This window comes from Thermobia domestica, chromosome 9, assembly GCF_964235325.1.
Source record: "Thermobia domestica chromosome 9, izTheDome1.hap1.1, whole genome shotgun sequence".
Lineage (NCBI taxonomy): Eukaryota > Metazoa > Arthropoda > Insecta > Zygentoma > Lepismatidae > Thermobia > Thermobia domestica.
The window spans coordinates 213,065,623-213,209,801 of record NC_137462.1 but is presented as its reverse complement, the minus strand read 5'-3'; the positions used below and the strand labels follow the sequence as shown (position 1 = coordinate 213,209,801).

Sequence of the window (144,179 nt, the reverse complement as noted above, 5' to 3'; positions counted from 1 at the left end):
TATCTGAAAAATGATAAAACATAGAAGAAATTTTTGAAGTACACGTTATATATTGCTAAGGGGGGAAACCAATTCCGCCAAAAGTACCCCTCCCCGCCCCCCGTAAATGGGGGTAACGGGGGGTAACTTTGAAATGTCAAATGGGAACATGGGTCGAGTAATACCTCGTTCGAAAGGTCTTGGAAAACTAAGTAACGCTGTACCAAAAGATGTTTCATATTGTGCACCAGTTTCAAAATGGCCGCCATGATATGGTTCGGAAACTCCAGTACCCGTAGTATGAAAACCAAGGAAGGTAAATGAATGGAACAAAATTGAAATACGTAAATATCATAGGGCATATCGAATGATGTAATCCCTGTGATCCCAGTGGCCTCCCTGAAGGGGTCTTGTGGGCTAACTTCAAAATTTCAATGTCCAACCGGACAACGGTTCGGGCGTACGCTTGACCTACCCAATGCTGTTTGGAAGGCAGACCTCATGCATAGAGAATTGGTGCACTAAGTTAACGCGGATGGCCACAGTTACATTTTGATTAACTATTAGCATTCATGTCATATTGTGAGCTTGAGGGACGAAACGGTGTGTACGTATATCCCCGAAATGCTTTCTGAATAACCAGCACGCATTGCATAAAAGTTTCTCTTTTTTTAGTCACTACAGCGTCATCCTTACAAACAAATGTTTCAATCACACCATACCTATTTGTAAGGTTAGCCTTAATTTACGAATTAAAGTAGAGTTCTCGTTTGAACTTTCACTTTACTTTCCACCCCACTCACGTACAGAGCGCAGGGAGAGATTATTTTGCAGGACTTGGATTTCTCTCTATACATTATGGCAATTTTACTCTAATATTTTTATCTCTGTTGTATTATTCTCGAGCCTTGGAACGCCTCCGTGGTTTTCCTATTAAATTTTCGTTATTTTCATATATCTCTAACCGTATTCATACTATGGGCACTAGACGTTTTCTTAGACACAGTCATCATGTCTTTGCGATCATTTTGAAAACGGTGTCTCATGTCGAAAATTTTCTTACAGAAACTACTTTGGTCTTGCCTACCTTGTATAGTTTGCTTCTCATGAGAATTACATCTATCTACGTACCTATCCATCTACTATCTCTGTCATATATATATATACAGGCGTGGATCCAAGGGGAGGGCTATAGAGGCCATGCCCCCCTTGACGCTCAGATATACACTGGATAAAATGGGCTTCAATCCTACTTTCTTTCCACTGGACAAAGCGGCAAACTATGGTTTAGATCCTCTCCTGGATCCGCGGATATATATATGCAGGGTGTTCCCAGGATATATCTATATCTATATCTATATATCTATATATCTATATCTATATATATATATATATCTATATCTATATATATATATATATACAGTAGAGCGTCGATTATCCGAAGTAATTGGGGGACATGGGTGTTCGGAAAACTGGTTTGTTCGGATAATCGAACTGTACATGTTTATTTGCCATGCGCGGAGCGGCACGCCTCAACTCTAAGCTGGCGCAGCTGTTGCTGTGAACAGCTTTGATACTGCCGCTACTTCTACAGCCAGTGCCAAACCGACAGAAGTGTGCTGATTGTTGAAACACAGCAACGGGCGGCTTGACCGGTCAGCAGCGCCTTTTGAAGGCCCCATTAGAAGCAATGTTCCGCCAGCGGTGGCTCAGTGCGGCGACTACTGTGGGAAACTTGGTTTGGGAGTGAGGGGGATGATGGACGGTAGGGTGGGAGAGTAACAGGTGCGAGCGAGTACACAGTTCGGTTAAGCGGTCGTTCGGTTGACCGACGTTCGGATAATCGACGCTCTACTGTATATATATATATATATATATATATATATATATATATATATATATATATATATATATATATATATATATATAGGGTGTTCATTTATGATGTAGCCAAAATTCAATGGTGAAATTCTCACACTTAAGTAATAGAAAAGCACCATATCAACATAGGCCAAAAACCGCGTTGTTTCAAAGTTACAAAATACTGAAATCGGGAAAATTGTAACTTTGAAGCTGCCTAGCTCGAAAACTATGAGAGATATCAAAGACAGTTAAGCAAATATTAAAGGAACTAGTACACTATCTAAATAACCATGTTTCAGAGTTGGGACGTATCGGGGCGACGGATTTTATAGAGGGAGCTGCGGTATAGGTTCCGCTGTTCCCTCTCTCTAAAATCATGTGCGCCAAAAAGTACTCTACACCACCTAATGGAGTTATAGCTGTCAGGGAGGAATTAACTTTGTTGTTGACTGTACTCTAGGATGGAGTACCCCAAAAAAACTCAAATTTTAAAATTTTATTTCTAATAGTGCGCAAAAGTTGGCTTTTTATGTAAAAAAAAAAAAAACTTTAAGATAATCGAAGCATACTTTGAAGTGCCACAAGTACAATAAATAAAGTTTCGGAAATTTGACATTTCTTATTCCATTTCACCCTCTTTCACTCTTCTCTATAAAAATATTGCTTGTGTTGTTATTTCTTTTCACTGAAGAACCTTTTTTTTTTTTTTTTTTTTTGGAGGGAGAAAGGTTACAATTCTATCTTCGAGCACAATAATTTTTCGTTTAAAAAATATAATTTTTGATCATTTTTGGGTTATGATTTAATTTTTTAACTTCACCATAAATTTAAATCCCTTCACCTCCCCCTCTCACGGAGTTTGTTTAATCAATAAAAAGATATAACAGGTACAATAAAGATTTTTACAGTGCAAATACAAGAATGAAAGAGAATGAAATAGTATAAGAAATTTTCGATTTATAAAACATTATCGTAATTGCGTCATCTCAAAGCATGTTCCGATTACTATAAAATTTTATTTTAGTCTTTTTCACATAAAAGGTAACTTTTCCGCACTTTTAGAAATAAAATTAAAAAAATTCAATTTTTTTCATTCCACCCTACTGTACACGTGTTTTGGTTCTTATATATAAATGATAATTGCTACTGCTTCAAAACTTTACTTTGAATCATCATTATCATCAAGACATGTGTCTATTCGTAATTCTCTCTTTGCATTAAGTATATGTGTGATTGCTAAAGAACCTATGAACATAATCCATGAATGCTTCAAATATGACTAAAAAAAAAACAATGCCCTTCTCCTTTAATCAATAACAGCATTATTTTACATTGTGTAATATAGTGTTAAAGAGTTTGTCTGTCAAATTAAAAATTATCAACTTTAAAAGAAAGAAAAAAAAACAGTTCCTTAACCTTGCGAACAACGTAAGAAAATTTATGGTGAACTTAGTATCAGCTGCTAGTGTAGAGTGGTTAAAGCATGGATGCTGCCTTAGGTTATTAACACTAACTGATCACAGATAACATTTGACATGTCTAATTTGATACACAAAAGACTTTGAAAAGTATGCGTAAGGATTAAAACATTGTCTGGACAAGATCGAAAGAAAAACATCATTGCGTCTGCTGCTAACAAAAAAACAACTTTGGACAACAGTGCAGATAAGAATTTATTATTATTATTATTATTATTTAAGGGAATTTCGATAGTTTTGTGGGTTGCAGAAATTAATGTATTTATCTGTATGCCTTTTGTCAGCAGCAAGACAATGTAGGACTTTATCTACTGTTTAATGTTTAAAATGGAGTCTACATCTCCACAGTGCTTTTAATTGTTTCCCACCAAGAATCAAACATAGGACCTTGTGTACTAAAGGCAGGCGTTAGCCACTAGACCATCGATGAGGGCTAATTTACCTATTATTATTAGAGTGTTTCGTTATTTCCTCCTTTGAATTATACAACGAGTTCTTTTTTTAAAATTATAGTACAGAAGTTACTTGCTTGTACCAGTATCGGACTGGCCAAGTTGAGGACCCTTGGCGCGTGTCCTGAAAGCCCCCCTGCTATATTTATAAACTTAACACGTCAGTTGCAAAACACAAAAAGTGACAAACTCATATTTTCTGTATTGAATAAATATGTAGTACAAAACAAATCGCAAAAAAAGTTACAATAATACTGAGACAATCAAACGTAATTGTGAAGTTACTTCAGTTACTTTGACAGTTTTTTTTATGCAGTTCTTCACTTGACAAAGCAATCAAATCAATTACTTTTCTTTGTCTATATTCTGGAATAATCCTTTTCTGTAAACATAAAAAGTAAAGGAAACAAATGGTTTTTACTTATCGTAGATCACAGTCTAGTTTTAACAATTTTCAATTTAGGCCTACAGGTCCTGCGCGCCTCGTGATCACTACGGGGCCCCTCGGACCCTTGGTGATCTGCAAGTAGCCAACGTGGCCAGTCCGACACTGGTGTGTACCTCTTCGTAGTCAAGAAACTGGTGCGGCATCATAGGGTGATAATCGTAAAGTTCCCCTATCATGAGGTCGAATCCTACTGAAGAATATGGACGTTTTTAACTGTCCTACATATTTCTATGTTTGTGTCTCTGTCGGGGTAGCTCAAAATTCACAGTTTTGAAAATAACTAACGCGTGTGAATTGTGTGTGTGAGATCCCAGGTTTGATTTCCAGTAGAAGTATTTGAATCAGATAAAAACCAGAGTAGTGCTTCGTATACCATCTTAAACACCAGGCTCAGTCTCAAATAATCTCGGTGCTAAAAATAAAATAAAGTAAACTCCAACCAAACAAGCTTCATGTCTTTAGCGATAAAATATTTTCGGTCTTATCTATACAATATCTCCCAATACATGTATTCCTAATTTAAAGCAATTGGAATGGTGCCATGAGAAAAGTTACAGAATTTTTTGCTGTATCCGGTTCATACGACGACCTCACGTATCTATGATCTTATACCCATAATCCCTCCTCAGCCTAAATTATATTTCGTGATTCAGAGCTCAAAACACAACTTTGAGACATTCATGCATAATTTAAAACAAAATCTAAATATATTCAAGAGTAACAAATTTTTTGGTATTTTAAAAATACAACACATGTATACTGGCCGCATTTCTTGTTACCCCTTAATAATCACCCTTATTTTACATTTTATTCATTGCAAAATCACACTTGTGATCTTTAATACTAAATTATCCTGTTATGATTTATATAAGTTAAAAACAAGAAGAAATGAAATTTGAACTGTATACATCAAGTTAGGAATACCGAATATTCACTAAGCCAAGAAGGTTAGAGTGCATATTGTATCATTGCACGTCTGAGATGGAAACTCAATTAGTGTTACATCAGCTAGCTAATAGGAGAAGTTCTAATTAAAAGTTTGTGTGTTTACCAAAATCCAAGCAATAAAACCACTGCAAATGGCAACTTTATGAAATTGTTTCATGTAAGTATTGATATTTTTCTTAGGCTGTTCTCATCTTAACAAAAAGTTATAAATATGTATTCATTGAATATAATTTAAGAAATACGTACTTGTTAAAGAAGAAAATTAATTTAAATCCGTTGCATACTCTAATAACTTGCAATTATTATATGCAATATATGTACAACAGAAAACACTTATAATGTTTTTTTATGCGAAAAATTAAAATGAAAGCTTTAAGTCCCATGATTACGTCTTTTAGATAAAGGGGAGTGGATGATTAAGGCAAGTGAATAATGATGGAAAAAATGGTCGAATGAGAATGTGTGAGAAAACGAGAGTACCCTCGAAAAAATAACCAGAAACACGACGTAATTGCTTGGCTGGAGATCAAACCAGATTCTCCACGCTCTACACTAAACCACCTGAGCCATCCACCACAGGAAAAAAGTACTACATTATTTGTCTACACGAGGATGTACAAATGATACGTACATTTGTAAAGGTAAGCAAGCTACAACTTTATGAATTGCATTTTAAATACTTTCATTTCACTGGTGAAAACAAAATGTATATTCTTAAATAGGAAATTTTTAATTAAGCTATTATCAGCATTGTTCCATCATAGAGACCCAGTGGAACCAATACTGGAATGAAAAATGAGAAATTATCCCAAAAGTGACATAGAATATTTTACCATCCTCGCATGGATTTAATTCGTAAGTTTGTAATGTGCTTGTTGGTACAAATGTACACTTCTCCAAAATATAATTGCATGCCCGAATTTTTCTGTTCCTTAAAATTGTAGGTTTGGCAACATCGCAGTCGACGTAATGGTAGGGGAAGTGAAAAGAAAAAAATAACGAGACTTCCCAACACAGCATTCAGTTTGCTCTTTGAAATACTCAGTTGTCTTTTTGTAACTTAATGTAGTGATAAAAGGGGGAGGGGAGTTGTTAAGAAATTCGTTCTCTATTCATGAAATAGGAATGGAACTTCATAGTTGTTTCGATACTCATGGGAGCTAAGTTCTTGCTTTCTGTGCGGATTTAGTAATTTTGAGCCTGATTCGAGGCCCACTCGATGCTGATGCTGTTACTTTTTCATTTTGTAATTTTTATTTTTTATTTTATTTTATTTATTTATTTTTTTTTTTTGCCGTACACTTTTATAGTATTTGTATTACACTTTCTAATTTATCCAAAAATAAGAAGGTGTACAGGTGTAAAACCTTTTCTATATATTCCATTGTGATTCCTTCTTAGTGCAAATTACTTCTTGCATCGCATGTAAGATTTTCGTAAACCTCAAAATAAATCCGGAGTTCTAGTGTCCAGAAGATCACTATCAGCCCTAATACCTCCTTCATCACTACCAGAACACAGTTCATATTATTATTATTATTATTATTATTATTATTATTATTCGGTTCTTTAGCGTGGAAGACCCGGATCGAATCCAGGCGGGAGCTCATGTGGTTCGGGGCTTACGTTAAGTTGTAGGTACACTTCTCATATAGCCTCGCTGCTGAAAGGGACGCTAAATTCAAAATCAAATATATTATTATTATACGCGTCTTTGGTGTGGAAGACCTGGGTTCGATTCCCGGCGGGAGACCCAAGAGGGAGACCTGGGTTGAGAGCTCTAATATAAACCGGTTGAAATACAGTTGAAATACAGCTTGAGTGTTCAGAGGTTCTCTGTAATAATGCCTACTGCTACCAATATTTAATATTTTCTACGTTGCTGGACCGTAATTTACAATCAACAATAAGTATTTACAGAACATAACATAGGGGTGGCACATATGTGTCTTCTGGTCAAATGTTATTTGTTCCACTCAATTTATAAGAGCGCATTTGCTCTCTTAGATCTACCGATCAACTTTATATGTTGATATTTACTTTCACTTAGGGATGCATTCGAGTCGAGTCGAGTCGAGATTTAAGCCTGTCTCGACTCGTCTCGAGAAAATGTTGTCTCGACTCGTGTCTCGACTCGAAAATATGTTTCTGTCTCGACTCGTGTCTCGACTCGACAGTCTCTGTCTCGACTCGACTCGAATTCGAGTCGAGACGTCTCGAAATTCGAGTCGAGACAAAATGTACGAGTTAAAATATACGCACACATCAGCCAGACCATCATGACTATCTACCTAATTGTCAGTATGTCGACTTTTGGCATGGATAAAAACGGCGACACGTCTTGGCATACACGCAATGATCCTTGATAGGTCGCTGGAGAGAGCTGGCACCACATGTGCTCACTCAGGTCACCTAATTCCCGTAAATTCCGGGAAGGGGGGCGATGTGTTCTGACGTCATGTTCAATCACATCCCACAAGGGACATCACTCAAATGTACGGCTCCAATTTCAATGAAACTTTTTTTGCTGATAGAAGGCATGTATGCATCATTACTTGTGATGACAAATTTTTGCCATGGTGCATGTTTTCTATTTTTTTAAATAACTTTTAAGAGTTGTGATGTGGTTATTAGAGATTACTACAGAAGTCCCTTACTACCCTTTGTAAACGGAGCGTTAATGAAGAAAAGTGAAGAAAAACCATGTGGATACATATAAGTCCTGGGGGAAGTCGTATGGTAGATATGACCTTGATGGCAGCCATCTTGAAATCCGCCATTTTGAATTAAGGTCAAGTTTTCAAAATGGGAATAGGGTAATATGATACATAATTTCGGGCTAGAATTTAATTAGAAAAATAATGGTGAGGTTAGTTTTAAGATACACCCATTTGGGAGAAAGTTACAGGCATATTAATTGTTTTTACTTACTGTGTGCGTAAGTCCCTTCTTACTTTCGTCTCAAGACCTGTAAATCGATCGCAACGGCAGAGCCCGGTTTCGCACTAGTGTTTAGAAATCTTTAAACTCACTTGAGGCAATATTTGTGGATTATTGTATTGTATTTTGCCTTTAATTAAATTTGAACCCACTTCATGATCTTATGTAAAGTATCATTAAAAGAGAATTTCTGTTTTTATGGAGAACGTAAGCATAGCAATTATAAAAGGTGAGTAAGGTGCGTATGTATTTATAAGAAAGTTTATTTTACGGGTCTTTTGTGGTTCCGCCAACCTATTCTTTAGTTGTTTTTTTTTTTAAATACTCATATCTCATAAATAAAAGAGCTATTATAAAATCTCTTACCACTATTCTTTAATACTTATAAAATTTTATTTATTGTAAAAGCACTGGCGAAATATTTCTTATCGCCCACTAAAATTATGGTGGAGCTCCTTCGTGGCTAACGGTTAGTATACTTGCCTTTGGCGTGGGAAACCTGGGCTTGATTCCCGGTGGGAGTTCTTGTGGTTCGGATTCCACGTTAATCAGTAGGTCCACGTCTCACATAGCCTCGCTGCTGAACGGGACGTTACATTGACTACATTATAAAATTGTAATTTGTGACGACTAAAATATCAGAAATTAAAGATTATTCTTTGGGTTTTGGAACATTTTGAAAAACGTGAAAAACTGGTACTGCACCGATACAACACACCTTTTGGATTTGTCATTGTGTAAAGTGATACAAACTAAAGAAGAATTACAACTTTATGAAATTGTATTAGGACTTATTTAGAAATAAACACCAAATAAGTGTAATAGTTCATATCCGTATCAAATACCAAGTTTATGATGAATCAACTACACAACGTAGGATCCAAAAACGCTCATTGCAATTTGTTCCATCCTTCAGTCGAACCAGGAACTGAAACATAAAGAGTGACATTTTCTTTTTAAAGATACTTTGTCCAGCTAAGTATTGTGAAGGTTTATGTCAGTAGAAGGAATTGCATTCCATTATACAAGCGCAATTTCACAACTTTATGTACACATTACTAAATATCGAACACCCTTGTCCATATGATTAGCGTACGCGTCTTTGGTGCGGGAGACCTAGGTTCGATTTCCGATGGGAACTCCTATGGTTCTGAACCCACGTTAATTTGTAAGTTCACGTCTCATATAGCCTTGATGCTGAAAGGGACACTAAACTCTAATCTAATACTAAATACAAATATTTAAAGAAAAATGATGACGAACCAAGATGACGTGAATTTGGCTATCAAATCCATTTTGTGTTTTCAGTTATTTTCTAGTAGTATTTTTTCTAGGCATCCTTTCAAAAGACAGTGATGCAAATTTCGTAACTGCGAATTCCTGTTAGAAACCATGAAATTATCCGATTAGATGCAAAATTTCCCGTCCACTAAAATAGATACCGTAAATTTACAATATCTAACAATAAATAATTTTGAAAGATATCGCTTTCGAGGGAAAAAATGAAGTGAAATCTTTGAGTTTTACGTCCCACGGTTATGCCGGTTAGGCTAAAGAAGAGGGGTGATGATGAGAAATTAGTGAAATCGTGGAATGAAGAAAGTGGGAGGAACGGAAGAACCCCGAGGAAACCCATGCACACGGTGTTTGTCCACCACAAAGTTCACTTGGTGCGAGCTGGGATCGAACCAGGGTCCCCAAGCACCAGAGGTGAACGATCTACCACTGAGCCACCGCGGCCCCGCTTTAGAGGGGCCATGACGTATAGTTGAACTCATTCTCGTAGTATGAAAGGCATTATTTATAATTATGCATGATAGGATCACAAACAAAATTTAAAAATATTATGTGCACTTTCTTTTAACAAACATTATATTGTCTTTTATGGTGTGGAAGGGAATGTTATGTTCGAAAAAAAAAAAGTCCTTAACACGATTCTTGTTGCTACACACTGCATGTTCCTAGCCACAGAAAAGATGCAGCGATAGGTAGGCTATTTTTCAATTGCTTTACATTAGTTTGATGTTTCAAGTCTTTTGTGTGTTTCTGAAGTTCACTTTTACCACAAAAGAGCTCAATATTGAAATGTCTTACATAGCTTTGGTTCAATTCTCAACACGGACTGCAACTACCCGTTAAATTGTGCATCCGAAAGGCACTCTTTGTTAAACCTCGCTTATCACCGCTCATCTTAATAATATATATATAACTTCACCGCGAAGCAAATGTTGCATTTCTCTCTTTCATCCTAACACAAAACAAAACTAACCACAGCTGTGACACGAAGGAGCTATTTCGAAAAGAAACAAGCTGTGCTTCATAGAGATGTGTACCAAATGATAGAAGTATAAAGTATTGTTTTCTTTCCTGTTTATTGATATCAGTTGGTGTTCTTAATGAGTTTACTCATTAGTTTAGAAATAGTATATATGGAATTTGGACATATGTTGTACGTATTTTCCTGAGAAATTGATGAGACCAGAAAAATTATAAGGACAGATGGAATAGGTTTAAGCGCATCTACGTGACTTTATCAAATATTTATTCTCCATAATGGTACCACGCGGAAAACTTGGTATACTATAATCTTTGCCTCCCTCTGTTAGCTGTTTCGTATCATATATATTGGATGGTTTTGATATTTCTTCTGATCATTAAAATATAGCAATGGTACCTGTGTGCGTGCAGAAATGCAAAAGCACAAGATATCTTCCTATTTGTTTTGGAAACAACAACACCCATTTCACGTGTGCGAGAGAAATTGAGCACAGCGAGATCGGGTGTTTATGTTTACTCACGGTCAGCTCGCAGCAGGAGTCCATGGTAAAAGATTTGGCTAACTATCTCTTCATATTGACGTGAAAACACTCGCAAAACCCTACAAATACAAAAGAATGCGCTTCAAAGAAAGTTTAGACACAGATGTTTCAATTTTCTCTTAGCATCTTTCTTCAGCAAAAGAGTCGGTTCATTGTATTCGCAAAAAGGGAAGGGAGAAAGGGTGAATTTATATTTTATGGGGGGGTAACATTGTAAGTAGTATAAACAATACATACCGCTTCCGACTCGACCCTCATCCTACCTCAAGTTGTAAAGTAGAAACTACTAGAAAGGGACAGAAGTATTCAACATGACTGCGACTTGAGTTTCAGTTCACAATACTAAAACCAGTGAGCAAGTAAACAGTCTTTTGTAGGATCGTGTTTTACTTCTTGAATTTATTTTTGAACATTTCTGTGAATTCAACAAAAGAACGCAGTAGAAATACGGACTAGTTTTTACTTCAACCATTACTTTCGCTCCAACCCAGGGATGCCACATTTATGATTTCGTATAATACTAGATTTAGTGATTTTACTATTGAACTAGTGATCTAGTACGTACTTTGGGTAAATAGGCACATTCTAGTGATTTTTTTGCATTTTTTTCTGATGCAGACAAATGACAAGGAAATGGTTCTTAAAATAAAAGGAAGAAGTATATTGCAGTTCAAAACAAATGTAGAAACTTTAAATTATTTTTTTTTTCTCTGACTGAGTGAAACCCCTGCTGTGTAACGACCTTAGGTAAACAACGGCTATCTTTGGTCCGCTACCTCCTTTTGTTAGCCGACATGAGATGTGTTACTTTTTTTTTTTAAGAAAGTGAAGAAATAATTATCCAGTACATTTACTTTTTGTCAGGCACACAGGTTCAGTCTGTACTTGTTTCCTAACGAATTTTAGCAACATAACATAAATGAAACATGTGTACCAGAAAATAGAGGCAGTACAAACGGACATTTTCATCTGTGACACATTTGATGAGAAATATAGTTAGATGTCACGTGCAAGCACTCTAAACATGTCCTATCCTTTAATTCTATTCGTATGTTTATGTAGGTGAGACTGAGAAATCAAGAAACAATAATAACTGGTTTTCTTCCAGGGCAAAAATCTAAATGTGAAGGGGTGTTACACTGGGACTTTAATTGCGTCCTTTGTACAAGATTGACAAGTAATCGCAATTTTACAAGATTAACAAGTAATCGCAATTTTTTAATTTATTAGTTCTTGGGGAGAGGAAGATGGAAGCGAACCCTCGTAAGGACCTCTGCAAGAAAACATGAATACTATCCGCCACTGTTTGTTACATTACACAAAATAGTTATATATATACAGGGGCGGATCCAGGATATGATCAAGGGAGGGGCTAAACCATATTTTTCCGTTTTATCCAGTGTAAAGCAGGATTGAAGTCCATTTTATCCAGTGTATACCCGAGCGTCAAGGGGGGGCTATAGCCCCTATAGCCCCCCCTTAGATCCGCCACTGTATATATATATATATATATATATATATATATATATATATATAATATTGAGTTTTAGTCAGGGTTTTCATTCTGCAGGAGAGGGGAGGATAGTAATACCTGGCGAACATTTTCTATTCTCAGAGTGTTGCAAATGATAGCATTTCCTTCATTATAGCTTGGCCAAGCTAGTTGCATTATATATAAAGATTAAGTTAGCCTAAAAAGCTTAAATTTTTATGGCAGTTTTACTCTGTAGCCATGTTTCTCATTTTCGGTCTACGGGACTCTGTGTCCGGAAATTTTCGATGGCTTCCAAGTCGGAAAATAAGTGTATCAAAGGCATATATATTATATGTATGGTTATATGAGGCATGGATCTACAGTTTAAAGTGGAATACCGGTAACAACTTCATGAGCTTCCACCGTAAATCGAACCAGAGTCTCCCGCGATCAAGGTGTATGTGTTAACCATACAGCCACGAGGAAATTCACATAAGCACACACACATATATATTGTTGAGTTGATTTTGACTTTACCGTCTCTTTCAGCAGCGAGGATATATGAAGTGTAGACCTACTGATTAACGTGGAATCCGAACTACATGAGCTCGCGCCGGGAATTGAACCCGAGTCTTCCACGACAAAGACGCGTACACTAGCCACGGAGTTCACACACACACACACAGAATCAGAGTCCTCACACACCAAGGGTGAAAGCTGTGCCACTGAGTCACAGCAGCCACGAGGCTAGGTCGAGTCCACTTTACGTTCATAGTTTCTTAGTACATAAATGTTACGATTATGAAATAGATTTTCCTTAATGAGCTGCATATAAACAAAAGCTTTCGAAATGTGTTAAACAATTAGCTCGATTTGAGTGTGAACTTAAAGTTATATCAGAGTGTAAATACGGATACGCACCAAAGCTCGAAAACTTAATACACTATTTCTCCTATATAGTCAGCATGTACCAAGCAATCGTTCAGCTTTCATTTGAGAGGATGGAAATCGAAGGCTCCTGAACAACTATGTTACTAATGTGCGGAATGTATTTATCTTACAGTGAACTGCTTCGATGCGAAGTGGCCTAACTCCAAAATTGAATTTTTCCAGGAGTGAAAGTTAAAGTTCAATATCTCATGAACAATTCATATTTCTTTTATGTTGGGAACCAAAACCATAACTACTGTATGTAGTTCATTGTTTTATAGTTTAGTGTTTACAAAAATCCTTTAAAAAAATACCTATTCACAGAAGTGAAAGGTACTTATCTGTACTAGTTCTTGGCATCCAAGCAGTCCATTTACTGTAATACTAGCTTAATATACCCATTCTTAGCATGGGGGCTGTATTTGGAAGTCACCACCTGTGGAAGTATCACCATTCATTTCAGCGACCGCGAAAACTATGGATTTGTCACTAGTATCAATCAATATGGGCTATTTATACATGTCTCGGTATTCCTCACCCGCTGACACCCGGCCCGCGTACAGTGGTAGCTGAATTTGCAAGTCATCGCTGATGGAAATGTCACCATTGATCTCAGCGACCGTGAAAACTATGGATTTGACACTAATGTCGATCAATTTGGATTACTTTTACTACATGTCTCGGTAAACGCGCCCCTGAGACCCCCCTGGTTACAATTTTGACAAAAACGCTTTGCCTTAGACTGGGACCTGGACCAAGGTATCCGTGACCAAAATTTGGTAACTCTCGGACAACTTGTCTGGTCCTCAGGTCGGTCCCAGTAAACGTCCCCTCCGAGACCCCCCTGGTTCGAAATTTAAAAATAAACGCTTCGTCTTGATCTGGGGCCTGGACCAAGGTACCCGTGACCAAATTTTGGGAACTCTCGGTCCACTCGTCTGGTCCCCAGGTCGCACACAAACAGACATACAAACTCACAAACAAACTCTTTATTTTATTTATATTAGATAAGATATACTATGTAGAATAGTCTCGTATCACAATATGTGATGTACAACAAATGTTTCATTATATATTATCCGTAGCTCTTGATATGCTGCAACATATTAAAGCCTCAAAATAGTTGGGCAAGCGAATAATCCAGAAGTTACGTAACCCTATTGCGTTCATGGAAACAAAAACAATAATTATAACTATGCTAAATTACTATAGACTATCAACTGCTCATTCAGAGAATTTATGAAGTCCATTTTATCGCAATAGTTTTATACAAACTAGATTTAAACTACGGATAATAGTTTTATACAAACTAGATAATCAATTATTATTATTATCATTATATTTGCAGTACAACCAAATACAACAACATTAACTATTATTCTAATTAACTGAATTGAGCTGAAAATTAAATCTTGATCTTTAAAGATTAATTATTAATTTTATGCGTTCTGTACCTTTCTGAAGGAATAAAAGCTGGAATTGGTTTCAAGGCTGTTTCTGAGTGAATACTTTCTTCAAAATAATATTAAAAATTATAGAAAAATTTTCGAGACATTCGAGTCGAGTCGAGATTTTTAAGAGCCGTCTCGACTCGACTCGTGTCTCGACTCGAAAATTCGAGTCGAGAAATATGTTTGTCTCGACTCGTCTCGAATTTTACAAAGTGTGTCTCGACTCGAGCGCATCCCTACTTTCACTTCTCAAATGTAATTATATGCAGTTTCAAATCAAATCGTAATTATGGGCATCTACATAACCATAACAACAAAATGATGATGTCATCAAAATGTTGACAACAAATCAAATCGCCATTTTACATATCTACATATCAAATCGCTATTATAAACATGGCAAAGATGAATAACTTAAATCTCTTTTGACACTATGTCCGATTATTAATTGAAACTTCATGTCCCAACGGAGAGCTAGACTAAATCAACTTTCATAGTGTCCACAAGCTCAAAGAAAAAATATCAGTTCTTGAAGAATATTATTATTACAAACTTGTGTTCTAACTTTATTTGTTTGCTTGCAAGTCTTAGCACCAACATCACACAGCATGTGAAGTTCTTGAACCAGCTTTTCATTTATCAACCTCAGGTACAACGATATTATTTTTGCGATTTATGTGTTATCTAGGAGGACAACGAAAAAATACTTAAACCAAACATCACACAGCATGTGAAGTTCTTGAACCAGCTTTTCATTTATCAACCTCAGGTACAACGATATTATTTTTGCGATTTATGTGTTATCTAGGAGGACAACGAAAAAATACTTAAACCAAAAGTTGCATATTTTCGGTCGCAGTATCCCAATCTGCATTTATGGAGAGGATTTCTATTTGGAATTTTGGGAAGATGAAGCTAACTTCATTTTATGTTAGTTGAATAGATCTTTTATAATTATTGGACACGTACTTAAATTGTAAGTGTATTTCTCGAGGCATTTAGATTATCACCAGCCTTGGTTGACGTACGTGCGTACGATGATATTCAATTCTTTTGATATTACAGCTCCTTCTAGTAGAATAACGAAAATGTGCTTCAACTAAAAGTTCTTTATTTTCCATCGCAGAATCAGAATCTGCAATAAAAATAAAAGGTTTCCATTTAAAACTTTCAAGTTGGCTTCCGGGGGCCCCATGAAGGAACCCCTGGGGGCACTTGTTGTTTCCAGAATTTTATAGGCCCCTGAAAATGTGTACATTCTTACGTAACTAGATTTGTTATAGTTTTTTGTTATTTCGGAAATTTTTGAGTTAGGGGACGTACCTACGATGATATTCTTTTTTGCGATTACAGCGCCATCTATTTGAATAACGAAAAAGTGCTTCAAGTAAAACTTGCTTAATTTTGATCGTGGAATCAGAATCTGCAATAAAAATAGGGGATTTCCATTTGAAATTTTCAAGTTGGCCCCTGGGACCCTATGATGGGACCTCTAGGGGCACTTGTTGTTTACAGAATTTTATAGGCGTCTAACATGTGTACATTCTTATCTAAATAGATTAGTCACATATTTGTTATTTCGGAAATATTTGAGGACGCAAAGTTTGGTGACACCCTATACATACACACACACACATATATATATGTATATTAAAAACAAAGGTCTACAAACATTGTCTCATCCTGCAAAAAGTTCTGCGGATGACCATATCAATCTTTACCATTTGTAAAAATTATATAATATCTGAAAAAGGAAAAAAAACACCGATCGAATTCGTAACATTTAAGTTCAATGCGTGTAAATAAGTTTAATACAGTATTAGAAAAATTTTCTGTTCTCTTCAATTCCGCAAGATTCCTGTAATTCATACAAATGGAGAAGATACTGTATCTGTATTACATGTAGTGAAAAAATATCAAATTTCTTGCATTTTCGTCAAGTGATACAAACAAACTTAACACTCTTTACCCTTATTCGTGGTGAATTGAGAACATTTAAAAATTATGAAAGCATGTCCCAAGTGATGAGCTCTTACATATTAAAAAATCATTTATCTACTAGCATGGTAATAATTTACATTTTTCTATCTAATAATAGTTTGTTTTATCTTTCTATACCTACGTTTTGATAATTTAGGTTTTATAATTTAGACCACTGGGCTTTCGGCATCTAAACCCATTTAGCCCGTCACGTATGAGGGATGGCTTTCCTCTTCGAGTACAGTTTCCGGGGAAAGGGAACGGAGAAAGAATTGAGGAAGGAAGGAAGTGGCTTGGGACCTATAAATAAGGTACTACCCCAGCATTTGCCTGGTGTGAATGAGGAAAACGTCTTTCAGGGTGGCTTGCCTGAAAAAGCGTTTTACACTTTTTCGACCGATGTCCCCACCGGAAATCGAACACGGGACAGCTTGCACCGAAGGCGACTACATTTTGAGGTTACATCCTTTATATCAAATATTCATAAGATATAAAGAATAAATTATGTTGATTTATCTCTTTTTCTTTTATTGCTAATGATTTTTGGTATTCTATTCATCACATAATTGTCACCTTAGTGTACACGGGTTGTTTCTTCGGAAGTTCATATTCTATAGGAATATATAATTACTGGTTGTCTTTCGAAGAAAGCAACACTCTGAGCAATCTTGCAGGAAATGACGGTATAACACAAGTATTAAGTGTGCCTTTTGATGAGAGCGTTCTGGTTATGTTGTTTTGTATTTTCCACACAGTGGCGTATTTACGATTTTGTTTCGGGAGGGGCTTTGCTAACTTTCGGTGGGGGGGTTTTGCCTGAAAATGTGAAAATTCTGCAAGATATTTCATATACTTTACTATAGTAAGTAAGATTTCGGGGGGGGGGGGGCTTAAGCCCCGAAGCCTCCCCTAAATACGCCACTGTTTCCACATATAATACTTAATATAACTTTCTACATTGTAGGCCAATCAGAGAAAAGGAGAAAGACATTAATGAAAGTTATCTTGTATTATATTTATTGTCTTCAGAAATTAAGTTGAGAAAGATAGTGGGTTTGCGACTTGTGATTGAAAGTGGACGATAAAAATGAACTGTGTCATTATAGTAACAGGAAAATAATTGGCTGCAAAAAGACTCAACAAATACAGGAAAATTAGTACTTTATATATATGGCGATTTATAAAGTTTAGGAGGTGATTCCTGACACCAAGATAAGACGAAAAATATAGACTAACCAGGGTTCAGAAATGCTTCCTTTCGCAGTTACAGACTGCCGAAAAAAATGAACTTTAAAGATCCATAGCTTCAATACTATGGGACCTAACGTAGTCGGGCAAAACTTTATTTAAGAACTAGTGTGTGCCCTATCCAAATATCCATGTTTCAGTGTCCTGCGGTGCTTTGCCAACAAATTTTATAGAGATAGTTGGTGAGCACTTGAAATTACATGCCCGTAGCTAACTCCCTCTATAAAAATTGTTGCGAAAGTGTCTTAGAATTCTGAAACATGTACTTTTGGATAGCGCACATATTTGTTCCTAACTGAAGTTTTGACCCGACTACGGTTAATCCTATAGTTTTGGAGCTACGGACCTTTTAAACTTCATTTTTTTCATGATTTTGGCAGCCTATAACTCCGAAAAAAAGCATTTTTGCACCAGGTTGGTCTATACTTTTCGTCTTATCTTAGTGCCAGGAATCACCTTCCAAACGTTGTCGGTGTAGTTTGGAAACACCTTGTATAAGCAAGTGCAAGTTAACGCCTGGCCTAAGTAAGCTGGAGGAGGCTAGGGCAGCGGCATGCAGATTAGAAACGACGTAGCTGGTTCCATTCTCCTGCCTTATATATATTACAGAATAAATTAATTTTTTGGCCTAGAAATTTCCCATGTGGACGTTTCTCAATCGCAAATTATAATATGGTTTTCCCTTTTCCAGTATTCTCCCATATAAGCATGTATTGAACAATGAGCATAACTCTCGTCAAAAGATATTTTTAATATTAAATCAGAATTGGGACAGTGTCATGAATTCGATACTTTTGGAATTAGATTATTTTTTTGGAAGACCCGGTTCCGGAAGTATAGCCAAGGGCACAAAAGAGAGTTAATCAGAACATGCATACAAGAAATCTCATTTGCAAACATATTCCTACTTGTATACTCCTCTCTTACAAATTTAAGTGATATTCTATTAGAAATATATGCTCTATTGTGGAAACACGTGCAGCATATGAAATAAATATATTAATTGATTGAGAAGTAAATAATAGTATAGCATAAAACACCATTTTTCCTTGCACTTGATGTTCCAAACTACGTTCATTACATTTTCTGAACTTTTGAACAAGGTAAAGAGAATAACAACTTGTGTTAATCTCTCTCCTTGATATGGAAATTTGAATTTAACTAAATAACACAAATTAAGTAATATGATGTTCAAGTTCAGATCAAGAAAGTATTATTGAAAGCAACTGAAAAATTACAAATAAATTTACTTTCGCTATAGAGACATGATGATTAGAGCTATATGCCAATCATTGACAGCTAAATTAGGGTATCTAATGGAGTTTCTAATGTTGCTAAAACACCCAAACAGTTTCAGAGGAAATACAGTTTCTATTTCTTCTATGGTATAAATTTTATTTGTGATTATACTAACCATATGTCTGAGCTTTATACATCAATTTCTGTGTTCATAGTTAGTTATTAGTGAACTTCTCATCAAGTTATCTTGCCAAATAGTTCACAAACCTTATTGGTCATTGAAATCCGTTTTAAATAAATAAAAAAAGAGTAAAATATATAGATATATTTAATAGTTCTTTGACTTTTTATGAAATATAACACAAAATTGTAACTGAAAAAAACGTCCTTTTTGTCCTTAGCAGCAAGACAAGTTGCAAAATTACAGAAAAAAAAACCTACCTACATGCGTAAAAATAAAACAAGAAAATGGTCAAACTCCAGATATTATGGACTTTTAACTTCATAATAACCAATAAGATCAGAGCAATGTGTGTATAGATACATAACATTTCGTTTAACATGTGAACATCATGAGTTTCTACTGCTTAAGTTTCTTCATCTCCGTAGTCCTTACCTCAGATTTTCCATATTAAAAGACAGAGCTAAAAGCTTAATATGTATATTAAAAATCTGTGAGTCAACATTAAGATGATGTAGGGAGAGCCTGCAGATCGCAAACACTTACCATGTTTTATTAAAGTGACCAAGTTATTAACCAAACAGAAGTTTTATTATTTCAGTGCAACACGGTTGATGTGATTTTTCTTTCATTTTACTTTCGATTCATTTTACTTTCTTTGGTATGGTGTTAAACATTTATCTGTTTAAAACAATTGTTTTAATTATAATATTACATACTTCAAAACCTTTTCCTTCTATTAAAGCTGCAGATTAAGATGATTTTGTTGGAGTCTAATTCATAAACTGTCAGTGTACTTCACCAAGCTAAGTGCCAACGGAACGAAATGGAAACAAAATGAGATCTTTAATTTGTGCAATATTTTGCCACATACGGTTAAAAGAGAGGCGACATTTTAATCAATTAATTTTGTTCCAAGATACTCTTGCAACTTATGAATTTACAAATTTGTCACAATAATAATAATAATAAAAGAAACTGAGCTCTGTCCTTTGAATCACGGGGATGTTCCAGACATGTAAGCTCTGTGTAAACAGAATATGATTTAGTAAGACAAATTCACTGCCGGACAATAAAGGTAAAGAATATCATAATAGTCTTTATGATGTATGGCAGTAGATCCCAACCGGTGTGTCACAACATACCGGTGTGAAACAAAGAGGAAAGAAGACATTAAAATTGCTTCTGAGCAAGTGAAAATAAACCAATCAAACATGTAAAACTATACCTTTGCGATTTTCTCAAACTAAAGATATCGCATCATATATTTGTTTTATACATTCAAAGAAAGGTATAGTTTGACATGTTTGATTGGTTCATTTTCACTTGCTCAGAAACAATTTTAATGTCATCTTACTAGTGGTAATGTAAAATCATTTTCTTGAAAATCGAATTATAATCTGTACCAAATCATGACTTATTTATTTCGAAGCTTTATACAGAAACTGAATTTTCTAGATTTGACAAGGACTCAATTGTTGTATAGATTTTTTTGTTTCTAAAAATGTAACCAAATTGGATGTGACATGATTCTAGCACATACTACACAAGAGCCAAGCTTCTTATTTCAACACTATATTAAGTGAGATGGGCAACATTTGTGAGCTAGCTCACCTGGGTTAAGAATTTTAAGGTCAGTTTTCATAGCAAAAAGGAAGGCAATAAGAATAAAACTCTTATACTTAAAAACATTGAGCACGTAAATTGTTAAACGCAGACATATTTCAATTTTGAGATGAAACGTTTCCGTAGGTGCTAAAACTTCCAGATAATACAGGGGCAAATTTCATCTTAACTTCGAGTGGCAACTGTGTAAAACTGGCATGTTCGAAAACGTCCGAATTTTTCTGAATAACTACCTCAAGTACTTTTTTGTTCGCAAAGCCATCAGTGAATATACAAACCTCTTGGTCTTGTCAAAATTCTGAAACAGAAAGATAACACTCAATTCAAGAAACCTAAGGAACGGGAAATTTGGAAGAATTTGGACAGTAATTTCTTTGTGGGTGACAATATGATTCGGGGAATGTAGAATAATTTTCTGCTTTATTGCGTAGACACCCAAATCAGTATTAAATTCTTGTAAATTTCGCGTTCAAGAATTGGTAGTTTAAAGACAATTCATGATAGTGGTTATAGATTTTTTTCTCAAGATTTTAGAATGTACAATCCGCGACAAAAAACCTGCAATATGAGCATATAAGTTTATTGTGAAATGACGAAGTCTTTTGCCCCAAAATAAGTGTGCACGGGAGGAGGCCGAGGTTTATGCTGGCGTGATTCGTTCCACTTAGACGTTATGTTCATTCTCTGTGCTATTAGGCGTAGTTTCACAATAAACTTACATCCTCATGTTGCAGGTTTTTTGCCGCGGATTGTACCAGTGAAAATTAGAAGAAGCTAGATTAGGGCCAGATTAAGAGGAAACGAGTCTAAAAATCGGAAAAAGAGATACAGTCCAAAAAGACGGGAAAAATACTGGAAAATTATTTTTATCCAACCAAAAGCAACATTTAGTACAATTGTTAATTTATGAGAACACTTTCTTGCTCTAAAAGAAAAGACGAGCACCTAAAAAAAAAAAAAAAAAAAAAAAAAACTCCTATCTTACTCATCACATTTAAAACAGTAGGGCAAGTAAATAGCAGAGGAGATGCCATGATTAACATCGCTTTTGTCCTCAATCTCCTTTGAGTGAGTCCAAACAGGAAAATTCAATCAGTTTAAAAACTAGTTTCTATCGTTAAGTCGTTTTTGTATGTTTTATTTATTAAAAAATAAAGAGCATTGTTGTACTTTCCTTTTTTAATAAAATATTAATAAGTCTTTAGGTAGATTTGTGTATTGTTTTATATTAGTGAGCCAAATCGGACATCCACTAACTTCCAGATTTTCATTTTATTGGAAGAAGATATGAAGGACTCAATGCAACAAGGTCTCATATCATAATCAAGAGAGTAAACAGCCACGTCAAAGATGTATGAGAAAGATCAATGATTACTTATCATTGAGGAAATAGTAACATATGAAGAGCTTCCAATAAATTTGTTTCAAATCTACTTGCAGATATACAATGTTCTCATTATCATTTTTTTTACACAGTTTCTCTGGACGTCACACGTTTGAGTAGCCTCTATGACGTCTTAATCACTAGAAAACTTGCGGTCACGTGAATGTTTCTTCATTTTACAAATTAACGAGTAACTTGGGGTCAAGTAACTTGTAGGATGGCAGCTTGGGTTACGTCATATAATATACAAGGTTAGGACTTGCCCTGAGAAAGTAAAATATCGTGTCACCACTTTCAACGTTTCCTTGAGCCTAGACTGCTTTTCGTATTAACTCGATACAATACTAGCATTTCACTATACTAGAACCACGTGGAGGATAAACATTAAACACTACACCCTCAATGCCCCTGATACCATCACCTTCTCGGCGGAGGCCTGTGTACGAAACACTTTTGGTGCTGATGGAAACGTTTTCAGACCATAGGGTTGTGCAGTTCTGAGATTCAAAATTATGGACCGAAATTTCGTCCACTGTGATACTACAGCTAGCTGTATGATTCTATTGTGAAGAGTCAACTTGGGAGCTGAAAAATCTTGCGCGATATTATTTTCTTCTCCGATAACATAGAGTCACTCTGTGATTCCTCACCTTCCTTAGACCTAATATTCAGTTAGTTTAAGTGAGATCGATGTTGCTATGTAATACGCCAACAATAATTACACAACCACTCAAAAAATTAAAAGTTCTGTGCACTGGACCCCAGGATATGGATTCGATGTATTTTGTTACACCGAATCCAAATTTCGAAACCCTAGGACGATCGATCCTGTCATTTTGTTTTTTATGGGAGAAAAACGTTAGCGATTTTATATCGGGAGGATACACGTACCACAGCCATACAAAAAGACAAAAATTCTGTGCAGCGTACCCAGGGTATGGATTCGATGTGTTTTGGCACACAGAATTCAAATTTCGAAACCCCAGGAAACCTGACTCTGTCAGTTTTGTTTTATGGGCAGAAAACATATCTGTTGTCTTATGTACCAAAATTCGCTGAAGTTTTTCACCCATAAAAACAAATTGACACGGTCGGTCGTCTTGGGGTTTCGGAATTTGGATTCTGTGTACCAAAGTACATCGAATCCATACCCTGAGGTCTACTGCACAGAACTTTGCTTATTTTGTATGGCTGCCTTACGTGTATTCTCCTTTTGCAAAATCGCTAAAGTTTTTCACCCGTAAAAAATGGCATTGTCGATTGTCTTAGGATTTTGAAATTACGAGCGAATTCAAGAAGCTCGTTTGGAGATAGAAGATTGCCTTCTGATTATATATATACAGAGAGAGAGAGAGAAAGAGAACACTTTTTTATACTCGATGACGGTAATAATTAACTTTAATGTGATGCTAAATAGCATAACAAGCAATGTTCACAGTGGGACAAGGAAAGTAAATGTTTCTTTTATTTTTCTTTTACTAGTACCATTGTATAATTCTACACTCTTGAAAACCATGTAAAGAGAGTGTAGTCACTGGATTCACCATGGAACGGATGTTCATGGACTGTCAGGCGCGCATCCAGAAATGTTTGTTTTTAGGGGATCCAAAGTTTGGGGAGTCCAATACTACAAGCCACTACGTCGTATTAAACTGCTGTTATACTACAATTGAAAAGATGAAAAGCACCTATATTTTCAGAAAAATACAAAATTGCTTTTTGTAAGAAAAGACAGATTACAGACGAAATGTAAAATTAAGGTCTTTATACTATATCAATGAATTCTCTACTAAAAATGTAGTTTTATTTAAAAAGTGTACAAATGCATGTAGAGGTTCGAATTTTTTTTTTCGGGAGAAAGGAGTTCGGACCCAGTGGATCCCCCGCGTGGGTGTGCCCACGATGGATCTCAGAGTGGTTTATATAATTACATGACTGCCTTTTACAGAAAGCTCACGGTATTATTCCTAAATTCTGGAATTGTTCGTGAATTTACTTTAAAAAAACTTCAAATGGTCGAATTTACAGCAATACATGAATTTCGTGAACCGCAAGATGAATCTACATTACTTATTCAGGATGTCAGTTTTATGATTAGAAATATACGTTTCTTGTGTCAGTTGTTCTAAACACACAAACAAAATGAGTAACGAATTATCATTTAAACAAATATTTGAAAATAATTGAAAATGAATGTTAATGAGTAGACTGTTTACATATTTTAAGTTTTGTCAGTGGTGTATAATGTAGAATGCTTTCAAACTCTTTCTATACTTATCGAAGCTTGTGTTTTACAAAATTAAATTACTTAATTGATACTTAGATTAATAAAATATTATGGAGCGTAATCAGGATAAAATATCACTTGTTTTTTCAACCAACTATAATGAGGCTATTGACATAATAATATGATTTCTGCTCCTGGGATGTTATCTATGTATGTAATGTGTTCAAATATCGTATATTTCTGAATCTACGATGAGTTTCTTGCAGCAATTTCGTGCACAAAAATGGGGTTGTCTTGCTTTCGCGTTATATATGAAGAGGTTCAAGGAGGAATGAAAGGAAGAGTTACAAAATATTATTTTGCGGAGACCGGGGGAAGATGTTGGGAGATTAAGAAGATATTTTAAGTGCGTTAGTAGGTACCAACTCTGGCAATATGAAAATTCAGATTAAAAGAAGAAAAAATTGTATTTACTGTGCATTATTATGTACGTTTATATTATTTTTGCATGATTATATTATGTATTTGTTTATATTGCCTAAATTTTATGTAGGTGTTTATATTGATGGCATTTTCAGTGAAAATCGTATTTGTTATTAAAGTACATGTGAAGCAATATATTTTGAGAATGATTTATTTGCAATATTGATATATAACTTATTTATATATGACAATGTTTATGTATAGTTAGGCCTATGTAGTAAGCCTAACGTTATGTGCAAATTTGTTATTGAAATATCTACTGCAGCACCTACAAGAAATTTAAATACATGTAACTATATATGGACTTCTTATGCACTGAATAGAATCACGAACTTCTATATTCCTCATCACCGCTTTAATCTTAAACATTTTCTTGAGGAACACTCAGGAAGATCAGCATCTCATTTGATTTTTGATGTAGTTTTATAGTAAGTTTTGAAATTATACCCAATATAGGGCCTATGCTATTTTTTTTAATCTGTTGTTAAAAAAGGAGCGGTCGTCTTGTATTCGAAAAAATATGATAAATTTCTGTTAAGATTTCTCTCTTACGTAGGTAGAGAAATAACTTCTGTCTAGACATTCTTAATATAGACACAAGATATCATCCTTTCCCATATTCCTCCCTTACTGAAAAAGCTTTAACTCACAAAATTCCCTGAAGGCTTTGAGGTGAACGGTTGAATATTCTAACTTAACAATTCAATACATATAGCTTTATACTGCAGCTTCTGACATAAGACTGACTATCTTTTATTCCCCTTTCATGAACTAATAACAAAATCAAATAGAATCTCTATTTACTTTAGTTCTATAGTAATGTATCGTTACGAACTCGTAACAATGTCAGACAGCTGACATATGTCGTAACACTACCCTTGTCCTTCATGCTTCTGAGTTCCTTAACCTGAGTCACTATTGCTCAGCAATAAACGGTCTCCTTTATGAGCAGGATTCTCGATGCAATACCTAGCACGTGGGATCTGTTGGGAACAAACAATTTGTAGTTTTATTCATAACGTTAGAATTGTTTCCTTTAGTGGAGGATACTTGCCTTCGGTAGGAGCTCATGTGTTTCGCATCAGCGGTTAAGGCTAACTTATACAATCCGCACACACACATACCGTGGCAGAAAAATATATTCTGAGTGGATTCCTTACGCTAAGTGTAATTGCTTGAATTTCAAATTATATGATTTGCTTCCTGGATTGTATACGCAATTTGGTGAACACACTGAACAGACAGAATAAATCAAGTCTTAAGAGCTAGACCTATGTACACTCATGTCCAAAATGATTGTCGCATATCTATAACTGTGTTTTTGTAAGAATGTAATTTGATAATGATTTTGTAGAGTACTTTTAATATCGATACCATATGTATAATCGAGAAATGTATATTTGTGGTAAATTTCATAGGTAAAGAATTATAAATACGAAACTTAGAATGAGTAGTAAAACAAAATGTTGCAAAATGGACAAGAAAGTTTTATTTTCGTTTTATTGTTCTTATTTGCTGCTCTTTTGACTTAAAATTTCCTACATACATGTCTTTGCCGATTATACACATACTAACATTAAAAGAAATATCGGACGAATTCGCTATCAAATTATATTCCTAGAACAACATATTTATAGACATACAACAATAATTTTGGATATGAGTGTACATAGTTCCTTCCGGTGCTATACAGGAATTATGTGCTGTCATCTCTAGTTACCCGATGATTGTCAACAAAGTAAAAATTTGCAATTCTGATTTCATGCCAAACCACAAACATCCTAATTTCTGATTAACCTAACATACATGGTATAACTAACGTTGTGGTTGAAAAACCAGCTTAATATTAACGACTAACACCGCATTTCGTCAGTATAAAGCATTTTTTGTAAACGTTGCGATTCTGATTTGACAAGTCCAAATCACTATCTTAAATTGTGAATTACTGAAGGTAGTGGAAGCAGCAAATATTGTGCTTACGATACCAACGTAACACTAACACTGATATAAATTCTGTTCTGTTTCTGAGATTTGGCAGTCTTGAAAAACTTTGTCAGTTGTAAAATTAGGTTATATACAACTGAAATACAAATTGTGGAAATACATTTTCAAAGAGTGTGGTTCTTATTGTTCTTCATGTTGGAAAAAACGCTTCAATTAACTACTTTAGTTCTTGTATGGAAATGTCACAATCCAAAAGAGTTAAATGTTTATTTTGTGTATTATTGTTCACGGAAGATCCGTATTGAGCTTCGAATTTGGATATAATTATCGGTATTTCCAGCTTGAATGAATGACTTGACATTATCGTTGTGCAAGTAGTAATGATAAATGTAACGTAACCAAAGTAGAGCGTTATATCATACCAGATCTAGCATAGGAACGCAGTAAATATCATTAGATGTTTTAAGATAGCTTAAAATTAAGCAAGCTTTCAAGCCAAGTTCAGAAAGAAGAAATTTTGGATTAAATTAATAGGAAAAGTTAGTGAGGGGCCGCGGTGGCTCAGTGGTAGAGCGTTCACCTTTGGTTCATGGGGTAGCGGGTTCAAACCCTGCTTCTGCCAAGTGAACTTTGTGGTGGACAAACACCGTGTGCGTGGGTTTTCTAGGGGATCCCCCGTTTCCTCCTACTTTCTTCATTCCACCATTTCATTCATTACTCATCATCACTGTCTTCTTTAGCCTAGCCGGCATAAGCATGGGACGTAAAACGCAAAGATTAGTGAATGGTAGAACTTCTAGCTCAGTTTTGAATAATCTCTGCTTCGATGTCAAAAGAAGCGAATTTATAATAAATAGTATTGTTCTTGTGAATTTTATCGGAGTTCCTAATTCTACTTAATCACACTAATTCTTTCATAGATATCCAATTGGATGTATTATGCGTCTACTTTAGCCTATAGTGTACAATTGTCTGACATTGATATGAAAATACAATTTTATATTTAGTTTTATCGAAATTGAACTAATTATTCAACAGCAAAGGAGTAAGTAAAAACTCTGCAACGCTTTTACAAGTCACTTATTAAGAACTTCACGTAACTGTTTCGATCGTGATACTCTATCCTAGTAGTAAAATGGGTTGGCTTAACGTTGGGAAAATGGTGCGATATACCAACGGTGGCCCAACGTCAGGTTTGGAAGCTTTGGAAACCATTTCCCACCCAAACCATTTTGCGAATACTCATTATTTATTTGTTTGTTTGTTTCTGTTTAATTACTTGTAAATATTTACTTACTTATTTTAATGAATTTTCATACTTAGTATTTCTTTTCTTGTGCACGTGAATATTCACTTGCAGTCAATACAGAATTGTAGCAAGGTCGATCCGATAAACTTTTTAAACTGGATTGTCCCAGTTATTGTACATATAATTGTTGTGCTGCAGTGAAACATAGACATGCGTATCTATAATAGGATGTATTGAAGGCTCCATTCGGACATCGCCTGTTACGTAATAGAGAAATATTTTATTTTTGGCTTGATAAGAAAATAGTTTTTTCTTTAAATCAAGAACGCGTTTTTAAAAGACAGTTAGTTCGTCTAGGAATTAACCTGGGAAAGATGCCGATCGTTGGCTACAATATGTAGAAAAAGTTCGATGTAATAGCTCATATGGATCAGATTCGGTTTACAAGAAATTCCGTTACAACTTAAGAACAATAATTTGAAGTTTGATCTTGCCAATACACCAAACATAAAAAGTTTATATTAAATTTTAGGCTTCCAAACGATGCTACGCATAGGTACGAGGAATTCTATAGAATGACTTTGTCCGTCGGTCTGTCTGTCTGTAGACAGGTATAAGAGCAAAAATGGTAAAAAGTGGTGAGTCAAGTTCATTATAAGAATTCAGTGTCTCAAGGAAAGTTTCATCTTCTCCGTTAAGCCTTTATTTAAATTGAAAGTGGAAGAAATCAACCATTTCCAATTAGGACGTTGATTACCATAAAGTAGAAACTGTGATAGATAGCAAGAAGTTGTTTTTTTCATAGATTCAGCGGCCCAAGAATATATTCCATTTTCATCCTTATCTTTCTAGAAAAAACAGAAGCTGTAGAAACCTATATCACTTCTAATTTTAATTTTGACTCCTTTAGAGCAAAAACAAAAAGATTTTTTCATATGGAATAGCGTCTAAACAACAGGTTGCATCTCTGATCTTATCCCTTTAGGACATGGTCTGCAGCAGGTTAGTGACGCAGCCAATTTTCGTTGTACTATCGTCATAAGTGAAATTATGAATGTTCGAAAAATACTTGAGTTGCTTTGTGTAAATATACACACAGTGTGATCCCATCAGAGAAAAGAACTCGTGGTGCGTTCCTCTCCCTCAATTTAAACAGTAATGATGTAAATAGTACCATTCCTTAGAGTTCGTGTGTTCAGGATATCCCATCATTTGTGCTTCACTAGTTCCGGAGTTTTAAAAAAATGGTTCATCGATCTAGCACTATCGATGAGAACAGTGTTGTTCGTTAATGCATAGTTTCTGGTTGTTATACATGTATACATAAAATCCTATCGTTTGTGCTTTACTAATCTCTAGAATATAGCGTAAAAACTTAAAACAAAGTTGCAAACTGGATGCCAATTCTTGTTATTTTATTTTCAGGTAGAAAGTTTACATGGCTCACCCATTTGAAGGTCTGACGATAGGCTTAGTGACATTCGTTAGAGCAGTGATTGTCAAACTTTTCGATAACGCGGACCCTCTGTTCATTCGGAAAGTGATCTGCGGACCCCCTTGTAATGTTATCTGAAATTTCACATGGTATTAAAAATATATACTAATTAGAATTACTACTGACAAGAAAAAGATCAAGAAAAATAATGCAATAAGTAATTTGTTCCAAAGATACATGATTGTTTCCTTGTGAACGAAATTTCAATTGAAAATAGAGTAACTTTCAAGACCGAAAATCATTTTTTTAAAAAGGAAATCCACTTAACAAAAAATGTTCTCAAATTTGGGGTCACTAAAGTGAGGAATGAAATTCTTTGTTTTTTTTCACAATTGCATTGAAATCTGGAATAAGTTTTGTCACTATCAATCTTAGGTCCGATTCCACATTAAGACGATTTCGCTTTAAGGTTTTAATATTGCAACGAGCAGAAAAGGTCTGCTCACATAAGTAAGTGGTAGGGAAAGGCATCAATGTTGCAATGCCTTTTTAGACAACTCTTCATACTCACAGCTCACACGCAACCAAAAGCTACAAAGTTCATTTTCTTTGAAAACGTTTTTCCACAAAGTATCCCAATATAGTTGCAATAGCTGTTCTTGTTCAGTGTTAGAGAGATTCATACTTTGTATGTCATGGATTTCTACATTAGTGAAAGGATTTTCAACCAACCATTACCAGTTGTGGAACGGAAATATTCTCGAAAACTTGCATCTAATGCTCTCAAGTGTTTTGTGCATTTCAGCAAGTTTTTTTTTTTTTTTTTTTTTACCCGAAGAATCAATGAAATCCTTGAGCACTGGAAATGATGAATAGTTATTGTTTTGTACTCATACTGCCCACAGCTGCAGTTTCTTAATCTTAAAAATACCTCCTGCGTAACAGCTATGAGTTTCATTTTATTACAACACATTTCAAATTTTAGGCATCATGGACTCCCTGGCTAGGTCCGCGGACCCTTGGAGGTCCGCGGAACACACTTTGGGAACTACTGCGTTACATCACTGTTTATGCACAAAATCCTATCGTCTGTGATTAAATATTCCCAACTACTCTGTTGGAATATGGATTTTCATTTAGATGAGTCTTGATATTCTCAACGCCGCCAGAAATTTGGTCGTTTGGGATTCTTCTAAACCTCTGGCAGGGAATTTTATCTAAAAGTGTAGAACTGGCTCTTCAGGACTCAGGCCATTCTACTATAGCTAGAAATGTGAAATTTGGACAGAATATTCGTTTTATCACGAAAGCGAGGGATAAGGAAGAATTTTTCGAGATAAGTGTCTAAGGACATAACGGGATTTCCTAAAACCAAAAAATAGTGTATCTCATGAATTCTTGAAGTTAAGAAGACGAAACTCGACATATAAACTTACCATTAAAATCATTGAACACGTTTGCCAGTATTTTAAAAAATCTGCACCTAAAATCCTTTATAATATTAAAAATTTTCCATTATTTGTTCAAAAACGTCATTGAAAGTGTAACTCATAAGTAAATATATCTAAATAAGTATCTCAATGCTTTCAGAAATTTTTTTTTTTTTTAAAGAGGGAAGAATTTCTATTTTTTTTTTCTCTCGACATTAAAATCGATGTTGGCTGTCTCATTATGCTCGGAAAATGACTGAACCGTTCGAAATGAATTATTGAGCATAGCTCTATTCCAGAGTTTTCAATACATTAGAAACTTTATTATATCCATTTTTATTCACTACACTAAATAATTTTCTTACTCATCTTCATCAGACATTAATTAGTATATATGTTCATAATATTAAAATATTATTGATATACAATTTTAATCAAAAGAAAAACTATTGTCCAGGACCTATTATATATAAAACAATTCTTCTCAGAGTAGAAACACCTCGTCCAGTTTCTTGCCAGGTGGTAAAGTGCCAAGGACCGACGAGACGTTATTCTCTAAAATCCATCTCCAGAGTTTTATTCTCTAAAATCATGTCACTTTCATAAAAATGGGATCCTAAAAGAAATATTGTGGTTGAAGCTGAGAAATTCGGCATTTGAACTCAACTTAAAATAATAGAACATATATTTCAGTGTTTCCGGAAATTTCGCTTCTAAAGAGGGAAGGGTCAAGGGTGCATTCTCTATAATTTCATGGCATTGTGAGGCTCATCATCACAGAAAAACGGGTGAACTGTTTAAAATGAATTTCGAAACTAAGCAGTTGGCTCGAGTCGGCTTTTTCTCATGCTACTTTCACTAAAATGCATATTTAAGGCTGAAGAGAAGATAAACATGTACGCCAAAAATTGAGTTTCTTATGTTAGAGAGGTGAAACTCGGTATTTGAATTCTTACTATTGAAAATTTGTTCCCACATGCTCTAGCGTTTTCAAAAATTCCCGTTCTAAAGGTAAGTTAGAAGTCAATTTCTAGAATATTTTAATTTCCAATTTTATATTCATAAAACAACCAAAGTGAGAACACTTTTCAACTGTTTAAAATGAACTTTTGAGCATTAATAACATTTGGGAGATCTCATTTTTTCTGAATTTACTTTCATTTAAAGTAAAATACTCTAAGAGGAGAAAAGGGTTTAATATTTCTCCAAGGCTAGTGATTTCTTCATATCGAATTCATTTCTGAACGTTGTACTTAGATCGAGTTGAGTTATTCATTTCACTTTTATTCAAATATGTATTGTAAGGACAGAATAGGTAGTTTAAATTTATCTTTCAAATATCCTACGTCAACCTTATCGCGCGAAGAACATGCATTTCAGTTAGTCTTATTATAATAACCGTAATTTCCAAATCTTTTTCTTCCCAACTCTTTTCTTCTCTTCTAAATAAATAATCTGAAATGCTGAAACACCAGTTTAATTATTTTAAATGAAAATGTCTAAATATATAAATTACATTTCTCTCAACCTAATGGATGCCGAGAGACGAGTGTCTCAATATAATAACTTTTACCCCATTTTCCTCCTTCCTCATCGAATTAAAAAAAATACTTAGTGGTACCTTGTGACACATATTCTCTACATGATCTAAATTTCAAGTTTCTAACTTAAGCAGCTAAGATTAGGCATTGATCAGCAGCAGTGGCGGATCTAGCCCGGGGCTGGAGGAGTCTAAGCTCCCCAATTTTTTGAGTGATAAAAATAATTTAAGCTATCATTTATATATTTTTGAAAGTTTACAATAAGCTCATGATACATGTATTATAGTCTAGGAGCTGTCTCCTTCCCCCAGCTTTTACATTCTAGATCCGCCACTGATGAGCAGTCAGTCATGAATGCTTTTATATAGAGATGTTATAAATATTCATCACTTGCTGCAAGTACTAAACAAGTTTATTAAACACATTAATAGATTAACCCTATTTGGAGAGAGATAGAAAATTTATGTTCTCATTTGCCAATCTAGTTTCCAACTCGACTTTCAGTTTTTGAGCTATATGTCCGCAACTATAAATAAAGAATAGTGCTATTTTCTTCCTTATGGATAAAAATGAGATTTTACTTATTCCCTTGCGTTTAAACAGTTAGAGATGACCAGGACTGGAGATGGTATCCCCAGAGCACGAAAAATACGACGCCGAAGTTCCCAGTTAATTAGATTCTCCAGACCAGGTATATCGGGTTGTTGTTCCGTTTTAACTTTGGAACGTGAAGTGCATGTGTGTGAGAGAGGGGGAGAAGTGAAAGATGCAAAGACAGGATAGGGAAAAGTCAAGAAAGAGAGAGAAGGGGACGAATATAAATATGAAACATACTTATCATTGCAGTGTATGATGTAGAACGCACACACTGTTTACTCTAACACTGTAAGTATCGTCACAGATGCCTTGTAAGTTCTCCATCAGAAGATGAATCTCTGTTTGCAGCAATTATTTTATGCGAAAAAAAAACATACTTCCTGATGGAGATTCGAACCAAGGTTTTCCATTTGGAAGTCTAGCACGTTACCACTACGCCAAACTTTGTTTAACAAATGGTGTAGTGTTTCTTTCTGAGAACGATAACACGAAAAGTGTATACTGCAGTTCAATGATGTCTTTGGAATGTCCTGATAATTCCCTTGCCCTTTCCCAACTAACATTCGTAAATCGTTTCTATCATGATACAGATGTTTGCTTCCACATTCTTATGTATTGCTTGTCCAGTATGATAAGGCGATTCTTCACAATCACTTCCTAAAAAAAATTAACTTTGGCGTGAACAGGACACGCCAAAATACGTGTCTTCTACTTTGGTCTCCCGTAACATACATCCGGACCCCAGCCAAATCGGTTGTGTACAAGTAACGTCATTCACTTCCTAGTTATAGCATGTAGGGCCACTTTGGGGCCCCGTATTTAGGAAATTTCTGCGTATGGGCCCAAACGCCAAAATACCTGTCTCCTACTTTGGTCTCCCGTAACACATATCCCAACCCCAGCCAAATCGGTTGTTTACACTTAAGACCGTTTCTTCGTTAATGCGTGTAGCCTTTCTCATCCATATGACTTTTAACGCACATGTGAATTCATGGCAAATACTAAGTCCTAGGCAGTGCTTAAAGTGACATTAAATGAGGTGACGGTATGGAACAAATACGACCACTTAGAGCAGTAATTTTGACAGAACCCTAAACAGCAGTTCTATTCCTGATATTTTTGCACCATTTTTGACGTAAAAAAATCTACAGAAAGAGACACACACAGAGAGAGAGAGAGAGAGAGAGAGGTGAGTGAGGACTAATATGTAAATATTTTAATCCCAACTATCATCAGCCTAATATTCAATGAATATTGTTTTCCGTTGTTTTCCGTCGTATTCCGTTGTATGTATTGTATTGTATTCCACTAGTCGAACAGGTAATATGGCAAAATTATTCGAGTTTGAGATCCGGGATAAAAGCCCCTACCTCTTATATGTGATGAGAAAGCGTATGAAGTATCTGCATATGAGGTAAAGAGAAACAGCTCTTGACGCTTGCTTCTGTTAATAGATGACACGACGTTGAGAGTATAATGAACGTAGTCTGTAAGCCTGTATTAACCTACGGAGGAACTGGAGAATGTCTGGGGAAGCCAGGAAGTCAGTTGATGTGGCTTGAATGTAGATGAATCCTGATTGGCAGTTGGAGAAGCCAATACACTGAGGGAAAAAATTGTAGGTGACGTACTTAAAAAGATAGGTTACATGCGAAATTCCTGTAGTTTTTAGACAACGTGCAGCAGACGTATAACTGAAAACGCATGTTTTATTATACTTTCTGTATAAGTGTTCCATCTATACGTACTTTACGTATGAAACAATGTAGGCGGTCAGGATCTCACATATAAATGAATGTATATAACATAGCTGACGAACATAAGTATATGCATGTGATATACGGAAAACTGTTAGATGTCAGACATCCTGCAACGGCATGATGTAACATCTAAGGGCAGTGTCTATGTAGCATACGGATAACGTATGCTTCGTACTGATTTCTATAATAAGCAAGAGGATACCGTATATTTGTACAACATACCGCTGTCCGGAAAACGGATTTTTCTCTGTGTAGAATAAAAAGTTGCGTGGCCCTTATGAGAGTTTGGTCCGGATGTATTATCTTCTGTCACCCAGCCAAAACTTGACCAAATGTACCATTGCTTGACGGAGAAGTTAGATAAAGTCGGCTAAAATTTGCAGTAAAATAGTAATTTTACTGAAAGTGTCAGGCGCTTGACGGACTTGCGGCATCTTCTTCGTGACAGCTTGTAAAAATGCTGAAAATGGGAGGTCTCGGAAAATTTGAAGGAGTTCTTTGATTGAAGAACTGGAGTCGTCGGAAGAGTCTACAGTCAGCTGAGAGGGAGGTTCTCTTCTGGATCTAGTTGTACTGGCATAAGTAGGTGCAGAATCAGTGCGTGTCGATTGAGAAGTAGATTTCGCCACCAGCGGTGGGAAGTCTTGCTTAGTAAGTTTGACGTCAGCTGAAGCACGGCGTGCTTGGAAGCGTTTGATGATACGCCATCCTGTGAAATTGCCTTGATAGTCTTTACCAAGTTAGCACATTTAGATATGGTTTCGTTTTTACTTTGGCTGCATCGATAACTAAAGAGAGCTTCTGCATCACATGCATTTTGGTGTGGCATAACAGAATGATTGTGTATGTCCTAAACGTTGACGTCTAAAGCACTGGATAAATGACTTGGTTCGGTATGGTTCTATAGAAACTTTGTGGAATTCCAAATAAGTGAGTTAAAAAATAGCCTTTAACGTTGAATTTTGGCTAAGGTAATGATAAACAATGGGAGGATATTTTTACTTCTCCTTGTCATCTATTGGGCGTTTAAGACAACGTAGCCTCTGTTAGTGAGATCTGTTTCAATATTATCCAGCTGGGTGTTGATGAGAAGTTTGCGGAGTACTACCTTAAGGTAGCGGCCGGTAGGTGCAGTGTCCATGGAATACGAAAATTTTTATTCCTGACAAATCTTTTCCAAGGTTTGGTAATTTTCTTGATTATCGCACTGAAACTTTATACCGTTCTTGGTGACTGCACAGTAAGATATCTTTACAGCGGGCTGTAGCATCGTGGCTAATCTTCTATCCTTTATCGGTGGGGTAGTCATAAACATAAAAAGATTTTATCTTTCGTCGGAGTAAGACTGGAGCCGCGGCATTATGGGTTTTGGAGTCATCTGCAAGGGCCGTTGCTTCTTCAGTGTCAGTGGCACTCGAAATGGCCGCAAACTTATTTGAAGTTGCAACTGTCTTTGGAATGGGTGGGGGAGAATGCCGACGGCTTTTTCGCAGGTTGAAAACTGTCTTCTTGAAAAACTGCCTTAGGTCGGGAGGTTAAGTTCTTACTAACTTGAGGTGTGGAAGCAACATTAGGGTCACCATAATGGATTTTGTGATCGTATGCCGAATGAGGTCCTTGGCAGAATTTGCATTTATAATTTCCGTCCGCATGGAAGTCCTTGGGATTCGGAGTAACTAAGAGCATAGTTTTGACGTAGGTAATAACTCTCGTTTGTTTTATCTTGGCACACTTCCCGCCAGTGCACTTGGTTGGCTTTTAGAGATTTTCTGCTAGCACTCACGTGAACGTTTTAATCCAATAGACGTCTTATTGGCTTTGTCGTGTAGGTGACGTTAGTTGCCAGCCAGCCGATCAAATGAGGTCATTGCTATTTGGCGGGTAGTTGAAGTGCTTAGTTGCCACACGCGAACAAGTATGTTACAGTGATTTGTACGTGTGTGGCGTTTTGCTGTTATTAGCGTATTGTAACTCAAAACTTAACCATGGCGTGGCAAGAACGCTTTGCAGACAGATCCATCCTTTAAGTGGGAAACATGCCAAGATAAAACAAACGTGAGTTACTCCGAATCCCAAGGACTTAAGTACGGAAGAAAATTATAAATACAAATTCTGCCAAGGACCTCATTCGGCATACGATCACAAAATCCATTATGGTGACTCTAATGCTGCTGCCACACCTCAAGTTAGTAAGAACTTAATCTTCCGACCTAAGGCATTTATTCAAGAAGATAGTTTCTTGATTTTAGATTTTCAACATGCGAAAATGCATTGTCGGCCTAATGATTATTTCCAATCTAATTTCCATGTTTAGAAACAACTTCTGATCTTGTCTCGACTCCCGGTCAAGACTATTTTTCTTATAATTGTAAATACAGATGTCCAGATAATGTGAAAAGAATAATTTTGAATTTTAAAAAAGAGTGCTGTCAACGCCATGGGTGGATCCAGGTTAAACATTTTAGGCAGGTGGTACGGTAGTTTTTTTTTTTTTTTTTTTTTTTTGTTGTTTTTGAGAGGGGTAGAATTGCTCATACAAATGTTGAAAAAAACCAAGAGCACAAATTCTGCCATTGAATAAGGTGATAGGGAACTTATATTTACTTTCGAAGCAGCAGCAACGAAATCTTTGATGGCACAAACATATTTGTTGAGTCAATGCTAACGTCGTACTTATGTGTAAAATCTTTTTTTGTGTATGTGTGCACGCAAATTACAATTTAAATCAGTTATTCTTACCGGTATGCCATACCGGCCGATTTTCGAACTTTCGGATGCATAACCGGCTCATACCGGCTCACTTTAAGCACTGGTCCTAGGTGTAAAGCTACACATCTTTGAAAAATATTTGTTTCTAAAAATGTTCCGATGTTTTACAAATTCTTTTTTTTTTTTTTTTTTTTTTTTTTTTGGTCATAGAACTATCTATTTTAGGAGATGAAAACTATGTTATTTGTTAAAGTATTAAAAACGTCTGTAACTAACAAAATCTAAAATTTTGGTCCGTTACAGCTCCTTTGGCGTGGGAGATCCGGGTTCAATTCCCAGTGGGAGCTCATGTGGTTCGGATTGCACGTTAATCAGTAGGTCCACGTCCCATATAGCCTCGCTGCTGAACGGGGCGTTAAGCTCAAAATCAATTCAACTCATTTCAAATTGTTCTACTCAGAAAAATCCATACTCACAAGTAAACCTTACGTTTGGGTGAATCGAGTTGCTGACTGAGACACATATGAGAAAGTAGTACTAAATGTGGTCAGTATTTCAGTGAAGTTGTAGGTGCGAAGCTCCAGGGGTTTAGAAGATACAGCTACCAGAACATCACATGGAAGTACAGAATAGTTGTCATACAGTTGGAGGTAAAAGCTCTGTAAGACCTCTTGTAACGACAAAAGGTGAATAACAAATATATGGGTACACATTAGGACTAGAAGGAAGTCATATAGTGAGGGTATACCTGACGGCGGCCATCTTGAAATCCGCCATTTTGAATTAAGGTTAAGTTTTTAAAATAGGAATAGGGTCATGTGATACATGATTTAAGGCGCAAATTTAATCAGAAGAACAATGGTGACGTTAATTTTGATTTACGCGCAATTGGTAAAAAGTTACAGGGAAATTAAATATTGTTGCAGCATATGTATTAGTCCTTTACCCCACCTTGTAAATTTTGTGTTAATGATAATAATTAAATAAAAAGCAGGTGGATAAATATTAGGTCTATGGTAAAAGTTGCCTTGATGGCGGCCATGTTCAAATCCGCCATTTTGAATCAGGCAAAGGTTTTAAACAAAACGCAGAACAGTGACACCTTATTAATAGCAAATTTTGCCATAACTCCAACGGTATAACTATTTTTGCTTTATCATTAACCAGCACAAAATTAAATGGATCGCTCCTTACGACTACTGCTTTGACGGAATTATTAACGACAAATGTGTCACTCCTCGAGTGTAACTCCATTGCCTTTGTCAGGTGTGCTCACTGTGAGCAGAGCATTTGTGCAAGTCATGCACTCTTTTCTGAACTACATATTGATTGTACTAACTGAGGACTTTTCTGGAAGAAAGACCCAAGTTCAATTATGACTCAATTCCACTTTGGTCATTTTTCCTTCAATTAGCAACTTTGTTTATGTTTATGCGATAACAAATGCTGGTTAATGATAAAGCAAAAATAGTTATACCGCTAGATTTACGGTAAAATTTGCTATTAATAAGGTGTCAATGTTATGCGTTTTGTTTAAAACTTTTGTCTAATTCAAAATGGCGGATTTGAACATGGCCGGCAGCAAGGCAACTCTTACCATAGACCTAATATTTATTCAGCTACTTTTTATTTAATTATTATCATTAACACAAAATTTACAAGGTGGGGTAAAGGACTAATACATATGCTGCAACAATATTTAATTTCCCTGTAACTTTCTACCAATTGCGCGTAAATCAAAATTAACGTCACCATTGTTCTTCTGATTAAATTTGCGCTTTAAATCATGTATCACATGACCCTATTCCTATTTTAAAAACTTAACCTTAATTCAAAATGGCGGATTTCAAGATGGCCGCCGTCAGGTATACCCTCACTATATGACTTCCTCCTAGTCCTAATATGTACCCATATATTTGTTATTCACCTTTTGTCGTTACAAGAGGTCTTACAGAGCTTTTACCTCCAACTGTATGATAACTATTCTGTACTTCCATGTGATGTTCTGGTAGCTGTATCTTCTAAGCCCCTGGAGCTTCGCACCTATAACTTCACTGAAATGCTGACCACATTTAGTACTACTTTCTCATGTGTGTCTCAGTCAGCAACTCGATTCACCCAAACGTAAGGTTTACTTGTCAGTAGTGCTAGAATAATATCACTTCTAGCTGAAAAGTGGTATGTAATAATAATAATAATAATAATAATAATAATAATAATAATAATAATAATAATAATAATAATAATAATATGAAATATCCTAAACACAATTCAAGCACTTTGTTCTTTACTTCTATCATTTCAAGTTATCTTATGTGAACCCTATTAGAATTACGTAAAAGTTCCCATTCTATTTAATCTCTTCATAGAAGCTTTGATTATATTCGTGGTAAAAAATCAAGCTCCGTAAATTATGGAGAAAAAGTGAATAGATAGATATCGTAGGCTATGGTTTGCACAGAATAGACTATATCAGGCAATTAATCTCTTGAAGTTTGTACTCAGTAGGCGGAAGTAACTATTGGTAAATTAAGTCGTAGGTCACTCATACAGCAGTTTGTCTCCTCCTTCATATTAGAATTATCTGATCAAATGAGTTTTTGCCTATTACCTAACACATGTGGAGATAAAGCAAAGTTGTGAATGTTATTATTACAAGAACTATACATACAGCTGTGAAAATTGAAGTATAATTTAATAATTAATGATAAGTTTAAATTATCATGCGATGTTCAAAATATATATAAGCGATGTTCAAAATATTTATGTAGTTGAAAAACAATGCTGTGCAGGATCAGGGAAGCAGAGTTGTCTTCAACATTGAGAGGCAGGCAGATTTGAGGTTTATTCTGGGGGAACATCAATTTAATCTCACTTTCCTTTGTGACAATCAGACACAAATAATCACATTTCTCCCCAAAAGACATATTTCAAATCGGATTATTGGAGGGGACAATCCCCCCAGTTCCAAGATTGTAGGGGACATGTCCCCCTCATCCCACCGGGATTTGCGCCAGTGTCACTAACCATAGTGTGTACTCTCCTCATATTAGTACCAAAATGAAAGGCTTCATGGAGTATGTTTCAGTATCAGTTTCACCTATAATGGCGCTTTTTAACTACGAATTATATATATATATATATATATATATATATATATATATATATATATATATATATATATATATATATATATATATATATATGTGTGTGTGTGTGTGTGTGTGTGTGTGTGTGTATAGTGGCGGATCCAGGATATGATCAAGGGAGGGGCTCTAGCCCCTTAGATCCGCCCTTGTATATATATATATATATATATATATATATATATATATATATATTTGACACCCCATTGTATCAATTTACTCTAACGCATTTTATTTTGTGATTTTGTTCAGTCTAAGGAGACAGAATGGGGAATGAAAATAGCACTATGATTACACACAATATAATTCAAGAGTGCGTACTCAAGAACTTTAACAGGGGCTGCGATGGCTCAGTGGTAGAACTTTCACCTCTGGTGCTTGGGGTCCCGGGTTCGATCCCACCCCCCGCCAAATGAACTTTGTGGTGGACAAACACCATGTGAAGGGAACATGTAAATTCATGTCATTCCATCATTTCATTCATTACTCATCATCGCCGTCTCCTTTAGCCTAACCGGCATAACGTGGAACGTAAAACTCAAAGATTTTATTTCATTTTTCAATAATTTTAACAATTTTAATATTTGCTTTTCTTTTTGAAATTTTTTACATAAACGTTTTTGATACCATGTGTGGGATATTTAGTGACATGCAGTGGCGTATCTAGGGGGAGGGCTTCCGGGCTTAAGCCCCCCCCCGAAATCGTACTTACTATAGTAAAGTATATGAAATATCTTGTAGAATTTTCACATTTTCAGGCAAAGCTCCCCTGAAAGTTAGCAAAGCCCTCCCCGAAACAAAATCGTAAGTACGCCACTGGTGACATGTATAATGGATAATTAAGTACAGAACAATTACCACATACAGCAGGCAATTTAGTTAAGATTCTGTCTCAGCGCCTGTCGCCATCTTGCATCACTGTTCACTGCTGCGCCCTCGTGGGAGAAATCTGTAGTACACCTGCAACAAACAAAACTTTTTTGAGTTTTCTATGTTACTGCTGAGTTTTGTTACAATATCTCCATTACTAGAGCTACAGTGAATTTATGAAATCGCTTGGATCATTTATAATAACCCTGTACATGTACGCAAATACTATTATTGAGCGACTAACGATCTTAAAGTTTGTATGAAAGAAGGTAGACAACTGAAAACATTATTCAGTATTGCGAAAAGTTTACTTTAATATTTAATTAGCTCTTGTTATTCAAAATAATGAATTATACGTAATCCACATTCTGAAAAATGAATAATTTTACTATGTTTAGGTACAGATTTGACTTTTGTTTAGGCAAATAAAAATTGAATTCCAATATAAAACAATTTCACACTATATGTTTGTCAGTTTGTATGTTTCGTGCTATCCCATTTTATAGAAGCATACTTATGTTAATGAAATATGAACTCTTAGCAGGAAATGCACCTTTATTGCCTTAGAAAGTGTTTCATAAGGGGGAATTGCATTAATCGGTGCAGATTGACTTTAGGAGGGCTATGCCATAAAAACTACAGTATATAAAACACGAAAGAATTTATAGTAGATGGCTACTAAAAAGCAAGAAGGCTATATAACCGAATTGAGGCAGGAGCGCAGCATTCCCATATTCCTCGATAGCGAGAGAATATACGCGTGTGTTCGTAGAGAATATACCCGTCAGCGACGGTGGAAGTAATATAAACAAGGGTAGTGGTAAAACACTTCATGTGGCATAAAAACATATTTCCTACGTATGTTACAGCTTTGTGACACTTATTATGATCACTTTGTACGCTGTCTTCACACACTTCACTTTAATATGTCTTCCTTCTAGAATACTACATGATAAAGAGCATAATTCCAATTTGGTACTTCTATCTCATTTTACATGTGACAGGTAAGATCCCATATACTTTTATTACTTATACAATCCTATTGTGAAATTAGGTAACATATTTCATCCACAGATTTTGCAAATTTATGCATCGATAAAATGGGTTAACACCGTATGTTTTATTCAAGTTAATATGCACTTACGGAATAGATTTAAATGTTTTCACCATTGGAAAGTACGTTCTCTTCGCATAATTACAGTCCAGATGCAACTATTACATAAAAGAGTAGAAGTGAGTGACTTATCATCGCATAGAGATTAACATAAAATTTGGAGAGAATAGCCTACTCTTTTTGTCATGAAAGCAAGAGATAAGGAAGGATTTTTGAAAATAATCATCCTAAGGGGGTAAATAAAGTTCAAAATTTCTCCCAAGAATAGAGTATCTCACGAATCTTTGACGTTATAAAGATGAAACTCGGCACATGAACTCTTCACTAAAAGTAAAATAAACCTTGTTTCAACATTTTCGAAAATTCCACATCTAAGGGGGGAAAGTTGGGCCATGTCCATAATATTAAAATTTCTCTTTCTTTAGTAAGAAAGTGTCCAATGTGAGGATTTTGTTAAATTGAAGAGTTGAAATTCGTTATATAAATTCTTAAATAAAGATAAGAGAATACGTGTTTCAATGTTTTTCAAAATTTCACTCCTAAGGGGAAAAGGTGAACAATTTCAATAAATTGAAATTTCTCCTCATTTACTCACAAGATGAAGAATGTGGAAACCTGTATAACTCTATTATTTTATCCATTTTAAGTGTTCTTTTTTATTATTATTATTTCAATCAGAAGCGGATTTTGGGGCGGGCCAATGAGGCAACCATTCCAGGCCCCGCACTTAGGGAGGGTTCCATTCTGAGCATTTTCTTCCAAGAAGTAGATACAAAAGCACCACACACACACACACACACACACACACTGTGCGTATAATTTACCTAATGTGTATAGTAGATAAATTTTGAATTTGCACGCTCGGCGATTTTTACCAGTACTCTGGCCCGGGACATCGTTATTGGCACTAGGCCTCGCGCGCAGCTAACCCCACCTCTGATTTCAATAAATGTATATTATAAAATGTTGGTGGTTGGTATATTTATTGGTTGTCAAAGTAATATCGAATGCAATAACATAAGGATAGAATGAAAGAAGAATTTATTTAATACCATCAGGTAAAAATCAGGACAATCCTAACGTGTTATAACTCATAATAAAGTGATAATGTAAACCATTTAAATAAAAAAGCATGGTTTAACGTATTTACTGGAATGTAAGAAATGTTGTGTGAGGTTTGAAAAAAGCTACGCCTCACCTTGTCATCTCCCTAAGTGCACAGGTCGATAATTTAGTTGCCCTTGGTGTGAAATGAGCTTTGAGAAGTTAGGTGGACTTACTATACACAAAGCTAAGAGGCATCAACGTGGGTGGCAGAAGCTAAATTAGAAAAATGAGAAAAAAATGGAATAGGTCTGAAAAGAAACTGGTTGAATTTAAGCAGGTGACGGAAAATATTGAACAATACAACATAAACGAAATCATTCGTTCATATTTCCGTGATAAACCATTATAAGGTGTCCGAAACAGGAAATGTGGGTTTATGAAACAAGGAGAATTGCCAAGAAGTATTTTCATAAGGTCAAAATGTTTGCGTATCAGAGATGGAGTCGGTAGATGAAGAAAAAGAAATAAAGCAATTGGAGGAAGTGTTTGATGAGGAGTTGGTGTGAATGAAAATATTAGTGAAATAAATGAGGTAGGAATCAATAAAGAGGAAATAATTAGTGAATATCAAGCAGTGCAAGAAATGACTGTAAGTGATTTAGGTAATAAAAACAAGGAAAATAATGAAAAAAAATCATTAGTGATCATTTTTCAAGATTTATTGCAATTTGTTATGGTTAGAACAAAAAGTTTAATTGGTCGAAAAGAACATGAAACTAACACCACTAAAAAGTTGGGAATTTTGTTAGGGAAAATGAAATAATAATTAATCGGAAGAGTGTTTATTAAAAATATGAAGAAATAGTAGCTTTAATGTCTGAATTGAAAATGAAAAGTTAGAGAAAGAAAAGTATTGGTCAAAGAAATTGACATGTATTAATGAGATGTTACAAAATGGCATTGTGAATAAAGAGAAGGAGATATCTACGATAAAATTAAGTAACAGAAAGTTGAAAGTCAAAATATACGAAAAGAAACTAGTGAGTATTAAAAAGATAAACAAAAAGGAAGTTAATAGAATATTGAAAGAGAATAAAAAAGAATAACAGTTATTAACTGTTAAAATGTACAAATTACAGAAAAGTATGGAAGAATATAAAACAAGGTACAAAATTAAAAATATTAAACTTAAGAATAAGAGGTCAGTAATGAAAACAAAACTACAGTGGATGTTGAAATTTCCACTGAAATTAGTATAAGGATTAGTAGTGAAATTATGGGAGGAAGCAGGAATAGCAGAATAGAGAAAAAGAATAAAGAAAGTATAGAGATTGATACGCAGCAATTAGAACGATTTAGAGGAGTTAATAGGTTCATCCTATCAGAGACATGAAAATGGCCTGTAGCATGGGGATGAGGAGATTGGACTAGGTGAATGTTTTGGTGATAGTAAGATTGATGAAATAGGTAAAGAACAACTAAGATGAAAATTAAATTTAGAAAAATAAGAGATATAAAGAAATATTGTAAGTGGTATGAATAGTACAATAAAGGAAATAGCATATGAGTTAAAATGTACATGGTTTTTGCAAGGGAATGAGAGAATTGAAAAAAAAATAATGAAAAGTTGTATAATTGCATTCATCAATATTTAGGGGAAAAAGTTGTGAAAAGAAGCATAAAAGTTGAAAGACGAGGAAAAATAGTGTAAACATAGAAAATAATAATAAGAAAAGGTTTAGTGTTAGGTAGAAACATGCAAATATTCAGAAGATGTTTAAAGCAGATCCAGCAAAATTAGCAAGAAGAAATTGTGTTGAAGATGAGGAAAATCAATTACATCCGGCCAAGGTGCTCATGCTTTATAATGTATTGTGAATTAATAAAAGAACAATACAATTTGATTTTCCAAAAGGCGACTGTAGTGTAGAAGAGAAAACAAGATAGAGAAACCATTACGATTATAGGAATCATTCAGTGTTTTTCAATGTTTCCCTTAGAAGGAAAGGTAAAAGGTGGGGTTGTAATTGTTCAAAATAACATCATAATATTTCGAAATTTCTTAAGAAACAGATATGTGTTAATTAAAGACGTATTTCAACGTTTTTTAATGTTTCCCTTGAACGGGAAGAAAAAAGGAGGGAAGAAAACTACTTGTTAAAATAACATGGGCCAAATCTCGAAATTCTTTACGAGTATAGATATGTTAAGGATATGAGAAAAGCGACGCCGCTTGGGGGCAAAGTTCTCAGCTGGTTCTAAGGCTAGTCTGTATATTAAAAGAAGTCCTGACTGACTGACTATTGATCAATATCCAGGCAGAACCACCTACACTAGAAACTTACATTTTAGACAGGGCATTGCATTTGTGGTGTAAGGTGTAATGGGGCGTTTACACTTAGTCGATTTAGTCGCACGACTAAATCGACTCGCTGCATTTGCTTCTAAATCGGAGCAACTAGGCCGAATCAGATCGATGGATGTGTTCAATTATTTCAACCACAGAAAATAGAACGTCTTTCAATTCAGTTGCCAGTCGATTAGTCGCCTTCGATCAACAAGCGATTAAGTTGAAGTCCCGTTTACACGGTCGATTAAGTTGAAAGTGACGTCAATTCAACTGAATCGAACGCAAATCGACTAAGTGTAAACGCCCCATAACTAAGTAAGAATTTTTGTGAGTTAGACCAGGAAGAGGGAGAAGGTGAAATGAGAATTATTATTTTAAAATGCCCATATCTCGGAAGGTTAGAGACATGAAATTTAGTATATAGATTTCTCATTTAAAATAATTCTATATGCCTTTCAGCGTGTTTTATTATTTTACCTAGAAAGGAAGAAAAAGAGTGAGAAGAAAAAGGGGTGGAAATTTCAATTATTATTATTATTACAATATGTCCATATTATTATTAGAGAATTTCTTAGTATTAGAGACATGAAATTCGGTATGTGAACTTCTTATTTAAAATAATTACTCATGTGTTTCACCGTAGTTTGATATTTGTTCTAAAGGGAACGAAAAAAGGCCTGAATAAAAATTATACGGTTACAGTTGTTATAATTGGATGACCATACCTCAAAATTCTTTAAGATTAGAGATATGAATTTTGGCATTTAGATTTTACAATTAAGCTAATGAAAAACGTGTTTCAGTGTGTTTTGATATTTCGCATAGAAGAGAAGAAAAAGGCTGGTAGAAAAGAGTAGTAAGGGTTGCAATTGTTAAAATAAGATGACCATATCTCGATTGATTGATTTATAGAGGTTTAATGGAGACGACAGCATTGAGGCTACTTGTCCCCGTCACGATTGACACGACTGCTCAAGACATATCTCGAAATCCTTTAACGTTAGAGGCATGGAAGTTGGTGTTTAGGCTTTTAACTTAAATAATTGGACATGTTTCAGTGTTTTAAGATGTTCCCTTAGAAGGAAAGGAAAAAAAAAAGAGTGGGAGTTACAATTGTTAAAATTATTTAAATACATGGCCATATCTCGAAATCCCTTAAGATTAGAGACGTGTTAATTGAAGATGTGTTTCAGAGTTTTTTGATGTTTTGGTTAAACAGAAAGAAAATAAGGTGGGGGTTTGAATTATTATAATAAGAAGGCCATATCTCATACTCTTAAGATTAGAAATATGTTAGTTATATAGAAAGAGCGAGGGTCTGGGGCGAAGTCCCCAGGTAGCCTAAGGCTAGAATAGATAGACAGACAGACAGATAGATATAGATAAATTTAATCATTATTATACTATTATATTAATATTAGACATGGAACTCTACATATATTAATGGAGAACTTCCTCAGCCCCAAGCAAATTCCACAGATGTTCAAGGAACGATGTATCAAGCGATCAAGCTGGCAGGAAGCAAAGATAACCATCGTTCTTGCAACAAGCTTCGGACATTCCGGGTACATGTGCTGTCACAGCCTGATAATTATCACGCTTTACCTCTGTAAAACAGACAAAACAATAAAGCTTTGTTGTGGTAGATAAAGACCGTATGTATGTGCGCTCAGTGGTAGAGTGCTTACCTCAGGCACGTGGAGTGTCTGGTTCACTCTCAGTTCCCGTTAAATGTGCTTTCGTGGTGGACAAAGACTGTGGGTGTGAGTTTTATTGGGGTTCTTCCGTTTCGTCCTACTTTCATCAGTTCACCATTATCAACCTCTCATCATCACAGTCTCTCTTAGCTTCAGATTAGAATTAGGATTTAGAGTTCTTTGCTTTCGGCATCTATGACCATTTAGCCCGTCACCTATGAGGTATGACGTCCCTCGGCGAGTACACTATCCGAAGAAATGGAAGGAAGGAAGTAGCCTAGGGCGTATAAGTTAGGTACCACCCCAGCATTTGCCTGGTCTGAATGAGGAAAACCCAGGAAAACCTCATTCAGGGTGGCTGACCTGAAAAAGCTTTTTGCACTTTGTCAATCGAGTGCCCCACCGGGAATCGAACCCAGGACCGTCTCTTAGGTTCGAACCATGAACGTTAGACGTTATACTAAAGAAATTGTATATGGGTGCTCTCGAGGTTTGTCCGTTTCTTCCCACTTTCTTCACCCCACCATTTCGCTCAATACCATCAGCATTGGTGCATTATTGTGGAACGTTAAAATAAATAAGAAAAAAAAAAAGAACAATTACTGACATTGTATCGTTTGTGAGAATTGCAACACCAAGGAAGGCATGTGTGAGTGGAAGGAAATCTATATGACAGATCTGTTACGTGACTATGCAGCAAAGATTACAATTTCAGAATTAGAAAACATATCTAATCTTAATATAGCAATATGATTGAAGAATCCATATGCTCCTTTAAACATCATGGCATTGAATTAAACAGCCGTTGGATGTGTTTTTCATAAATCACCAGTCACTCTGTTTGTTGACAAGTTTACAAGGCATCGACACTGTGTCTACCTAACAAATTTCAATATTCGAGGCGCAATATATCAGGCGACCGTGCAAGTCAGAGAGCAGTGGTAACCATTGTTTCACGATGAAACCTTGCACTTCCGAGAAACATGTCGTCAAGCATTATCCTGCTACACATGTCTGGAATAGTCTAAGGGAGTTGTTTAGATCTTACCTCTAAAACTTTCCTGATATGATGGTCACTGGATAGTTTGCCCTCAATACATAGCAGCCGAGACCTACATCGTACCCAATGGCTCCCTTCACCATCGATATGCCGTTCGATAATGCACAGCAGCAGATTTCGCTAACTGGCATAACGTGAAATGTGCAATGTGTATATGGCTATTACTGTGTGATAAGTTGAAATGTGACTCGTCAGAAAACACGACCGTTAACTACTCACATGTTTATTGTACTTGAAACGTTTATAAACCTAAGATGCCCATAAGTTCTATCAATAAGTGTTTTCCCTAGCTATCCCCTTTCTTGGTGGCAATTATTATTTTGAAAAATTTTGGAATCGAAATTTTAAAATTACCAGAATCACAATTCACAAAATACTTCTCTTTTGTGGATGATACCGATACGTTATATAGTTATAAGGAAGATGATCACCTGAACGTCTATATAATAATCTAAATTCTACATACTCCAACATTAAAGTAACAAAGGAAACTGAAACTAAAAATAGCATAAATTTTTTGCACTTTACTGTCTATTAAGGAAAAAATGCACACTAGGGTTACAAATTCCACTAAGACGAAAGAACAAACCTCTCCTCAACTAGTATCGGAACTATTTCTGAGAATACATGAGCCACAGTTTTGTATCGTTAATTTGATCCACATTAACACCATGGGGAGAGTGGGTGTTGCCAAAATGTGTCGTATACATATGTGGCAGATAGAGAATTATTCGAGATTTTCTTTCGCTATAGTCATGTATAACTTCTATATTTGATTTCATTATCAAAGCCTATCGTGTCACATTATCATGGGGCTGTGATCTGACTTGCAGTCTGGGACTGTACGAGCATTATATGATATTTGTGTTTCACCCCTGATCTACCAAATACCAGAATATGGTTAATTCTGTATTCTTTGTTGAAGCATCTGGATAATTCTACGCGCACTTCTGCTTATATTTTAGCTTCAAATATGTGCCTTTAATTAATATTAGTTTCTTGGACTCTGAAAGGTTTTCAGTTTTACTCTATTCGTCATTAATATCCCCCCCACCCTACCCCATAAACTTTATTTAACAATATTTGGCTCAATTATCACTCAATTTCCAAGTTCAAAAGTGGCTCCTGTTTTTATTTTGCAGATCTTCAGCCTACTGTAGGCTCTAATACAAACTTGTGTTTATAGCATGCTACAATTTTGCAAAGTGAGTTCCTCCTCTTACACAATGTTGAAAAACCTGCAACCCCAGACAGGGTTGACTAGGAGACAAGAGTAGAGACTGTCTTGTTCTGAAAAAGTGTGAAAGTGAAGTCTCATCTCGGAAAGTGTGTCTATTTCCACTGGAAGAGTTCTGTCTCGTCTCGGTCCATGAGCAACCTTACTCCCGGATACTAACTTATTTGCTACCTGTTTAATAATTCTAGTTCCTCCAGTGAAGAATACTGTATATGATATATACTCATACATGCTGTTTCAATAATAAAATTTTACTTTATCAATATTAACACGTTGAAATGAGGTGACAATTAGCACGTACACGTGCTTAATAAATTGAATGTGGATCATATAGGAATACATACTGATAAATAAAATAGTCTATAAGAGACTATGATACCATTTTGGAAACGTATTTAAAAAAAATCACTTGTTACCAAGTGCTGAAAATTCCATTTATATCTAGTCTACGAGTAGAAAAAACTTATTAAAAACCGACTTATTTTTTATCCATTAGAAATAATTTCTTACGTCTGTTTTGAATAAAGATAACCAGTTCTTTGTGTTGCAACTCGCCGATAATACTTATTAATCCATTACATTCAATTAAAAAAAAGAAACGGAAGTTTGAGGATGATTGTCATTGACCCACGCATTAAAAAAGAGGACAAATTTCTTATGCAGTGACCAAAAATTGACCTCGGTAAACCTTGAACTTATTAATGCTTCGTCACATAACGGTTTGAGCCTACATATAAATTCTAGTGGCTGGATATTCAGCACGATATGTATGTACATACATTTCGTGGCTGGAATTGATATTAGTTCATCATAAGAAAATATCCAGAGAAAAAAGTCATGTCAGAAGAAACTGCAATGAAGAATTAAATTAACAAATCTTAGTCAATCTGCAGCTACCTTTGTTGAACGTAATTTATATTCAAAATTAATAAGACGTCTCAAGGAAAATGGCATATAGTCTTTGCAAAATTCGTCAAAATAAATAAAATAAAGAAAGAAGTCCGTAACACATTTTGTATACCCGGAAAGAAAAATACACTTTTAAAAACTTGAGAGTCAAAATGGGAGCTCCAAAATGCTAAAATGATTAATAACTAAAACCGGATATGATCTCCAGTGAGATATGTGTAACTCGAACCTCGTGCTAAAGCTGGCAGTTCAAATCTCATATACCCTCGATGTTGAAACAGAACTTCCAATTAATCGTTACATAATATGAATTATATTACACAAGTTACCTATATTTTTAAAATATTTTTTTCGTAGTTAAATGTTTCAATCGAATCACGGGTTTACATTCTGTTTGTAGTGATTTTTTTCTGTAGCACACTGCTGTATTAGAAACAAGTAACAGTGTCACGTGTACACTACGTGAAGGAGTTTGGTTTCTATAATGTAATATTTTCTCTATTAATACTGAAATCGGAAGCGGTAGTACATTTCTACCACTTCCGGTTTCGGTAGAGCGATTAGAATGGACATGGAATACGTTCTTCAGACGCCTAATTCATTGCAGAAAACTACTTCTCGCTATCTATTACCGTTTTTACTCTATCGCGACCAAAGTTAAAACGGAAGTGGTTGATTTCTGACACTTCTGGTTTGAATAGCGGGATTAGAGGAAGACGTGCCTATTCTTACAATGGTAAACTAATTCTAAGAAACCTCTTTTCCTTATCTTTTGTCTTTTTGCTCTATGAAGATCAATAATGAAAGCTAAACTTACTGTGGATTTCTGTCACTTCCGATTTTAGTAGAGAGTTATGAATGAAGGTAAAATGTATTCTTGGGACACAGGAAACAGGTTCTGAGTATTTATTATTGGTTTTGCTTTATACTGGTCACAACTAAAACCAGAAATTATGATTTCTACTATTTTCAGTGGATGGATCGCCACCATGAATGCGTTCGATACCTAACTTTTAATCCTTTACATTCTGGCCAAAATTTATAGTGATCCACAGCGGCGCAAATCTGTCTTCAACATTGGGGAGATGTGTAAGACCGTTTTCTCTTTTCTTTTCTTTCTTTCTTTCTTTTTTTGTTAAGCGATGCTCAAAATATTTGTGAAGTTGAAAAACAATCCTCTGGAGAATCAGGGAGCAGAGGTATCTTCAACATTGGGAGGCGAACAGATTTCGAGGCTTATTCTGGGGGACATTAGTTTCATCTTACTTTTAATTTGTGGGGCAATGGGACACAAATCATCACATTTTTTTCCACAAAAAACACATTTCAAATCGGATTATTGCGGGGACAGTCCCCCCAGTTTCAAGATTGGAGGGGACATGTCCAAGGGCGTCCATATTGTGGTTTCCAATGTGGGGCAAGTATAAGTGACGTTTCAAATATAGTTTCAAATTTTACTGTAACAAATGTAAAAATACTGTTGGGTTTTCGATATTCTGAAGTACAATTTCCTCGAGGGGGCGATTGCCCCACCTTGCACCCCGTGATGGGTGCCCTTGGACACGTCCCCCTCATCCGCCAGGGATTTGCGCCAGCGGTGATTCAGCAAGTACTTTTTAAGATCGTTCGTCTTCCGGACGGACCAGAACACACGGACAGAGTAAATATAGAAACGAATTTTAGTAGACCAAACTCCTTAACAAAGCACCAAGGAGAAAATGGTCTATTGACCGTCAAAACCATTTTCCAAAGCTTGAAAATATACTTCAATATATTGTGATTAAGTGTATACACAAATAGCCGTATTACTTCTGTCGGCCGCCAACAGTCAACAACAATCACGTTTACCATTGTGTGGAGGAAAATATGTTCGCGAAGTGGGCGAGTAGACCTACGTGCTAAGAAGAAATGAAATCAAAGACGGAAAACAAGATCTGACAATTTTCGTAAACAGACAGTAATTTCCAGATAATAGAATTTCTTTAGATATTAGACTATAGTACGATTGATAACGGATATGTATAATGAAAAAATAAAATTTCATTTTCCTTTATTTAATAAGAATAATGTAATATTCAGAACTGTTACTGTTCCGTAATTTTACCTCAGAAGATACATCTACATATGTATTATATCTACATATGTAAGAAGGATCTATTAAACAGAATCATAGTAAAAACAATAGTTGTAATGATTGTTTATTCATTGAATTATTGGAATCTTTAGTATGTTCTCTGTTATGTGCATCTCGAATTAGGTAATTATATACCTGTGCATATTCTTATGTGGGTATGGAATTCCCTTCGAAATAGAAGTTAGTACAAAAAATATATTATTGGTACGTGGTGAATTATATCTGTCTGAGAGAACATTTAGGCTTAACAAGTTATTAAAGAAGCTTAATCTGATTTGGAGTACTAAGAGATAATATTGGCACAGTTCAACTTTATAGATTTTTTAATATTTATTTTATATTATCTCTCCCTCTCTTGCTTAAAAATAAATAAAATAAAAACTTACAGGAAATAGGCCGTATGTAAACTTCCTGGTATAATATTACCACCATTAGCAATTCCCAAAATATCTACTTTCCTCATCGGACTGTATAATATCTGTACCGGAAGTCCTTGTTACTTTAGAGGATGGTTCCTTACATCATATTCATATGAAAGAAAAAAGTTCTAATTAACATGCATACAATTTCCCAGCAGAGGCATAACGAATTTTATAAGCGAAGTTGGCGAAACAAGGGTACAATTTTAAGTACTAATTGAGTACTTGTTGCATGAGTATCAGAGGATTGTTAAATATGGATATTTAAAGAGAGCGCATACAAGTTTTTAGGCCATTCTTTGAGCCGCTTGCGATATGCCCCATTCTCAAACCAGGACGTTTTAAAACTTGTTTCGCATTTTCGAAGGTTCACGGCTCTGAAAAGAGGCGTTTTCCGGCCCATGTTTATTAGGCATTTATTATTTCATTTGATACAAGGAATTACTCTCTAAATTTATGGCTCAGAATTCGTCAACATCATATATATATAGGAGCGACACGGGTAAACATAATGGTATGTCACATTTTTCAACGTTCGAGTAAACTGGAAAAGAAAATTGACCATTCCAATGCAATTCAATGCACTGACATCTATAGGCACATTACCTAAATTAAACTACCTGTAAATGTTCTTCTCTGGTCCCATTTCAATCCATTCCACAATTATGTTTGCCCCAGCCGTTCATATAAAAAAGGGCCGATAATTTTTAGGAGTGGTTAGCAACACTGATAAGTTGAGCGTGCGCAGGAGCATGTTTTACTTTTCTAAGCTTGCAACACAGAAGAATCGTTCGAATGAAGTGGCGTATGGCTACTGTAATACAAAATCCTGCCAAATGTAAAGTGAAATCTGTCATACAATTTCTGAACGCTAAAGGACAGAATGCAGCTGACATCTATCAAGAATTGTGTTCATTTATGGACTGATATAATGAGTGAAGAGAAAGTCAGGCAGTGGTTCAAAGAGCTTCGGGAAAGGTGTTCAAATGTTCATGACGATGAGCAGAGCGGAAGGCATAGTCTACAGACGGACAATTTGGTAGAACGCGTTAATGAGAAACTGCGATCAGACTCCAGCTTAATAACTGAACTCGCCAAATAGTTTCCAGAAAATATGTCTGCGAAAACAGTCCGCCCGTTGGGGGAAGAATGAAGATGATCTCTTTTCTCACATAGAGACGGAAAAGTAATCCTTACTATCATGCGCCACTGGATACTTGAAGCTGTAGTCAATGTAATGGCAGCATTCTGGCTCTCCTAAAGCGAATAAATTTAAACAAATGGCATCAGTTCACAAAATCATGACAACCGTGTTTTGGGACTAAAAATGTGTGATTCATCAGAGGCGGACTGGGCCTCCCGGATACTCGGAAATTTCCGGGTGGGCCCTGGCCTCTGCAAAATCATTTAAGATATTGGTCGATTAGTTAAAACAAGTGGTCGAAGTAAGACGGTATGCGGTGGTATGTCATACCGTCTCTGGTTTTCCAGTGATGAAGGCATACCATCTCTGGTTTTTTATTAAAACATACTGTAACTGGAAAGTAGCTGCTAAATATCATTAATAAATCAATTTTTATACACAGTAATTGACGAATAGTTTTTCACGTAAAAAAATGTTATTTCTTATGTAGAAATAATTTCTAAGTTGACAACACAGACGTTTTTGTTATCTTTTTGATACCTCATGTTTTTAAAATGAGGTGTCTTCAATGAAGTTCACCTAGTTTATATTTTGATGTGCCATATCAAATTGTTTCTTTGTTATGTATGTATGTGTGTTTTCTTGCCTTAATGCATATAAATGCCGTGTTTTGAGCATGGGCGGATTTAGGGGTTATCTGCTGATGGGGCGGACGTTCCAGGGGTTTGGAATACCCCACAATCGAGTGGGGAACCAGGAATTTTTCCGCAGGAAATTGTGAATATTCTCATTCGGTTTTTGAGCATATTCGTCTATAATTCTCTATAATAAAACATAAGGGGATTTTTTTTTTCAGAAAGTTGACGCAGGATCAAAGTCTCTCCATATCCCCCCCCCCCTCTACCGTTACTACAGAGAAGCTCTCCAATGGTTTTCTGTCCTTATGTAAATAGAAATGCAATCTTTTAGGCAACATACCGTCACTGCATTTCAACATTTGGATAGCCAGTATGTGGAGTCAAAATCGTAATTAAACATACCGCCTGTGCTTTTTTTTTTTTCACTTCGAATACTGGTTATAACCAATTCAAAACTCCGTTCTTTTTCATAGTAACCAGCGTAACTAACAGGCTCGCAGTGTTAGCGAAGGGAGGCACAAGGGAAAGGGGCGTCTACCCAACCCATAGCCTTGTTTGTTGAAAAATCAATAAGACACCAAAAAAAGTCTCAAAAATACATGTAAGTTATTAACTCGAAAATGTAATCTCGTCCATAATTTAAGTATTCAATAATGTGATATACAATCGATAACATAAAAAGAACATGGAGCTGATTCTCCTGCGGTAAGGAAACCGTGTTAGATATGAGGTTGGTGGACGCGAGTGGTGGCGGTAAGTAGTGGTCCCCTGAGCACAGTGGTGATGTCAGAAAACGGGCCCGAAGCCCCAGAAGTCGGACTCCGAAGTTTGGAGCTTGGGTCCATTCTATTCACTAATGAAGTATGTAGTTCTTGGACGTGAGAGGTGACAATGAAAAGTTGTGGTTCCCTGAGCACAGTAGTGATGTCACAAATCGACTCCGGGCCTGATGTTTCCAATATCGGGTCCCGAAAGTATAGGGACGGGTCCCTTCTATTCACCAATGAAGCATAGAGTTTTGAACATGGTTGCATTGGAAAGGGTCAGTTTCGCCTGAGCACAGCGGTGATGTAAATCTGGCCCAGGACCCGAAGCCCAAGAAATCGGGCCCCAAAGGATGTTCATGCCATATTCTCTATGCTTTTTGCTCACAAAAGTAAGTTTCCTTATTATCCTGCCTGAATGTCATTCAACCGAACATTACAAGACAATAGGGCTACTGTGATGCTGCATGTCAGTAATGGACAACGCAATATATTTGATATCGAATAGAAGGTACCTGAGCCCAAACATGAGGAGCACGAATTCTTGAGTTTCGAGCCACGGGACCAATCAACAAAAAATAATCTTTGATGCTTCTTCCCTTGATCCTCGCCGATTTACTGACTTATTAAATGAGGGTATACCAGAAGGTGCTTTTCAGGAGATAGCTGCTACATGTTTCGTTAAGCTGAAAATTTGAAATCTGAATGGTTGAATTTTCCTAAAAAGTTTTAAAAATTCCAGAAAACTTTGAGAGACTACAGTGATAAAGTAAATAATAAAGACTGTACTGACATCCAATCCGACGTAGATGTTGCAGGATGCGACAGTTCTATTGAGTGTAGTGCCTCGGAGGGCGAAAGTAAACCTGATGAATGCATTGCCCCTTTTTCAGATGGCCAGGATTATAAGATGTGCAACGAAAATCATCCGCGTAAGCAGTATTACTTGTGTTGCTACAGGTTACTACTAAGGTATAACATGCATGTTTCCACTTTCCAAACACTGTTTGCTGTATACAAGTATTTGATAACTCTTTCAGTCACTCAAGAATCGTGTGAGTGAGCATTCAGTTATCTTAAAGGAGCAGTTCGAGTTAAAAACAAGTTTGGTGTAATAGAAAGAGTAACAAAAAATAAAAGACCCGTATTTTTTAAATATATCTTTATAGGTCGTCTCGTTCAGCTTCTATGGGCTTTCAGCAATAATACGTTTTTGATTAATCGTAAATGCTGACGTCACGTGTGGGCTACGCAAGGAACTTAATGTGAGTCAGCAATCACTCACTTGTACGCAGCTGATAAACCTTTAACAGTGCAGTGGACTTAATAGATTGTGTTTTGGGTTTGTTAGCAGTCTTGCTTTGTGTTGAATTCTTGAGGGACGTTTTTGTTAGTTGTTTTTCCTAGTACATTAGTATAAAAAAAAAGTAGAGAGAGAGAGAGTAATTACGTAGTGTTGTGCGAAGCAGTGTTTCTTCCAGTCATGTTTTTAAGGGGAGTACTGTCTCCCGGAGCTCTGAGAGTGTCCCTCGGAGGAGACCAAAATAATACGTCTACAATATAATAAATATAATAGTACTGTGTGAAAATAATGTGCCTCTCCGAATACTAAGTGTGCCCCCCCCCGGAACATTTTTTTCTGGAAAAAACATTGGTATGAATAGAAAACACGTGTTAGTACTGCACTTGCTGTGTCTGTAAAGTGAAGTAGAAATGCCTAACACGTGTTGTGTTTTCGATTGTAATTCTCGTGCAATTATAGCTGAGGACATAAAGTAGTGTATCTTTTTTTACGTTTCCAAATCGTGAGAAATCACCAGATCGATATACTGTAAATTATGGCTCAAGAAAATCAATAGGAAAAAAATGAGAAAAATAAAAACACTCGTGTTCCAAACATCTTGAAGAGTCAGACTTCGAGCAGTCAGGTTTACTGAAAGAAAAGCTAATGCCAGTGATGGATCTAAGCTGAGGCGGGGGTCCCTAGGTCCCCCAGTTTTTTGAGTGACGAAAATAATTTATGCTATTATTTAGATAATTTTGAAAGTTTATAGTAAACATGATATACCTATCATAGTCTGGGTTCTGACTGCCCGCTCCACCCAGTTTTTACCGTCTAGATCCGCCTCTGGCTAATGCCAGGAAAATTATTTACACGCAAACTGAGAAAGAATGATGTTCCAAGTATATTATTGAAAGGTTTAGAATTGAACAAGCCGAGCCATTGAACAAGCGCCGATCTATGTCCAGTTACCAACATAAAAATATCGTACAAGACGCAATTGACAGTTGTAGTCAAGACGAGGCTTTAGAGAGTAAAAGCGACTGTGTCACTCACGATTCTGAAGATACTGCTTTAGAAATAAGCTATACAGTGTGAATTGGGGAGTGAAATATACCGGCTTGTAGAAGGAATCAGTGACGATGCCAGTGTTACTCAGGGCATATTCATCGTTTAATTTTTCTGTAGCAAGCGACAATGATGATGAGAGTTGTTCCGCGGAGAGCGATGCGAATAAAAGAAATTTAACCGGTAAAGTGTTTTTCGTATTCTGGCAAACTTTACAGAAGTTATTTCATTTTTGCCTGATATGTCGATTCATTGCAAAGATTTTCAGACTGTAGAAAATAAGGAAAGCGAAGGAGCGGCGGTTTAGCCATCCAAGTCTTCAGCTAAGGGTTCATTCCTAAAAGGGCAGTCCAGATTCCAGACCAACTCAATATTCATCAAGGCCCTTAAGCATCATTCTCCAGATGGGCCCTTGTACTCTCAGTCCGCCTCTGGTGATTCTTGTAATATTGGAAATATTGCAATCAGGACAAACAATTGCAGCAAATGTTTATTACCAAATACTGAATAATCTGTGATTGTTCATCCAAAAGGGAATGTTACGCTCTAGAATTCTTCTGATCCATGACAATGCCCACCGTTGCTCGTACTGTTGAGAAATTCAAAGATTTCGATGGGAACTATTGTCATCCCTTTTACAGCTCCGACCTTACCCCAAGCACTTTCTTTCTTTTCCTTCATTGAAAAAATTACTTGAATCGAAGCGTTTCAACAACAGTGAAGTTCTCAAGACATCAGTTCTGGATTGGATGTTCTCCTCAGGCGCAGATTTTTGTACAAAGAGTACACGGACGCTTGTACTAAGCTACTATAAATATCTGGAGGTTCATGATGAATACATAGAAAAATAGCCAAGGTATGTACTTGTATATCAATCACTATAAATTTCTTCTCCTATCATATTCATTTTTTTTAAATATCGGTCCGTTTTTTTGACACACGCCTCGTAAACCTCTGCATACACATTTTATTTGTTTGTATGTGTTTCGATATGTTTGTTTATAAGGATTAGATTTTGAATTTCATTTTCTTTCTAAGGCTATATAATATATATATATATATATATATATATATATATATATATATATATATATAGTGGCGGATCAAGGATACGATCAAGGGAGGGGCTAAACCAGCGTTTCCCAACCGGTGTGCCGCGAATGGACCGCTGGTGTGCCGCGAGGAAATCGAAACAAAATTATTAATTTTATAGCAACCAAATTGCAAGACATAGGGAGAAAAACGTACATTTTAGTATTTCACATTACTATGAATTTCTACCATGGAAAAAATTACTGTAATTATAATATATTATTCTACATCTGTTACTGTGTAGCAGACAGTATTTCGGCTCGTACACATTTCCACGTTTAGTGCTATGTTATGCTTCAATTGAGAGTGATACTAACACCGAGAAATAGAAGCACTTGTATGGTACGCGTCAAGTGAACGTTCGTAGAACACACTTTGCCACGTGAATGGCAGAACAACACTTTGTTCAACAGCTGTGTTTTAACCGACGCATCGCAAGCTGTGTGATTGCAATGATATGCACCGGTTTTGGTTTAAACAACAAAGTTAAAAGTACAAGACATTTGTTTGTTTGTTCGTTCGTTATTTAGTGATCTTCATTCTTAGTGAGAGGTTGGATACAGTTTTCGAAAAAAAAAAAAAAAACGTTTCTTAAAAATCTGAGTTCTGTATTTCATTGCAATTGTTTTCTATTTTAAAATTAGAATAAAAAAATAAGCACAATGAATTAGCATAGGGGAAAACCAGTAATCGAGGTTTCATCTCTGTGGAGGAGAAGATCAGTAACCACAGAAAAAAAAAATACCATGGTATTTCATATTTGCAAATAATAATAATAATATCTATGAGTGTGCCGCGAGAATTCAAGTTACACCCGTAGTGTGCCGCAAGTTGAAAAAGGTTGGGAAACGCTGGGCTAAACCATAGTTTGCCGCTTTATCCATTGTAAAGCATGATTGAAGCCCATTTTATCCAGTGTACATTTGAGTGTCAAGGGGGACTAGAGCCCCCTTGGATCCACGCCACGGATATATATATATATATATATATATATATATATATATATATATATATATATATATATATATATATATATAGAGAGAGAGAGAGAGAGAGAGAGAGAGAGAGATATTATCGAGGATGAAGTTCTAGGTTTTACTGATTAAAAAGTGCTGTAAGTTATGCGAAAATTAAGGATGATATCAAGAACAATACTAGTATCGTTTTCGTCTCGTCGCGAAATTTCGATTCGAGACCGATATTGAGACATATGTTTGTAAGTCGAGACGAGATCAACACCAATGAGACTTACTCCAGACGAGACCGACATCGAGACAGACGCATGTAATTCATACGATACCGAGACGGGACAAAGCACAGTCTGTCTCGTGTCGAGTATTGCCCCAAAAATTACTCAAATTATTCTTACTCAAACTTCGTGCACGGTTACGTTACATATAAGGTGGTGAAACATTGATTTTTGATAGTTATAGTCATAGGTGTATACACGGAAGGAAGGGGAGCAAATATCACCTCTGATCACGTGGTATATCGAAAGTACTTTAAACTGGGAGAGAATAAAACATATTGAGTTGATTTCGAGTTTAACGTCCTGTTCAGCAGCGAGGCTATATGAGACGTGGACCTACTGATTAACGTGGAACCCGAACCACATGAGCTTCCGCCGGGAATCGAACCCGGGCCTACCACGCCAAAGGCGCGTACGCTAACCGCTTAGCCATGAAGGAGCTCAATAAAACATATTGAATTTCAGTTCAAAATTTTGATTCAATATATTCCCTTCCCAGTAGTTTTAATTACTCCAAGTGCATGTTGGCAACATATTCCGAAACTCCCGTTTTTTTAAATAATAATAATAATAATTTAATAATAATAATAATAATAATAATAATAATAATAATAATAAGAAGAAGAAGAAGAAGAAGAAGAAGAATTTTACCTCATAACTTTTTTTTTTCCACACAGTTCGGTAATTCTCAAGGTAAAGATTTTTTTTTTCAACCACGGTATGAGTAACGGTACCAACTTTTCTTTGAACTGAGGGTAAATGTTCAAGTTAGAGAGAAGTACGGACAAAATTTTCGAAATAGAATAGGAAAAGATCATTGTAGGAGAATGAGCGTCAGAAACCAGAGAATTGGTGGGAATTATGAATCAACACTTTACATTTAAAATGTGTAACAAAAAGCTGTATCTTAATTTCTTACACAAAAATGTACTTATAAAAATGCTACAAATGTTTTCAGTGTTCTTTCTTTATATCTATATGGACTGTAGTTTTATGTATAATCCTTGTTAGGCATTCCATACCTCTTTAACAGCAAAAATGTAATGAGCATTTTAATAGATTTCCTAGAACAGTTACATATTGTATATTATGGAAACAATCGAATCTGCTTAACACGTTTCTTTTCACTCAACAGCTACATGCGAATATTAATGCATTTTTAATCCAGTATATAAAATACGCGTACCTTATTTTGCTACCAAAAATAAGGAAAATTTTACTATTAATATGCTGAGTCAATTGCTTTCCAAGTACTTCGTGGAAAGCTTATATTCATATTAGCCTATATGTACTGATTTCCTTTAAAATGTAGCTATTAGGCCATAAATTTGCAGGAAGCCTGTGTTATAAAGACAATTAAACTTGAAGACGTGAAATGATAATAAAGAATTTCAACCATTTGAAACAAAACATACTGGAGCACTAATATTTGATAAGAATAATGACCGTTGTATTCTGTAATGAACACAGTTGTCGGGGAGGAATATAGTGAATATTAAATGAAAAGGCCTAAAATTTGAATTTCGTTTCAATGAAGTACATTCTTGTGGTACCTTTTGTGTTATCTGTTATGTGGGATTGAATAAATTGATCAACAGAAAGAAAGGAAATTATAGTATTGGAGTGAATTGATTACAGTTTAAATGTTTAGCCAGTACTTAGGCTATATGAAACAAGATGTATTGAATAAAGTTGAATATGAATTACTTTACGGATACCATCCAAGGCATTTAGATAATACACCCACCGAGGGTTGAATCCACAGGTACAGAAAGCACGGTTCTTAACCATTTATCTATTAAGTGGTATGCGCCTACAGTGATTCTTCAATCAAAAATAAGCTAAAAAAATAATTTAAAAAGTACAAGATACATTCTTAATTCCACACCGTTTATTTCTAGATTATCGAGAAGAGACTGTAACTTGGTCCCCGAGACCAAGACCAAGATCAAGACGAGACCAAAAATGATTGGCGATTTTAGGTTCGAGACGGACAAGACTTCATACAGCCTCCATCTCGTCTCGATTGACAAATAGCTGTATGAAATTTCGTCTCGCCTTTTCTCGATACCATTCCTAGTGAAAATCCAGGATTATTCATAGATGTAAACTTTCGTCTTATTGTTATTCCATATTTCCTTAGAGATTATATTGATGATTCTTCTGACATTTTTGTTCCGCAGTATATCTAACTTTTCAATTCACGTTGGCAATTTGCACTAATTTTGACAATTCCAGCCCGGGAGGATAAGGAAAGGGGAAATTTTAATGTATAAAATCGCGAGGTTATATACTAAGTATTATGATGCGAGGAATTCTACTCAACAAAAATGAAGAGAAGGAGGAAATTATACTATCATTACACGATCTTTTGTATCTATCCCATGCCAATGGTCAAAATTTCAAATATATACAGTTTGAGGTATTATATATATTTAGAGAAATGGTTTGGCGAAAACGTTTAGGAGAATTTTGCACATACTTGACTAGTTGATACCTGGTGAGAATCAGTTGGTAAATAGAGTAGTCTGTGAAATATATTGATGTTGTTGAGTTGTGACAGATTGTCTGAGATCAGTCCACCATGGTTCATCATCCCCGTTTTCATAATTTTTTTGTGTTAATATTAAAACATTACAAGACAGTTATTTATATCAAAACTCAGCGATATAGGTTACTTCGACCAAGCTCTACACCTGAAAATAAAACTCGTTTACCGAGTTCAAAGAAAGGGTCTTGGAAGTAGCGAGTTTCAAGAAGTGGAAAAGTGGGTTGCAATTAAACCCTAGATGGTAATCAAAGCAAGTCAAAATATTTAGAGGTATGATGCATGGTGTTCCGAGTACTAAGTAGAGATGCAAGGGCTCGGAAAAAAACGGCTTTTTTTGAAAAAAACTCGATTTTTTCTGCTTCGCTTTTTTGCTTGGGAAATTTTGGGCTTTTTTTTTTTGAAAATTTTGCTTTAAACTGATAAAGCAGACTTTGTTTCGCTTCTCTACAACATAAAAAACTCATTTAATTAGTGGTTGATGCAGCTAATATGAAATCTTGAAGATTTTTTAAAATTCTTAACGTATTTACATTATGAATTCCAAAGGATTAACCAATATATGTAATAATATTTTAACCTCTTATAGCCTATACAATAAGTACTTTAAAAAAGATACACAAATAACTAGCAAAATTGTATGTAGTATTTTTACTTAAAAATAACACACACACTCTTTTTGAAGCAAAATTAAAAAAAAGAAAGAAACGAGAGAAATCTGCACATTAAGAGCTTCGTTTCAGCTGGTTCTGTACATTCTTGAAATTTTTCAGTTAAGTTTTAACTTTCATATACATTGTATGAATATTTCGAACAAATTTTTCACTGATTGATCACGTACGTAATAATCTGTTACCACCTATCAGGTGCTTTGGATCTGCAAAATCGGTAAAGCTCCAAATTCTGTAATGCACTGACTGTTCCTTAAGCTTGTTCAGAATCGGGAAAGTATCGAATTTTCTGTTCATGGATCATATACATAATAGACTGTTCATCTGAGTGTATGGTTTCCTATGCTGTAGGATGTATAACCACCATCACGGTTTACCCAGCCCTGAAGGTTTCTGAACTTTTAACATTCGTTACGAAACTTTTTTTTTTTTTTTTTTTTTACAAAAAAGAAAAACTATGGAATACATTTAAAAAGAGTGGAAGGATCAACCACTGTTCCAATTCACAAGAAAGACGACAAAATTGATTGTAATAATTATCGAGGCATTTCTTTTAACATTCTATTAATAAGATTGACCCATACGCAGATGAAATTATTGGAGATTATCAGTGTGGATTTAGTCGAAATCGACCAGATATTTGCCATTCGACAAATACTCGAAAAGAAATGGGAATGTATTACCCAGTACATCAACTGTTTATTGATTTTAGAAAGGCTTACAACTCGGTTAGGAGGGAAACATTGTACAACATTCTTACAGAATTTGGAATACCGAAAAAGCTAGATTTATTAAGTGTTTAAGTGAATCCCAGAGTAAAGTCCGACTAGAAAAATGCGAGCTTCCACTTCGAGATTGGCCTGAAACAGAGGTATGCGTTATCGCCGTTATTATTCAGCTTTGTTCCGGAGTACGCTATAAGATAAATCAAAGATAGGAACCAGGGCCTAAAGTTGAATGATATTCACCAGGTTATGGAGTATGCTGATGATGTAAATCTGATAGGAGAACAATCGAAATAAATGCAGAGACCTTATAAAACGCTTGCAGGGACATGAGTAAATGCAGAGAAATCTAAACACAAGGAAGTTTACAAGGATTATAATACGGCAAATTATGAATGCGTTAAAACATCAATTAATACTTTCGACACAGTGGATACTTTCAAATATCTTGGATCAGTATTACCAGACCAAAATCATACCCACAAAGAAATTAAATGTCGATTGAAATAAGAAATTCTTGTTATTATTCAGTTCAAAATATTTTGTCGCCGCGAATTCTGTCAATGAATTTAAAGCTTAATATATATAAAATGAATATAATGCCTGTTATGCTTTATGGTTGTGAAACATAGTCGCTTACGCTGAGAGAAGAACGCAGACTGAAATTATTTGAGAATAAAATTCTGAGACGAATATTTGCACCCAAGAGGAACAAGAATGGTGAATGGAGGAAACTTCATAAGGAGGAACTATATAATTTATACAGTTTACCAAACATCGTTAGAGTCATCAAGTCTAAGAGGCTCAGGTGGGCAGGTCATGTAGCCATTTGGAAGAAAGTAGGAACGCTTTCAAAGTTTTAACTGGAAATCCAATCGGGGAACGTCCATTAGGAAAACCTAGACCCAGATGGGAGGACAACGTTAAGATGGATCTAGCAGAAATAGGAATACAAGGTAGAAAATGGATTGAATTGGATAAGGACAGAAGTCAATGGAGAGCTTTTGTGGCCATATAGAAAGAGAGAGAGAGAATACATTTAAGTTAAACACAACTGCACAACAAACATGAGTTAGTGGGTAGCTTTTGCGCTTCTATCGTGAAGTCCGGGATTCAATCCCGCATTCGACCATTTTGACAAAAGTTTTTCTTAATTCCATCTGTGAATGTAGAGATAGTGCGTGTACGATGAGTCCTGGCCGACTTCCTTTCTAATCGTTTTTAAATCTTTGTTATTAGACTACTAATTACCAGCAGTGATGGATTTGCGAAGAAGGTTAGGGTGGTGATGTCTTTCGGATTGAAGCCTCTACCCCGAAATTCCGTGCTCGTGGGTTTTCTCGGGGTTCTCCCATTTCCTCCCACTTTCTTCATTCCACCATTTCACTCATCTCTCATCATCACCATCTTCTTTAGCCTAACCGGCATAACCGTGGGACGTAAAACTTAAAGATTTCATTTCATTTTTTCTACCCCGGAATTACGGAATTTCTAAAACAAACTAAATATTAGTTTTGCCTTTACTCTTAAACTTCAAACTGTCCTCAAAAAATTACGAATTTTTAGAAAAACTAAGCATTAATAAGAAAAGCCCCTCCCAAAATACTTTTCTAAATCCGCCACTGATTATCAGTGGTCTTCAAGGTTGTATCTGGAAGATTATAGATGAATATACAAACGAAACGAAATATTTGTTATGCCTATACTCATAAACTTAAGCTCCTCTTAAATAAAAGTTAGGAATTTTTAGAAAAACCAAACATTATTCGGAAAAATCCCTTCCAAATATTTTTCTAAATCCGATACTGATTATTTCTATCAAATGGTATTCAAGGTTGAGTCCGGAAGATTATTGTTAAATCATTGCACAGCTACAGTATAATGGAAATGTGGAAGTACGCTCTGACAGATATATTGAAAAACGTACGCTCTGATTGATATATTGAAAAACATAAGTTTAATTATGTGCTAGAAGCTAAAGTACTAAGCTCTAAGAAGTGAAACACGAATGACTAAAAAGAAATGATCTAGAGAAGAAAAAAATGTCGATAATTCAGAAGTTAAAATAAAGTTAAATAGCTTCTAAAATTGTCCTCAAATACAACGTACTTTATGTTTACTTTAATTCATAAACTATGTGCTCCATCCATCATGATGGTGAATTTCAGAGCGAAAATATGGCATTTAGGTCATGAATCTTATTTAACTTTAGAGTATATTATAAGAAAGCTATTTAAACAGAAAAATCATGAAAATGAAAAAAAGCCAAAATTTCCAAAATTCTCGTTTTTTTCCCAAACGAGATAGCTTTTTATGTGCAAAAAACCATCGATTCAAAAAAAAGCCGGCTTTTTTGGATCTCTAGTACTAAGTATAAGACCTAACCATTTCAGTAACCCAATTGTTCCTACAAATCTCCTGAAGTGAAATACTGTCACCACGACCAAATATCATACATTATTATTATTATTATTATTATTATTATTATTATTATTATTATTATTATTATTATTATTATTATTATTATTATTATTATTATTATGTGACATAATAAATGGAATAAGACAAACGCATTAACTTCCGAGCGAATTTTCAAAATTTCAACAGAAAGAAAATTTATGAATGTGACGAATTTAATATAGTTGGAAGCATGAAAAAGGAAAGAAGACTTTTATCAATAACTTGATATGGGTCTACAAGAATGAAATTTGATGTACAGAAGCTATCTATATACAGAAGGTGCATACATTATCCACTTACACGAATTCAATATGAAGGATACAGGGAAGAGAAAGGATTTCATGAAACATTGCAATGTGAGATAAGGGAAGTAAGGACTCTGAACTACAATTAATTTGACCTTGCATCAGCGTACTTCCCAAGCCAACAGGTAGAGATTTGTACTATTTCCACGTTTTCGCCAATCTACTATGTTAGAAAGTACTTAAATATAGAAAAGGTGTACAATGGCCAAAAGGTAACATCGATCTTAAGTATAATGAAGCATAACGAAATGTCTATTCGTTGCACACCCACTAGCACCAACTATCAAGAAGCACAACTTGTTTTTGAACACAATTACATATTCTTCTGGAAAGTGGATTTCGATTATATACGCTAAATTTAACACAGACGAGCGACGGGCTATCTCTGTTGCTGATTTGATGCGCAGTAGGACGAGTGACGGACATAGTCCGCCTTTGCTTTACAATTTTGTTGCGAATGGACAACTTGCTATATTCACAGTGTGTCTTCTATGAACAATTATTGGCATCACTTTGTTCAAATTTGAATCACTGGTTAGCACAGATACTTATTTTTTGTCACAAGAGAAGATTACTTGAACACTTACAGTGTTCTCGTTTATACTATTGAGAATGGAATGGAGAAAGAGGATTCCGGTTGTGATCATTTTCTAATAAACGGTATCGATACATTCAATTTTAAAGATATTTGTATAATACTTGTACAATAAGTTTTAATACAATATTGCATTTTCTCTTTTCCAAAAAGTGGTTACGAAAAGGATTTTCGAATATTAGAACAATTGTTGACATAATATTACATGCCATATATCTTTTGAAAAGTATACTTTCTATTGAAAACTCCCTGAAAAAAAAAAGAAAGCTTCAACAAATTGTTTTGAAGTTGTATATGAACTTAACATCACAATCTACTTCCAATTTAAATTCATCATAATCATAATCTGTTTGTTAATACTAAATACTCAACGTCTTAAATTTGCCTTAAGTAATCTAAGCTGCAAAAGCTGGCGAGACACTTCAACAAATTGTTTTAAAGTTGTATATGAATTTCTGAAATCATCAAATTGCTGAAGAAATACTTTAAACTCCTTCCGTAAAGAGCTAATAATTGTTTTAGATCCCAAAGTCTTCATCGGGTAGAAAGCTTAAAAGTTGGTACTTGTGCTACAAGCCATCGATATACAGTACATGAATTTTGAAATCAGTCACATCTAGATAGCTGAATTGAATTTACATCAATTTTCACGACAAAATGTGGTGCTCAATGTAGTGGTGTTCCAAATCGCATAATGTTTCGTAGAACGTAGTAGGAATAATAATAATAGCAATAATGGAGTGAGGGACTAGTAGAGAAAATTAGTATAAAATAATATTAAAACATATTTAACAGAAGATATATCCTATGTAGTTTAACAGCGTCTTTCTTCAGAAATGAAGAACCAATAGGAGTAAAATATATATTATTTAAGAAAACAACTTCCAACACTGTTTACATAGTTAATTTTTGGGGTAAACAATGTACAGTTTGTAATCCTTGTTACATCATGGAAATTAGTAGAGTACGTTTAAACTATTTTAAAAATCATCTTTCGGTCACTCTGTTGTAACGAATTAAGCATGGGAAGGAATTTTCTTTAAAAACGCTAAGGAAAGAAGAAAGGCGGGAGGAAGCTGAGTAATTTTACCGAGAGATCTGAATATAATTCTCGTGGGAGGAGATTTAATTAAAAGTTTGCCACTGCATATTGTGTTCATTTAAATTAAAAATAAATTACTAAGACACGTCTAACATTACCTAGTGTAGCTTGCTTTTGAGTTTTCGCTATAATATATAAAATTTATAGTTCGTTGTAGAATTACAATCTAATAAGGTGGAGAATTTTCGAAGGAACATTCGTGCTCCGTAATAATCATTATGTTGGGGAAAAATGTGATAAAGTTAATACTCATGTGTCAGTGTAAGCAACATCATACCTCTAAACATATTTATTACGGACCATAAATGTTCCTTCGAAAATTCTCTCCTCATCTTGGTAGATTCCCTTCTTATAAAAGATTATTTGTATTTTATTTACTTTAATGAAAATTCAGCTGCAAATTACACCATGTGTACACGTGTAAAAACAATAATAATAAATTTCAATCATTTAAAAGAACAGCTGAGTTTAATGTGAGTTTGCTATATAGTCACCAGGACTAGAAAAATGTCCCTTGTTCCATATTATTGGACCTGACCTTTGAAATAGTAAAAAAAAGAACTTTTAAAGTGAAAACAATATTCTTGAACTGCTAAACCCCTGAGTTCTTTTTGTAAATAAAAATATTTTTCTGGATTTTTTTGGTTATTAGTTTTCAGTTACTATGTGAAATGAACTTATGAAGGGCATTTGGATGATCTATTTTAGAAATTACGCAGTTAAAACTATTTGATCCTTGAAATAACTATAAAAACATGTCTAGCTAGAATATTCCAGGCTGCAAGAGTGAATTAATCATAGTTATTATTAAAATTACAAGTTCAATTGGAATTTACACAATATGGCTTCCAGTTAATCTAATATATTCACCCTTAATTAGATAAGTGAGCATTCTCAAAAAGTAGTCTATATAAATTCTTAATTATTATTCATACGACCACGATCTGGTTTGCGGATTATTGTATCTGTATCCGAAAATGTATTTTGGAGTAAATTATTCATTTTGATTTTAAAATTGATTAGATTTATCATGGCAGGAAAATGAAGTTTTTCTGTAAAGAAGTAAATACAAGTGAAAATAAGAGTAAAGAGGTAGAAGTAAGGCAAGGCGTGTATGTAATTCCTTGCCCATTAATAATTTATTGTTTAAGTTAATTATGTAATACCCTCCCCAGTAATAGGTTTAAAAATGCAGTGTAATTTCTCTGAAGGCTTTACATATTCTAAATTGTTTTTTCGTATTAAGAATTATTTTTCGTAAAATCTAATATTTCTACATTCAAGCATTAAAAAAAGAAAAAAAAATTAAAACAGACAAGTCTGATCAGTAATGTTTACAAAATTTAGTATCCTTGTTACTTTCAAGGAGTGTTTAAGGTGTGGGAAACTAAGAAAACATGTTTCGTGTCTTACTTTATCATATTACGAATGAGAGTAATATATATATATATATATATATATATATATATATATATATACAGGGGCGGATCCAAAGGGGGGCTATAGGGGCTATGGCCTCTCTCTTGACGTTTAGGTATACACTGGATAAAATGCACTTCAATCCTGTTTTACACTGGATAAAGTGGCAAACTGTGGTTTAGCCCCTCCCTTTATCATATCCTGAATCCACCACTATATATATATATATATCTTGCAGTCTCGAACCGTTGTTCAAACTGCATAATCAATCAATATTTGAATAGTTCGAAGAATATGTTTACCAGCAATATTACATCCAGATGAAAGATGTGATCTTACTGCAGACAATTTCCACTTAAGTTTATTCCATCTTTAGAGAATATATTCCTTATCCTTCATTTTTGAATCATTCACTGAATTGTATTGACATGTCTATTAACTTGCGTACTTAGTTAAAATTATTTGTGAATGAAGGAAAATGTCTTGTAAATTATTCCGGTTGTTGTTATTTGAATGCTTGCTTCTGCTACTCACAGTGGCGTCATTTAATTTTTCGCTTGGGATCCAGGAAGGAAGAGGGAAAGACTCCTCACCGACGTAAGTAGAGTTTCAAATACGTCGTTAATACTATTGATAAAAGTGTATATTTTATTGAAATTATTGTGATTCGGAAACTAAACCTTTTCCCACTTTCTGGGTAACAGATGGATTCCGCGATTTTTTTAAAAAAAGAAGTCAGGTTCTTTCAAGGCGATACATCCATTGAGTCATTTTCTGATACCTTCAATAGATCTAAAGTCTTGTTAATGAGGCCACGCTAATAGATCGAAGCAAATGGTAATATGAAGGAGCGACGTCTGGTGAATAGGATGAGTGGAGAAGACATTTGATCGAAGAGTATTCAAGGTTACCTTCACTAGGTTTGCAATAAGTGATCTGGCATTGCCATGGTGACAATGTTTTCATTGTGTCTTTTGGCATATTGGGGCGTTTTTCTTTAAGTGCTCGATTCGAATTGAGTAATTGCTTTCGGTACTGTTTAACCCGGTTGCAGCAGCTCATAATACATTACACCGACTTAACTCCACCAAATGCACAGCATAATCTGTTCATGAACATACTGTTGTGGAGTTGATATTGATGGTTCTCCGAGACGTATTCTTGATTTCCGGCGTTTAAGATTGTCGTAACGAGTCCATCACGAATCACAATACGATGCAAAAATCACTTCCATTTTTCTCTCTGATTCAGAAATTCTCAAATGGTTAAGCATTTCGAACGTCTCTTTCTGCAAATTTGTGTGATACCCAATTTCCTAATTTCTGGATCATTCTTATTGTTCTTAAACGTTTGCTAATGGTTGACGTATCGACATTTAATGTATCAGACAACTCTTTAACCGTTTGATATGAATCTCATTTCAGTAAGTTTTCCATCCTCATACTTTTTCAGCTGACCAGAGCGCTCTTTGTCACTCAGGTCAAAATCGTATGAATAGTCGAAACCACTATCTGCAAGTAGTCTCTGATAAAACATTTTTTCTATTCACCCCCACTAGCAAACTATGGCCCTCAGCAAAGATTTCTTGAGATGAAAGTAGTCCCAAAAATGGTCTTTTCTTGTGTCTAAAAAAAGTAATCATGTTCTTTTAATTCCAATCTAAGGTCGCACATGGAAAGTGCTTTTATAAATGTCTAATTCATTTTCCGATGGGTTGAAATAGCATAATTAGTGACCTCTATTAATCAATAGAGATAATTTATTTAAGCTCCTAATATATATGAATCTTCATAGGAGCAATTGATATCTGACATTCCCAATTGATCTGCTGGATACAAATTTTAAAAGAAGTTTCGTTTGTATTAGCGAGAGCTGATTAACTTTAAGCTTCTTAAGTTTTGTTAAGCAAATGAGCGGACGTATTTGTAGTTTGTCAGATTTATTTTTTTAGAAGCATTTACTGGAATTTCTTCCTGTTTAGATCAATTTTCTGATGACTTCCTTCGTTTCAAACAAGACTACATATGCATAGAGAGTATTATAGTTTATTCTCCTCAGTAATTGAAGCTTACTTCATGTAAAAAAAGAAAGGGTAAAATATTGATTTGTTTCATACTAGCTCTAAAAAGTATAAAAGTAGCATCTACTTTTAAACCTTCTCAATAGCTATGATCTCCAATACTCTCTACATGGTTACACCTGATTAGTGGCGTATGCAGAATTTCATCTAGGATGCACTAAAGCATCCCAGTTCGTATCATTACAGGTGTTTGTATGTGAATTTTGATAAAGTAAATGTTTATTTTTGCATATCTTATTCAAGAATGAGAGATGTTCAAAACCCGGAAATCCGCGTTTCGTACCCCACTGTCTCTGATTAAATAAACATGCCGTTCAAACCCAAAAATGTACTAATTTACATGAAGTATTTGTTTTATTGTATGTTTTATATCTGCATATCAACAACAATGAAACAAGACTCAAGTTTGAGTACCAAATTTGATTATAATCAGCATATTTTTTTCTTTCCATGTTGTGTTGCTATCTGCTGAAAGTGCAAGGTTCTGAACTACATGTTACGTAATGTTTTTAATTAACATTGTTTAATGAGCGTACCATATGACCTTCTGTGAATATTAATGTTAGATACACGTGCGTTTGAAAACATATATATCAATAGAGGAGTTTGATACAATAAGGGCGTAAGTCTGAAACATGCAGTTGGAGAAAAACATTTTTTCTTACATAAAACAATGTAATATGCAGCATTTTATTCCGATATTGAATTGAAATTTTACCAGAAGGTTAAACAAGCGTGGCAAGAGCCACAAATGCATTTGATGCAAAAAAGGGCGTAAACTCGCTTACTCAATTATGACACGTTTTTCATTGAATTGAGGCACATTCAGGGTGGCATTGGGAAATCCATTTGCACCTTTAATCGGCAAAGGTAATTTGTTTCTATACCAGTATTTAAAAAATCTCACCTTTATTTCAATACTTTTGGGCCTCTCAAGAGACAATATCTTAGATTGAATGTACTGCATAATTTAGTTCTAGTATGGAATGTCAGTTAATTGTAATTTTACGGTATTACTGCAGCATAGCAATAGTATATTGGCGTGCAAGGCCTGGAAGCTTTGCTTCTTGTAAACTTTTGCTATGAGTACATTATTCAAGACTATTGCTCTAAATTACTTTAAGTAATTTATTAAGATGCATATGTTTTTTATAGTGATGAGCAAATGGAAGACCAAGACCAAGACCGGGGTGGTCTTGGTCTTGGTCTTGCACATCCAGTCTTGGTCTTGGTCTTGCACATCCAGTCTTGGTCTTGGTCTTGCACTGGAACACTTGGTCTTGCTCTTGGTTTTGGTCTTGCACACCCAGTCTTGGTCTTGGTCTTGGTCTTGCACTGGAACCCTTGGTCTTGGTCTTGGTCTTGGTCTTGCACTGGAACCCTTGGTCTTGGTCTTGCACATCCAGTCTTGGTCTTGGTCTTGCTCTGGAACCCTTGGTCTTGGTCTTGCACTGGAACCCTTGGTCTTGGTCTTGCACACCCAGTCTTGGTCTTGGTGTTGGTCTTGGTCTTGCACTGGAACCCTTGGTCTTGGTCTTGGTCTTGATCTTGGTCTTGCACACCCAGTCTTGGTCTTGGTGTGGGTCTTGCATGCAAGAGTCTTGCAAGTCTTGCATTTAAGAAATCTTATGCTTTTCATACGTAAATTTTACTCTGGATATGATGGATAATAAACTCTATAATGCGCCAATAGTAATGGAAATGCAATGTATATTTCTAAATGTAATATAGTTTAACTTCGTGTAGGTATGATGATAGTGTACAACATAGGTGATGGCCATTATTTTTTTAAAAATGGGTGCCCGCGCTTCACTACTTTTAAGATATGCCTAAATCACAACGTAAGAGATGCCTAATCTTTCAATATTTTTTAACAGACCCAACACTCCATTGGTTCCCAAACTGGGGAGGCTACCCCTGAGACGCATGAAAGAAAAACAAGAGGCACTGATTATTGAAATACCATGAATTGCAAAATTATTTTTACACTCTAAAGGCGTCAGGTCTTTCTTTTCAACCAGGATTAGCTAGTCCTTGTATTAACAAACTTCCAATTAAATATTGAGATTTCGTTTTACTGATTCCAATAGGTACTCTATGGAGCAGAAATATTGACATTATGCAAAAACGATGAAAAAATTGCAAAATTTCGAAACATGGGCATGGAGAAAAAAGGAGAGAATTAGCTGTGTTCAACGGAAAACGAACGAGGTGTTAGAAATATTAGCAGTAGGGAAAAAAAAAAGAATTTTAGGTATTGTTAAGAGGAGGAAAAGGAACTGATTAGGATATTGGCTGAGAAGGAACAGTATTATGAGGGACGTGCTAGAGAATATTGTGGAAGAAAAGAGGGGGAGGGACTAGTTGAAGGAAGGTACTAAAACAGAAAATTGTTACGTCAAGACGAAGGGACTAGCTGAGGACCACCTAACGTCAAACCTTCTCAGTTGCAGCAAGTAACTTGCCAATAATGACAGAATACCTATTATGATGATGATCATATGTTTAGCAATATTGACCAAAAAAGAGAGAAAATTAATATAATAATGATTATAATAAAAACTCTTAATATTTTAGAATAATTCGAGTGGAAACTGAAAACGACTGAATCGTCTATGTCTTTTGTGTAAACTCAATTTATATAAATGCTTTTGGCCTGTATTAGAAATACAAAATAACGGCATCAAACTCCAAGTTATTTGAAGTCTTACTTGTGAATATGGATTACTAGCATCAATTACCCACTTCGTTGGGCTAAACTAATAATAATAATAATAATAATAATAATAATAATAATAATAATAATAATAATAATAATAATAATAATAATAATAATAATAATAATAATAATTCGTTAGTCAGTCACCTTTTTACTATTAGTAAAGCACTGTCTGATATCGGTCATTTTCGATTATTTTTATATTTCTCTTCCCCCTCCTCCCCAAGTTGCGGGGCTGAATTTGGATTTAAACGGCATCAGAAGTTTCACTCTTCGTCTTAGAGACCCTGAAAACTATGGATTCGTCACTAATATCGGTCATTTTCAATAAACTTATATATTTCCTCCTCCCCCATATTGCGAGGCACGCACTGGAAATGTCATTGTTCATCTCAGTGACCTCGAAAACCATAAGTTCGACATTGACAATGGCCATTTTTGATCATTTTAATATATATATATATATATATATATATATATATATATATATATATATATATATATATATATATATCGTTCTTTCCCCAAGTTGTGGTATTGAATTTGCATTTAAACGGGATCGGAAGTATCACTGTTCACCTTAGCGACGCCGAAAACTATGGATTCGACACTAATATTTGGTCATTTTTTTATCATTACCTAGGTATTATGTGTCATTTTCGATCATTTTTATATTTCTTCCCTTCCCTCCGCCAAGCTCCGGGACTGAATTTGGATTTAAACAGCATCAGAAGTGTCACTGTTTATCTCAGCGACCCCCAAAACTACATATTACATTTTAATATCAATCATTTTCGATCATTTTTAAATATATTTCCCCTCCCTCTCCCCTAAGCTGCACCGTCAAAGTGATACGACAGAAACCATCTCAGGTCCAATCCTCATCTATGTTGAAAATTTGATTGAGATCGATCAGCTGGTTCAAGAGTGACGAAGTCACTAAGACAGTCTTATATTTTTTTTTATTTTTTTTTTACATATATCTTCCCCCTCTCCCTCCCCTACGTTGCACCGTCAAAGTAAAATGATAAAAATCGCTCCAGGTCTGAACTACATCTATGTTGAAATTTTGATTAAGATCGGTCGGATGTTTTAAAAGTTATTTTTATTTATTTTATATATAGGGTGTTTAATAAGTAATGGTCATAAATTAAACCGTAGATAGTACACGCCAAAACTAACAAAAACGTCTTAGTAAACATGTATCCGCAAACGCTTCGTAACGGAGATAGGGGCTGTCGAAAGTGTGAGAAAATGAAGTTTAGAGACGAATATCTCAAAAAGTATGAATCAGATAGACGGCAGTCCACTGAATGACTATGAAAGTCAGACCTGCGCTATGCAGAAATGCATGGTTGATAACTCTGCAATGCGCGCGCAAGGGATTCCCCAAAGAAACGGAGGGATTCCCGGAAAATTGTCCGAGGAAAGGGGGCTCAGGATGAGCATCGAGGGCGCGTCTATCCACCAGTAATTCATAAGTCGTGGTACCAGGTCGAAAGCTCGAAATGATACAAAATGGCGGACAATGTTGACGTGTCGTGTGTGGTTGCATAACCAGCAGGAACTGAGAGAGACAATCGAAGAAAGGTCGTGGTGCATGTTGTGAACTACTTCAGAGGACATTTCTAAGACGAATGCACATGTACAGAGTAGTCCTTTACTGTACCATACCAAGGTAAAACAAACAATGCGCGAAAATGAATGGAAGAGCCAAAAGGAACACTGGTAGAACATGCAAGCCAGCTGGAAATACTGAATCGGCGTTGGAACATACGTCAAGCTCACCTTGGGTGCATGATGTTGCGGGTTTAAATCCGCTGAAGTGCCCACTGAATGCAGTTGTTGTGATCCCAGATTTTCCAAATTGTAGGTCCCATCCTTCGGAGCTCCTAAGTTCGTTTGAAGCAACAATAACTCAATCAATCGAGCGTCTGTAGGTTGCTCATTATTTGGGTCGTCCCCTGTAAGTATACGTAAAAAAAAAACTGTGTATGTAGTTCTTGTCAATCAGCTGGTAAGCCAGGAAATATGGACTGGAAGAACACTACATTGTTTCGATCACAGACGTGAATTGGAAACACGCTTGCCTCTCCACGTTTGTTTATTATGTTGCCTGAAGGGTTCTACTACAGGTGTACATGCTTTCGTCGTACCGGAGTAGTCGCTTGGGAGAATCATTCAGAGTGTAGAGGTTCGTTGTCTTCATTTGTCTTTCTCGCCTACAGTGAATGTAGTAGTTCTGTGTGTTGAAGAGGTGTCAAATGCGCGTGCCTTTACAGTGTTGTGGATGTACTTGCTTCACCGTATTGCGGGGAGCAGTGCAATATTTTCAGTAGTGTTGCAAAGCCACGGGGATACTATTGTGCAGTGTTAATTAGTGCTATTAGTGTGGTGCTAAATTATTGCTTACCCTGCCATTGATACAATGTGCAGCAATATTGAGTATGCTGACATGCACTTTATGTACGGCAAAGCAAACGGGAATGCGGTAGAGGCCGCTAGGTTATATCGCGAGACTTTCCCTACGAGACAGCAACCAGACCAAAGAACATTCATCAGAATACATCAGCGGCTACGAGAACATGGGAGCTTTACACATTGTTCCCGGCCGGGAAAGCCAAGAACAGTACGTACCCCTGAATTAGAAGAACGTATGCTACAGGCAGTGGACGAAAATCCAGGAACGAGCACAAGACGTGTGGGACGTGCCGAACGCGTATCCAGTGCTCTCGACAAATGAAGACATGGCATATTCTCCACGAACAGCAGTTGTACCCATACTATCTGCAACGTGTCCAACATCTCACCACCCACAGACTTTCCGGCGAGAATGAAGTTTTGTCAGTGGATTCGCAGACAAATTACTGACAATCCTCATTTCAATGATGAAGTCCTATTTACTAATGAAGCACAATTCACCCGGGATGGCATTTTAAATTTTCACAATTCTCATGCCTGGGTCCCTGAGAATCCACTTGCAATAGTGGGAGTTAGGACATCAGCGTAGGTTTTCCTTAAATGTGTGGGTATGACTCTTAGGTGATCAGCTGGTAGGACCATTCTTTCTTCCTAATGCATTAACTGGGATCTCATATTTGCGATTTCTCCAACACGATTTGCTGCTTCTACTCGAAGATATACCTCTCGATAGGCGTCAGCGACTGTGGTTTATGCATGATGGAGCGCCAGCATATTTCTTTAACCGTGTCAGAGAACATTTACATGCCCGATTCTGACGAAAGTGGATAGGACGTGGGGGTCCTATTGCTTGGCCACTGCGCTCCCCGGACTTAAATCTTTTAGATTTCTTTCTCTGGCACCATGTGAAATCACACGTTTATTCTACCCCTGTTGCAACAATGTTGCGGACATACTCAACAGGATTCTGACATGTTATCACGAGTACGTGGATCTTTGCGAAGACGGGTACAAGCATGCATTCGCATGAATGGACGACACTTCCAACATTTACTTTAATGATAGAGGTAAGATAATTTCTCATGCATTTCTTCTGTGGTTACACATCTTGGTATTTACTGTTTACCTTATGATTAATACTGTACACATTACCAACATGAAGATTTATGTTTGTTGATATGGACAAACGCGACATGTCCATCAATTTTCGCTTCTTGTAATACACTTACGCGTTTAACATGCGGAATGTTTCAGATTCGCCTACCACATACTCGAATGTTGTCATGCTTTTCCCATTGCAATCCAGTTTTCGGATATTCGTTACGTTAACTGCTTAGGACATAATGCTTTACCAGTGCCTTGCATACCATTTGGTTTACCTAAGTGCTGCCACACTTGTACATATGCCTTAGTTGTCGGAATTCTTCCTTGTGCCATTTACAACGTACATCACCACACTTCGATTGCCTCTCTCATTTCCTGCTTTTTATGCAACCACACACGGCACGTAAACATTGTCCACCATTTTGTATCTTATCGAGCTTTCGAGCTGGTTCCAAGACTTATGAACTATTGGTGGATATACTCGCTCTTGATGTTCATCTCGAGCCCCTTTCCTTGGACAATTTTCCGGGAATCCCTCCGTTTCTTTGGGGAATTCCTTGCGCGCGCATTGCAGAGTTATTCAACCATGCATTTGTGCATAGCGCAGGTCTGACTTTGATAGTCATTCATTGGACCTCCCTCTGTCCGATTCATACTTTTTGAGATATTCATCTCTAAACTTCATTTTCCCACACTTTCGACAGCCTCTATCTCCGTTATGGGGCGTTTACACTTAGTCGATTTAGTCGCACGACTAAATCGATTCGCTGCATTTGCCACTAAATCGAAGCAACTAGGCCGAATCAGATTGATGGATGTGTTCAATTATTTCAACCACAGAAAATAGAACGTCTTTTAATTCAGTTGCCAGTCGATTAGTCGCCTTCGATCAACAAGCGATTAAGTTGAAGTCCCGTTTACACGGTCGATTAAGTTGAAAGTGACGTCAATTCAACTGAATCGAACGCAAATCGACTAAGTGTAAACGCCCCATTACGAAGCGTTTGCGGACACATGTTTACTAAGACTTTTTTGTTAGTTTTGACGTTTACTATCTACGGTTTAATTTATGACCATTACTTATTAAACACCCTGTATACCTCCCCCTCCCCTAGATTTTACCATCAAATTGAAACAAACTATAAAACACTTTCCAGGACCGAACCTCATACATGTTGAAAATTTGATTGAGGTCGGTTCAAGAGTTTTTAAGTTACAAACTTAGTCACCTTTATTTTTATTTATATTGATTTTTGTACATCTACCCCTCCTCCTTCTCTCCTACGTTGCTCCGTCAAAGTGAACTGATAGATAACATTCCAGACTTGAACCTTATCTATGTTAAAAATTTGATCGAGATTGGTCGTTTGTTTCAAGAGTTATTAAGTTTTATTTATTATTTTATAGCTCTCCTTTATCCCCTCCCCTAAGTTTTACCGTTAAAGTGAAATGATGAAAACACTTCCAGGGCCAAACCTCATTTATGTTGAAAATTTGATCGAGATCGGTCGGTTGGTTCAAATGATTAGGAGTCACAAAAATAGTCACTTTCAATTTTATAATACAGATAGTATAATGTTATATCCAAGCCTGAGGCCATAGAGGTTTGTGGGGGGGACACGAATATGTTAGGATGGCAAGTCATTAAAATTTTCCTTAAAAATATTTTAATTGTAATTTTTGTACTGATATCTGAAGGGGTCACGAAAAGTTTAGGGGGGCTAGGCCTCCCTAGCCCCCTCTGGCAAGGTCGCCGAGGGGCAAGGGGCCCCAAAACTGATGTGGGTCCCCCTTATTTTATTTAAGAATATACAATATTTGGTATTATTTGAATGCAATTTGTCTTAAAATCATCATATATGCCTTCTGCATCTGAATGGGTCCCCCCAAATTTACAGAGAAATCGGCTCAATTGACCTCTGGTTGCGAGTCTGGTTATATCGTTCAATCCTCGATGTGCCGTATGCCTAATGAGGCTAAAAGTTATATTAATAAACAATTATTCAACGTATAAGCATCCTCCCATGAAATCAAACTTGCGGTCACATGCACTAGGTTTTTGCCAATGTCTTGAAAATGTTATTTTAATATTAATTTTATGAGCAAACATTAAACATTTCCAACGGATGCTTGAGTCTCGGGGCCAAGACCATACCCATGTATTCGACACCTATGGTGTACGGTATTACCGATGTTCATTACTCCATTTCTCTTTAGTTTTGGAAGAAGAACACCACTAATATGCTTTGAAATAAAATGAAGCATCTAGTTTAACGTCCCACGATTATGCACCAAGGCTAAGGGAGACGGTAATGATGAGAAATGACTGAAATGGTAGAATGAAGAAAGTGGGAGGAAACGGAAAAACTCCGAGAAAATCCACGTACACAGTGTTTGTCCACCAAAAAAGCTTACATGGCGCAAAATGACACATGTGCGGCTTGAAAACGAGCAATATATACAGAAAACGCGAACAACCAATTCAGGAAACGACATACTGTAGCTATATGCTACAGGGGCAGATCGACTCACACGGATTGCATAACCTACTGGAAACACATCCACTCCAGCAGCATTTTTACTGAAGCCAAGAAATTCATCTCCTTCTTTTTTACATTCTATTAAAAATTCAAGTAGTGCTCAGAGTCTGTAAGACTCAGTTGCAAGTTGCAGCACTCCAGCAGTTGCGCAAGAGTCTTGGTTTTGGTCTTGGTCTTGGTCTTGGTCTTGCATCGGGATTCCTGGTCTTGGTCTTGGTCTTGGTCTTGCATGCAAGACTCTTGCAAAAACTGCAAGACCAAGACTCTTGCGCTCATCACTAGTTTCTTAATATTCACAAGATTGGCCGATGATCCCGAGCCTGTCAGCTTCCATATATTTACTTAGTTTTCTTTTGGATTTAAGCGGCGATTCATATACATCTTTCTGGTGCGAAAACTGATAATTCTTCTTTTGTTTGTTTCTTAATATTCTTTTGCTATAATTATAGCTGAAATAACCCTTCTTCGCACGGAGAGAATAGTTTTTTTTTTTTTTTTTTTTAATATTTGAAACTACTCTCCCTCTCATGATACGCATTTCGGTGAAAGTGTAATTATAAGGTACTCAATTTTCAGTATAAGTTTTGAACTATATTAAGTATTATAGATTTATTAAGTATTAATTTATTAAGTATTAAGTATTAAGTATTAAGTAAGAAATGTTTCTCGTTCTCCCCTTAAGTGGGAAACTTTTGAAAATGCTTAAATGAATGTCTCCTCATTCTCTATGAAGAATCGTTAACGCGCACATTTCGGTATGCAGGCTCCCTTTCTCCCGGTGCGAGCACAAAACTTATCCGGTGTTGATTTACCACCATAAACCAAGTGAGGTTTATGAATTAAAAGGTATCAAATTCTGGTCCAGAAAGCTATATTTCTGACCTAGGTCGGTATGTATAATGACTTTATATAATACTTTGGTATATATTATGGGTAAGATACAAAATTTCAAATCTGAATCCAGTAGCCAGATCAGATAGTTTGGCCGCCATTTTTTTCTCGCACAGATACAAATGCCTATCGCCAAACTAAAATATTTAGTCACCAATGACGGCATGGTCACGGAAAATTTTGACCTGGTGACCAATTTGATAAATAACCGTACATGTTTTGGCCTTAAATAGCCGTATATGTTTTGGCCTTAGGCACCAGACTTTTACTTCTAGTCGTCATGGCGACCAGGATCTTTCGAGCCACACACACACATACAGTACATATTATATATATATATATATATATATATATATATATATATGGGATTCATAATTGAAAGTATTAATTATATAAAACATTAGGAAGACCCAGGCGCAGATGGAAGGACAATATTAAGATGAATTTACCAGAAATAAAAATACAAAATAGAAAAATAGAAACTGGATCTAGTTGACTGAAGACAAACCTCAGAGAAAAGCTTTTGTACATACGACATTGAACCTTTGGGTTTCGTAAGTCATATAGTTAGTTATTATTCCCTTAAAGCATATTTCATATCCTCAGGGGTCCATTTAACATATGCTCTTGAATATTTTTGATTTGTGTTATCTTTTTCCATTCTTTTAGATGCTAATACAAAAAAGTGGAAACACAGTTATTATCCTACTGCCTCAAATCACACCGGTGCGATTTATGTGTTCAGGTCATTTTGAAGAAAACATATTTCCTCCGCCTAACATTCTAAGTACATATTTCTCGTAATATCTTTACTACTACTATTAATCAATATACAAATATGATAGGCAATTTAAGTGTAAAATAAGGAACGCACTTTCCCTAAGAAACGTTGTGAAGCACTCCCAAATTCAGCAGCACACACTCTTTCTTTCTTCAATCATACACACAGCCCGTCGGACTTCACAACAGACTATCAAATTTATAGGTGCTACTTGGTATGGTCGTAGGTTCTTGAAGATGACGATAAATGGCATCTATAAATGTAACCAAGAAAGTTCTGTCGCTTTTTGTGGAAGTTTGTGTTCCATTGGCCCTCACAGCGTGAGTTGAATGCGAATGGAGATAAGGCGAAGGTCAGTTGTTAGTGTGGGTATATCCAACACACTACCTAGTTGTGGCAATTCAGTTACACCGTGAGCTTGCGTAAGGACAGAGTGAACATGGGACCTCCACAGAGCGTTGTAAGAACGTGTATGCTGCATTAGTTCAAACTGGGGTCAAACGCCGCTGCAGCGGGGCGGAAGATATGCCAGGCATTTGGTAAGGGTGAAGGTCTTCAGGTTGAAATTGAGGCGAACAGTTGCCAGGCATGTGAGGAACTGGAAGTACAATTCAGTGTGAGTGGAGAAACCATTCGGCAGCACCTCCATCAACTTGGGAAGCACTACAAGTTGGGTCGATGGGTCCCACATGATTTGACTCTGGGTCAGAAGATAACGCTAGCAGACACCTGTGCTTCTTTGCTATCTTGTCTGAGGAACGAGCCATTTCTGGACAGGGTGTTGACATATGATGAGAAGTGGGTCCTGTACGAAGCTCCACAGCGCCGTCATCATTGGTTAACACCCCATGAACCGGTTCCAAAACAGCCTAAACCAGCACTGCAAAACAAGAAGCCTTGTGTGTTTGGTGGACTGCTCGCGGCATCGTGCATTGGGAACTGCTACCAGCTGGTCAGTGCATCAAGGCAATTATGTATTCTGAGCAGTTGAGCCGTGTTAAAGAATGACTCAAAACTCTGAAGCCAGCACTAGTGAAGCGCAAAGGGGTCCTACTGTTACAAGACAGCGCTAAGCGCCACGGTGGCTAGGATGACCCAGGACGCCATTCTACGCCTTGGATGGGAAACAATATTGCATCTGCCATACTCCTCGAACATTTCAACGTCCGATTATCACCTGTTCCATTCCTTGGACAATCACCTTAGAGGACGTCAGTTCAAATCCCTAATAGAGGTGCAAAATACACTTGATACCTTCTTCGCTTCACGTCACGGCCGATCAAGTTCTACCGCGATGGAATCCATGGCCTTCCAGAACGTTTTCAAAAGGTCGTTGGTGCTGATGGTGACTATTTTTGATCTTCCAGGTATGTCTTAGGTTATATATCGAAGGTGTTGGGTGAAAAAGCGACAAAATTTTCTTGGTTACTTTTATATATAAAATAGACATTAAAACGCTAATGGTGTGATTTAAGAACTAGTGCGATAAATACAATCTTTTCCAACCATTCAGTTTTTCGCTAGATTCCATATGTGTCTACTGTATTGAAACTCATTTTCATCTATATAGTCGAGTATGAGTGGTAGGAGTGCTACAAATCATTCGTATTCACAGCTTCAGAGCATCCTACTGGTAGGACCAGTGTAGTAAAATTTCCGAAAATTTTGAACCCGTTAGTAAAAACAAACGTTTTTTTCCGGTTTCTTTCCGAAAAAACTGGGAAAATAACAAAAATATTTCTACAACGGTGTATTAGGTTAATTTTAGTAGTAATAGAACCGTTTTTCTCAAATGCGTGAAAATGAAAGTTGAGAAACTTCAGTATTGCGAATATTTAAAAAAGAAACAATCGTAAATAAAACTGTTGTAATTATTCTTGAAAATTAATAGTCTGCAATCATTTCTTTTACATGCTTTTCAGTCGTTTACTCGTGATTGTGCATTAATTACAGGACTTTAACAGCTGCACACACATCTACCAGCATGAAGTGTTTCTGTTGCAACAAATAGAGCTCTTGAATGAAATAGTTCTTATAATGTGCTCTTTGATCCGGTGAAACTTGTTCATTTTAACAAAATTACTTCTTAAAAGAGAGAGTAGTAAGCAAATTTCACTAATGCACATGCAATAAAACATATAATTACTATTATTTAATATTCTAATATAGACTTTTATATTAATGTTATGTACAAAATTTTATATGTAAACAAATACCTGATTTCAAGTGTGACAAATTATATAAAAATAAACCTGACTATACTAGTAACTTAACAACTTTTGAACTACCAGACCGATCTCGATAAAATTTTCAACATAGATGGAGTTTGGGCCTAAGATGATTTTTATAATTTCACTTTGAAGGTGTAACTTGGAGGTAGGAAGGGGGATATATATATATATATATATATATATATATATATATATATATATATATATATATATATATATATATATATATATATATATATATATATATATATATATATATATATATATAATAGCCGATATTAATGTCGAATCCATAGTTTTCGAGGTGGCTGATGCCGCTTAAATCCAAATTCAGCCCCCATCAGTAGGCTACTCCTATAAGAGTAGGGTGACATGTGAAAGTAATTGAAAATGACTGATACTAGTGTCGAATTCATAGTTTTAGGGGTCCCAGTTCATTGCTGACAAATTTGGTGCGTTTTATGTTTAAAATGCAACGTATTTTCCCCGTGCGAAGAACAAGTATATTGTTAGTATTCAATAAACAGTAGTTTCACATGTTACTTTTTTTTATATAGGTATTTCTCGCTGTTCAAATTTACACTTGTGCGGTATATATGTATGTGTAAATAAGATCATCTCTCTTTCTAAGTTGTTCGAAAACTATACAAATAATAAAGAGGGATTTTTACCAGAAATTAGAAAACTAAAAGGTAAAATTAAAACCTGTTGCTTTAAGTACTTTTCCTGCTAGGAAATACGTCTATATATGTTGCAGACACGTTAGTGCAAATAAGATTAACGTCAGGCGAAGAAATAGTTTTTAAATTATATTTTCCTGTTTTTGTCGATATTTCCGAAAGATTTTTTAATAGGTTCAAAATTTCCGGAAATTTTACACAGGACAAGTGAGATACCGTACGGATTTGCATAAAATACATATTTGATTTTAACATGCCGTATTAACTAAATGATTCTGGCCCCGTTATTTGAACACTTCCCTGCCATAAAGCGGGAACTTCATAAGATTGCTTAAAATAATTTAAATGTATCTATCTTAATTAATTTTATTTAGTATCTTTTGTAACCATGACTCCATTCTATCACGGTGCTAACATTAAAGGATGGTGCACAAATTTTCCCCATTCTAATACAACATAAACATTTGATGATATTAACTGTAAACTAGTAAATATAAAATATTTTTCAAAGCATAATGTAGTAAAATATTCGAAAATTTCAATTTTTCCCAAATTTTTCGTTTTTTCCAAGCTCGAAAAAATATGGTAAAGAACTGTTTTTTACCAAAAATTTCCAGGCCTTCACAACATTAGGTAGGGCACTATGTCCGTTTGTTAGGACGTATGGTCATTCCTTCATTAAGACATCTTTGCGCAATACATTTGAAGACGAGAGGTGTCCTCGACACTCTGCTCAAATTTGTAACAATTCCAAATCCAACATAAATAAACTATTTTGCGCCAACTTTGATTTTTTTTTTTATGAATGATTTGTGTTATCCCACCATTTTTGCACTTCGCAACATTAATAGTAAAGTCCATAAAAATGTCTTACAAAATGAGTTCATCATCTCTAAATATTTTGAATTCCAAGAATGAACCCCAGCTACTAAACTTCTTACTTTTCCTAAAGAGTCTAACTCTTTTCCCTATGGCAGGGACCTTTTTAGATTCGGGGAGCAAATGCTCCAAGTGGCCCATCTACGGAATGGCCCTAAGTAAGATTGTTCCGGCTGTAAACATTATTAAAACTCTCGTTGCCGAGCGAGTTTATAGACAATTTATAAAGACTATTGCCGTCAGTTCAACATCAGTAGTGCAACACTCATCTCATATATATACAGGGTGGAAGGTAACAACACCGAAAAACTTTGGGAGACGATTCCTTATATGAAATGAACGAAAAAAGTTCTAATAAACATCAGTCGAAAAACGTCTCCTTTTAGAGTTATGAACCGCAGAAAATTCGAAAAATCACGTTTCAAAACGCCCTGGCTTAGAAACTATAGGACTATCCTAAGCGGTTGAAGGAATTACACAGGAACTAGTATGCACTCTATCTAAATATCCATGTTTCACATCCTCCGTTATCAGCGAAACGAACTGTAAAAAGGAAGTTCAGGTATAAGGATATGCCTTTAAGTACTAATGGTGCGTTCGTCTCGCTGTTACCGGTCAATTCTGAAACATCAATATTTAGACAGAACGCATACTAGTTCCTGTGTAATTCCTTAAACTGCTCGGGATAGGCTCTACAGTTTCCAAGCCAAGGCGTTTTGAAACGTGATTTTTCAAATATTCGTCGGTTCATAACTCTGAAAGGAGACATTTTTCGACCCATGTTTATTAGAACTTTTTTCTTCCATTCCATATAAGAAATCACCTCCCAAAGTTTTTCGGTGTTGTTACCTTCCACCCTGTACACATATATATATATACAGGGTGCGGCATGTAAAGTGAACACATAAAATGAAATGTAATGTATTGAATATGATTAACTACAACACATAAATGAAATGTAATGTATTGAATATGACTACTCACCTTCACAGCAGCCTTCACAGCAGGTGCTGAAACTGTCCTCCGCCCACTTCAACACATATGTGAGCACGATTGAGGAGATTCATATATACCCTTGTCAGTTCTTGTGTTGTAATGCTGTTGGTGACATCCTGGATCCTGGTCTTGAGTTCTTCAATTGTGTGTGGATTTGTTTCGTGTACTCTTCCCTTTAACAGTCCCCATAAGTAAAAGTCACACGTTGTGAAGTCTGGTGACCGAGGAGGCCACAAGCTTTTGCTGATTGTCCTCTCTGGTGTAAACATCTCATGCACAAGGGACAATGATGCAGCTGATGTGTGGCATGTTGCACCGTCCTGCTGAAAGTAACATAACTGACGCTCCTCTTCGGTCAAGTGTGTATAAAACTCCTCCAGGATTCCCATATACACGTCACTGTTCACTGTCGTCTCAAAGAATATGGGCCCAATAACGCGTGTGGCGGAAATGGCACACCAAACACCAATCTTGGGAATTTACGTACCCAGACAGGTGGAACCACGCCTCTTCACTCATGATGAGCATTAGTGGATCCAAGAAACCACTGGCAACATTGCTCAACAGCCATGAACAGAAATGCACCCTCTTCTGCAGGTCAGGCTCTTTCAGTTCTTGCACAACACTTATCCGGTACGTTTTTAACTTCAGTCCCCTTAAAACACGTCTGCAACTTCTCTCACTCGCATGAACCTGTTGACTCAATCTCCTGGTTGACTTTCGAGGACTTCTTGTCATTATCTCCTCCATTTGCATCTTTAATTCAGGTGTGCAGACAGATGGTCGTCTGTTCCTGGGAGCATTTTGAACCGATCCTGTACGCCGCCATTTTTCAATCAATTCCTGAATGGTGCTTTTTGCTGGCACAGAACGTCCTGGAAATTTCTCCCGAAACAAATTCTTTGTTTTCACAAAAGATCCAGTGAGAATGAACCCTTCAACAATGGCAACGCGCTCGGGTATCGAATACGGCATTATCACACACTGACACTCACCCGGCTTAACACAACGAGACCTTTTTCTCAACTGGTTTCGACAAGTTTCACTGGCTGCGGCTGCACGTGACTGCTGCAGGTCACGTAAGTCAACCCGATCTCGACACGCCATCTCTTGGTAGGAAGGTAGATTATTTAAGTGTTGCCAAAAACACAATATACCAGAATATTACGACGGGCCGGTTTTACGTGCCGCACCCTGTATATATATATATATATATATATATATATATATATATATATATATATATATATATATATACCTGTAAAAAACACTAAGCTTGCTCAGTGTGTTATTGTGTATTAGTACAAAATGGAAACAAGGCCTGATAGAATAGTTATATATATAAATATACCTGTGAACATAATATATATTCAAGTTGGCTAGAACTACGCTTATGCGTTTCATAAGAAGGTCATTCCTACCAGGGGCGGACTGGCGACCATAGGGCCCACCCTGCTGAACTGAAATGAGAGCCCACTGTATAAAAATGTAAAAAATGTACTTGGCATTCTTCATATGTATTACAATGGAATAAGGGCATGTAGCCTATTCAGGGGCGGCGGAGAATGAACAATAGATTTTTTAAAATTATAAACTAGTTAATTTTGACATGATTTTACCCATGTCTGCTGGAAATCCCAAAATAAAGACGTGTTTCAGAAAATGCCATCAGATTTTTAAAAAAGCAGTAGAGGAGATATAGACATTTGGGAAACGTTAATTAATTTTGAGGCAATTTTTATTCCGTTTTCATGTAAAATAACATATCTGAGACTTTTTTTTTTTTTAATAAGTAACCAAACCTGCAATCACCCTACTTAACGAAGATCCGTATTTTGTCATAGCTGATCTGGGTCTCCCCTCCCCCTTTATACGTAAAAAATACCACTTACTTCAGTCCGGAGTCTGCTCGCGAATGTGCCGCAATCTCTCTCTGTAGCTATCTTTTTGGCGAGAAGAAAATGTTGTAACCCACATACACAAACTCGTCTAAATATTGCTGTATCATCTCGAGGAAGTACGCCCCGCTCTTAGACAACTCCTTCCCCCCAAGCGTGTCAGGTGAGACAACAGACATGGGGTCAGTGTTGGAAACTTGAAAAGGCTGTAACTTTGTGGCCTCAATGCAACCCAAAAAATGCGCTTGGAGGTACATTTGCGATAGATTTCGAAACGCAAGATTTTCCTTGACATAAGTAAGTCATAATATCATATCTTCATGTCGCAGAAAGATTAGATATCGTCTATCGTCTAGTGTAGTTCGCCCATTCCTCGGCTGGTCCCAACTTCTCTTTTCATATGAATACCTACTTTGCATACCACAAATAATTTTTACATTTTACTACACTTTTATTTTAAATTAACTTTAAATAACTAAAGAGAAGTTAACATTTACACAATATACACACTTATTTGACTGACAGCATAAGTGTTCAGCATTTTTAGAAGTTACACCAACGCTTACTGAGCCCAGTGCCGGCAGCTAGTGCTCTCAAACGGGTCAGGTCAGGCTTCATCGGGTCAGGGCTCGAGTCGAACCTCCTTGGGTCACACTTCGGGTCAGGGCTGCTCTAGCCACAGGTCGGCTCGGGTCAACTTTCTTATGCGTCGTTTTGGCTAAAACCTATTCGGGTCATGAATCGGGTCGGGTCGACGTTCAACTCGACTCGACCCTCTCGACCCGAGAAGGATTTAGCCGAAACGACGCACAAGAAAGTTGATTCGAGCCGACCAGTGGCTAGAGCAGCCCTGACCCTAGCGTAGGTAACCTGACCTGACCCGTGTCTCAAGCAGGCTTGACTCGACCCCTGACCCATGAAAGCCTGATCTGACCCGTTTGAAAGCACTACGCGGCAGCAAACAGTTCAGTTAATTTCGTGTTCGCCTGTTAAAGTTGTGTAATTTCAAGTAAAAATAGCCATAAAAGATAAGCTAAAATTGACTGAAATCATCCAAACACGTGGTGTATACATTATAATTTATAAACACCTTAGACAGAAAAAAAAATACCTGGCAACTGTCCTGCAGTACTCGAATGAGTCACATCACGCTCATTTGTATCTTGGAGCTTCACAGATTCAAATAGCCTACGTTGTTTTGGGTCAGATGCAGCTTTTTGTAAATCACATCTTCGTTTGTGGTCTCGCTTTTTAGCACCACTTTTATATTTTTTCTTTACAGTAATCTTACAATCACTCCTACCATCCATACTGACACAACCACATCTGTCTTCCACGACAAACGACACGTAACTGGTGTTCCAATAATTGAATTGCTGCTATCGGATTTGCTTTTCAATCTAATATACAAATAAAACACGAGCCGAGGGCAGCAACTTCATAGTAATTGTTTGAGGTTTGTATAAAACAATCGTTGATAGTGGCGACTAATTTCTTTTCGCTTTACCGAACTGAAAAAAAAAAACAAAAAAAAACAATGAAGCCTGATCCAATTTCTTTCTTCGAAGCTTGGTCTGAGGACAATGCAGTTCAAAAGAGTTCCGGCTCCACCTCCACTTTCCACAATAACAATATCTACGAAACTATTGTTTCTTTAAAACACCGCCACTCGCCGGTTTGTAAAAGGACAGGAGTAGAGAATGGTATCCAAATCCAATAACAGCCTGAAATCTACTGTGTTTCTTATATTTAAAAAAGTATTAGTTAACGTGCTCGTTCTTAACAGCTGCTGTATCACAAACCCCGCAATGTTTTAGGGCCTGATTGTCTCATAGACGGAAGAAAGAATAACGTGAAGAAGAATAAGGTCTATTCATGAAAGTTTAATTTTACGTCTTTTTTATGCAAAACATAAGTTTGCAGTAGTCACCCTGCCATATTTTTGATGCTGGTAGGTTTAATTGAGCACATCTTTTTAAAATTGGTGGAGGGGCCCACCTGTTTGGGGGCCCACCCTGCATTTGCAGGGTAGCAGGGTGGGCCAGTCCGCCCCTGATTCCTACTAGAATTTAGGCTGAACTTCATCAACTTCGTTGGCATTAGAATTAGGAATTAGATTTCTGGAATTTCGGCAGCTATGACTATGTTAACCCGTCACGTATGAGAGATGACGCGCCCGGAGATGACGCATACTTCCCAAAAAAAATGGGAGTTAAGGAAGCGCCCTGCAACCATTATGTGAGCTACCACCTCAGCATTTGCCTGGTATGAATGAGAAAAACTCAGGAAAACCTCACTCAAGAAAAAAAGTGGCCTGAAAAAAGTTGTATACTTTATCGACTGAGTGTTCCCATCGGGAATCGAATCCGTGAGGGCTCGCACCGAATGTTATTGTGTAAGCATCTACACTACGCGGGGCCACTGTATTGATTTCTTAGGTGCTAGTGGATCATGCGACTTAAAAGTGTAATCGGTATATACAATGAGTGGTATGCGTAGGACACAAAAACAGATTCTACGTGTCCACCGCTGATGCACCTAGCACTTTTATCATTACATACTATTAGCTTACGAGTTAAATTTATTTTTGCACATGTAGACATAAGAGTTGATTTTAGGTTAGCGTCCCTTTCAGCAGCGAGGCTATATGAGACGCGGACCTACTGATTAACGTGGAATCCGAACCACATGAGCTCCCGCCGGGAATCGAACCCGGGTCTCCCACGCCAAAGGCGCGTATGTAGACATAAGAAAACACAAGGAAACCGTCTTATTAGTAATCATATTATTATGACGTATTAAGACTAAATGGAGTTTCGTCGGATTACTGGGAGCTGGAGTTGTTTTACGTATCAAGAATTTGCTAAATAGCTAAAGTGTTATTGAGTGGATTCATTAAAACGCAATTTTCATATTCAATACAGTACATTGCACATTCTACGATAAGACGTAAAATGAGTAATCCATTCTAGTAAGAGCGTGGATTTTTTTAAAAATATAAACCACGTATTCAGCGTCTCAACTCAGAAGAAAAGAATGCTTACAGGAACGTCTATAGTACATAATTTGCTGCGATAAGCAATCTCAGTCCCAAGAGCTAAAGGAAACAATTCCAATAGAGAATTCTGCCAAATGAACAAATACGTAATAAAAATATCTTTAGGTCTACTATTTCTACTTACAGTGCACGTTTTATCGTCTTTTCGGTTGTAGCTATTACTCCGAACAATGTTATAACTTACAGTATGTTTATCATAACACATATTTCTATATTTATTTATTTACTTCAGTATGTGCATAAACGAATATATGAGTCATCATTAGAAAATGACCAAGAACAATAGATGCAATCTGCTAGTTATACTAACAATGAATTTGGCTATAGGGTGGCTCATTTAAATCTTTCCACGGAAATATCTCGGAAACGATTCAACATAAATGAACAAACAAAAACTTAAATAGAAAATGCTATGTGATACATCGAATGGTGTTATTGCGCTGCCCCCAGGACCACCCTTCATGGGGGTCCAGAGCCCAACATTAAAATTTTAAATGGAAATATGGGGCGAGTAATATCTCGTTCAATAGATCTTTAAAAACTAAAAAGCATTGTGGCAAAATATTTTTCATATCGGTCATCGTATTCAAAATGGTCGCCAAGACATTGCCTGTATCAGATAAAATGTCCAGTACCAATAGAATGAAAATGGTTAAAGATAAATGAACAGAACAAAAATTCAAATAGGAAATCACAGAGGATATTGTACCAAGGGTCGCGCATGTTGCAACAGAGGAAAAGATGATTAGAGTAAAAATACCATAATGGAAAAGAAAGAAATCTAATTGCTAGAATATTATCGCTGCAACCTCCCTCCGTAAGTGGGTAAAGCGAGAAGGAACGGAGAAATTTCAAGTGAGAACCTTAGGTTTTGCAAATTGTACCTACACAACAAAATTATCTGAAATACGTTATATAACAGATAGATGTCTTGTAATGAGAAAAAAGTAGTTAAAATTCGTGTTAAATGGTACCTTTCATTTTTATTGCAGGCAATAACTTGATGCAAAAATGGATCAACTGAAATTTGAAACGAAATTATCAAAGAATGCAGTTTTTAGAACAATGTGTACACACATTGGTTTTATTCAATTGTCTTTGTCAGGTTTCTAGCTTTTGTGTTTTCAGCTGTTGTGTTGTATAGCTTCTGAATTAAGATGAAATTATTATTATTATTATTATTATTATTATTATTATTATTATTATTATTATTATTATTATTATTATTATTATTATTATTATTATTATTATTATTATTATTATTATTATTATTATTATTACAGTAAACCCTCGTTAACACGAATTCCAAGGGACTGAAAAATCAGGAGTTCGTGTTAAAAGAATTCGTGTTAACCGGGGACCCAAATTTTATTATTCGAATACATTTTCTCCATACATACGCACTACAGTATACATACTATGCATACCACTGCAGTATATTATGTATGTCATAGAAAACACTAGAGATGGTATCGAAACGAGACTGAGTAATCTCGGTCTCGTCTCGATTTCGAAAAGCACTCCTCAGTCTCAAATTCGAGTTAAGATCGAGATCGAGACTAGTTTCGGTCTCGGTACCATCCTCTGAAAAGTGAAAACACTACATTAAGTTTATTATCCTATCTTCGAAGATTAAAAAAAAAAAAAAAAAAAAAAAAAAAAACGTTTCCACGCAGAAAACCCAGGTCAAGTTATAAAATTGATAACTCCGCTAGCAGGGTGAGTACCGCTAGTAACGGAAAGGTATTTATGATTGCTGTCACCAGTTTGGAGTTACAGGGGAGAGAAGATGTTTTGTCTCGACCTGTCGCCAGCTCGTCTGCCAAGCACCTGCATGTTCAGCGCTTGACGGAGGACAGAATCAACACCTCATAAGAGGAAAGATACCTGTTTCTGGTTTTTCTCTTATTTATAAGGCAATTTTCGTCTGTATAAATACTGTATGACAAAAACTGATCTGGAGTGAAATCTGAAATAAGAAAAATGATCTGAAAAAAACAAAGGATTGAAAGTTCGTGTTAAATCAAAACCTTTACTGACTCAAGGGACTAAAAATTAGTTCGTAATTCGTGCTAACCGAAATTCGTGTTAACTGATAAAACTTCCTATAAGATAACGTACAGCGATGCCGGGACCGAAATTTTGTTCGTCCTAACCGAGTGTTCGGCTTAAGCGAGTTCGTGTTAACGAGGTTATACTGTATTATTATTATTATTATTATTATTATTATTATTATTATTATTATTATTATTATTATTATATAAAAATTTTTATTCAATTGTCATCTGCACGATATTGGTTCGATTTTTCTCCTTCTGTGTCTTCTTGCATATCATGTCCAGGGCTTTTTGTGAGTTTCCTCACCTCTCACGTCCGTGGTGTTTTTTCTTCGTGAGTCCCCTCTCCTCATGAAGGGACTCACGAAAATTGAACGAGAATTGACGTGACATGACTATTTTATGACGTGCAGTTGTTTCATGCGCAGATCGCGGATTAGTGGGCAAAGATGTGGAAAGTTAATGGCCGTGGCAATACAGAAGTTACCATTCTGATGGTCCCCTAATGGAAAAGAGACAAGAACAATCTCAGTTATAATGGGCGGAGCAGGATACATGTCCATTTTCAAGGTAACCAATACCACCTGCGAAAGAAATTTAGGAGATAGAATATGACGTTTACTGAGATATTGTCCACACCCACACAGCACACCGACGTCCAATGTACATCCATTTAACGTCCGGGCAAGATTTTACGGGATGTCCAGTGGACGTGTGGTTTTGGTCCATATAACGTCTAGTGGATGTACACGGGAGAGTACAGGTGGCACAGTTGCCGTGCATCTACTGGACGTCCAAAAGTACATATTATGTCCATTTCTGATACCAAAACGAACTAATTATGGACGTACAGACGCCCAATGGACGTTCAGAGGACGTGTTCTTTTGGTCCATACGACGTCCACTCGATATACACAAGATGTTACTTTGGGACAGTTGGCATGCATCTCCTGGACGTCCATTCGGAGCTAAAATGGACCTATTATGGACTTCAAGCTGATGTAGAGGATGTCCATATGTGGATATCATGGGAACCTGAACGTACAAATTGTGACTATTTTTGGTTCCTACACGGACCAATTATGGCCTTTCACTGAATGTTCTAAAGGACTGCCACAGAAGGATTATTTACTTAAAGCCCGATACAGAAGCCATACTATCTGGAATCAATCTATTTTTAACATAGGTTAAATTTTATCATATCAAAGTGACATTTAAATAAGCCATCTTCCATCAATTTTTACTATCAGTCAACAAATACACACGTCAACATTTATACTATAAAGTTTTATGAGCAAACAAAAAAGCAATGAGAAATATTTTTAATACGTTTAATATTTCGTACCTTTCCAGTCAAAATTATTGTTCTGTGTTCCACGAAAATAATTGGTTTTCGACTTTTATCTACTGAAAGGTCAAACTATTTGAAGATTCGGTATCAATAGCAAATCTAGTTCCAATTTTACATGAATTAATCCTTCCTAACAATAATGCATCCTTATCTCCCGAAAATGAGAACTCAAAATATAATTAACAAAGTAAAGTATTCTGCCCATACGCTTCAGTTAATACAATTTGTTGATTAAAAAACCTTCAAACCTGCATCCTCTTCCACTCTTTGTAGATGCATAGAAAAATATCACAAACCGAAACCTCCCTCGATTCACTCTAAAGTTTCAAATTCATTTGGAAATATCAGTTCTCCCTTTTCGTTAGTATTGAGAACAGGCAAGACAGCTACGCTTCACTTCGCATATTGAAACAAATGATGACCAAAAGTTTTAACAATATCCCCCTTTTTTTTTTTTTTTTTTTTTTTTTTTTTTTTTTTTGCATATTATCATACTGATAGGAGAAACATTAACTTCAATCAAAACATGCCATCCATTAATGGCCGAGAACGTTACAAATTATTGAACTTATATACATTAAAGAATAAGAAAGGCGTAACATAGAAAGAAACGAATAACATAACAATATACTTTATTGGATTACCTCTAATTACATATACTGCTCCACAATATTATCTTTTTAATATATTGAATAAGATTGTAATACGATTTTCTTTCGCATCTCAATGATATTAAAAGTTTCGTATACATGTTTTATTCTTGATTATGAAATGTATTATAAACGCATAATATTGTTACTAAAATAAATATTTTTTAAAAGAAAGTGAATTTTAACCTTCTCACTGATATATCATGAGATTCTTTCTTCGTGTGCTCCATTTTTCTTTTTTCTGAAATTAAGAAAATGGGAAAATTAATTCTAGGTATAATCAACATCACAACGATCAAAATTAAAATCAGATTATGAGGTTGCTGTTAAGTAAGGTTCTTTATGTTTAACTTTGAAGAGTAAAAATTACATGACGGATTCAACTTGGGACCTTTTGGCTTTAAACTATAAAAACGGGACTCAAAGGTATACAAAGTTACAATTACAAATTCCAAATTGAACTACAAATTACAAAAATGAGCTCCTCCGTGGCTAAGCGGTTAGCATACGCGCCTTTGGCGTGGGAGACCTGGGTTCGATTCCCGGCGGGAGCCCACGTGGTTCAGATTCCACGTTAATCAGTAGGTCCACGTCTCATATAGCCTCGCTGCTGAAACGGACGTTAAACTAAAAATAAATTAATCAATACAAATTACAAAATGTAATATTAGCGGCAGTTTCAAGTTTCTGAAAATCTACTTTTTTTCTTGCAGCCTTGGGCCCAAAATGTATTTCCTTTTCATACTTTATTCTGTTCAAGCACAATACAATGAATCTCAAATTTCAAGTTTAACTCCCAAAAGTCGTTCCATCTAAGAAACAGGCTTTCTCATTCCATTGTAAGATCGAAGAATGTTTTCCGATTTTCTGAAATATCGGAAAAAAATATATACTGTAAGTACGAATATATCCCCACCTTTCCGAAATAATATATATACAGGTGGCGGCAGTGCGAAGCTCAACAGTGGCGTTCTGTTTCCAAAGCTTAACCCTTTTAGGCTTTATAGTAACTTGTTACCACGGCGTAGTATCGTATTTGATCGCTTATTTAGGTTCTATAACAAATATTTAAGCCGGTTTTTTTTTATTGGTCAAGTCTAGGATGGACCAAAGAACACCCCAGATGCGTTTTGAAACCGGATGGTGAACTTGGCGACGCCAAGTGGGGGCGGAGGGGCGTGAAATTTTTCATAAAACAAATTTCAGAAATTTTTCACGCCTTTAACTTTCAAGATATCAGGTTGAAACTTTGCATACTGATGCGTTCACCATTAGGTATTTCTCATTCTTTTTGAGATCCCTATGTGAAACCAGTGTCGGGTACGAGGGGCTCAAGTTTTTTCGGAGGGGTCCGAAGCGGTGAGTTTTTCTGAAAAATTTCCGATTGTCTCGATTGTTCCGGTTGATGTGTACGATACGGACATGTAGTGGTACTGTTAGAAAGAGCTCGTTATACTGAAGAAAATGACGTTTGAACCATGACTGTACCCAGGCCCGGGCCAGAAGGGCGCAAAAATTTCGATTTCTTTTTTCCAAAAAAATCTCCCAGTTTTTTTTTTTTTATTTTCTAGTGTATAATACGGACAAGCGAATGATACCATTGGAAAGTATCCTCTATCCTTAAGAAACAAGGTATGAACCTTGATCCTACGACAGATATTAAGGAAGCAGTAGTTGTTTGAGTGAAAGTCTCAGGTTAACTCAAAAAATGGAAATCCTAAAAGGTTTAAACATTTCTATGTATTTATTTATAGTTTCGTATCTTAATCTACTACTTATGTAGCATGAATACAAATGAATAACAAGCTGTTCGGTGAAACTATCATTTTTCTTTTCAAAAGTTTTGTTAAACACTGAGTAAACACCCTGATATTTTTAAAAAATTAAATTAAACGGGTAACTGTAAGCAAGTATACTATTACTTCAATACAACACAGCTTCTTGGTATCGTAGAGTTTGTTGCCAGAGTACATTAAACTTCAGTTTCTATTCTGTACGTTATCTTGTTCGTCTACCTTATGTTCTACGCAATCCATTAAAACAACCGTAATATCATTTTACTACTTTGGAAATTTGTTGAATTTTATAACTTTAAACTATACTTGCTCAATAAATCATAACTAACCTTTGTTCTCTTCCCTCCTGTCTCTCCTTCGTTCGTCGCAGCCGATTCTGAATTATCGTCTCCACTTTTTCTCTGTAACTGTCCCGCAAGCTTTTTCTACGGATTCTGTGGAAAGAAGAATAAGTGTTATACTTGAGTCTGTGTGTATTATTTTGACATTCTAACATCTGCAAATCTATGAGATCTAAACTAGTTATAACCAGAAAATGTAAAAACAGCAACTAAAGAAGTTTGCAGCAATTAACGTAATCATGCCTGTTTGCCTCTAACCAGGGCCGTAACTTGTGGGGGCAGGGAGGGCAACTGCACCTCCAGGGAAGCTTCCCGCCGTTCGAGGGGGCCTACTTTAAGACAATGTTTTATTCCATATACTGTAATACATGCAATTATAAATGAAGCATCAAACAGGTTCACTACATTACATACACAAAACAGCACACAACAGGTAGATAAAACAAAAATGTGTCGTGGACCCACTTCAGTAAAAAATGTCTATATTATTAAGTGCCCCAGAAATCTTTATTCTTATGGCTTTGACATTTGTAAATATTGTCCCTTGAGTTAATTTGTCATGTACGGAATGGGCCCTGCAGAGAGCTGGAGGGCCCACAAAGAGTAAGAGAAAGATGGAAAGACGAGATCTATTTTCGAATTTTGTAGGGAATCCAAAACAATCTTTTGGAGGGGGCTCAAATATTAATGCTTCCCCCCAAAAAAAATCTAAGTTACGGCGCTGCCTCTAACTTTAATTTAGAGCAAGACATGATATACTATGTGTAATTGAAAGGAAAAATGTTATAAGGTAGATATTTGTAATCGACTTCAAAATGTTATCTATCTAACATTGAGCCCATCCGCATTTACTACGAAAATATATTTATCGCACATTAAATGTGTAACATAAAACTTGTACTTTTTTTTTTAAAAAAAAGGAGATAAACATATTTGAGTCATTGCACGTCAAATTATTACACTACAGCCCATTTTCAACCCACCCTTTTCTTTCAAGTAAATTTTATTTCCGTGTTATCCTGGATAAAAAATTCATTAACTGTCTTAGAAGAAATTATGAAATCAATTACAATTTTATCTACGTCCATTATAGCTTACAATTTAGCCTTTAAATATTAAGACTAAAACCAAGTCTTTAAATATTAAGACTAAAACCAAATTGATGATATTTTGACAATATGATGACAATATTTTTGACAATTTTTTATATTTCAGACGCGTGTCTCTGGCAACATGCTACACGTATGAACCTAACACTGCATTTCTACTAGGACAGTACTGCAAATGCCATTTAATTCTGGAGATGGTGTGCTATGGACTTACAAAACTTACAACCATTTGTTGACTTAAACCGAAACAATTAGACATAGACCCCAAAAACGTATGGTCCTCTCAATACAGACCGATTATACTATCCTCAAACCAGCTATAAATCTGTGACCAAGCAGAGATACGAAGGAGGACCACCGTTAGAAAGTTCCCCCTTAGTAACTGCATCTTAGTTATTTCGTCTCCGCTAGACGACCTTCAGAATTGGAATTTACAAACAAATTCTATATAACAAACAAAAAATTCGTTACCACCAAAAGTTGGTTAAAAAGCAAAGACAATAGAAAGGAAAATTTTAAAAAATCCAGTTTAAGAAAATTTAAATAATAGAAATTACTCTCATCAAAAGGTGAACTAAGTAAATAGGAATAAACTACATGTCCGGAGGAAAGCTTAAAATTAAATCGGATAGTTATTAGTACAAGTCCATCGGTGATGGAAAATAACGTTAAACTTTCTTACTGTGAGCTCACACACATGTCCCTCCACATCACACCACTCTGCCCCGAAGGAACCATGACAAACGCCATGAAGTATACAAGGAGATGAAAATTTCCTCTCACACGAAAACAAAGTAGGAAGAAAGTACTTAATTCGAATGAAAATAAAGTACAACAAAAAAACAGGAAAATACCGAAATAATGAAAAAAAACCATAGGATGTGTAAACCTGTATTACTTTTTCCTTACAAAATCTTCCTCGTTATTGGAAATATTGTAAATATATAATATAATATATGACACGATTGCTTCGTGTTCCTGTTTGGGCAAGCCATTCTTATGACAGTAAGGGTTCGATTCCTGTCTGTCCCTGTTCGGCAAAGCCATTCTTATGACACGACTGGGTTCGGTTCTCGTTTGTCCCTGTGAGGGAAAGCCATTCTTATGACCGGTAGGGTTTGGTTCTTACGTGTTTCCATTCGGAATAAGTAATTCTTATAACCCTACTGAGTTCGATTCTTGTTCGGTACGCCTTACCTATGGGGGGGTTCTAGTGGTTAGTGGGGAAAAGATTTCACTCCGCAGCTGGAAAAACCAGAATAAACGATGCGCAGACCTCCAAGTTGGATCTCGAACCAATTTGAACTCCGATTGAGGTCGCGACTGCGGGTGCCCACCGTCCTCGTCACGCCTGCTGACATCAACAGAATAGACACAAGTAGTAAAATATAATATCCACCATTTCAATAGTGATTCGTGTAGTGAATACAGTAAAGGTACTTGCAAACAAAACATATACATTAAGCAACTTTTATTCAATTAACACAGGTTGCGTATAATACTTACGTGTACAACTTTATTACATTTTATTAAAAAAATTATTTAAACATGTGCTAATGCCCTATAAGCCCATATTAATACTCATTTAGAATTTGTACGTAGGAATAATTATGAACAATTGGTTTCTTTCTTTCTTTACAAAAAAATACCACACCGTAGTTGCCGGTTAGAATTTACTTTGCACGATGCATTAACATTTAACACACGCTATTTATTCGCACTACACATTACTGCACTGCAAAGTGATGGATTTTGGGGGGGGGGGGGGTCATGTAGTTACTCCCAATAGAAAAATTTCTTATAGATCCTTGTTGTCCGTCCAATGGTCATAATTTGGGCTCCGTTCTGGTTGCTACTTCTCAACCACGAACATAATTAACCTTTTACCTGCATTGATTCCTTGTTCACAAAGTGTGGTGTTTCATTATTTTGAACATTATCCGCTGTTTTAGCATACGCCCATTGGTTCTATGAAAATTTTGCGTTTGAACACTTATTATGGTTCCACTTCCTTTTCACATAACTTAATTCACACTATTTTCAATGATGGTTGAAGAAATTTTGGATTTATCGATGGACGCAACATATGCAGGACAGTCTAGATAGCCATCATCATCAAGCACACCTTCGCGCCTTTCAGACTAAGCGTCAGTAAGTTTGCGCTAGTCACGACAAAAAAATACTTTAAAAATATCTATAACAAATATTCTTCACAAGGAATATATATATCGAAAGGCGTTAACTGAGTTCACCATTAATATGAAATAATTAAAATATTAAAAATAGTAAAAATATTCTTTGATTAAATTAGATTCGGCTGTACTATATTTTATAACGTCACGACCACATCACATCCCTTTTGTTCGATGAACAAGAAGTACAAGTCATCACTCACAGCACTGCCAACTCATTGAAAAAGAAAAACCATAACACAGTTTGAGTCAACGTATACTGGACGGAGCCTTATTCCACTTCAGCAAAGAGTAACTGGGAAAATTAAAATGGAATGGGAGTGAGGGGGGCCACACGCTCACAAATGGCGTGCGGAAGGGACGATGATCTTCTTAGAAGATTATCAGAATCCTGGAATCTTGAAATTATCCTCTTCCCAAAAGTTTATTTTTTTTTGGTTATTACTCCTCTTCTTTCTTCCTTCCTTTTTTTATTAATATTTAATTTATTATAGTTCACTAACACGTCACATAAACGTAGATGGGCTATTTTATTTTTATGGGCTATATACTCTAAATGGGCCTTTTTTGTATAGGATTATATTTGTCTTCATAACAATATTTGAATATGAGTTGAATAACATATTTATTGTCTATTGTATTTTCATTTTATATCATGTATATGTAACTTTCATATTCTATTTATTTACATCATATAACTAATATATTTCTTACACCATTACATAAATCGTAAAATTTCAACCTTTCTTCTCCTTTTTTTTGTAAGTATCTGACTCGTGTTGTTGCATCTTACACTAAATATCCTTATGGAATTTTTCAATATTTTAAACAGAATAAAATATAAAATGCAAAGATAACAATTTTGTACGTATATGTACTTACTTATGGCTAATTTTCAAAATATCTCTTATAGTGTAATATTTTCATTATTCAAACATTTAAAGTACAACATTTAAACAACACTATATCAACTTATGAGTTAATTTTAAACATAATGCAATAATACGATAACACAAATACAGTGAAACCTCTACTAACGGACACCTCTGTAAAGCGGACACCTCTCATAACGGACATATTTTTTAATCCCCAAACACTGTAATAGGGAAAAACCATGTTGACAAACCTCTCTAAAGCGGACACTCTCTAGTACGGACACAGACAGTCTTTTCTGTCTCTTATAGGTATTATTTACCTCCGTATTACGGACACTTTCTCTAGAAACAAGTTGAAAAGTACAGAAAAATTACATTTTCAGAAATGCATACATGTATCACCAAGGAAGCATTGTAATAACATTTTTTCTCAGCTGTTCAGAAACTCAGATGAATCGTCTTTGTTTAACAACACTCTCATATCCTTTGCTTGCATTCCACTCCCACCCACCTGTTTTAGAATCGAAAGTGATTGACAGTTGCCTGCCATTTGGGATGACACGTCATTCTACTGTTCCGGTGGAATCAAGCAGAAGACATGTTAGGTATTTTTTGTCCGCGTATTCGCATATTGTCTTAGTGCCTCTATTTGTAGACGGAAATCTTTCTAAGTCATTCTGCATCGAATAAGCAGTAAGGTGTAAGTTGTCGTGAGTTTTCGAAATGCCACGAGAAGCGTTAATGTTAAAATCGAATTGATTGAATTTTCGAAGAATACTGAGGTGTGCGAAGGATAGCTGAAAATTTTTGTATCGGTAAAACACAAGCACCTGAGATAATATGAAACCAAGACTAGTTAATAAAGTTGTGGTGTGAAAATGACAATGAAAATAGTGTCTCATTGCTTTGAACAAAGTTGGTGTGCAAGTAAATGTTCTTATAAAGTGCGGAATGAAAAAAATTCCTGTGTTAGGGTCGATGCTAAAAGCTAAGAATTTGGAGGTAGCAACAGAAATAAATGTTTCAGATTTCAAGGTCTCGAACGAGTGGTTAGAGAAGTTTCGGATTAGACACAAAATTTCTTTCAAAGCGATTTGTGGAGAATCCGCAGATGTCGACATGCCCACAGTCATAGAACGGTCTGATAAATTACCTTCAATAGTTTGTAATTACATATCACCTTATTTACTAATTTACGTAAGAATATATCGAAACCTCTCTGAGACGGACACCTCTCTATAGCGGACAATTTTTGATTCCCCACGGCTGTCCGCTTTAGAGAGGTTTCACTGTATATGAAATAAATTCTCTCATTAGTAAATAATTTTTTCAGAACATATTACATATTAAAACTTTATTTTCACACAATATTGACTAACATACGTTTTTGTCGAGATTTAATAAATTTTATCGGCGCCTTTAAGATTCACAGCTATGATTCTCTCTGACCACTCGACAAGGTCTGCCTGGCTAAATTTCGAAGATACCTACCCACAATAAATTATTTGTTTTCCACCCCGAGATGAGGCCGAATTATAGAACACAAGGTTAAAAATTGAAAATAATGGGATTTACCAAAATTGCTTACTTCGATAGTTAAAGAAATATTATATTACCCAACATATATAGGGGGGGGAACCTCATCTCAACGACTTGGTATATGTCTTTGCATGTTTTTCCATTACTTTGGAAAAGAAACATCAACGGCCATCTGGAACTCGCATAGCTAATCACAGATGCCTGCTTATATCATATGAAACAACTTTTTTTTTTACATTCCTTGAACTCTCTCATTCAATAACACGTAAGGATTTTGTAAATTTATCAATGCTAATTCCAACACATCGGATGAACACAGATTTTTACAATACAGAAAATTCAAATATTTGTCAACTTCCAACAATTTTTCCAAAATTTTGTGTATTCGTTCATTATTACTTCTCGACTGAACACTTTGAGACAAACATACTGGTATTGTAGTTAATGCGTTGCAAAGAACAGTTTCAACACTACTTTCTAAATCTGAATTTTTAAATTCGCTTGAAATCATGTCATGGTATTTCTCAGAACTATGTTTTACAGCTAAGTCTAACCAAATTTTTCGAGTTTGTTTCGTAGGTTTCCACACCTCAAGTCGATCTACTGAATGTGAACCAATTGATTTACCATTAAAGGATCTATCAATTCGAACACCTTTTCTGAATTTGATCTTTTATTAACACAGAGATAGGGTCCTTTGAACACATTAAAGAATTTTGAAATTTTCTTGTCTGTTGCGGAACTTAAGTACGTCTGTTTCAGAGAAACTAAGTCATTCACCTGTATTTTGTGTTTACTCTCCTGTTGTGAGTTGTACTTCTCATTTCGCTTTCGAATCACTTCTTTTCTTTTAAAATCTGCCATTACCAATTTATTGTCCCAACTTTCATTGTCATTTTCACTTGTGTCATTTGTAAAAATGCCAAAATGTTCAAAGATAGGTTTTTCAGTCTGAATATTCGGATGTAAACTAGCCGGACTCGCGCCAAGACTGCTTGATATGGAATAATTCAATAACACAACAACTTGCGGTATGAATTTCTCCCAGGAACCATGATCATCTTTACAAAATAGTCTAAATAATCTGTTCGTCTCCCGATGGATCCTCTCAACTGTGTTCGACGCCGGATGGTAGGACGTTGAATAAAATATTTTAACACCATATTCTTCCATTTTCTGTTTGAAATTTTTAGAAATAAAACAACTACCATTGTCCGCTAATATAGCTGAAGGTATTCCTAAGTGCACAAAGTACAATGATTCCAAACATTTAACTACACACTTCGTAGTAGCGTTCCGGATGGAATAAAGAACAAGGTAGCGAGTAAAAACATCCAAGACTGAAAGTATAAACTTATATTTTGAAGGAGATGTCACAAGAGGTCCGATGATATCAATCGAAATCAATCTCCTGGGGCCTTTCACCTGTATGGTTTCTAGAGGTCTAGCTGGGGGTCGAGTATCAACCTTTGTTCGTTTACACTCGAGACAATCGTTAATATAGTTCATCACGTCTCGCCGCATAGATTTCCAATAACAAATTTCGCTGATAAAGCTTACAGTTCTTTCACATCCGAAATGACCACGGTTGTTATTCATTTCTTCAATTACCAGATTTACTAAAGATGGTGGAATGCAAATTCTCCAACTGTTAGGGAAATGAAAGTTCTTATACAACAAAATTCCGTTTTCCACTTTGTAGAATTTCTCTACATTTCTATTTTGCATCTTACTATAGGGATCGTTTGGTTTCTCTAAAAATTTAATAATTTTACTATACTCAGGATGTTCTTTTTGTTTTTCGGTTAACTCTCCTGGTGTGAGGTTTCTGAAAAATGATGGGAGAACTTCTAAATTGTTTATGTCCAAAATTTCACTAGGAGGGGCTAAAACTATCCTGGATAATGCGTCACTGGCAACATTTTCACTCCGTGAAATGTGCTTTATTTCTAGATTAAATCTCTGTAGTTCTAGAATCCACCGAGCCAAACGAGAGTTCCAGTGGCGAATTTTATTCAAAAACACTAGTGAGTTATGGTCTGTGTAAACTTTCACGTGATGGCCATATAATAAATGTATCCACTTACGGATGGCAGTAACGATTGCATAAGCCTCTAATTCCATGATAGTGAAATTTCGCTGTGCACTATTGAGAGTCTTACTGTAAAAACCAAGTATGTGTTTTTCACCATTGACTTCTTGGAATAATATACTTCCAACTGCTACCAAAGAACTGTCTGTCACTAAACAAAAATCGCGATCCAACAGCGGGTGATTTAACAGCACCTCTTCAGATAATGATTCTTTCAACTTAACAAAACTTTGCTCACATTCGTCAGTCCAAATCCACCTTTTATTCTTTTTCAGAAGTTCAAACAATGGATTGGCTAAATGAGCGAAATGATATACGAATTTAGAACACCACTCGAACAAACCCAACACTCGCTTAAGTTCCTTTACATGTTTGGGACGAGGCAATGTTCGAATTGTTTCTATATATGAGGGATCCTTTTTCACGCCTTCAGGTGTGACTACGAAACCAAGTAATTGAAAATTCGTATTACAAAATGAGGATTTCTTTAAATTTACAGTCATATTAGCTTCTTCTAATTTTGTAAACAACAAATCAAAATTTCTAACTGTTCATCAAAAGAAAAATTGGTACAGAAATGTCATCAATATACGTAACTAATTTGTCGAATAATGCATGACCTAACACAACTAAAAGACAAGCCATTAATCCTACGCCTCCATTTGCGTATCCAAAAAGGATGGATGTAAATCTATACATTTTACCGTTCCAAGAAAATGCTGTGTAATGTCTACAATTTTCAGATATTGGAACTTGTGTATAGCTTCCTACTAAATCGATATTTGATACGTACTTTGCACCCTGAAACTTTAACAGCAGATCATCAATTTTGTTTACCTTTAAAAGTTTTATTTTTACATGCTTGTTCAAAACTGTTAAATCCACTACTATACGCATTTTACTAGTATTTTTCTTTGGCACGCAGAAGATTGGATGTGAATGGATTGACACACAAGATTCTATTACACCACCTTGTAACCACTCATCAATTTGCGAATCAATATGTTCTTTGAATTTATATGGTAACGTATATTACCTTTTAACTAAAGGTTGGTCAGTGTCTACCTCAATTTTATACTCAAATTTGGTACAACATCCGGAAATATTTTTAAAAATTTTCCTGTTTCAACAACAATTTGAACAATTTCTCTTTCTCAAAATCAGACAATTGAGCTTCCCTAACCTTTTCCCGTATTTCTGAAATTGAAACAAATTCACTTTCTATTTTACTATCAAATGTGTTACAAACTGCAACTCTATCTAACGACTTACAATGCGATTTTTCGATCTCACAATCTATCTCTGAAATTTGTTGTGAATAGTAATCAAACAAAAATGTATCTTCATTAGCAATTTCTAAATTTAGCACTTTCATTTCCTTTTTGTTACTACAAGAATTACGAATTTTATTATAAGCTTGATCAGAAAGAACAACATGATTAACCCATTCTTTTTCTAATTTTTGCTTTTCACTTACCAAATTATTTACTATGGGACATTCTACATTCACTTTTCCAATCTCATATAAAATTTCCGATTCATCATCACTATCGCTAGTAACATTCATTTTAGTTTCGATACCAACTTGAGACACAAAATTTACCTTTTTCTGTACATCACCTCTAGTCAGAATTTTTGTAACTTTAGTATTGTCAACTTGACCACCTAGCATAGGTACGTTAACGATTTCTCCTTCTTCTTCAACCGTAATAGAATTATCACCAAAATCTATCTTTGCCTTGGATTGAGTAAGGAAATTTCGACCCAACAAGCACTCAGTATTTAAGTCAGAGACAACTAACACACGTACGTCAAAACTAACTTTCCCTATTTCAATACACAATATTGTTTCACCTTGCACCTGTTTCTTTTCCTTACCTGAAAAATCCACCAACGAAATATGTGGAGCTGGTCGCAAGTGAGGATGGGAAATAATAGACGCTACTCGTTTCCATGTCTCTAAAGACAACAGGCTGACTGATGCTCCAGAGTCACACAAGGCCACTATTGGTTGATTTAAAACTTGTACCTTTATCTCAGCTGACCTAGATTGACTATTAAATTTTTGTTCTTTATCACTGCTTTCAGATGAATCGGTGTCCCAGCTTACAACATTAACTACGTTCTTTCCAATTACAACAAGCTCGCATTGCGAATCATTTTTGAGCGCATTTTGACTTTCAGTACCAAAATTACCATTCACATTACCAACTCTCCCAACCGCACTCGCGGTTGGAGAGTATTCTCAGTTTAAATTTTGATCTTTGTTTTGTGGGAGCATAACCCTTGGACTATAATATGGAAATTGTGGTGCAGATTGAGTATATGTGGGCATTGGCTGTGCTCGGTTCATACCTTCATCATGGTTACTATTTATGAAGTTCACTCTTTCGTTTTGATTTGAATTTTCATACTCGTGATCATCTTCGTAATTACTACGATTGTTACCTTGGCCCTCATTGCGATCATTATTTCTTGCATAACTATTCTTACCTTTGTTCCAATGGAACTTTTTCTTATTCGGACTTCCCTTCCTTTTGGGTCCGTCAAACTTACCTTTACCTGAATTTCTACACATGAATCACTACTTTTTGCGTGAACGGTGCAGGAGTTTTGTGTCTGTTTGGAGCGCCATTCTTATGACACGATTGCTTCGTGTTCCTGTTTGGGCAAGCCATTCTTATGACAGTAAGGGTTCGATTCCTGTCTGTCCCTGTTCGGCAAAGCCATTCTTATGACACGGCTGAGTTCGGTTCTCGTTTGTCCCTGTGAGGGAAAGCCATTCTTATGACCGGTAGGGTTTGGTTCTTACCTGTTTCCATTCGGAATAAGTAATTCTTATAACCCTACTGAGTTCGATTCTTGTTCGGTACGCCTTACCTATGGTGGGTTCTAGTGGTTAGTGGGGAAAAGATTTCACTCCGCAGCTGGAAAAAACAGAATAAACGATGCGCAGACCTCCAAGTTGGATCTCGAACCAATTTGAACTCCGATTGAGGTCGCAACTGCGGGTGCCCACCGTCCTCGTCACGCCTGCTGACATCAACAGAATAGACACAAGTAGTAAAATATAATATCCACCATTTCAATAGTGATTCGTGTAGTGAATACAGTAAAGGTACTTGCAAACTACAACGACTCACCAAAGGTAGTCGTCAACCTGGTTCGGCTAATAATATAAGTAGATTTCGAGTGGTAGTAATTGTTTACACATTAAAATATCTTCTGTGATTACATTTACTAGTATTCTCACCTTTTATATTGAAATCACAAAACGATGATACGTATTAAACAATTTTATTCGTTGATTTTCTTTGAACGAATATGCACATAGACTGTATTGCAATCGTACATGTTTGTTAGGTATCTATCAACAACTACATAGCAACTAATTATACAATAATGTATATATCTTATATATTTTGAAAACATTCTTCTTTTGTTATTTTTAAATTAACATTATATCTGGTATAGTGCTTATGTAGAAGCACTTTCTGCCCAAAAATACAAGTAATTATCAATTTATACAAGTATCTCGTTGTATAAAAATGTCGCCCGACGATGGGACTGAATATAAAAGTTACAAGGAAGCTTGGTTTTTATATTTAAGAACCACTGGTCCGTTTATAAGAACAATATTCCATAATTACGTCCTTTACATTTTGATCGACCCTCGCATATATATAACATTATTTATTTTCATTCATATAAATATATTTATAATAAATCTTTCATTTCATTATCATTTATCTTTTATTACATTAATATATATTTTATTATTAAAACGTCGTCGCTTATTTATATAATTAACGAAGGGTACGAATTCAAAATAGTAAGAAGCAATTACATTTTAAAACATGAGTCACCATGATCAAGGGCGCATTATATATTAATTACTTTAGATGATACTCTACAGTATGCATTGTATCAATTAGGCGTCAGAATATAGAAGAATCTTATTCAAGTAACATATAAGATTGTGCATGAAGACAGTCGTTGAATAATTAGCTGAATAGAATGAATCATATACTTAACATAATCTTTTTGACAATTAAGTTTCAACATAAATCAAATATACTATAAATAACCTTTGCTTTTAATGAATCGAACTATAATTCTTCATATTAACAAGAAAGAATTAAAATCATTTGAAAATTATCATTTGTTGGAACAAATGTGAAAAAAATATTTGAGTTCATTAACTAATCCTATCAAGTATAATGCTTGTATATCGAAGTCATAAGAATTGTTTTCATTATTGATATTAACACATAGACTTAAAAATAAATATTCACAAGAATCTATAGCTGGTATGGGTTTAACCCTTACTTCATTAATTAGAGTCAGTTTAAATTTGTATTAGCATATGATTCTAATAAAGTACATTGTACTGCACTATCATGATTAGGTTCCGCAATATTTTGTACATGTATGGCGTCGTGATTCTGATTTTGATACGAAGTGCCATCTCTTGAACAACGATTATGTCTATACATAGAATTTGTAGCATTTCTAGAATTTCGCCATGTATTTCGATTGTTTTTATGTCTACTTCGGTTGAGTGATCTGACATAATTATTGTCACGATTGGTTAGGTTATTTTGATTCGCAACATAGCTTTGCCTATTTTGCTCGTTCTGATTGCTTGAATTTACTCGGTTTAGGTTATGTTCCGTATCGTTCATACTACGGATATTTAGATTCCGAACAGGTACAAAATGATCTGAATTATTTTTACTTTTACCTACTCCTGCTTGTTGATTCAAAGCATGGTATTGATTTTCATAACATTGAACAAGCATTAATAAATGGTTAAAACTCATACACTGGGTAGAAAACAGGATCTGTTGTAGTTTAAACGGTAGCAAATTTCGAATTGAGGCTATGATTCTAGATTCCGATTGCAATGGATTTACAACTTTTAATTCGTTGTATGTATTTACAACAAACTCGACAACAGATTTGTGCAAACGAGGATTGAAATATTGGTTTCTAATCGTGGCATCTCTGTTTGCAAGCAAAAAGTCATTTTCGTAATTTGCGATTAGCGCTGCTTTGAATTCCTCATACGTACTAACGTGATCTCGTACTGCTTTAAACCATAAAGAACATGGTGGGAGTAATAAATGAGGGATTAGTTTCATATATTGTGATCTATCTATACACATTATATTGCACTCGTCCTGAAATTTTTCTAGGAAAGAAGTAGCATTCTCATTACATTTACCACTGAACTTACTCATAGCACGTATTTCACTCATCTTTACGCTTAACTTTACCTTCCTTTTATCATTCCGTGTTCTTGTTGTGTGACAATTCCTACCTATGGCGTGATGTGTAGTTGCACCATCTCTTTTCCGCCCATCTGTACTCCTCGGATGAATTTCTTCCAAAATAATGTCCTCATCAGATACGGGTGAAGGCGAAGTCATCTCTTGTGAACAAGGGAATTCTACACGATCATTATCCATGTTGTTGTGGTATGTGTTGTCCTTGATCTGTAGTGTCCTGATTTTCTCTTGTAAGGTAGCTATCAACTGTGTATTTACACGTATCTGGTTGGAGTTATCCGTGACCTGAATCTTTTGTTGCTGTACAGAAGATTCTATTACTTCCAAATCCCTTTTTACACCACTGACTTCTTGGATTAGATGGTTTTGATTATCCTGGCAATCCTCAGATATTCTTTTTAATTTTTCATCAAACTGCGAAGTGATGTCATTCATTGCCTGGATAATAAATTGTTTCGTCTCATCTGACTTCTGCTCCAATCGTCTGTTGGATTCCTCGGACTTCTGCTCCATCGTCTGCTTTAATTCTTCATATTGTCTGTTGGATTCCTCGGACTTCTGCTCTATCGTCCGCTTTAATTCTTCATATTGTCTGTTGGATTCCTCGGACTTCTGCTCTATCGTCCGCTTTAATTCCTGCTTCATGGCTTCCATATCGTCTTTTCGGCTTTGTTCTTGCCGCTGTAAGACTAGTAAAATTCGGTCTTCTAATGTCATTCCTGGTGCTGCACTTTGCTCACCGTTATTACTATCACTGGTTCCTTTCTCCATTGCCTCACCGTTCATTTCTCTTGTGATTATTCTACCACTTCTAAGTCTTGTCAAGTTCGTAGTCATTAACCTTATTACAGAAGTAAATTCACCCTTACTTTACTTCGGGATATGAATTTACAAGAATCCCGGGTGAGGTAAACCAAAATTTTTACAACGACTCACCAAAGGTAGTCGTCAACCTGGTTCGGCTAATAATATAAGTAGATTTCGAGTGGTAGTAATTGTTTACACATTAAAATATCTTCTGTGATTACATTTACTAGTATTCTCACCTTTTATATTGAAATCACAAAACGATGATACGTATTAAACAATTTTATTCGTTGATTTTCTTTGAACGAATATGCACATAGACTGTATTGCAATCGTACATGTTTGTTAGGTATCTATCAACAACTACATAGCAACTAATTATACAATAATGTATATATCTTATATATTTTGAAAACATTCTTCTTTTGTTATTTTTAAATTAACATTATATCTGGTATAGTGCTTATGTAGAAGCACTTTCTGCCCAAAAATACAAGTAATTATCAATTTATACAAGTATCTCGTTGTAAAACAAAACATATACATTAAGCAACTTTTATTCAATTAACACAGGTTGCGTACAATACTTACGTGTACAACTTTATTACATTTTATTAAAAAATATTTAAACATGTACTAATGCCCTATAAGCCCATATTAATACTCATTTAGAATTTGTACGTAGGAATAATTATGAACAATTGGTTTCTTTCTTTCTTTCCAAAAAATACCACACCGTAGTTGCCGGTTAGAATTTACTTCGCACGATGCATTAACATTTAACACACGCTATTTATTCGCACTACACATTACTGCACTGCAAAGTGATGGATTTTGGGGGGGGGGTCATGTAGTTACTCCCAATAGAAAAATTTCTTATTGATCCTCGTTGTCCGTCCAATGGTCATAATTTGGCCTTCGTTCTGGTTGCTACTTCTCAACCACGAACATAATTAACCTTTTACCTGCATTGATTCCTTGTTCACAAAGTGTGGTGTTTCATTATTTTGAACATTATCCGCTGTTTTAGCATACGTCCATTGGTTCTATGAAAATTTTGCGTTTAAACACTTATTATGGTTCCACTTCCTTTTCACATAACTTAATTCACACTATTTTCAATGATGGTTGAAGAAATTTTGGATTTATCGATGGACGCAACATATGCAGGACAGTCTAGATAGCCATCATCATCAAGCACACCTTCGCGCCTTTCAGACTAAGCGTCAGTAAGTTTGCGCTAGTCACGACAAAAAAATACTTTAAAAATATCTATAACAAATATTCTTCACAAGGAATATATATATCGAAAGGCGTTAACTGAGTTCACCATTAATATGAAATAATTAAAATATTAAAAATAGTAAAAATATTCTTTGATTAAATTAGATTCGGCTGTACTATATTTTATAACGTCACGACCACATCACATCCCTTTTGTTCGATGAACAAGAAGTACAAGTCATCACTCACAGCACTGCCAACTCATTGAAAAAGAAAAACCATAACACAGTTTGAGTCAACGTATACTGGACGGAGCCTTATTCCACTTCAGCCAAGAGTAACTGGGAAAATTAAAATGGAATGGGAGTGAGGGGGGCCACACGCTCACAAATAACGTTACTAAATAATATATGGACGTATTTATGAAGTTTCGCAAGATATCAATACGCATATTTTTTTTTTTTTTATTATAAGCCCTCCACACTGCCCTGCCATTGCGCCACTTGGCGTCTTATCAGCAGTCGCATCTTCCCCAACTGATCTTTTGGTTTAATCTCTCTCTGATTTTTTAATTTTCTCTTCTCTCTTTGATCAGGGTTTGGGGCACTATTTTCTTGTCTGGTATCTTAAAAATTTTGACCAGACGTACTTTTCTATATTTTATTTTTCTTTTCTCTCTTTTGTTTAATTGTATATTACAAAAGGTGTACTTATTTGTTCCAATGCAACTACATTTGTGCAATTACATAGTGCTACATAATAATAATTAAGTGCATGGTGCATTACTACAGTGCAACTAAATTACATGCAATATTACATTACAATATTTAACTACATTTGATTACTATAATATTTAACAATGATATTTTATTGTTTGTTACTGTCCCTTGTCTATCCTTCGTGACTTGGGTGGTAGAAGACCCTGCTGCCTGCTCCATTGTTTGATTTCCTTCCTCTCCGGACTGGTGCCTCTTCTTCCCCTCCGGTTGCCTGGAAACACTGTTGGTGTAGTTTCCACTATGCTGGAATCGGCTGCCAATTCCTTTTCTTGCCATATGTCTTCTTTCCTTTCCTCTTCTTTCGGTGGCACCTGTATGCGATTTCTTGGTTGGACTTTCTTTCTACTACCATCCAGTTCACTTCCCATATTGAAGACTAACCTCCACCTTGTAGCTTGAACACTATTATTATCACTACAACACTACACTACAACGTTTTCGCTACACATCAATTTTCACTACACTACACTACTAATTTCTACACTACTAATTTTAACACTGATTTGCTGCATACATGCAGGGTAATACACAACTGTCCTGTCAGTCGTTTATTTAACCGTCCTATCGGTTAAGGGGGAAATGACTCCTTTCACCTTAATTTTGATTTCTGTTTTGTCTTCTTCTTCGTTCCGTTCTTCTTCTACTCACGTACTCTTCCTGGAAAGACTTAGAGATATGGTTGGTAAGTTTTTCGCAGTATTCATATAGAACCTGATCCCGTAGGATCTCATTTTCTGTTTTATTGGCTAGAATTAAAAGCTCTCTTTCTTCTGTTCCTATTTGCCGTGTGTTCATACATTCGAAGATTATGTGTTTCGGCGTGGCTTCCGTTTGTCCGTCGCATTCGCAGGTGGAGCGTTCTGTTAATCCTAAGCTGTGTAATTTCTGCTTGTACGGTCCATGTCCGGTTATATAGTGTATCATTCCTTTGGTTGGACGTATATGTGTCAATGTTAATCTCTCCCTAACGTCAGGGAAGAACTCGTACACTCTTCTTCCTTTATCTGAATTGTCCCAGAGATGTTGCCATTTTCTGAGTATCAATTCGCTTATCTGTTCTTTATTATTTGCTGGTTAGTTTAATATTTCTTCTATTTTATTCCTATTATTCTTTTTTAGCCAGTAGTATGCTGCCCGTTGCTGTATTACCATGTGCAATGGGGGTATTCCTAATGCTACCAAAAGTCCATCCTTTGACGTCGTGTTATATGCGCCCTTAAACCTAATGAGTACGTTTCTTTGAATTCTGTCAACCATCTCCGCATTTTTTCTATTGTTTAGACGGTGTGCCCAAGCGCTAGATGCATATGCTGTAATTGCCACCATTATTGCATCGTGATATACTTGTATTGTTTTGAGTGGCAGATGGAAACGCCTTTGACCAATGGTGATTATTTTGTTCATGATAGATGTAGCTTTTTCTTTTACGTATTTTACGTGCTGTTGAAAGTTTAGTCTATCGTCGATCATTACGCCTAAATATTTTGTTACTCTTGTTCTTTTAACTATTTTATCTCCCACCCTTATAATAGGGTCTCTTTGCAGCTGTCCTTTCATCAGCATGTACGTCGTTTTTTCTGGTGACAGTTTCAACTTGTTTTGTTCGCACCATTGCTGTATAATTCCTACTACTAATGCAGTTTTGCGTTCAATTTCATTTCTTGAGTCTCCTGCAACTATCACCGTTAGATCGTCGGCGTACGCTACCACTCCTCTTACGTCTTGATTGTCCCTTAAATGGTTTAAACATGGCTCCATCACTATGTCCCAGAAGATCGGTCCACATACCGAGCCTTGTGGGCATCCTTCAGTTGTGTATTTCCACTTAGTTGTTTTGGGACATGTAAACTGAACTTTCCTATCTTTACAGTAGTTCTTGAAAATTTTATACAAGTATATCGGACATTTTAGGTTTCTTAGGCTTTTGAAAAGTGCTGGCCACCACATATTATCGAACGCACCTGAGATATCTATAAATAATCCTAATGAATATTTTTCTTCCGTTGTTTCTATTATCTCCAATACTTTATTAATGGCATCTTCCGTTGATCTCCCTTTTCGGAATCCGTATTGAGACATGTTCATTTCCACGTTTTGTCTATGGATAGTCAATCTGTTGACTAATATTTTCTCGAATAGTTTCCCCAAGCAGTTTATCAAACAGATCGGTCTGTAGGATCTTGGCTTTATTGGATCTTTGTCCTCCCCTTTTTTGATTATGATCACTTCTGACTCTTTCCAGATTTTGGGGAACCTGCCTTGTATTATGCACTCGTTCATGAGCCCTGTTAACTCGGTGACTATTTCCGTTTTTAACTCTTGAAATACTTCTGGTTTTAGTCCGTCTGGCCCTGGTGCTTTCTTCTTCCTGAGTGAGTCTATGGCTGCGCTGACCTCTTCAACTGTTATTTCCCTGACAACCTCTGCCTCTCTTCCAGCCTGATATTCGACTACGTCTTGACGTCTTATTTCCTTCTGTACTTCGCTGTCTTCTTCCTCTTTGTCGTCTGGCAGTAGAGTGTCCATTAAGAGCGCCATTGATTCTTCCCAGTTTTTTGTTTTCGATCCATCAGTCCTTTCTAGCGTTGTCAAAACTGTGGGTACTTTGATCTTATTCGATACTATTTTGTAGGGCATTCCCCACGGATCTAATTCGAGTTCTTCCTTTACAAACTTCCCCCAACTCTTAGTTTTTGCTTCTTGTAGTTTATTTTCAAATTCCCTTTTAGCGTTTCTATAGTTTTCTAGCCGAACTTGTCTTAGATTATCTGGGATAGTCCTCTGATATGCCTTTCTCATCTTCCTATATCTTTGTTTTAGTTCTTCTATCTCCTGACTCCAGTAAGGTGTTCTCACATTTCTTCTTTCGACGTTCTTCTGTGGTGTTGCGGTCCTGATGGCCTCCTGCAGTCTTCTTGTTAGATGTTCAGCACTTTCGTCGATATCGTTCCTCGTTTCTGCTTTTCCTTGTGCGTATCGTTCTTTTACCTTCCTCCAGTTTATGTTGTTAACATTGTATCTTAGTTTGCCTTCTTCTTCCTCTTCTTCATCTGTGTCTCTTCTTTTCCTATGTCCATAATTATTAAATTATGGTCGCTTGCAGTGACATTATCCATTACTTTCCATTCTTTTATGTAATCTGACATGGTTCTCGTCGCCAGTGTAACATCAATGTTGCCGGATGCTCCTGCCCTGTTGTGGAAAGTGGATGGGTTTCCCGGTTTGTTGATAATCATCAGATTTAATTCTGCGATTAGATCTTCAAGTAGTTCTCCTCTCTCATCTGTTTCGGTATGATGCCACTGCCCTGATTTTGCATTTGCATCTAAGAGGTATATTATTTTTGCATCGGAGAAGGCGTTAGTTATTTCGCGTAGATTGTTTAAGTAAGGTTCAATGTCATGGCTAAACTGGAAGTAGGAATTGACTAACAGGAAGTCACTCGTGTCCGCTTTTACTTCGATACAGTTTGTCCATTCATCACAGAATTGATGAATTTGTATTATTTTCACCTTGTTACTGAAGTTCAGAATAGCTGCCATCGGCATATCTCCATTGCAAACTGTTTGTGTATTTAATGGCATAAAAGGTACCTTCCCTTTTTGTGTGTAAGGTTCCTGTAGACATACTATGTCTAGATCCTCTTCTTCGACTAATTTCCTAATTTCGTGAAGGACCGTTTTCGACCTACTTGCATTTATTTGAGCTACTCTGATGTTATGGTTGTTTTGTTGTGACATAACACGTGGGCCATCTTTGTGACGGATCATGTACAGTCCTCCCGTGTGTTCTCACGAATTGTCTGTAGATCTCATTTATGTCGAAGATTTCATTTCTTCTGTCGAAAACTTTCACAACATACGCCATAAGTTCAAGTGGGTCCGTGGGAATATTTTCAGCTTTTAAGGAGATCCTATCTATTGCATCTATTTGTGGGAAGTGGGATGTTTTTCCCTTTCTCGTGTAGGTTCCTTATTAGTATTCTTAGGGCCATTGTAAGCGTCTTTTGATCCTCTAGCCTTGAGAGTCTTAATGCGTCCTCTATTTGCTTGTACACTCGCTCAGGATTAACGTTTGTATGCGTGGTTTCACCTGTATGACCTGTTGGTTCTTGACCAGCACATTCCCTATCACTATGGTTTTTCACCTGTGTTCTCATTTGGTTTACTCTCCTGTGTGGTTGTTGGATTTTCAACTACATGATCATTGTCTGTTGTATTTTCTGTTTGTGTGCCTGTGTTTTTCTTACTTATAGTTCTAGTTTTGTACGCTATTAGTCTTTGCAGGTCCCTTAATTCCTTGCTTAGACTTCTCCTGTTCTTGGGTTGGTTTTCCTCGTGTTCTTCTTCTATGTTTTTGAGACCCCTAGTCGCCATAATCTATTTTGGCGATAGTCCTCTGCAAAATTAATTTATATGTTAAACAGTCCTTCGTCTTGTCTGCTTTGCAGGTTTTCTTCCTCAGTGCGCATGGTATGCATACTGCTTTTTGCTCTTTCTTCCCGCAATCCTTTTTCTCGTGTGATTTACCGCCACAGTGTGAGCATACTGCCTGATTTTTGCAATATTTTGCTATGTGGCCGTAGTCTCTACATTTCATGCATAGTGGCACTGATAAAAAGTCTTTGACTGCTATGGATTCGAATTCTACATAGATTCTTTGATCGCGCAAGAGCTTCTTCCTTATATCCGGCGACACCTCTACTACGTGATGACATGTCACTTTATTACGTGGACCTGTTCTGAATTTAGGTTTGAACACGTTCTTGAAATCCTCGAGATCCATCTCGTCTTCGTAATTCTGTTGATGGATGATCTCCACCAGTTCTTCTTCTTTTATGTCTGACGGCACATTGTACATGATGACTAGTGGTCTCTTCTTCTTCTGCCTTTCGCACGTTAAGGTTTTCCGGATGTTGTCATTCCTTGTAATTTTTGTTATGTCCTCTTCACTTTCGGTTTCTACTATTAAGGTGTTGTTTGTTGCACGCATGGATCTAATTTTAATTTTGTCCTTTGTAGGGTTTAAGTTCCTTGTAAATTGACGCTCTACCTCTTTGATGTTCTCATTTTGTTTACCTTTGATGAACAAGGTATGTTTCTGCTTGTCTTTATTTAGTTCTATCTGCCTTTGTCTCTCGTCGGTCGTAGTCTTTAGTACTTCTGCGAATGTTGGAGTACTTTTTTCTTGAGTGGCTTTCCGTAATTCTTTATTCTCTTTTTGTAAGAGTTCCACTTGTCCTTGTAATTTCGCTTGTTCTATTACTAGCCATTGGTTTATTCTCTCTTTTAGTTTTGCTAATTTTGCCTCGGTTATGTTGAGGCCTACTTCTAGGATTTCATCTACGAATTTTAGGTCCTTTCCTTCCTCTTCTGTATCTTTCCTATTCGTATCCGTAGGAGTCATGGGTTCTAGTCTGACCACTGGTTCTCTTGTGTCTCTTTCCGTGTATCTATCTTGAAGCATCATCCTCCTTTGAGGAGGAGGTGATCTTCTAAGTGACATTTTTCTCGGCTAGAGGGTTTCCCCTCTGCCTCTTTGTTCTGTTCCCTGTTGTGTCTGTCCTGTCTATCTACTCTTTACCGTATAGCGAATTATACTGACCTCTTTGCCGCCAAGTTGGTAGAACCAAACTTAACGTTGCCCGGGGCTTGCCACGTGGAGGCGGGTCAGTCTTCAGGGTGCTAATTTCTCTCTTACTTCCTCTCTTTTGCGCACTAATCTCTCTCTTCTCTAGTGCACCCTGGGGCCCAAGCAGGAATTCGCTATGGTTGTGGCGTACACACTGCACACAACCATACGGGACCAGCCCCAATGTCATTACATTATTCGTCTTCACTTACACACCGAATTGCGACTAATTTCCAATCAACCTCATCTGGTCGATATACCTTTTACGCCAAAACTTTAAAACTGAAAATTTCTATAGTTACGTTGTACGTGTTAATCCAACTCCGATATTCGAAGAAAAGACGCTTCTACATCTCCTACTCCCAGCTTCTAGAAATCTGAGAGCTAAAATCTTTAACCAATGACATTTCTTCTATCCATCTGTGGCAGATGTGACGAAGAAAAAATATCACTGCTAGCATTTGCTAGTAATTATTTCAACTTAATAAATATAAAGGATACTGTAAATAATAAACTTTACTATTATGATCCCAAAAAAATTGATGCTATAGACCTTTTACGTTTATTTGTTAACTGACATTTCTGTTTCTTGGCAAAGCGCTGATACTTAAATACACGATAAAAAATCTATACAGAAAAGGGGGAGGGTATGAAAAGAGTTTCTCTCTCTCTCTCTCTCTGTTAATCATTATAACGATAAGTTACACACTGATGTATTGAAATGCGGGAGCGTTTCAGGCAGAAAAGAGAAAAAATAACTCAGGGGAAAAAATAAATAAATAAAAATAAAAAAATTAAAATAAAATAAAAAACAAGTGCATAGAAATATACAATTTGGCGACTACTATCATCTGAGTATCTATGATCCAGCATCTTCAGTTTTTATTGTGCAGTATTTTCAGTACTTATATTACAATATCTGCAGATATGTTTAAGTAGATAAACACTGCATCTAAAAGTTTTTAGTATATCGTAGTGTGAAAGCGTATCTTCACTATAAAATAATGCCTTCAGTTGACTTGAAGAATTCTCACTTTACGAAACGATGGCTCAGTGGTAGAGCGTTCACCTCTGGTGCATATGGCCCTGGGTTCAAACCCTGTTCCCGCCAAGTGAACTTTGTGGTGGACAAACACCATGTGCGTGGGTTTCCTCGGGGTTCTCCCATTTTCTCCCACTTTCATCATTCCACCATTTAATTCATTCCTCATCATCACCACCGTCTCATTTAGCGTAATAGGTATAATCGTGGGACGTCAAACTCAAAAATATAATTTTCATTCATTTACGAAACGACGGCGCATAAGTGATTAGAAGGGGGAAGGGGAAGCAGGTGAAGAGAAGAAAGGTAAAAGAAGGAAAAGAGGTGGACTCAAGGAACTTGTGCTATTGTCGATTGGGGCCAGAGGGAGGGTTCATCTTTAAATTATTTCTTTTTTTACTTTTCTTCTCCTTATTTAAATCTAACAATACACATTACTGGCTTGTGCTGTATGCAACTTCGGTAGAGACTAAGCACCGCTTGGCGAATACATGTTCACCCCATTCCTCTGAGCAGACGAGAAATGATGCGAGAAAAGCTTTTAAGCGATAACTAGAAGTGTAAAATGTCCATGAGCTCTCATTATACTCTGAAACAAACTAGGCCTAACCTAACTTGATGTAAATGCACATAATAATGGAGCTGTTATCTACATCCTTCCAGAACATTTCATATAGCATCAACATATTCAAGCGGCAGGGGTGCAGAACACTGACTCGCCTCCCATTCAGTTGTAATAAAACAAGAAAGTAATGTACCCTACGGGGCTCTAACAACCCGCCTTTATAAGCTATTGCTCGCTATGTGAATTGAGGGGTTCATCCAAGCAAACGATTCCACCAAATAGAAAATTTATGGGTAAAATATGATGGGAAACACATTTCGTGAAGAAATGAAAGTGTGAATATGAGTAATTACTGTCAGTGCACACCATATTAAAATGAATTCGAGTGATAGTGGAAGTATTTTATGTGTATATGTGTTTTTCCACTATCCTCGCTTAGCCTATAACTCTCGTAGCCGAGACGCCCGCTCCCTACGGACGTACGCCCTCCCTACCGCGCCTCAGCCTTGATTCGGGAATATAGCATTCGTGCTTTTTATTGGTCACCTAGCACAAGTTGGTACATCATCATGCACTGCAAGCTTTATGCCACACACCCGTAATTTTTTTTTATGAGGCTCAGGCCAGTCTTTCAGAACCGGTATCCGCAATGTCGTTGCTGTTGAGTTTAACGTCCCGTTCATCAGTAAGGCTATATAAGATGTAAACTTACTGATTAACGTGGAATCCGAACCACCTGAGCTCTCGCCGGTAATCGAACTCGGGTCTCGCACGCCAACTGCTTAGCCACGGAGGAGCTCACATCCGCAATGTATTTATACTTATGGTATTACTGCTGTATTGCCAGAATACGAAAATAAGAAAAGGAATATTATTTAGTTTCTCACCCAAAATACTAGATATTGGCCCTGACTCACTTTGTTCGAAATACGATGTGAACGTATGGCATAAAAGCTAGTCCATAAAACACTGACTAATTTGTGCTACGTGACCAGTAAAAAGCACGAATGCCATCTAACCGAGTCAAAACAGGAGAGCAGAAACAACGTCCGTAGGGAGCATTCGCGTCAGCGGCGATGAGTATACGCATAAACGAGGATGGTGGAAAAACAATTTCATCAAACAGTTCATTTCATAAAATGCATGCCTTATGTGTTGCACAGCTTTGGGGGAGGTACTACATGCAATCCAAAAAAAGTACCAAAATGTACTAAATTAGATTATACTCGATTAGGTTTGGTTAAATGTTCTTCTTCTTTTCTGTAGCTTCAATTTGTTTACACTAGTCACAATAAACTTTCTGCCTGTTTAGTAGACCATGCCTTTCACACAATTTCGACAACTGACACAATGTATAACTTCATAAAAATCAATCACGATATGACACAACCTTGTCATTTACGCACTGCCTTTCCCAAAAATCATAACAAATATACCGCCAAATAGTCCCTTCCGCCCTCCATATATATATAGTGTAGCTTACAATATCAAAAATAACTAACGACAAGTATTTTGGTAACTATCATCCTCAACTTACTTTTATTCACGAACCAAAAGAAACTCTCCAGTTTATCTGGTAAATTTTCTAAAATTGGTCCGGCGATACAGTAGTTAACCCATACTGAGCCCTCCTGAAGTCAATCTGCAAGTAGTAATGGAGCTCCTCATTTTGTGCATGCTGGGCTAAAAGAAATACAAAACTCTAATCTAACCTGGGAATGTAAGAAATCTGTCAAAATTTGGTAGAACCGTCTTCTCGAGTAATGTCGAATTGAGTCCTGAGCTTTGGTACAGAAGGAACGAACCTCACTAGTATCTTATATGAGGGTGTTATTACACCCTTCAGCATCTGAATTCACTGATATGTATATATATTACCAATTCCATGTGCCCATCTACGTTACCCCAGCCTATTATAATACACCCGAATATAAGATTTGAAATGGCATGTCGACGTAATAGTGAAGTTATCCACGTCCTGAGTTGTTCCTTCTTAATTAAGAATTGATTTATAATTGATAATGAGTTACTTTTGTCCACTTACACAAAAACTTTCAGTTGTATAATAAATGGTGCACCAGAATAAATCTATATAAACAAATCACTCATCCACATTATATGAGTGTATGTATATATATATATATATAGTGGCGGATCCAAGGGGAGGGCTATAGGGGCTATAGCCGTTGACGCTCAGGTACACACTGGATAAAATGAGGTTCAATCCTGCTTTACACTGGATAAAACGGCAAAATATGGTCTAGCCCCTCCCTTGATCATATACTGTATATATATATATATATATATATATATATATATATATATAATATTTCTTCCAGCAAAATAAAATGTGTAAGTTATAACATTGTGCAACAAATTTAAACTTTTTTCTGTCCTTTAAATGAAGTTATGTGATTTTAACTAAGTGGCAGATGCTGAATTCATTGGTGGAAACTAAAATGTTCCATCACGTCACGTTTTTGTTGGGTAGATACAATACATTATAAGAAATGTACATATTTACGTATATTAACTATCTAATGTAGGCTGGGAAGGCGTATTATACTAACATTAAATTTTGTTGACTTACCCTTTAAACTACTTTCTTTGGTCGCTTACGCTTGCAGACATCTTCTGGAATCCCTCTGACGATAGACCAGCAATACTCAGCAAGATACTTTCAGTAAAATTTCTACTGTAACGCTTTTCAAATGTGACAATGTTCTGATGAAATCATTCTCCATGTTCATCACTTACTACGCGGAAGTTTTGAGGGAAAAAGTCAAGATATGAGTGCAAAAAGTATAATTTTAATGATATGTTGCATCCCATGAGTTGGAAACTCCACATCATGTCACTTCATAATTTTCAGCTTTTACATTTCCAAGAAAACCTGAACATACCGGTTTAAATGATAGCCAAGCTAATTTCTCAATTTCAGAGAGTTTAGTTTCAACCTTCATCCTGTATGACTGTTTTAATCTGTGGACCAACAAATACTCATCCCTAAGTTCGTGGATTTCTCCTTAAGGTGCGTGAAAGCAACACCTTCTCTATCTAGTGCTTTAACAAAGATCGTCATCAACCCAAGTATGATATGTAATGGTGGCAAAAATACATCTTGAGTTTTCACAATTGGTTTACGAAATATGTTCCTGGTATCAGGAATGAAGTCTTCTCTTTGAGGCTAGTATTTAAGGACGTATTTGTTTACTTTGTCATGGCTGTCTCACTCACATAAAAAAGAAAAAAATACTGGACTTGTTGCATTCCTGTGAGAATACCAATAACTTTCAAGTCCCCCCACACATGTGATTTGATTTTTTTATAGTCAGTGAAGTCCAATATCGCACTCATAACTTCATACGTCCTTTGAATGAGCCGCGTATGCTATAGAAGCAGATGGATTAACATTTCCAGTATCGAGAAGCACTGCCTTCAGACTTAGTTTCGACCTGTCAATAAGTGCCACTCGGTGGAATTATGTTTATGTCCCAAAGACCATCTACATCTTTGCAATAAATAATGTCTCCGTTTCCAACAAACTTGTTCTCAAAATGACTGTCGTTTTATAAACAAACTGATTTTAATATCTTGAGCTAAAAGATTCCAACTTTGAAGCCTGGAACCCAACAATTCCCCTTTTCTTTTAGGAAGATTAAGTCTCGTATAAGATGGTTAAGTTCTTCTTGTGTGATCAAGTAAAGTGACGTTGACTGGAATGCAGATGGGTGAAAGTCTACACTTTCCCCGTTGCTTTGAACGTCTGAGACATCATCTTCTGAATCAGTAGTGTAACGTTCTGGAGCTTTGGGTACTGGAAGATCTTCACTGTAGGGAATTGGTCGAATAGCTGACTTTAAATTAGGGTACTAAATCTGATGTTTAGAAAAAAAGTCCTTTACATCTGTCAAGCAAACGTAACAGTCAGTACATGATCTATATGTTCGCGCCAAATCATAGGAACAGCAAATTTCATAGAATTACTTTTTCCTTGTAGCCAGTTTCTCAAATTCCTGGAACACGTAGTGCAACGTATGTGCGGGGCCCAAGACTTACCCTAGTCTCCAAACTTACAGCTAAAGTACAGTTCATAAGCCTTTTTAACTAAAGGTGTACATTTATTCAACATTTTTTGAAACCCAGATGCACAGCACACACTACCACAAAAATACACAACCGTTAGGCAAATCCGACCACGCCTAACGAAACACCGCTCAGCAAATAACAATACAATCGAACCAAAAATTACTCAAATGCTAGAACATGTGGCAGCAGATTTAGGCAACACAAATCTGAACTCATTTATTACTAGATATTAATGGGCTACTATCTGAAATGAAGATAAAGAGTGAGGAGAAATATGAGAAACTAGTGTTCCCTATTATAACACAGAAAAAGACTCGTATGCGGCGGTAGGAGAAAATTGGGGGATGAGGATTACCCCTCTTTAAACAGCGTAATTATTCTTTCTGTAAAGAAGGAAAAATTGTCGCTTGCATGATTTTTAAATGAGAGAATATATTAAGGTATACTACATATGCAACAATTTTTACCTTAAGCACATTTTTGCCCTCCCCGCTGGTCTACTTGGTAGCACGCGCGCTTTCGGTGCATGGGATCTTGGATTCAATTCCCGGTAGGAGAAAGTTGAATGACACGATGGCTCGGATTCCACCTTAAACTGTAGGATCACATCTCATATAGCCTCGCTGCTGAAAAGGTACGCTAAATTCCAATTACCAAACCAATTATTAATCATATTTAATCACCACCCGTAAAAATACGCTATTTCACAGTACAAAAATTTCAAACTTTTCATTTTTCACAAAATTGGTATGTGATACATAAAAAGTAATTACAGATTCGATTTTCTCATGCAAAAATACCCAAGAAAAACATTTTTTATGGAAAGTAGAGATTTGATGTTGCACAGTGTAATTAGCAACGAATGATATACATTTAGTGCCAAAAAGTTCTTGAAAACTATACATTAGAATTTATCACAAAATACGTTATCTTATTCAGCTGATGTGACCTATCGACTGATATGTCTTATTTTTTTTTAGCAATATTTTAGTTAAACAGAAGTTTAAAATTTAAGAGTTAATGAAAATTTTAGGCTGTGCCTTTTTAACCAATTAATAAGTTGCCATATGTATAACCTGGTATGAAGTGTTATGTTTTCAAATAGCACTAGACATCCACACGTTTACATATGATTCCTGACATCAAAACGTTCCTAAACATAGGGAAGATTCTGCTTCGATTTCAAAAGGCAAGGCATCCAAGTATGAGTCAATTAACGGCACACAATAGGAAACAACGGTTCATAGATCACAACTCTTACATGAAAGTATTATTGAAAGTGTTACAAATGAATGCACGTGTGAATAACTTACAAGGGACATCACCCAATTGTCCGGCTCCGATTTCAATGAAATTTTTATTGCTGATAGAAGACATGTATTTATTACTTGTAATGACAGAAATTTTTGCCATGGTGCATGTTTTCTATTTTTTAATAATTTTGATGATGATTTAAAAGTTGTGATGTGGTTAATAGAGATTACTGCAGAAGTCCCTTACTACCCTTTGTAAGCGAAGTGTTAATGAAAGAACAACCATGTAGATACGTATAGGGCATAAGGGGAAGTCGTATGGTATGTATGACCTTGACGCCAGCCATCTTGAAATCCGCCATTTTGAATTAAGGTCAAGTTTTTTAAATGGGAATAGGGTAATATGATACATAATTTCGAGCTAGAATTTAATCAGAAAGACAATGGTGAAGTTAGTTTTAAGATGCGCCCATTTGGGGAAAAGTTACAGGCATATTAATTGTTTATACTTACTATGTGCGTAAGTCCCTTACCTCCGCTTCTAACCCGCGTATTAATCATAATGAGTGGAAAAAGGTTTCGGTAATACATATTATGTCTAGAGGGAAGTGATACGATAACGGTATCATTGACGGCATCCATCTTGAAATTCGCCATTTTGAATTAAAGTGAAGCTTTGAAAAATGAAAACCATAGCACGTGGCACCTAATTTTAATGGTAAATTTTCCCCAAAAGCCAATGGTATGCTTATTTTTGTTCTATAGTTAACTAGTATGAATTTATGATTCTTCTAATGAGAACGAAACGTCCATTATTCGATCTTTCAAACTGGCAAAACTCCTAATTTTCACCGCATGTTTTAAGATTCCAACTGGCACTTTGCAATTGTTGCTATGGCTCATGTTTTCTAAATTTATTACATTTTTTTAAGAGTTGCGATTTGTCAGTTCATGAATAGTGTTGAGATAAGCATCCAGCAATCTTTCTGAATTTTGAAGACTTGCCATGTAATTATTAATTTCCTAGGCAGTGTAATCATTTACTTTAACCCAGAGTACATGAGTAACCTATGGATCTATGTGACGTAAAGAAATATAAATAAAATTATAACTAATTGGTGTTACACGAACTAAAAATTATCATGAAATGTAGCCTGCATGTTGCGCAAACGATAAACAGTATTTTTAAAATAAATGCAACTTTACAACTTTAAAGGAACAGCAGCAATGATAGAAAATATCAAAGAGACATAATATGACTGTTCCCAACACACTGTTTGTGCCAATATGAAAACAGGTAACTTGTTTATAAAGAGGTGTAACTTAATCGAGTTCCCGATCAATACTGATTATAAATCTTACAAACATGAACCATCGACAACAATCGCTAGAAAACGAATGACTTTTTTGTCTGACTAGCTAAAATATTGCCATAGAAAATAAATAAATATACAATAAACAAATAAATATAAAACAAAACAAAAGACCATTGATTTACACAAAAATCATATTTTGTTTTCTTTTTTGAAGTGAATTTTCATTTCATTTCTCGTCTCATCTACTATCCATTACAAGCTACGTCTTCGGTATTACCTGGATGCAAAGTTGGAGTTCTTTCGTTGTGTGATGATTCATGTCAGTAAACGAGTTTTTGAAGGCAAGGTATAGGAAATAAATAATTACATTGCCTAGGAAATTAATAATTACATGGCAAGTCTTCAAAATTCAGAAAGATTGCTGGATGCTTATCCCAACACTATTAATGAACTGACAAATCGCAACTCTTAAAAAAATGTAATAAATTTAGAAAACATGAGCCATGGCAGCAACTGCAAAGTGCCAGTTGGAATCTTAAAACATGCGGTGAAAATTAGGAGTGTTACCAATTTGAAAGATCGAATAATGAACGTTTCATGTTCACTAGAAGAGTCATAAATTCATATTGGTTAACTATAGAACAAAAATAAGCATACCATTGGCTTTTGGGGAAAATTTACTATTAAAGTTAGGTGCCACATGCTATGGTTTTCATTTTTCAAAACTTCACTTTAATTCAAAATGGCGGATTTCAAGATGGCTGCCGTCAATGATACCCTTATCGTATCACTTCCCTCTAGGCATAATATGTATTACCGAAACCTTTATCCACTTATTATGATTAATACGCGGGTTAGAAGCGGAGGTAAGGGACTTACGCACATAGTAAGTATAAACAATTAATATACCTGTAACTTTTCCCCAAATGGGCGCATCTCAAAACTAACTTCACCATTGTCTTTCTGATTAAATTCTAGCCCGAAATTATGTATCATATTACCCTATTCCCGTTTAAAAAACTTGACCTTAATTCAAAATGGCGGATTTCAAGATGGCTGGCGTCAAGGCCATACATACCATACGACTTCCCCCTATGCCCTATACGTATCTACATGGTTGTTCTTTCATTAACACTTCGTTTACAAAGGGTAGTAAGGGACTTCTGCAGTAATCTCTATTAACCACATCACAACCTTTAAAAATTATTAAAAAATAGAAAACATGCACCATGGCAAAAATTTCTGTCATTACAAGTAACGAATACATACCCTCTATCAGCAATAAAAAAAATCATTGAAATCGGAGCCGGACAATTGGTGATGTCCCTTGTTAGTATGAAGCCACAAAGGAATTAAACGCTAAAAGCCACAAAGTAATGTTATTGGGTGACAATGTTGCCAACTTCGTATAAAGCCCAGGTTGACAACACTGAAAAGCCAATAACCTTAAATGTTGGTTAGTTTCATTCTCTATGTTAGTGTAAATGTATTCTGTACAGGCATAATTCCACTTGATTGTATTATTCCTGTAATATTGAACATTTCCACTCACTTTTCCATAGTAAGTCATTGGAGGGACTCGGCATTTGAACACGCTGTATCTCGGAAACGAAGCGGCATCGAACCCATGTTCATAAGAACATTTTTACTTATTTGAATGTCCTCAATCACCTTGTCACTTTTGGCTATGCATTTATGTTGTACCCTGTATAATGCTCTTTACTTTTCAGTCATGAAGTAATTGATATTTCCCATAGAGCATAATATTTTTAAACTATGGTAAACTAAAATCAATATAGATCAAATAAATGTTCATTACCGCGCTTGGGTTTTTACCAGGTGAAGTAATAGCATTATAAATAATACAGAGAAAAATGTCATCTATTAAGTTTCTAAGATTTCATTCTCTTGGTAAATTTTCCACTAGCAAACTGATCACTCAGGAAGGATTATATTCCATTACTGTGCCAAAAATGATCCATTGGACAACTTATTAATTAGTTAATTTTCTCTTATGTTCTATTTTCTGGGTAACCAGTTACGTATAATGCTAAAGAATCCACTTTGTTTATGTATGTGCAATAAATGGAGTTACAGGAAGTCGGAATAAAAATCTCATTCTTGTTGCCAATTTCTTTCTTCTCTTTTATGATTGTGATCCAAGTTGGCTGTGTCTAGACTCGAGGAAAATACGATAAAAGCCAAACCTTTCCATGTGGCCCTGACCCCTGAGAATGAAACAAATATGCGGAATTGCATTGCTTCAATGGGATATGTCAAGATTCTAGAATTAGCACTAAATTGCGCAATATCATTTTTTATGGTATTATGTACAAGAGCAACAAGGATGATGCTTAATGTTATATTTATAGTTGCACCTTATGTATACCTGGTGTGTTGGGTGTCGATTAAAATTTGTACGAACTAGAAAAAGAATTGAGGTAAGTACTTTGTAAAATTCATAGAACTGAGCTCTATGTGATTGGTTACCCTTACATATTTTGTAACGACGATTAACTGTTTTAGAAGATGCTTAACTTTTCGTAACCTTTCCAAACCAATTTGAAGCTAAATTAGTTAGAACGGATGGGTAAGTCGTAGGTCCTTCTGTTCTTACAAAATAAGAAAGACGAAAATTGGTCAAAGTTATGTAAATCAACGTGAGTATGACCTTACAAGTTCTCATTTATGTCAAATATAAATAAATTGAGAATAGGTATATCAGACTTGAGACATGTGATATATTATAATTAATGTCTCAACAAGATTTAAATGGTGAATAAACTATTCTATTTCATGATATAATAGATATTTTCACATTGTTTTCAATTATGCATAATGACATTTGAATATGAAAAACAATAACCTGCACAGGTACTGCACGACTTGATCTGCATGTGGTCACTATGATGAAATTCGTGATGACTTTACGTCAAATTTCTGTTTTGTGCTCTGGCAAGATCCAGGAATTGTTTTCATGTGATTTCACATACTCCCAAAGTAAGAGGTCACAGGGTGTCAGGTCAGATAACCTCGCTGGCCCGTTCTGTCACTGTTGCGCGAAAAGACTCGAACCGGAATTTTCTCATACAGCAAGGCAATTATACGTGGGAGGTGTGACCTGCAGCGCCCATCCATCTATTCTTCGCTCACTGTCGTGACATTTCGGTCCTCATCTTGAAGAAAATAACATCTACTCACTTCACCAACCAAAAATCCACTCGACACAAACTCATTGTGGATGCTTTTCTTTGTCATAATTTACACCAAAACGAGCATTGACTTGTCATGGACAAGAGCACTTAGAAGTTTTAATGTGTTCAGAACTTGTTGCCTCGAATTTAAAAATGAAATCTTTAAGTTTTACGTCCCACGACTATGCCGGTTAGGCTAAAGAAGACGGTGATGATGAGAGATGAATGAAATGGTGGAATGAAGAAAGTAGGAGGAAACGGGAGGACCCCGGGAAAACCCACGAGCACGATGTTTGTCCACTACAAAGTCCACATGGCGCGAGCTGGGATCAAACCAGGGACCCCAAGCACCGGAGGTGAACCGCTGAGCCACCGCGCCCCCTTGCCTCAAATTTCTTGATTAATGTGCCAACTATTGTTTCATTGCTATGACCGAGGATAGCACGAGGTTTTCGTATAGATTCTGTGTAACATAGACCATACTTGTAATGCGTCTTCAAATCAAAAGTCGTTGTTCCGTTCTATGGTATTCCATAACAACTAACCGCAATAATACAGAGTTGAGTTGATTTTGAGTTTAACGCCCCGTTCAGCAGCGAGGCTATATGAGACGTGGACCTACTGATTAACGTGGAATCCGAACCACATGAGCTCCAGCCGGGAATCGAACCCTGTAAAAATAGTACCATCAGTCCAATGATTAGAGAATGGCGAGGATTTTAAATGTGAGGTTCTTGTTAGGTTAATATTTACTGTACAAACAATACAAAAGCCATTTCTCTAAAATTAGGCTTCTTGATTTATTTCTTTTTGGTATAATCCCAAAATTCTTAGTAAATCAATTGATTGTTTTTCAGCTGATAGGTTGGTTGTTTAGCTTCCCGTTGAGCACTGAGGCTGTATGAGACGTGAACTAAAGCTTAATGTGGGATCCGAATTATGAGCTCCCCCTACGCCACGCTGTTAGGAAAGAGTCAACAAATAGGAACTAATACGTTTTTCTTTGACTATAGCGAAATACTGAACTAACAGCAAATATTTGAATTAATAAATTGAAATAGTAATTATCCGACTTTCTTGTGCGACATCTGAGTCTTACTTTAAAACGTTAAAAATGAGTGTTTTTTTATTACTGAGGATTTACAAATAGAAAAATGCTTTGCGCTTTCATATATAGGTTCTATTATTCTGCATTAATTTATGGAACGTAATCACATGTATCACATTGAGTTTTGTTTTTTGTCATGTTTTAATTATTTAGCTTCAATAAAAATGTGATATTTGAATCCTGTGTGAAGAAATAATTCATTGGAGAAACAGGAAAATACAATTGATAGCAAAACGGTAAACGTTTTCGTGGCTACAGGGAGTAAATTTAATACCAGTATTTGGCAAGACAGAGCATCAATTCGGTCATTTCCCTCTGATATTTGCCACTGGTCGATGCACTTCTTATAATCACATATTTTACTATATTCTAGTATTTCACCGTAAGAAATATTACGTCGTACAATGACCTGGTTCAACATCAATTTCCATTTTCCTACCATAGCATCAAAACTAGCAACATGTTCCCTCTTTCGGAATCTTTCAAGCTTTTCAATAGCTAAGTGCACATTAATATATTCACATTTGTGTCTCTATGCCCTTTTGTCAGCATAGCATGTCTTCGTCTTTGAGTGTATGCCAACACATGCGCACTACAAAGAGACATTAAAAAATTTAAAAAATAAATAAAAAAAGGAAGATGAGTGAGTGGCGAGTACGTGCTTCTTGGCACGTTTTAGGAAAGCAGACCCATTTCCTGGTGAATTAAAAACAAGTCGTTTTCGAATGTATCTCCAATCTTCTACTCAATGCAAAAATCTTTGTATTTTTTCCCCCTGAGCTTTCTTCTTCTTATAAATAGTATTCATTTCCGCTCTGAGGGAAGATATTTTTGTTCTTTACGAGTAGTTGTTGTTGTTAATTTCTAAAGAAAATTGTTTATGTTACATTTCAGCTTTTGTTTGTCTCATTACAAGTAGTAGAGTGCGTGTGTCACTGTTTGAATAAGAACTAATAACTTCCTAGTTAACAGTGTATTATAGTGCGCATACAATGCATAAATAAATAACAATATTTTCAAATCAAAATAGAATGTGTTAGTTATTATTGGCCATTCTTTTCAACGCCATAAAAATTCTTGTTTCCTTAATTATCTCGAAAATGACACATGATAATTTACCCTTAAACATGTTCGTTTGTTCAGCTCGATGTGATACATTGATTGATATACATCAATATTTTAGTTAAACAGAAATTGAAATGTATAACTTATTGACAATTTTAGGTTAAACCCAGTGGCGGATCCAGGGGGACGATCGGGGCAATCGCCCCCACCAGAAGAGGCACCTTTCTTATTTTATAAATAAATAAATAAAACCCATTCCAGAGTGTGGAACTCTTAAAAGTAGGTCTAGGTAGCAGTATTACAACCCCTCCCAGAAATGGCTTGTGCCATAATGAAGAGCTTAATGAGAATACAGCTATTTCAATCAATATCTCTTTCAACTCAATAAGTGGCACGGTTCTCGCCAGAGTATCAATTTTTACGTTTCACAAATTTTAATTTCAGAATTATTTTACAGAAATGTTGCTTTGAAATTCCGTTTAACGAAGAGCAAAACAATTATACTTACTTATTACAGAAGATAAAGTGAAAACTGTATCTTACACTTGCTTGAATCATGACTCTTTACATCTATCTTTTTTTTTTTTAAGTGATGATGGGATAAAAGAAATCATGGTAATCATAAGGAAACTCGAATTCGATATTTCAACGGATTTATATTTCGCGGATTCTATATAAAAATAAACGGTTATTTTTTGCAGTCTTTCCGGCTGTTTGGTCCGTTTGTCATAATGTGTGTGTGAATGTACAGTATTTGTACACTCACCTACAGGCCAAATCAGTCAACGTATCTGGACCAAATACGACACTTAAGGTGTTTGAAAATTCTTAAGAGGGTTTTTAAAGATTTTCATACCTTTTAAAATAAGGGTAATTTACTGGAAACTGAAAACAAAGATTGCAATTTTCTCAAAAATGATTTGAACGATTTTTCTAGTTTTCACAAATTAATATTAGATAACTTTTCTGAAAAAAATCAGAAGCTGTAGTTTACCAGTATTATTGAGGTTGAGTTGTCTCCGGACGATTTTCTCACAAACAACTCACGCTATATTGTTCGCATTTCATAAATAAATCTTAAATATTGATTCCAAAATTATTCGCATTTAACGGAGAGAGTGGGTCAAATGATGAGTCCTCGATTCTCGAAGAACTTTTCTAATCTCGTCTCGATTCTCGAAGAATTATTCTCATCTCGCCTCGATTCTGGAAGAATTTTTTCTAATCTCGTCTCGATTCTCGAAGATTTTTCTCATCTCGTCTCGATTCTCGAATATTTTTTCTCATATCGCCTCGATTCTCAAAGATTTTTTTCTCATCTCGTCTCGATTATCGAAGAATTTTTCTCATCTCGTCTCGATTATCGAAGAATTTTCTCTCGTCTCGTCTCGATTCTCGAAGAATTTTTCTCATCTCGCCTCGATTCTCGAAGAATGTTTTCTAATCTCGTCTCGATTCTCGAAGAATTTTTCTCATCTCGCCTCGATTCTCGAAGAATTTTTCTCATCTTGTCTCCATTCTCGAATATTTTTCTCATATCGCCTCGATTCTCGAAGATTTTTTTTCTCATCTCGCCTCGATTCTCGTAGAATTTTTTCTCATCTCATCTCGATTCTCGAAGTATTTTTCTCATCTCGTCTCGATTCTCGAAGAATTTTTTCTCATCTCATCTCGATTCTCGAAGATTTTTTCTCGTCTCGTCTCGTTTTGTAAGTTTATATACAAATACAAAGGTTTCCCCTGATTTTTTCTTAATTTCATTTAGAAGTGATCACAACCCTTCTGCGTTATGAGAGGTACACGAGGAATGTAATATAATAACATTTAAATCATATTTATTATTGAATTCCAATTGTGTAACGACTTACATATCTTTAAAGATTGATGGGTATGCTCTTCATTTTGTTCGTACAATTACTTTGTCAATTTATGGTTTTTGCACTATGAATCATGTAACACTAAAACAGTGAACTAGTATTTTCCACGAGACTTGAAAAATGTATATTTCAGAAAAAAATGATAAAACTAGATTCTTTTTTATAAGAGAAAGTGTAATGTCAAATTTTCATGTTACATCAATCATTTAACAAGAATAGTTTTATTGAGAAAGTGTACAAATATACGATGCGTTAGGAAGTTTTTTTTTTTTTTTTTTTTTTTTTGGTGGGGCCCGGTGGACTCACCTTCGGTGCGTCACTGATTGTTTGCGTTCTCCCAATGCTGATACTCATATTCCTAACGATACTACAGTGTGTCCGTAAAGTTGCGTAACCCAAAGTTTAATTGCGTATATCTTTCGAATCAAGAATGATAAAGACCTGAGACTTAAAACAAATGTAAGCTTGTTCTATGTAGATATTTTCGAGATCATGACCAATGTTTGAATTTGTAACGTTTTTGTGTAGTAACGAAAAAAGCATCGAAAGTGTAAAACAAAAAAAAAATGAAAAAATGAAGAAAATCAATACTCAATTGAAGAAAACTGATCCCACGGGTGAATCCGTGTGTATATGTATAGTATGCATCAACATTTATCCATTGGTGCGCAAATGTGACAAAGTTGATGTAGTGTTGCCATGTAAAAAGGCTACTTAATGCATTTTTTTAACAGAACACGGCCCCTGCCAACACTGTTGTCGTAAAATTACTGTAGCAGATGTGTTTTAATTTTATTAATGATAAGCAATGAGAATTTGCACATAATTGATAACGTGAGTTTTTATTCAAAACTTTACTTTAAAAAATTACTCACCTACCCCTACCTGGAATCCCTGGAATCCTCGTGGAAAGAGAAGGGCGCTTTACAGCAAATGTTCGAAGTGGCTGCCGCGATCTTGTAAAGACAGTACACGTTTCACCATGTTTCTTGACACTTTTTTTAGGAATGTTCCTGACTGATTGAATTTCTATTTCAATGTTCGTCTTTAGTTTCTAAAATAGTCCTGGAGGTTATTTTTGTACGCCACATTTTTCAGGTAACCCCATAACAAAAAGTCAGTGATGCTAAGTCCCAAGAACGGGGAGCCACAAATTTTTAAATGTGGTCATAAAAAAAAAAGCCCCCTTATGTTTCGTTGGAAGGACAGCAGGATTCCTAGCTGTAGGTGAATAATTTTTTATCGCAAATTTTTGCATAAAAAATCACGTTATAAATTATGTGCAAATTCGCATTGCTTATCATTAACTAACCTAAAACACGCCTGTTGCAGTAGTTTTACGACTACAGTGTTGACAGGGGCCGTGTTTCTGTTTAAAAAAAAGACTTGTATTAAGTAGCCTTTTTACGTAGCAACACTGCATCAACTTTGTCACATTTTCGCACCAATGGATATTGTTAATGCATACTGCACAGATAGGACTACACAGGGATTTACTCGCAGCAAATCAGTTTTCTGCAAATCATTATTAATTTTCTTCCTCCATGTTGACTCTGGAATTATTATTTAAATAATTAGTATTTTCTTCTGATAAGCGTACGTACTTCTTTATTAAAAATTAAAAATATTTCATAACAGTTTCCATAACGTAATATACATATTAAAGTTTGAGGAAGATAACGTTACGTTATGGAAAATGCTACGAAATATTTTAATTTTTAATAAAGAAGTACATACTCTAGTCAGAAAAATATTGATTTTCTTCATTTTGTACATTTTTTAAATTTTATTTTAGTCTTTCGGTACTTTCTTAGTTCCTACAAAAAACGTTACGAATTTCAACTTTGGACATAACTTAATCTCAAAAATATTTACATAGAACACTCTTACATTTGTTTCAAGTTTCAGGTGTTTCTCGTTCTTGATTCGGAAGATATACACAATCAAACTTCGGGTTGCGCAACTTTACGGACACATCTAAGCTACGTGCACAGTGCTTGTAAATTTTAAATATTATTATCTATAACGGAAAATGTATCAGAAGATTTTATATAATGTTCGATTGAACAAAGTATATTGATGGATGTAAATCCCAATGCATATTTTTCGAGAAAATCAAATAAAATTAGTTTTTTTTAATTGTAAAGCTACAAATTGATTATGTAGAATAATCAAGCCTCCTATTCAGATGAAACTCATACTGACGTATATCATCAATAAGTTTTTCATTATTTTATATATACTAACATGGATGAGACTCAGTGGGAAAGTGCTTACCTCTGGTCTGCAGGGTCCTTGGCACGATCACCGACCAAGTAAGTTTGTGGTGGACAACATTATGTTCGTGGGTTTTCTCGGGGGTACTTCCTTTCCTCCCACATTCCCATTCCATTAATTATTCCATCATCATTCACTTGCCTTAATCATCGTCTCCCTTAACCTAAAAGGCATAATCGTGGGGTGTTAAAATGATATCTACTACTAAGATGACAGTACAACCACTGTTGAGATATTCCTAAAAAATATTATTAAATATTTAACTTTTATTTAATATTGTGCAATAATTGTATATATGAATCGATAGGCGATATCGATCTAAAAAAAAATGACATGCTGCAGGGTAAAAGTTCCATGCATAGTCTTCAAGGAAATCGAAAAATACGAATTTTCATTACGCCAAAAGTATATCGCTCATAACCAGTAATCACTGATAGATTTTATTTCGCTAAAAAGACTGCTTCTTTATGTAAAAACAAATACAGTGTTAACTCGTTAAGAAGTTAAGAGCTCCCTCTTGGCTAAGTGGCTAGCATAAGCGCCTTTGGCGTGGTAGATCCCGGTTTGATTTCAGCGAGAGCTCATGTGATTCGGATTCCACGTTAAGTTTTAGGCCTACGTTTCATATAGCCTCACTGCTGAAAGGGATGCTGAACCCAAAATTACAGTGATTGGTGTAGGGGCCTCAAGCCATAAGGGGGGCCAAAATCGTGAAGTGGGACGTAGAGAAGGGGCCCCACTTCACGTTGTCTGCGGGGAGGCCCCCAAGCCTTTAGTTACGCCACTGCCAATCACATTAGTGAAGAAGTTTAACTAAGGCTAAAATGTTCAGATAAACCTTTATTTTGTAATTTCGTACATGAAAATATTTTAAAAGCAAAATAAAGCGTTGAAGTAGCCCCTGAACAACTTTAATTATGATTTTGAATGAAAGCAACTAGCACGTCAACATAGCCCTAAATCGCGCGGTTACATAGAAACTAATTTAAGGCTCTTCACTACAGCGAAATTAAACTACCGCTAATTTTAGAATTTTTCTGTAATATCTTCAAAACAAATAAAAAATACTCAAAAAGCAGAAAAGTAGTGAACTAGGTAACGATTTTGCATGTGATATCGTTATTACAACTCATCTATCTGCTTTCGATTTGCAACTGTAGATAAATTTAGCATTTTTTTGCGGGTTCTGTAAATAGCGGCAGACCAAAAACAGATAGGTGAATTATGGTAAGGGTATCGCATGCAAAATCGTATTGTCTAGTTTACTACGTTTCTGCTTTTCGAATATTTTTATTTGTTTTGAAGATATTACAGAAAAAACTCTAAAATTAGCGGTAGTTTAATTTCGCTGTAGTGAAAACCCTTAATGGAGAGTTCTTATTGGTGTACGTAAAGAGATCATAATAGTAGAGGTGCAAAGCCAAAGGACGGTTTGGTGTTGCTTATATCAATAAAAATCTCAAAAATCGTATCTAATAAATTCACCAAACTATGTCAAAGCATATTAGCAATAAATTTAGGGAAATATTCCCAAAATTTGTTGAATCAAACAATGAGATGACATAAAATGTTATGTATTTCATAAAGTGTGGTTCACTAAATTTTTGACCGATTTTGCTTTGATTACTGATAATCTTATTTCATTAAACACTTTATTAATCAATATAAATTAAACTGCTTAGAACTTACTCTTGAAACGAATGTTGAATCTTAGATTTGCGATGCCCTGTTAACCATGGGTACAAAATACATTTCTTATTTATAAACGAGCCATGTTTTAATCTAAAACATGTCATAATCACGTGAAAATTCAAGGAAATAGTTCAAGTTAACATCTATAGCAAGAAAGCAGCATTTAATTTTCTTGTATCGACAATAGTTGAATTCTACTTTCTTTCCTTCATATAAATGTAAAACGATTGTATTTTCATTGGATTTATTATTGTATCGATATGTTTCTATCAATAAGAATTTAAGTTCGAGATTAACGTCATACGTACTTCGAAATAAAATTGATTTTACTTCCTTTACACAAACATATCATTTATGAATGCACCTTTTTGTCTGAGACTTCAAATACTGTAAAACGTGGGGAATTTTGCATAGAGGAGAGGCTAAAAATCTGCTGCTGGGTATGGGCCTGCTTATGTTTATCAGTAGTGACTTTTTTTTAAATGAGGCACAGTTGTATGATTAAAACTAAAAAAAATCGGATTGCGTTATCTAACATACACTTTAAACAATATACAAAGTCTCACATAGCCTCTGTACTAAAAGAAATGAAAGTGCGGATTAACTTTTAATCAATTAAACGTAACAAGAACTGTAACTTCTGTAAAACAATGTAACTGCAATGTAAATTCGTAAGTCTTGTTGCTACTATCCATTCTCCATTGTAATCTGTTTGTCTTGTTTGGGTTAGCTTTTGTTTAAGACTCGACTTAGGCTCAAAGACTTAGGTCTCCGTCTCGGTTTCCCTGTCGTCAAATTTCCCTGTCTCCCTTGAGAGAAGTCTGTATCTCACTTGGATTCCTCTTCGAAAATTTTCAGTTGATGTTTAGTCTCCCTAAGAATCTACTCAAGTTCCCATCTCGATATTCTTTGAAAGGAGCATAGTCTTTCTTATCAGAGCAAGTGTGGTCGAAAAATGTGATAATCCATAAGATCCAAATTATTAGATGATAATGTTTCAAATTATAAATTAGGTATAATGTGCAAATTATACAAAAATGGATGATATTCTGACAAAAATCAAACAATACTGACATTTAAGCAAGTCGTAACATCGCCAATGGACTAAACATCCATCACCAAACAGTGTTAAAACGTTTGAAGAAAACTGTCTACAGAAAGAAACGATGTTTGGGAGCTATACGATCTGATTCAGAAACATTTACTCGATCGAATTTCCATCTGCGAATTCCTCTTGAAAATTAAGGAACTTGAGCCACTTCTGAAGTGGGTGATCACGAGTAAAGTGGATAATCTAAAACAACAATTTGCGAAAAAGATAATCGAAGTAAGGAGAAAATCTACAGTCATTGGCTAAGCCCACACTGACACCCAGGAAGGTTATGCTGTGCATTGGATGGAGTTGGAAGGACATCCTGCATTATGAACTGCTGCTTCCGAGCAGAACGATAGACTCAGTCCTGTACTGTCGATCATTAGTGCAAGTGAGTAGATGTATCTGCATCCATAGTCCATTTTTGACCTTGAAAGTACTTACACTTTTTGGTACTCTATGTACATACTGTCGTTGAAGTAATGAATATTGTAATTACTCTAAGTACTCTCATTGAAGTAATAAATGTTTTAATTGAACTTGAATTATTACCGGTACTTTAGGTACAATTACTGACATGTAATTATGCTGTACCGGACTGTAGTCTCATTACTTCAGTGGTGCCTGTCTGCGTACGTAATAACGACCTACATATTTTTTGTCCACTTTTTTAATATGCGTTCCTTTGTAGAACATGTTAAAGTGACAGGATGAATTATTATTATTATTTTGATAAAGGTTTAAATATGAAATTGAACGAAACGGTCGGCTATGTTTGTATTCCATGTTGATTAATTATTTTTTGTGTATTTTGTAACATTTTGAATGTTTAAACGGAGCTCGCCCATCTTTGCATTTGGTCTTTATAAAGTGATAAGTAAATGCATTTGTAATGAGGGTGTGAGATAGAATGAATCGGCAGACTTTGTAGTGCTTTGAATTATAGTGACAAATTTAAATAAAACAACGTTATTTACTGAAAATAAATTGTTTTGGGTTTAAATGAGAAAATAATGTTAATTTAGTTTTGGGTGTAGTGGACATTTTAATATAAAGGAAATAATTAATAATGTAAAGAATTCACGCATGGTTCTTGAAGTGTATAATTAATGTCAACCGTTTGATTTTGTAAGACTTTTTGAATAAATTATGAAACGGAAACGGAACCCTTTTAAAGATTAATTGCGTGGCTAAACAACAGGTAAACTGGAACGTGACCAGAATTCGGAGGGACAAAGAAGAGGAACACAGCGGGACAGAGATCTTCGAGAGGCATCCAAAATATTCTGAAGGTCATCTGAGGTAATATAAATACGAAAACATTTGCATGATTCACAATGCGATAAAAGACTTCGGCATCGCGTAACGTTGAGAAAGTACTTCGAAAGAAGAAACAAAATTGACGCTTGAAGAGAAAATCATTGGTAAGTATTAACTGTGTACATAATATTTTCCTTTTCTTGTTTTATACTTGTTCACATTTTCTTTTCATATGGGGGAAGTGACATTGTAAATGAAATACATGTGAAACACAGTACTTTTTTCTTGAATGTATTAGGAAGATTATAGGGGACGGATGTGTTTATCTCTTACCGGGAATTGAACTTGAATTTTACGACATCGAAAACCATATTATTCGGTGTACTTATATGTAATTATAAATTAACTAAGGTGTAGTGTAATGTAATATGGAGGCTACAGGGAATCAAGATTGTTCATTGCACTTGGATTCGATCCAAGATTTTCTTACGTGGCAAACCGTACGCTAAATATTTTGCTCAATGGAGTTTTTACTTATATGGCACTAAAATTGAATACAACCTGTGACGTTGCCGGGAATCGAATTATGATCTTCCGCGCCGAAAGCCAAATACAATAAACAATTAGCAAGTAATTTTGGATTGTTTGGACCTCTCCGTTAGGACGAGGCGTAGTTATTATTTTACATATTAAAAGAATAGTTGCGTAGACACACCAACGGACACATTTTATAATAAATAGGCGATTATTTTCTTGCTCATAGGACCATAGCATATCTTCAAAATATAAGAAGTTAGTGTTACATGAAAAGATCATTAAATGATGTGTGAAACTGATTATTTGTGTAATATAGTATTAATTTTTATTATTTTTGTGTGTGGTATTAACATTTACAGTAGGGGAAAGGAACTGGGTAGCCTACACCTGCTTTGAATTTTGCTTGTTTTTATCTTTAGTAATATTGAACTGAACATAAGTTTGAATTTCGGTGACGAATAATATTTTATATTTGTTAGCATATGTCAGTGGTTTCCAACCTTTTTCATTTTGAGGCGCACCTGGAAAAAAAGTTAACTTTGTGAAATGCACGAGCTGAATAAAGCTTGGTATGTGATACTTTTGTAATCATTTTATGAGAAAATTTAGATTTTTCTTATTGTCCCTTGAAGGTACAAATAATCGTATTTGATTTGAAGTTTAGCGTCCCTTTTTAGCACCATAGTTATGTGGGACATGGACCTACTGATTAACGTTGAATCAGAATCCTTGAGCTTCAGCAGGGAATTCAATCCCCACGCCAAAGGCGCGTACGCTAACCACTTAGCTACAAAGAAGATTTATTCGTGTTTGAAACCGTTACGTGAACTAAAATACGGTATATAGTTAATTTCTTTTGGTAAGCTTCGTGTTTTATATTATGTATTTACCTCGTGATTTACCTTGGCATAAATAATAGATACGAGTTTTGTGTTGTAA

General features: G+C 35.8%; 2 long non-coding RNA genes across 2 annotated transcripts; both read right to left on the bottom strand.

Annotated features, from left to right (window-relative positions):
* Positions 1-31,668: 31,668 nt before the first annotated feature.
* LOC145694227 (uncharacterized) lies at positions 31,669-93,303 on the bottom strand. Its single transcript, XR_014132970.1, has 3 exons — positions 93,263-93,303; positions 41,827-41,921; positions 31,669-31,824 (listed from the first exon to the last, which is right to left on the bottom strand). It is a non-coding gene; the product is annotated as an uncharacterized LOC145694227 (long non-coding RNA).
* Positions 93,304-97,279: 3,976 nt separating this feature from the next.
* LOC145694226 (uncharacterized) lies at positions 97,280-102,598 on the bottom strand. The gene is made up of 3 exons (XR_014132969.1): positions 102,330-102,598; positions 99,322-99,426; positions 97,280-97,437 (listed from the first exon to the last, which is right to left on the bottom strand). It is a non-coding gene; the product is annotated as an uncharacterized LOC145694226 (long non-coding RNA).
* Between the last annotated feature and the right edge of the window lie 41,581 nt (positions 102,599-144,179).